We start from the raw sequence: 144179 nt of genomic DNA, 5'->3' as shown, positions 1-144179 counted from the left end.
CTGAATACTTTCGCATGGACTCCCGCAAACGGTCTAGAAACTCACTCGGGGATTCATCCTTTTTCTGTCCAACTTCGAATGCTTTCGCTAAATTCCGCTGTTTGGGCACACAGGTTTGGATCCCCCTGATTATAAGGCTTCTGAGATCTGTCATATTGGCCCGTCCCCCCGCGTCGTTATGATCCCACCGGGGGTCCTCTAAGGGGTACTTCTGCTCTCCATGCTGAGGGCCTCCTGATGCTCCCTATCCCAAATGGCCATTGTACTATTCTGGATCATAACAATTTCATCGTAATTAAATAGTATTCTCATCATGGCCTGCAGTTCAGCCCATGTGTATATACTGGGCCCCAGAAATTGGTCCAGTTGTATTCCCACACTGACGGGTCGTCCAGTAGACGGGGTAGTTTGTTATGGAGTTGCTGGATATCCCCAGAATTTAAAGGTTGTACTACGAACCCGGTCCGTTCGTTCCCAAACGGCACCTCTCGTAAGGGGTTCAGCTGTTCAATATTGTCACTCCTCCCAGCTCTCAATCCCTCTTCTCGACCTTTCCGCATCTCGAGTCGGACTGATTTCCTAGTGCCTGGGGTGGGTTCTGCGCCCCCTCCTGTGCCCCCCCCCCCCCCCAGCAGTCCCTTCCTCACTGATCGTAGCCTGCTGGGAATCGGATTTATCCGTCGCAGGAGCGAGGTCCGCGCTGGACGCCTGGTCGTGCGCCTGGTCGTGCGCGGGTGGTATATACGGGGGCGGGGCAGACGGTGGCAAACCGTCGGTGAGGATGTCCCAAGACTTCTGGGGCTTCCTCGGGTCTGTTTGGGGAATCAGAGGATAGAGACGCGTGGGACTCTCGCCGTCACCCGCCAACCAGGCGGCGGCGTATTTGCTCTCTTCTGGGTCAAACGGTTGTTTTCTGTTAACATATACATTTAGGATTTGACACACCCAGTCTTCATCAGACCCATACTCGGGCCAAACTACCGAGGGGGCGCGGATAGGTTCCTTGGTCCATATAAAACAACAATATTTTATCATGGTCTCTTTCTTTAAGTCCTTTGTTCTACTACTGTCCGTCCATAGACTTAACTTCCGACCTAATGGACTATCGGGGGGTATTTCTTTCCCATTTGCAGTCTTCCCTGACTTCTCCTTAGTAAATCTAGAAGTCTGATTTCCCATGGTCTATCTTCGGTCCTGGTCTTAAACGCCTAAAGCGTTTTCACAGATGACCGTCAAAACCACGCGGCCAACAAGGAAGAACAAAAAAAAATCTATTACCTTGATCCGTGCACGGAGTTGTCTGGCCTTTTGAAATGTGTGTACCCCCGTGTATAGTCACTAACCGGTCGTCCCAACACTCGTCCGTGTGTTCCTTTTCCAGGATTCAAAATTATTTTTAAATGAGCCGGGTCACATCCTCTCTTGGCTGACGGCCGACGGACCAAGCTGATCAGTGAGAAGTATAAATATATACTAGATGCGTCTTTGTTATGATCAGGCTTGATCCGTGAGCCGAAGAGCCGGCAATAATTATTTCATCCCGGACGAGCCCCCAATTGTGCGAGATAAGCGGCTGTCCGGCCCCATCTCCGACACTTTTATTTCCCTTCCCAGGAACAAAGACACGGAGGAGTCTGTCCAAAACTTTTCATTCAACTTTGCAAAGTCGGGTGCAAATGGTACATGCACATGAATAATAATCTCCACACATTATATACACGTAAATGTGGGCTGGGTCTCCTACTGCTGTCTTGACCAATGAGTGCTAGGGTTCCCCACTGTTTTCCTTATTTGGGTTCTGGTGCCTGCGATTATTTTGTTACTCACTTGGCCAATCAGTGTTCGAGCTCCCCGTTCTTTCCTTATATGGATGATGTTGTACAACTGTGGTTAAGGGCGGTTTCTCAGCTATCGAGGAAAGCTGTTACAATTGTTTCATTCATAAAAACATGGGGGAGGTCCGGCAACAGTTTCGAGTGTCTGCTTGTGTTTACTATAAGGCACTTGTGTTTACTATAAGGTAGAAAAGACTAAAATGCAGCTAACCGTTTAAACATTACACTACCCCCTACAGCCGTTACCAAACTCAATAGTTATTTTTCAATAGTAGAGTTTTTTTTCTTTGATGGATATTAAGAAGTAGCGAATTGACCATTCAAAACCATCCTCAGCTTTAGTGCAGCTCCAACTCCCACATCACCAGCATCAATTGTAAATTTGAAGGATTTTTAAAAAAGTTGTGTGGCTGGGAGAATACAGCAAGCCAGGCAGCATCAGGAAGTGCAGCAGTCAACGTTTCAGGTGTAACACTTCTTCATGACTGGGGGTAGTTGCAGATGATTTTGAGTGTGAGCAGCAGCGGAGGTAAGACGAACCCGGAAGACTGCAGCGAAGGTAAGGCAGTTTTTAAAAAATTACTTGCCGGTAGCGGACAGCATGTTTTCCCTTTCACAGAAGGAGCGGGAGCAGCGGGGGAAGTGACGAGGACCAGAGGGGCAGCCGGGAAGGAAAGCAGTGACCATATATATCAGCAAGTCGGGTATGGATGCTAGGGCAGTTGCCTGCTCCTCCTGCAGAATGTGGCAGGTGGGAGACATGGCACACGTCTCCGCTGGCTACATCTGTGGGAAGTGCACCCAACTCCAGCTCCTTGAAAACCGTGTTAGGGAATTGGAGCTGGAGCTGAATATATTACGGATCATTCGGGAGATTGAGGGGGTAATTGAGAGGAGTTACCGGGAGTTGGTCACTCCTAAGGCTCAGGACAAAGATAAATGTGTTACAGTTAGGGGACAGGGGACAGTCAGACAGTGCAGAGATCCCCTGTGGATATTCCCCTCAGCAATAAGTATACCATTTTGGATACTGCGCGGGGGGGATGACCTACCAGAGGAAAGCCATAGCAGTCAGTTCTCTGGCACTGAGCCTGACACTGTGGCAAAGAAGGGAAGGGGGCAGAATAGAAAAGTACTCGTGGTAGGTGACTCGATAGTTACGGGAATTGACAGGAGATTTTGTGGTCAGGATCGGGATTCCCGGAAGGTATGTTGCCTCCCTGGTGCCAGGGTCCGGGACGTCTCCGATCAGGTTCTAAAAGGGGAGGGCGAACAGCCAGTAATCTTGTTACATATTGGCAATAATGATATAGCCAGGAAAAGGATCGAAGATATAAAAAGTGATTTCAGGAAGCTGCAAAGCAGGACGATCAGAGTAGAGTTCTCTAGTTTACTATCGGTGCCACGCGATTGCGAGGCAAGGAACAGGGAGAGGGCGCAGCTTAACATGTGGCTGCGCAGCTGGTGTAGGAGGGAGGGCTTCAGATATGTAGATAATTGGGATGCCTTCTGGGGAAGGAGGGACCTGTACAAGAAGGATGGGTTGCATCTGAACTGGAAGGGGACCAATGTCCTGGGTGGAAGGTTTGCTCGAGTAGTTCGAGGGGGTTTAAACTAGTATGGCAGGGGGGTGGGAACCTGAGCTGTATACCGGAGGTGAGAGTTGATGCAGATGAGGCAATAGCAAGAGGTAGACCAGCTAGTGGGGAGGATTTTCCTGGGAAGGAACCAAGGTATCAGTTAAATTGTGTTTGCTTTAACGCAAGGAGTATCAGGAATAAAAGTGATGAACTTAGAGCATGGATCAGTACCTAGTGCTATGATGTTGTGTCCATAACAGAGACATGGGTTTCTCAGGGGCAGGAATGGTGGCTGGATGTTCCAGAGTTTAGAGCATTTAAAAAGAATAAGGAGGGGGGAAAAAGAGGAGGGGGTGTAGCACTGCTAATCAGAGAAGGTATCACAGCTACAGAAGTTACCATTGTCGAGGAGGGTCTGCCTACTGAGTCAGTATGGGTGGAAATTAGGAACAGCAAGGGAGCAGTCACCTCTTTAGGGGTTTACTACAGGCCCCCCAATAGCAGCAGGGAGATTGAAGAAAGCATAGGTCGGCAGATTTTGGAAAAGTGTGGACGTAGTAGGGTTGTTGTAATGGGTGACTTTAACTTTCTCAATATTGATTGGAACCTCCTTCAAGCAGACAATTTGAATGGAGCTGTTTTTGTAAGGTGTGTTCAGGAGGGTTTCCTAACTCAGTACGTTGACAGGCCGACGAGGGGAGAGGCCATTCTAGACTTAGTACTCGGAAATGAGCCAGGGCAGGTATCAGATCTTGTGGTGGGAGAGCATTTTGGTGATAGTGACCACAACTGCCTCACATTCTACATAGCTATGGAGAAGGAGAGGATTAGGCAAAATGGGAGGATATTTAATTGGGGAAGAGGAAACTATGATGCGATTAGACATGAGTTAGGAAGCATGGATTTGGAGCAATTGTTCCATAGTAAAGGCACTATAGACATATGGAGACTGTTTAAGGGACAGTCGTTGCAAGTCATGAATAAATATGTCCCTCTGAGACAGGCAAGAAGTGGTAAGATAAATGAACCTTGGATGACGAGAACGGTGGAACTTCTCGTCAAAAGGAAAAAGGTAGCTTATGTTAGGTGGAGGAGGCTAGGGTCAAGCTCAGCTCTACAGGATTACAGGCAGGCAAGGAAGGAGCTTAAAAATGGTCTGAGGAGAGCCAGGAGGGGACACGAGAAAGGCTTGGCAGAACGGATTAGGGAGAACACAAAGGCATTTTACACTTATGTGAGGAATAAGAGAATGATCAAAGAAAGAGTAGGGCCGATCAGGGATAGCATAGGGAATTTGGGTGTGGAGTCTGAGGAAGTAGGGGAAGCCCTAAATCAGTTTTTTTGCTTCTGTCTTTACGAAAGAAACGAACTTTGTCGTGAATGAAACCTTTGAAGAGCAGTCATGATTTGGAGGTGCCAGTGTTGGACTGGGGTGTACAAAGTTAAAAATCACACTACACCAGGTTATAGTCCAACAGGTTTAATTGGAAGCGCACTAGCTTTCGGAGCAACGCTCCTTCATCTGATGAAGGAGCGTGGCTCAGAAAGCTAGTGTGCTTCCAATTAAACCTGTTGGACTATAACCTGGTGTTGAGTGATTTTTAACTTTGAAGAGCAGGTGTGCATGCTGAAATGGATAGAGATAGAGGAAGCTGATGTGCTGAAAATTTTGTCAAACATTAAGATTGACAAGTCGCCAGGCCTGGACCAGATTTGTCCTCAGCTGCTTTGGGAAACGCGAAATGCAATTGATTCGTCACTTATGAAGATCTTTTCATCCTCGCTCTCCACTGGAGTCGTACCTGAGGACTGGAGAGAGGCAAATGTAATTCCTCTCTTCAAGAAAGGAAATAGGGAAATCCCTGGCAATTACAGACCAGTAAGTCTCACGTCTGTCGTCTGTAAGGTGTTAGAAAGGATTCTGAGGGATAGGATTTAAGACCATCTGGAAAAGCATGGCTTGATTAAATGCAGTCAACACGGCTTTGTGAGGGGCAGGTCATGCCTCACAAACCTTATCGAGTTCTTTGAGGATGTGACTAGAAAAGTTGATGAGGGTCGAGCTGTGGATGTGGTGTATATGGACTTCAGCAAGGCATTTGATAAGGTTCCCCATGGTAGGCTCATTCAGGAGGTCAGGAGGAATGGGATTCAGGGGAACATAGCTGTCTGGATACAGGATTGGCTGGCCAACAGAAGACAGCGAGTGGTAGAAGGAAAATATTGTCTGGAAGTCTGTGGTGAGTGGTGTTCCACAGGGCTCTGTCCTTGGGCCTCTATTGTTTGTAATTTTTATTAATGACTTGGATGAGGGGATTGAAGGATGGGACAGCAAGTTGCAGATGACACAAAGGTTGGAGGTGTGGTTGACAGTATAGAGGGCTGTTGTAGGCTGCAGCAGGACATTGACAGGATGCAGAGATGGGCTGAGAGGTGGCAGATGGAGTTCAACCTGGATAAATGCGAGGTGATGCATTTTGGAAGGTCGAATTTGAAAGCTAAGTACAGGATTAAGGATAGGATTCTTGGCAGTGTGGAGGAACAGAGGGATCTTGGGGTGCAGGTACATAGATCCCTTAAAATGGCCACTCAAGTGGACAGGGTTGTTATGAAAGCATATGGTGTTTTGGTTTTCATTAACAGGGGTATTGAGTTTAAGAGTCGTGAGATCCTGTTGCAGCTCTATAAAACTTTGGTTTGACCGCACTTGGAATACTGCGTGCAGTTCTGGTTGCCCTATTATAAGAAAGATGTGGATGCTTTGGAGAGGGTTCAGAGGAGGTTTACCAGGATGCTTCCTGGACTGGAGGGCTTATCTTATGAGGAGAGGTTGACTGACCTTGGACTTTTTTCATTGGAGAAAAGGAGGAGAAGAGGGGACCTAATTGAGGTATACAAGATAATGAGAGGCATAGATAGAGTCGATAGTCAGAGACTATTTCCCAGGGCAGAAATGACTAACACGAGGGGTCATAGTGTTAAGCTGGTTGGAGGAAAGTATAAAGGGGATGTCAGAGGCGGGTTCTTTACACAGAGTTGTGAGAACATGGAATGGATTGCCAGCAGCGTTTTATGGAGGCAGGGTCATTGGGGATATTTAAGAGACTGCTGGACATGCATATGTTCACAGAAATTTGAGGGTGCATACATGAGGATCAATGTTCTGCACAACATCGTGGGTTGAAGGGCCTGTACTGTGCTGTACTGTTCTATGTTCTATGTTCTATGAAGGAAGAGGCGGGGACAGGATAGTGAAGTGGGATAGGTGAAGACAGGTAGAGGGTACGACCTGGTTAGTTAATGAAAGGAACGAATCCGGTTGGTGGCAGGGAGCAGTGGAAAGGAAGGCGAGTGTCTGGGAAGTGATTCGGGGGATAAGGAGGAAGGCTATTTGAAATTGTAGAATTCAGTCTTGAGGCCTCTGGGCTGTAGGGTGCCCAGACAGAAGATAATTTGTTGTTCCTCCAGTAGGTGCTGTGGTTTGTTTTAGCAATGGAGGACTAATGGTGGTTAATATGATTTTTAAATTCTCAAACACCTCTGGCATTGTTCTGTCCACCATGTTCTTCTATAATAAATCTGTCAGTAGTGCCACTATGCTGTGAAGTTTGGTACAAACTTCTGGTAGAATTGGATCAGTCTCAAAAATTAAAGCACCTTTTTCTTCGAGGATGTTTGTGGAAATTCCTCGATGGCCTTTGTCTTCACATTCTTTTGGATCATTGTTCCATGATCGATGTTATGTCCCTTCGTGAGTTCTGTTCTCTTGAAATTTATTACCGGCTTTACTTCTTATAGTCGTTCAAAGTGACCTGCCAACTGTATCATGTGATCTTTGTATGACTAGCTGAAGATCACTACGCCATCCAGATAAACTGCACAGTTTGTTAATCAGGCCAAAACTCTGTTCATGAGTCTTTGGAACGTGGGTGTTGCGTTCTTTATTCCAAGAGACATCACTTTGAACTGACAGTCCATTTGGGATTCTAGACATATACTTGCCAATAACCATGCAGATGCAAGTGGCTTACCCATCTTTCTCTATCCAGTCCTACAAATTTGGTGTCAGCTAGGAGTATGATTTAGTTAGGACATTGACCATCTGATAGTCCACACAAAATTATTGAGTCCCAACAGGTTTGGGAACTAACACCTTTGGCGAACTCCAGTCACTCTGACTTGTTTTGATGATGTCTTCATTGACCATCGCATCTACTTCCTTCATATCCTATGTGACTTTGAGAGGATTAAGCCTACAGGGGTCTTGTTCTATCAGAACAGCATTCCCTATTTCCACCTCATGCGCAATAATATTAGCCTTCCCCATTCTATTCCTGCATATGTCCTTATACTGCTGCAACAAACCTTTCAACTCAGTTCTTTGCTCCTATGACAGATAGTTCATTGTCCTATCCCATCCCTCAAGGACTTCCTCGTTATTTAACGCATTTTGTGGCACATCAAAATCCACACAATCTGGATTTGATTCCTCACTCTTCGGGGCAGTAACTAACATTCTCCAGTTCCTTGTCTCTATAGTAAGGTTTCAACATATTCACATGACATTCCCGATACAAATTGTTTTCCATGTGGCATCTTTCCCAGACAGCTTACTTTACTCAACTCTTTCTCAATTTGATAAGAACCATTAAACCTGGCTTTGAAAGGATCTCCTGCCACTAGTAACAATACTGATACATCATTCCCACAGGAAAACATTGGAGTTTCAGAGTTTTTATCGCCACCTGCTTCATTCTATGCCGCGATCTCTTCAGCTTCTGTTTAGCTTGATCACATATTGTCAATTCACTTGCTACCCATAATACTTCCATCTGCATGCTACCAGCAATACCATATTCTATCCATTTCTCCGCTGCACAAACCTGCCGTGGCCTCTAGTTTCTTCTTCAGATTCTATCCTTAAGATAATAAGTTTCCGGAATACATTCTGAATCCTTTTCTGAGTATTCATCAATAGATATGTTTTTTATTGTTTTGTCTCTCGCTGCTGTAAGTCCGTTAGCCTTCTAAGACTAAACACCTCTGCCTGACTCTCTGCCTGTTCAAATTTGCCCTGTACCATTACATCAAACAGGGCATCAGCTCACTGAGCCACAACTCCTTCATCGTTCTTCTTAGTTTTTACCTCTTGCTGTAACTTCTGACAGTGGAATCTTCTAACTATACAGTCTGTAAAAAGTTGCAGGATATTTTTCGTTTAACTCCTCAGTTCCCACCATGCCTTTATTCAATGACTAGCACTGTGACTTTGTGGGACCGGCTTTATGGCAGTGAAGACACCTTTCCTCAGTGCCCTTCTTAAACACAGGCCCTGTAAAACTCCAAGTGCCCTCTCCATTACAGTGAAAACATCTGAGGCTTTACACCTACTTTCCACCCTCTTGGGTTTCTTTTTTCACCTGAGGTAAACTATTTATAGTGTGATCTACCCTTTGTTTTGTAATGTAGGCTCTCCCCTTCTCCCAATTTCTGGCCCTCACCGAAAGAAATTCCTGTCATAAGTTAAGTTTCACCTTATGCACCAATGCATATTCATCTGCCATCTTTGCAGCTCTTCTCACTTCTTGAACATTCTGTTCATCTAAATATGTTATTATCATCTCTGGAAGTGAGTTTTTAAACTCCTCCAGCAGAGTAATCTCTCTTACAGCTTCTTATGTCTTGTCTATTTTTAAGACCCACACCCATCTATTAAAATTGCGATGTTCAATTCTTCCAAATTCAATGTAAGTCAGTCCTGGTTGTGTCTTTGTGTTTCTGAATTGCTGTCTATACACTTCTGGTACCAATTCATAGGCACTCAAAATAGCCTGTTTGACATCTGCATAATCTCTTAACCCCTCATCGGACAGCGCTGCAAATACCTCACGAGCTCCGCCTACCCATTTAGTCTGAACTAACATTACCTACAAGTTTTCTGGCCAGTCCATCTGCCGAGCCAATTTTTCAAATGAAATAAAAATACTTCAACACCTTTCTCATCAAAATATGGCAATGTGTTAATGTATTTGCGCACATTCCTACCTTCTCCGTCCTGTTAACTTGAATTTCTTGACTAATTTTGACTTATGAAGTTCAAATTTTCTATTTTCCTTTCTTTTTGTTTAGCTAAAAATATTCTCGCCCTTTCTTTATCTTCTAACTCCCGTCGCCTCATTTGTAATTCTAACTCTGCTGCACTTGTCTGTTTCTCTGACACACCGAAGTGCTTGAACAACTCCAACCAGCTCTCGCTGGTTCAACCCAATTCTAACCTTTGTGCTATTTCTAAAAGCATATCCTTCCTCTGTCTTCCTTAAATTCTTGGCAAATTTGGGAAGCATCTTTAAACACCAGATCCTCTTTAGCAATATTAAATGCCATTTCCTTCACTACAAGTAACTGAAATTAAACTCATTTTCTCAACTAAGTTTTATTTAAAGATCTAGGATGCTAATTGGCAAGTGTTTAAATCTGCTGGGACCTTTCATACCCCAAATCTGTTCAAATCTGTCCAAATCCCAGAAGATGAGCTCCCAAACTGTTACGATGGGGAGATCAAACTCCTCTGTTAATTAAAACTGAACATCCAGAAAAGCCTTGTCTCATAATCTGTTCAAATGCGAGTGACAGAGAACTCGTATAGTATCATTGTCAGAGTATATCTTCTAATTTCTTTGAGAGAGATATTTTAAGTGGGCAGTCTGCTCTCTGGTTTGAAGGAAGTGGCTCGGCTGATTGATGGCAGTTGTTCTCCGACCAATTATCAAAATTTGGCAGAAGATTTGTAGCTCGGGTGCTCGTTGTTGTGGTTCTGTTCCCCGAGCTGGGAATTTGTGTTGCAGACGTTTTGTCCCCTGTCTAGGTGACATCCTCAGTGTTTGGGAGCCTCCTGTGAAGCGCTTCTGTGATGTTTCCTCCGGCATTTATAGTGGTTTGCCTCTGCCGCTTCCGGTTGTCAGTTCCAGCTGTCCGCTGCAGTGGCCGATATATTGGGTCCAGGTCAATGTGCTTATTGATTGAATCTGTGGATGAGTGCCATGCCTTTAGGAATTCCCTGGCTGTTCTCTGTTGGTTTGTCCTATAATAGTAGTGTTGTCCCATTGAACTCATGTTGCTTGTCATCTGCGTGTGTGGCTACTAAGGATAGCTGGTCATGTCATTTCGTGGCTAGTTGGTGTTCATGGATGCGGATCGTTAGCTGTCTTCCTGTTTGTCCTATGTAGTGTTTTGTTCAGTCCTTGCACGGGATTTTGTACACTACATTGGTTTTGCTCATGCTGGGTATCGGGTCCTTCGTCCTGGTGAGTTGTTGTCTGAGAGTGGCTGTTGGTTTGCGTGCTGTTATGAGTCCTAGTGGTCGCAGTAGTTGGCTGGCTGTCAGTTCAGAAATGTTTTTGATGTATGGTAGTGTGGCTAGTCCTTTGGGTTGTGGCATGTCCTCATTCCGTTGTCTTTCCCTTAGGCATCTGTTGATGAAATTGCGGGGGTATCCGTTTTTGGCGAATACAGTGTATAGGTGTTCCTCTTCCTCTTTTTGGTGTGCTGCAGTGTGTTGTGGCCCTTTTGAACAGTGTCTTGATGCAACTTCTTTTGTGTGTGTTGCGGTGGTTGCTTTCGTAGTTTACGACTTGGTCTGTGTATGTGGCTTTCCTGTATACCTTTGTGGTGAATGCTCCGTTAGGTGTTCTCTGTACCATCACGTCTAGGAATGGGAGTTGGTTGTGCTTTTCTTCCTCTCTAGTGAATCGGATTCCTGTGAGTGTGGAGTTGATGATCCGGTGTGTTTTCTCTATTTCCGTGTTTTTAATTATTACAAAGGTGTCATCTACATATCTGACCCGGAGTTTGGGTTGAACTTACGGTAAGACTGTTTGTTGTAACCTTTGCATTACTGCTTCTGCTATGAGTCCAGAGATGGGTGAGCCCATGGGTGTGCCGTTGATTTGTTCATATATTTGGTTGTTGAATGTGAAGTGTGTTGTGAGGCACAGGTTTGAGTATGCAGTCTTTGTTGATAGGTTCCCCGTCTTGTTGTCTGTTCCGTATGTCCAGCAGGTTGGCTATTGTTTCTCTGGCTAGGGTTTTGTCGATAGAGGTGAACAGTGCCGTTATATCGAATGAGACCATAGAAAACACAGAAATAGAGAACACACACCGGATCATCAACGCCACACTCACAGGAATCCGATTCACTATCTCTGTCACTATCCACCTCTCTCTGTTTTCCTGTCATTATCCCTCTCTCTATCTGTCACAGACCTCCCCCGTCACTATGTCTCTCTGAAACTGCAAACTCTCACTCTCGCAGTCTCTATTCCCTTCTCTCTCTCTGTCTCTCGCTCTCCATTCCCCTCACTGAATCTCTGTCTATCTGTCCTCTCTCTCTCTCACTCACTGTCCACTTTTGTCTCTATCTCTCAATGTCCCCCACTCCCTCTCACAGTTCTCCTCTCATTCCCAACCCACTTGCTCTTTCTCTCTCCCCCTCTCTCTTGCATTGCTCCCTCCCTCTCTTTCTCTGACTGTCTCACTTTCTTTCTGTCACAGGTCCTCTCTCACTCTCTGTCTCTCTGTCACACTCACTCTGGCACAGAAAACTCAGTCTTTCACTGTCTCTGTCCCTCCTTCTCTCTTTCCCTCACCCACTCAAAGTTTGTGCGAAGATTTGTAGCTCGGGTGCTCATTGCTGTGATGCTGTTCGCCGAGCTGGAAGTTTTTGTTGCAAACGTTTCGACCCCTGTCTAGGTGACATCCTCAGTGCTTGGGAGCCTCCTGTGAAGCGCTTCTGTGGTGTTTCCTCCGGCATTTATAGTGGCCTGTCCTTGCCGCTTCCGGTTGTCAGTTTCAGCTGTCCGCTGTAGTGGCCGGTATATTGGGTCCAGGTCGATGTGTTTGTTGATGGAGTTTGTACACTACCATTATAGGGCAAGCCAAACAGAGAACAGCCAGGGAATTCCTAGAAGCATGGCACTCATCCACAAACTCCATCAACAAACACATCGACCTGGACCCAATATACCGACCACTACAGCGGACAGCTGAAACTGACAACCGGAAGCGGCAGGGACAGGCCACTATAAATGCCGGAGGAAACACCACAGAAGTGCTTCACTGGAGGCTCCCAAGCACTGAGGATGTCACCTAGACAGGGGACGAAACGTTTGCAACAAAAACTTTCAGCTCGGCAAACAGAACCTCACTCACTCAATCTCTCTTTCCTTGGCTCTCTCTCACCGTCCCTGTCTCTGCAACACTCTCTGTCACTGTCTGTCTCTATTTCCTTCTCTCTCACTACTGACCTTGCTCACTGTCTCTCTCCGTCCCACAATATCACTCCCTTTCTCTCTCGTTCTCACTGTCACTCTCTAACACTCACTCTCTCACTCTGCCTCTTTGTCTCCCTCTTCCTGTTCCTATCTCTCATTCTTTCTCATTTTCTCAGTCCTTTTCTCTCTCTCTTTCACTGTCGCCACCCCCTCTCACTAACGCAGACTCTGTGACCCTCCTCTCATTTTCCCTTCATTTATCTCAATGTCTCTGTCTCTCTCTCTCTGTCCCTCTTTCTCAAGCACTGTCCCACACACCCTCTCAGTTCCCCACTCTCTCCCTCTCGCATTGCCACTGCCCTGTTTCTCTCTCTGACATTGTCCCCACCCCTCTTTTCCTCACCATCCTTCTCTCTCTGTTGCTATCTCTCTCTCTCCCCTTCAATGTCCATCTTTGTTTCTCACAGAGGTTTTCTCTGTCATACTCACTCTCTGTGACACTGCTAACTCTTACATTGTCTCTGTCACCTTCTTTCTCTCTCCCTCTCCCATTGTCCCTCACCCTCTCTCATACACTACCCCCTTTCTTCCATACTGCTATCCCTACCCTCTTTCTCTCTCACCATCCCACTGTCACTGTCACTGCCCCCTCCTCTTTCAGTCAGAGTCCCAGCCCTCTCTGTCACTCTCTCCCCCTCTCTCTCATGTCTTTGTTCCTCTCTCTCTCACACACTCTATCTCTCTCTATAAATCTCACTGTCCCACTTTTCTGTCTCTCCCAATCTTTATCTCACTCTCCCTCTTTCTCACTGTCACCATCTCTTTCCAACTGCCACTGCCCACTCTCTCTCCCTGTCACTCTCTATCTCTGTCTCACTCACTGTCTCTGTCCATCCTCTCTGTCTGTTACTATCCCTCTCTCTCTCTCTGTTCCACCCACCCCAACCATCTATCTTCTTCTCTCTCTGTCCCACTCTCTTTCCCTCTCTGTCTCTCTCACTGTCCCTTCGTCACTATGTCACGGTCGCTCTCTCCCTCTCTTAAGTCACTGTCTCTTTCTCTCTCTGCCTCAGGCACCTTGACACGCTCGCTATCTCTCTCACTTCCTGAACTTCTCCCCATTCTGCTCACTCCCACTGTCCCTCTCTTTGTCTCTCTCTAAATATTCCTCTCAATTTCTCCTTCCATCTCTCAATCAATATTTCTCTCCCCGTGTCCCCCACTGACATTCTCTCTCACTCTCTTTCTCGCTGTCAGTCTCTATTTCATTCCCTCTCATTATCAACCTTTCTCACTGACTCTCCCTCCCTCGATGTCCTTGTCCCTCTCTCTCACTCCCACTGAAACCCTCTCTTTCACTGTCGCTGTCTAACGCTCCCTTTCTTAATGTTCCCCTCTTTCTGTCTCACTGGCTTTTAATCACTGTGCCTCTCTCTCTTCCATTCTCAATGCCTCTCTCTCTCACTCTCTCCATCTCTCCCCCCTCTCTTATTGTCCTTCCTCCTCAGTCTATGGCACGGTCATTTTCACTGTCTCCTGGTCTTTAGACCTCTCTCTCACCCTCATTATTATTTCCCCTTTCTCTTGCCTGCCTCTCTCCCTCACTGTCACTTTCTCTCACTTTCACTTTCCCTCTCTTGACTCTTCCTCTCTCACTGTCTCTGTCCCTTCCTGTCACTAATACTGCCTCTGCTCCCCACTGTCCTCACTGTCTCTCTCCCTTCCTGTCACTAATACTGCCTCTGCTCCCCACTGTCCTCACTGTCTCTGTCCCTTCCTGTCACTAATACTGCCTCTGCTCCCCACTGTCCTCACTGTCTCTGCCCCTTCCTGTCACTAATACTGCCTCTGCTCCCCACTGTCCTCACTGTCTCTGCCCCTTCCTGTCACTGACACAGCCTCTGCTCCCCACCCTCCTCACTATCTCTGTCCCTTCTTATCATTGACACTGCCTCTGCTCCCTGCTATCTGCCTGTCACTGTCCCATGGTTTCATTGTCCTGCTATTTCTTTTTTTCCTCCGCTATTATTATTGTGTGATTTAGCTTGTTTGTACAACTTTGTCAATAAAGTCCTCCAGTCTTGCAATTGGGTAGGAATCCGATTTTGTTAGCGCGTTAACCTCCAGTAATCCACATAAAATTGTTGACTCCCATTCGGTTTGCAAACTAACATGAGTGGTGAACCCCACCCACTCTGACTTGGTTCGATGGTATCTTGATTAAGCATTGCATCCACTTCCTTCTGGACCTGTGTGGCTTTGGAAGTTTTAAGCCTGTAGGGGTGTTGTTTTATCAGAACATTTTTCCCTACTTCTACCTCATGCACAATAGCATTAGTCCTCCCCTCTTATGCCTACATACGTCCTCATATTGCTGCAACAAACCTTACAGCTGCATTCTTTTCTCCTGAGACAGATATTTTACTAACCTATCCCACTCCTCAATGACTTCCTCATTGTTTAACACATTTTGAGGCACATCAAGTCCACAACATCTGGATTGATTCCTCATTCTGCAGGGCAGTAACTGACACCTGTTTCTCCAGTTCCTTCTCTCTATTATAATAAGATTTCTACATATTCACATGACATACCTGATACAGTTTTTATCTATCCAGCATCTTTACCAGATAGTTTACCTGACTCACCATTCACTCAATTGCATAGGGACCACTAAACCTGGCTTTGAATGGATTTCCTATCACTGTTAGCAATACTAATACATCATCCCATGGGAAAATGTCAGAATTTCTGAGGCTGCTAATCTATCACATGACATATGCCTGTAAGCTCTCAGTGCAGAACAGTTTTCACTCTGTCTGAAAGGTACTGTACACACCTTCAACTTCATGACAAAAAATTGCACCAGAGATGGACAATATTTGACATTGAATAGATGTGAGAGTCAGCGTCGATTGAAATGACTGAATCTCGAGACTTCCATCCATACATTTGACATTGCCTTGTTTGTGGTCCCTGGGGCTCTTCATTGTGTAGTGTCTGGTTAACATCGTCTCTAGCTCCTGATTGTTCAAAACGGACAGAACTGATGGCTTTCCTCATTGTTCAAAATGTCTCCCACAGTAACTCCAGGTTACACAGACAACAGCAATCCACTAGGACACAGGACATTTGATGGGTATCTCTTTCCTCTGCATGTGTTACACACCGATTCACATTGGCCCCAAGTATACTTTGTTAAGTACTGTTACAACATGGTGGTGAACCCTTCTGCTAATTAAACCAAACAGACAGGAAAGCACACCTTGTCTGATAATCTGTTAAAGTATGAGTGGCAGAGAACTAGCCAAATTCCAGTATTTAAAGAAAAATATCAATTTTATTCTTTAACTCTAAAAGTGTGCATTAAACAACAACTATTTACAAATCCATGCCTCCTTTATCTACCTCCCAGTCTATAGCAATATACTGAACCAATATATCAACCATATTAAAATTATAACAACTTAATTTTCAAAACTGACAGCGGCTGTGTCTCCAATGTCGGTCTTCCTCTGGCTGGAGATCCACCCTGGGTCATTTTTAGTGTTCGGCTGCAAAGATATTTCATATGAGAAAGGTACCTTTGACAGAGAGTGTGGTGAATAGCAGTCTTTCGATGACAGTTAGTGTATTTTCTCTGGCTGACTGTCCAAAATGCCTGCTTTCTTACACTCCAAGCATCAGATTGTCTCATTGGTTCAATGTTGTCAATAATGTGAAATTGAAGTTTGATTGGGTTTTAGCATCTTGGAGCAGATTTTAAAATGATTCGTTAGATTTGAATTGCTGTGAAAGCAACTGAGGTAGCTAGGTTACAGCCAAATGTTACATAAGTCAATTTTCCAGAACACTCCGACTGCTAGTCAGTCACATGACAGGTGCTTGCAAGCTTTCAGCTTTCACTCTCTCTGAAAGTTACAGTACACACCTTCAACTTCATAACACCTCCTCCCTTAAGAAAAAGAATGAACCGGTATAATGAAAAGATCAGTTCATTTTATTTTCTATTTCTTAACCCCATTACCATGAAATACATGGGGCATCAATGTAATTTTATACTACCTTTTGCACACACAAGCACATGCATTCTACCTCATCTAAACTTTATCCTTGAAATCCGCAATAACGCATCTGCCATCACTTTCTTACAACTCATAACATGTTTAATTTCTAAATTTAAAGACTATAACATAGGACTCCAAAAAAAAGCCTCATATAGTATTTAAATTGTTCAAAGAATATAAGAGGATTGTGATCTGCGTACACAACCATCTCTGACACATTGTTCGTGACAAACATTAAATTACTGTAAGGCCAGGACCAAACTCAATAACTCGTCTTCAATGGTAGACTATTTTTTCTGATGAATGTTGAGTTTCTTTGAAAAGTCAACAACTGGCAGTTCAATTCCATCAACATCGTCCTATAGCAGCTCCGACTCCTATGTCACTAGCATTGATGGCAACTTTGAAGGGATGCAAAACGTTTGGTGTAGCTAAAACTGATTTGGTGGTTAATACTGCTTTTAAATTATCAAATGCATCCTGGCATTGTTCTGTCCACCGACATGTTGTGTTCTTCAGCAAATCTGTGTACGGTGCCACTACACTGCTGAAGTTTGGAACAAACTTCCGGTAGAATCTGTTTAGCCCCAAAAATCGAAGCATCTCTTTCTTTGAGGTTGGTCATAGAAATTCCTCGGTGGCCTTCATCTTTGCATTCCTTGTGGTCTCTCTTCCATGACCGATATTATGTCCTAAGAACATCACCTGCTTTTGCAAGTTCTGTGTTCTTTAAGTTTATTTCCTGATTTGTTTCTCTTAATCGCTCAAAGAGCTCTGCCAACTCTACCATGAGATCTTTCCATAACACACTAAAGATCACTATATCAGCCAAATAGACTGCACAGTTTGTTAACCCAGCCATAACTTTCTTTATGAGTCTTTGGAATGTGTTGGGTGCATTCTTCATTCCAAAGGGCATCACTTCGAATTGATATAACCCATTTGGTGTCACAAACATAGAAACTTTTTTTGCTTTGTCTGACAAAGGTACCTACCAATGACCACACTGTAAACCCAACTTTGTCATGTAACTGGCTTGTCCAACTTGCTCTATACAATCCTCCAATCTTGGTATTGGGTATGAGTCAGATATTATTAGGACGTTAACCTTCTGATAGTCCACACAAAATGGTTGAGTCCCATTAGGTTTGCAAACTAATACGTTCAGCAAACCCCACTCGCTCTGACTCAGTTCAATGATATCGTCATTGAACGTCACGTCCACTTCCTTCTGAACCTGTGTGGCTTTGAAAGGATTAAGTCTGAATGGGGTGTTGTTTTATCAGAACAACATTCACCACTTCATCCTCATGCACAATAACATTTCCCTCCTCATGTTATTCCTGCATATGTCCTCATATTGCTGCAATAAACCTTTCAGCTGCATTCTTTCTTCTGAAGACCGTTAGGTTACTTACCTATCCCACTCCCTAAGGACTACCTCATTGTTTAACGTATTTTGAAACACATCAGTTTCCATAACAACTGGATTTCATTCCTCACTCTGTGGGGCAGTAACGAACTCCTGTTTCTCCAGTTCCTTCTCTCTATTATAAGATTTCAATATATTCACATGACATCCTGATACAGTTTTTATCTATCCAGCATCTTTACCAGAAAGTTTACCTAACTCAACTTTTTCAATTTGATACGGACCACTAAACTTGGCTTTGAAGGATCTCCTACTACTGGTAACAATACTAATAGGTCATCTCTGCAGGAAAACATTTGAATTTCAGTTTTTATGAGCCACCTGCTTCATTCTATGCTGTTTAGCTAATCACCTAACCAAGTTAATGTCTCCCTCACCTCTCATGCATAATCCAAGTGACAGATCTCCAACTTCAGACATGTCAAGTTCCTTTTAATTAATTTCAAAGATCCTCTCCTTTCAGGTCGAAATTTTAACTCAAAGGGACTAAGCTGAGGAGATTCATTTGGGGCATCTTTAAAGGCAAACAATATGAATGGGATACCTTTATCCCAATCATTTGGGTAATCCTGATAATGAACTCTTAACATGATCTTCAAGGTCTGATGGCACCTTTCTAAAGCTCCCTAGAATTCAAGATGATACATACTTAATTTAAAGAATTGTATGTGTAAGCTACCCATGACTTCCTTAAACCGCCGAGCAGTGAAATTTGACTGTTGATCTGACTGAATCTCTCTGGGTAGCAAATATGCGTGAAGAAAGCTACTAACTCCTCTACCACCCTTTTTACCTGAATACTCCATAATGGAATTGCCTCCAGAAATCTGGTAGACACATCCATTGTGATGAGCAAGTACTGGTTCCCATTTTTAATTCTCAGCAGGAGACCTACACAATCAATTATAACCCACAAGAAAGGATTTTTGAATGCAGGAATTGGCAACAAAGATGCTGGTTTATTTACTGCCTGTGGTTTACCTCCCATTTGGCATGTCTGACACGTACGGCAAAAGTTGATCACATCCTTGCGCATTCCAGGCCAATAGAAATGCTTTTGTATCTTAGCCTGAGTCTTTCGTACATCTAGGTGATCTCTTACTGGTTGTGCGTGTTCTACCCCTAACAATTCCTCCCTATATGCTACTGGCAAAACAATCTGGTGCGCTTTGGCCCAATTCTTCTCTGCGCTAACCTGCCCGTGGTCTCCATTTTCATTTCAGGATTCCATCTTTAAGATAATAACCCTGAGGAATATTCTCTGCCTGCTTTTGTGAGGATGCAACAACATATATATATATAATTTATTGTCTTGTCTTTCTGTTGGAAGTCCAGGAGCCTTTCAGGACTAAACCTTTCTCTGACCCTTTGCCTGGTCAGGTTGTTCCTGCACTATTATGTCAAACAGGGTGTCTGCTGAATGAACCTCAATCCCTTCATCTTTCACTTTAGTTTTTGCTTCGTGTTGTGACTTATGATAGTGGGATCTCATTTCTACACAGTTTGGGACTATTTCAGGGTATTTTTCTTTTAACTCCTCAATTTCGTGGTCTTCCTTTGGCTTCTCCACCACAAGGGGTGCCTCTCCCACCTTGGATCCTGCTGAATTGTTCCCAAGAACAAACTGTATTCCTGGAACTGACACTCTGTCGCTCACTCTCACTGTTACCCGAGTACTGTTACTTGGGTTGGCACGTAGGGGAATGCTGAATTTTTGTTCACCGATCCACAGATTACCACTTTCTATCAAAATGACTATGTTTAATTCTTTCGAAGTCTGCATAAGACTGACATGTTTCCTGTTTTCTGTTTGTGAATTATCGTCTGTACACTTCTGGTACCAATTCATTAGCACTCTTAATAGCCTCTTAAACTTCTTTATGCTCTCTTGACCCTTCATCTGACAGCAGTGCAAATATCTTATTAGCTCTGCCTACCAGTTTAGTCTGAACTAACATTACCCACAAGTCCTCTGACCACTCCATCTGCTTAGCCAATTTTTCAGATGAAATAAAGAGGGCTTCAACATCTTTCACATCTAAATGTGGCAGTGTTTTAACATTTGTATATATAACTACCTTCTCTCTTCACCTCCATCCTGTTAACTTGACTTTCCTGGCCACGTCACAGCATTTGTAGTTCAAATTCTCCACTTCTTTCTCTCTCTCTCTTTCTTCTCACTCTCTTTCCCTTTCTCTCTCCCCTTCTTTTTCCTCTCCGTCTCTCTTTTTTTTTTGTCCTTCTCTCCCCCCTTGTTTATTTTCTAACTCCATTGTTTTCATTTGCAATTTAGTTTTTTCTAATTCTACTGCACTTGTCTGTTTCTCTGGCACATATTAGTTTTTGAGTTACCCCCTTACAATTTCAGCTTTACTTATATTCTCGGGTAATCTGAATTCTAACCTCTTTGCTAATGCTAAAAGTATGGTCTTTCTTTCTCTTTCTAAACTTTCATGGCAAATTTGGGAACCATATTCAAACACTAGAACTTCTTTAGCAATTTTAAGAGCCATCTCACTTTTAGTCCAACCAACCACAAGTAACCGAGATTAAACAAATTGTCTCAACTACGTTTTATTTAAAGATCTAGGACACCAGTTGGCAAGTTTTTAAATCTGTGGGGATCTTTTATACCCCAAATCTGTACAATACTTTCCAAATTTCAGACTGCATCTGTCCAAATCTGCTTTTCTAACACTGCTGGGTGGGTGGGGGTGGGGGTGGTGGGGAGGGGGATTTAACTTAATGTGTCAGGTGGATGGGAACCAAATGAAGAGGTTAGTGGACAGTCAGGAGGTCGTAACTAAAACCTGGAAAGAATGAGATAATGAAGTCAGCGTGACTAAGGGGAAGAATAGGCAGATAGCAGATAATGACTGCAAAGGGACTGCAAAATGAGGTGCATTTGTTTTAATGCAAGCAGTGTAGTAGGTAAGGCAGATGAATTTAGGGCTTGGATTAGTACCTGGGAGTATGATGTTATTGCTATTACTAAGACTTGGTTGAGGGAAGGGCATGATTGGCAATTAAGTATCCCAGGATATATATGCTTCAAGCGGGATGGTGAGGGGGTAAAAGGGGAAGGGGAGTTGTATTACTGGTCGGAAAGAATATCACAGCTGTGCTGAAGGAGGCTACTATGGAGGACTCAAGCAGAGAGGCAGTACGGGCCGAGCTCAGAAATAGAAATGGTGTGGTCGCAATGTTGGGGCTGTACTACAGCCACCCAACGGACTAGCATGAGATACAGGTACAAATATGTAAACAGGTTATGGAAAGATATTGGAGCAACAGGTTGGTAGCGACAGTAGATTTTAATTTTTCCAACATTGACTGTTATTCACTTAGTGTTAAAGGTTTAAATGGAGCAGAATTTGTAAGGTGCATCCAGGAGGGTTTTCTAGAGCGGTATGTAAATAGTCCAACTCAGGAAGGGGCCATATTTCCCAGGATATATATATATGCTTCAACCTGGTGTTGGGAAATAAGCCCAGCCAGGTGGTTGAGGTTTCAGTAGTGGATAACTTTGGGAATAGTGATCACAATTCAGTAAATTTTAGAATATTCATGGACAAAGACAAGAGTAGTCCTAAAGACAGTGTGTTAAATTGGGGGAAGGCCAACTATAGCAAAATTCGGCAGGACCTGGGGAATATGGATTGAGAGCGGCTATTTGAGGGTAAATCCACATTCGATATGTGGGAGGTTTTTAAAGAGTGATTGATTGGAGTGCAGGAGAGACATGTTCCTGTCAAAATGAGTGATAGAAATGGGAAATTAGGGAAAGATGGATGACAGGTGAAATTATGAGACAAGCCATGAGGAAAAAGGAAACATGCATAAGGTCTAGGTGACTGAAGACAGGCGAAGCTTTGGAAGAATATCAGGAAAGTATGACAAATCTGAAAGCAGGAATTAAGAGGGCTTAAAGGGATCATGAGATATCTTTAGCAAACAGAGTTGGGGAAAATCCCAAAGCCTTTATTCATATATAAGGAGCAAGAGTGTAAGTAGAGAAAGGAGGAAAGTTATGTGTGGAGTCAGAGAAAATGGATGAGACTCATAATGAGTACTTTGCATCGGTATTCACTGAGGAGAAACATGACGGATATTGAGGTTAGGATTGGATGTTTGATTGCTTTAGGTCAGCTCAGCATAATGAGGAGGAGGTTTTGGGCATTCTAAAAGGCGCTAACGTGGACAACCCCTGAGGTCCGGATGGGATCTGTTCGAGGTTACTGAGGGAAGCGAGAGAGGAAATTTCTGGAGCCTTAACAGATATCTTTGCAGCATCCTTGAACATGGGTGAGATCCCAGAGGACTGGAGAATTGCTAAAGTTGTCCACTTGTTTAAGAAGGGTAGCAGGGATCATACAGGTAATTATAGACTAGTGAGCCTGACGTCAAATGTAAGGAAGTTGCTGGAGAAAATACTGAGGGATTAGATCTATTCCTAAGAGGAAGAAAATGATCTTGTCAGTGATTGAGAAGAATTCTTTGACGAAATGACAAAGTTGATTGATGAGGGAAGGGCTGTAGCTGTTATATACATGGACTTAAATAAGGCGTTTGATGAGGATCCCCATTTTGGCTGATGGAGAAGGTCAAGTCCAGAGTGAGGTCTAGGGTTTACTCGCTCGATGGATAAAGAATTGACTGGTCAACAGGAGACAGAGTGTAGTAATGGAAGGGAGTTTCTCAAAATGGAGATCTCTGAGCAGTTGTGATCCACAGGGATCCCACTTGGGATCACTACTGTTTGCAATATGCGTATATGATTCGGAGGAAGGTTGCTTAGCAAGTTTCCAGATGACACTAAGATTGGTGGAGTAGCAGATAGTGAAGGGGACTGTCAGAGAGTGCAGCAGAATGTAGCTGGAATGGAGAGTTTGGCAGAGAAATGGCAGATGGAATTCAATCCAGGCAAATGCGAGGTGATGCACTTTGGAAGATCCAATTCAAGAGTAAACTTCACAGTAAATGGAAAAGCCCTGGGGAAAATTAATGTACAGAAAGATATGAGTGTTCAGGTCCATTGAAGTTGGCAGCGCTGGTCAATAGAGAGAGCAAGAGGACATACAGTATGTTTTCCATCATCGAACGGGGTATTGAGTACAAGAGTTGGCAAATCATGTTACAGTTGTGTCAGACTTTGGGTCGGCCATATTTGGAATACTGCATACAGTTCTGGTCGCCACATTACCAAAACGATGCGGATGCTTTGGAGAGTATGCAGAGGAGGTTCAGCAGGATGTTGCCTGGTATTGAGGGTGCGAGCTATGAGGAGACATTGAGCAGATTAGGATTATTTTCATTAGAAAGACGCAGGTTAAGGAGAGACCTGATTGAGGTCTATAAAATCATGAGAGGTATAGACAGGGTGGACAGCAAGAAGCTTTTTCCCAGAGTGGGGAACTCAATTACTAGGGGTCACAAGTTCACAGTGAGAGGGCGGAATGTTCAAGGGAGAAACACGTAGAAAGTTCTTTCTGCAGAGGGTGGTGGGCGTCTGGAATGCATTACCAGTGGAGGTGGTGGAGGCGGGCACTACAGCATCATATAAGATAGATCTGGACAGATACTTGAATGGGCAGGGAACAGAGGGGTACAGATCCTTAGAAAATAGATGACAGGTTTAAATCGAGGATCTGGATTGGCGCACTTTGGAGGGCTAAATTTTCTTTCTTTTTTTTATTCTTTAAACCTGTCCAAATCCCAGACCGGATCCCCCAAACTGTTGTGACATGGCAGTATCCCTTTTGTTAATTAAACCAAACACACAGAAAAAGTCACCTTGCCTCGAAATCTGTTACAGCATCAGTGACAGAGAACTACCCAATTTAAAGCAAACATATCAATTTTATTCTTTAACTCAAAAAGTGAACATTAAGCAACAACTATTTACAATTCTAAGCCTCTTTTCTCTTAAGGATTTGTTATCTTTGTAACAATATACTGTTCCAATAACGACTGTATTACAATTACAGCAACTTAATTTTCAAAGGCAGATGGGGCAGTGGTTTCCGGTGTCCTCCTTCCTCTGGTTATGTATCTCCCTGGGTCATCTTCGGTCTTCTGCTGCAAAGATGTCTCATATGAAAAAGGTATCTTTGACAGAGAGTCTGGTGAATAGCTATCTTTCAATGGAAGTTGGCTAACTGTCCAAAATGCCTGCTTTTTATACCCCAATTGTTTCATTGTCTGAAGTTGTCAAAACAGAAAAATTTAAATTCAATTGTGTTTTAGTATTTTTGGGCATACTTTAAACTGATTTGTTAGCTTTGAATTGGTATGAAAGCAAGTGAGGTAGCTAGGCTATAACCAAACGTTACATTAAATAATTTTCCAGTACACTCTGTGACTGCCAGTTAGTCACATGACAGATGCTTGCAAGCTTTCAGCTTTCACTCTCTCATAAAAGTACAGTGCACACCTTCAACTTCATTACAGTACAGCTTGGCTTTGTTTGCTCTTTTATGTATCTCTGGCATAGCCAGAATTTATTGCCCATCTGTCTTCAGGCATGTATTTGTGAATTACACTTGGCTTGCTGCTGTCAGTCTGTCGCACTGCAATGCTGTTCAGAAGGTTGTGCTAGGGTTTTGATCCAGTGACAATAAAGGAACAGCAATATGGTTCCAAGTAAGGTGTGTAGTTTGGAGGGAACTTGCAGATTGTTCTGACTTCATGTGTTTGCTGTCTCTGTTCTTCTCGAAATGTTGACGTCCCAAGTGGAAGACATGTTCATGAGTTACAGCAGTGCATCTTCTGTACAGTACACACAGCTAGCACAGTATATTGGTGATGGAGTAAATGGATTCCGTTAGTCCCCGAATGAGGGCAAGCTGTTGGAACAGCACTGGTCCAGTCAAATGAACAGCATTCCATCATCCTTCTGTCTTAAGCACTGTAAATGATGGGCATGCTTTGGACTACTAGTTCGGTGACATATCATCTCCTGTCATCCAGTACTACACCTTGATGTAACCTTGAGGCAACCTGAAAAATTCACGCACCAAGTTTTGCCACAATGTGTAGGTATATGCGTGCTTGAACGGTCAGGAAAAATTTGTTTGTGGCAGTCACAAATCAGCTTTACTTTGAAAGTAAAATTCCTTCCAGCTGATGAAGGCTGCTCTCTGCTCTGAGGAGGCTTTGTCAGATCGATACATGCAGGCAGTCAATGACACACAGCAAAGGTTACCAGCCATGACAACATGCCAACAACAGTACTGATAAATGTGCTCCAGAACTTGCCACAGCCTCGCCAAGCTCTTCCAGTGCAGCTGCAACATTGGCATCTACCCACAATTACTGTTGAAGGACGTATGCCTGAAACGTGTCTCTCCTTCTCCTTGGATGCTACCTGACCTGCTATGTTTTGACTTTATGTGGAAAACTGCCCAGATATGTCCTGTTTGTTAAAAGCAGGACAAGTCCAACACAGTGTATTATCAACCCATTTATGTTCAGCAGTATAGTGATGGAAGGTGTCATCAATAATGATAGCGATATTGGAGACCTCACTAGTACAAGCAACTGCTCAGCAATATCCTGCTCAGTAATGCCTAATTTCAGTTCTGCCAGAGCCATTCAGCTCCTCATCTCACTTCAATCTTGGTTCAAGCATGAATAAAAGATCTGAATACTAGAGGAGAGGCCAAAATGACAGCTCTCACCATCAAAACCATATTTAACTGAGTGATTGTGTTGCCTGAACAAAACTGGGATCAATGGAAATGTCTGTTGGTTGGAGTCATATGAAGATGGTTGCGGTTGTTGGAGGTCAGTTATCTCAGTTCCAGGGCATCTCTGCAGGAGTTCCTCAGGACACTGTCCTTCACGCAACCATCTTCAGCTGCTTCATCAATGACTTCTCGCTGAGATAAGATCAGAAGTGAGGACATTCACCGATGACATTGGCCTGAGTTATTGGAGAGGTTGAACAAACTTGGACTTTTTTCTTTAGAGCATGGGATCCTGAGGGGGAATCTTACAGAAGTGCATAACATTATGAGCAGCATCAATAGGAGTCTTTTTCCCAAGGTTGGGAAATCGAGGATGAAAGGGCATCAGTTTGAGATTACAGGGAAAAGAATAAAAGGGAAACTGAAGGGCAAACACTTTTACACAGAGGATGGGATGCATATGGAATGAGCTGCCAGTGGAAATGGTTGAGGCAGGCATATTAACAACATTTAAAAGGCATTCAGATAAATACATGGATAGGAAAGATTTAGAAGGATATGGGCCAAGTGCAGGGAAATGGGACTAGCACTGATGGACAATTTGGTCGGCATGGACCAGTTTGGTCAAAGGGCCTGGCTCTGTGCTGTAGGACTCTGTGACTTTATCACTGCATAGTGTCCAGCACCATTTACAACTCCTCATATACTGAAGAAATATATGTCCAAATGCAGAATAGAGCAGAATAATATCCAGGATTGAGCTAACAAGTGGCAAGTAGCATTCACAGCAGACAAATGCCAAACAAAATCCATCCCCAATAAAAGGCTAAATAACCACTGCTCTTTGACTTTCGATGGTGTCATCCTTAATCAACAACCTGGGGACTGTCATTGACCAGAAATTCGAGAGGGTTCAACGTACCAATACAATGGTTACAACAATAGGACACAGGCTAGATTTTACTACCATTGACAACTCACCTCCTGACTTGCAAAGCCTTTCCATCATCTACAAGGAACAAGTCAAGAATGTTCTGGCATACTCCCCAGCTGCCTGGATGGGTACAGATCCAACCACACAAGAAACTCAACACCATCTAGGACAAAGCAATCTGCTTGAATGGAACAAACATGCACTCCCTCCCCCACTAAAGCATCATTGCAGCAGTAGGTACTATTGACAGGATACGCTGCAGAAATTTGTTAAAGATACTGAGACTGCACCTTCCAAATCCATGACCGCTTCCACCTAGAAGGACAAGGGCAGCAGATACTTGGGAATGTCACCACCTGCAAATTCCCCTCCAAGCCACTCACCATCCTGACTTGGAAATATATCACCGTTTCTGCAGTGACACTGAGTCTTGGAATTTGGAATCCTGGAACTTCCTCCCTCAAGGCATTGTGGATCTACCTACGGCACATAGACTCCATGGTTCAAGGCAGAAGGTCACCACCACCTTCTAAGTCAACAAAGGACGGACAATAAACTGTGGACATAAAAAAAGGACTTTGAATAAATTGAAATGTTGGGGTACAGATTATTTCAATCAATGTGCTACTACAGTCAACAGACTAACAGACAGTAGGTATACATCTGTGTAGTTGCATGACTATTCGTTAGCATGGAGTTGAGGGAAGGGGCGCACATAACTTTGAGAGAGACAGATCTACGGTGACACAATGGCACAATGATTAGCACTGCTACCTCACACTACCAGAAATCTGGGTTCAATTCTCGCCTCAGGCAACTGTCTGTGTGGAGTTTGTACAATCTCACCGTGTCGACATGGGTTTGCTCTGGTTTCCTCCCACAGTCCAAAGATGTGCAGGTGAGGTGAATTGGCCGTGCTAAATTGCTAGGTGCATTAGTTAGGGGGAATGGGTCTGGGTGGGTTGCTCTTCGGAGGGTCAGTGTGGGCTTGTTGGGCTGAAGGGCCTGTTTCCATACTGTAAGAAATCTAATCTAAAAAAACAAATCTCAGAAGGTATTATTTATCAAAAGGTATGTTTTCCTGTAAAAGTAGTAAAAGGCAGGAAGACAGCCCAAGGAAAAGGCCGTCAAATTGGAAGACTGCAAGGAAGACAGCATAAGAGGCTGTATGGACTTTGAGAAATTACTTTAATGTAATGTTTAATAATTGTGTTATTGGAATGGCATATTAACAGATTTGTGTTCAGCTAAGGAGTAGTGATTAGTTAGGGGAAAGTGTGCTTGGTTTGTTAATAGTTTTGGTTAATGTTCCCTATGAGGGTTAAATGAATCAATCGTTACTTTTTATTTATGCAATGGAAATCAGGTTTCTTCTTTGATTCACACATTTCTAACAGATTAGGAGGCGAGGGGAGCATTTCTGGGTGTTTGGTTTTAATTAGCAAAGGGGTCCATCCTCCATGTGATAACAGTTTGAGGATTCATTGTCTGGGGTTTGGATAGGATTAGAAAGGTTTAGATCAGAAGTAGATCTGGGCGGATTTGGACAGATTTGGGGTACAAAAGGTTCCAGCAGCTATAAACACTCCTGCTGATTAGTATCCAAGATCTTTAAATAAAATTTAGGTGACAAAAATCTGTTTATATTCAGTTACTTGTAGCTGGTTAGATTAAATGTCAGAGAAATAGCACTTTCAGTTACTAAATGTTTTCTGGGGGTGGAAAAAGTGACTGTGAGTTTTATAAAAGGTGAGTAAGGAAAAGCCCCTGCAATTGGCAGACAAGCCAGAGCTGGAGTTACCTTCACCCTTAAGAAAAGGAGGGACAATTACACAAATAGCTCAGCATTTAAATTTGCTGGAAACACCATCAGAATCTTTGGAGGTGGCCAAAATTCAATTGAGAATGAAGCAGCTTGAGTCAGATGCAAAAGAAAAAGCGAGAAACAAATGAAACAGTTTGGATTATGGTTAAAAGCAGAGGAATTACACAAAGGAAGAAAGAGAAGAGAAAGAGAAGAAAGGAAGAAAGAGGAGGAGTTTGAGCTTCATAAATTGGCACTTAGGCCGGAATTTCAGTTCAAAAGGCTGGAGATGAAGGCTGAAGGTAAGCTTACCGAGGAAGAGTGTGAGGATGAACAAACCCATGACAGCCAAAGGCCTGGTGGGAATCTGTTTTAATGCATTCAAGTATTTCTGAAATTTGATGAGAAAGATGCAGAAGGCTTTTTCATCTCCTTTGAGAAGGTGGTGAAACAAATCAACTGACCAGTGATCATGTGGGTTTTGTTGATCCAAATAAAGCATAGGTAGAGCTAGTGAGCTATGAGCATCACTTTCAAAGGATGTGTCTGGAGTGTATGAGGAGGTGAAGAAAACCATCTTAAGTGCATAACAGCTTGTGCCAGACGCCTACTGACAGCGCTTCAGGAATCTCAGCTGGGACTTTGGTCCACCCACATGGAGTTTGAAAGGATCAAGCAAAGTAACTTGAATAGGTGGCTAAGGGCATTAAAATAGAGCAAACCTATGATGCTTTTAGAGAGACAATTATTTTGGAGGAGTTCAAAAATTCACTTCCTGAGCTAATGAGAACTCGTGTGGAAGAGCAGGGAGTTAAAATGGCAAGATTAGCAGCTGAAATGGCTGATGATTGAGTTGGATCATCAATGAAAGATTGGCTTCCAATATCAATTTTAATCCATGAGGGATAGAAATTGTTGTAACGGAAAGATAGACAGTGTTTTTTGAGAAGATTTGTAGCTCAGGTTGATGATAAGCTAGCTCGCTGAGCTTGTAGGTTTGTTTTCAGATGTTTCATCATAATACTAGGTAACATCATCGGTGAGAGTCTCTGGTGAAACGCTGGTGTATGTCCTGCCTTTCTATTTATAGGTCTGAGTTTCTTAAGGTGGATGACATAATGTCCTTTTTTTTCAAGGGAAGGTAGATAGGATCTAAATTGATGTGTTTATTGATGGAGTTCTGGTTAGAATGTCACGCCTCTAAGAATTCTCATGCGTGTCTATGTTTCCCCTGTCCTTAGATGTGTGTGCTGTCCCCTACCCAAAACAAAATGTGGGAATCAGTATTTGTTAACAATAATGAATGTGTCCCCTAGATATTTTATGTAATATCACAAGTAAAAGGATTGAGGAAATGTTACTCAACATTTTCTCTAGATATGGGCTACCGACAGAGATGCAATCAGATCAAGAGTAAAAGTTCACATCAAAATTATTCAAGGAAGTTATGGACAGCTTAGCAATAAAACAATTCAAATCTAGTGCATACCATCCAGAATCACCGAAAAGGTGGCATCAGATATTAAAGACTATGTGGAGGGCTTATAGTCAAGACTATCCAGATGATTGGGATAAAGGAAACCCGCTTGTGCTTTTTGCGATCAGAGATGCACCAAACATATCAAACAAGTTCAGGCCATTTGAATTGTATCTTTTTCAGCATCAAGTGGGCGGCACGGTGGCACAGTGGTTAGCACTGCTGCCTCACAGCGCCAGAGACCCGGGTTCAATTCCCGACTCAGGCGACTGACTGTGTGGAGTTTGCACGTTCTCCCGTGTCTGCGTGGGTTTCCTCCGGGTGCTCCGGTTTCCTCCCACAATCCAAAAATGTGCGGGTCAGGTGAATTGGCCATGCTAAATTGCCCGTAGTGTTAGGTTAAAGGGGTAAATGTAGGGGTATGGGTGGGTTGCGCTTCGGCGGGTCGGTGTGGACTTGTTGGGCCGAAGGGCCTGTTTCCACACTGTAAGTAATCTAATCTAATCTAATCTAAACTCTATCCACTGACTATTGAAATTAATTGAGGAGAAATTGATAAGTCAACTTTCAGGGAACACATATTTGAACTAAGTGTCAAATTTTATGGAATGATTAAGTAGAGTGGGGGAGCTGGCTCGAGAACTTTTAAACGTATCACAGCAGACAATGAAGCAGGAGTAGACAAGAAATCAAAAATTCGCAATTATGCTACAGCAGATAAGGTGTTAGTGTTACTTCCAGGATAGATAAAGGTTTAAAAGCAAGGTTTAATGCACCTGATCAAGCAAAAAGGACATTCAGTGAGATGAATTGTTTGATAAGGACTCCAGACAGAAAGAAATCTCACAGTAGAACATAGAACATAGAACATAGAACAATACAGCACAGAACAGGCCCTTAGGCCCACGATATTGTGCCGAACATTTGTCCTAGCTTAAGCACCCATCCATGTACCTATCCAATTGCCGCTTAAAGGTCACCAAAGATTCTGACTCTGCCACTCCCACAGGCAGCGCATTCCATGCCCCCACCACTCTCTGGGTAAAGAACCCACCTCTGACATCTCCCCTATACCTTCACCCTTCACCTTAAATTTATGTCCCCTTGTAACACTCTGTTGTACCCAGGGAAAAAGTTTCTGACTGTCTACTCTATCTATTCCTCTGATCATCTTATAAACCTCTATCAAGTCACCCCTCATCCTTCGCCATTCCAACGAGAAAAGGCCTAGCACTCTCAACATATCCTCGTACAACCTATTCTCCATTCCAGGCAACATCCTGGTAAATCTTCTCTGCACCCTCTCCAAAGCTTCCACATCTTTCCTAAAGTGAGGCGACCAGAACTGCACACAGTACTCCAAATGCGGCCTAACCAAAGTCCTGTACAGTTGCAACATCACTTCACGACTCTTGAATTCAATCCCTCTGCTAATGAACGCTAATACACCATAGGCCTTCTTACAAGCTCTATCCACCTGAGTGGCAACTTTCAAAGATCTATGAACATAGACCCCAAGATCCCTCTGTTCCTTCACCTCACTAAGAACCCTACTGTTAACCCTGTATTCCGCATTCTTATTTGTCTTTCCAAAATGGACAACCTCACACTTGGCAGGGTTGAACTCCAACTTCGACCGGTTAGCCAGTTTTCTATCCAATTGGCCAAATTTCCCACTATCCCATGCCTCCTGACTTTCCGCATAAGCCTACCATGGGGAACCTTATCAAATGCCTTACTAAAATCCATGTATACTACATCCACTGCTCTACCCTCATCCACATGCTTGGTCACCTCTTCAAAGAATTCAATAAGACTTGTAAGGCAAGACCTACCCTTCACAAATCCGTGCTGGCTGTCCCTAATCAAGCAGTGTCTTTCCAGATACTCATAAATCCTATCCCTCAGTACCCTTTCCATTACTTTGCCTACCACCGAAGTAAGACTAACTGGCCTGTAATTCCCGGGATTATCCCAATTCCCTTTTTTGAACAGAGATACAACATTCGCCACTCTCCAGTCCCCTGGTACCATCCCCGTTGTCAGTGAAGACAAAAAGATCATTGCCAATGATACTGCAATTTCCTCTCTTGCTTCCCATATAATCCTAGGATATATCCCGTCAGGCCCGGCGGACTTGTCTATCCTCAAGTTGTTCAAAATATCCAACACATCTTCCTTCCTAACAAGTATCTCCTCTAGCTTACCAGTCCGTTTCACACTCTCCTCTTCAACAGTGTCGTGTGAAGATGCTTAAAATGTATTTTGACAGAAAATGAAAGCCAAAGGAGGCAGTATTTTTATTGGTTACAACACTGAGGGAAGAACCACGTTCAGAGGACACTCTGAAGTGGGCATTCCTCAAATTCAATTGGGCAATGAAGAAGTTGTCAAAAATTGGGCTAAAATATTGACTTACCTTCTAGACAGAAATCAAAATGACCTAAAAGAGTTATTACTAGCACACAGGGAGAAATGTGGAAATAAGTTGTTTCAATGGAAGGAATGTCAGGAATAAGAGTGATGAACTCAGAACATGGATCAGTACTTGGAATACAATGTTGTGGCCATAACGGAGACATGGATTTCACAGGGGCAGGAGTAGTTGCTGGGTGTTCCAGGGTTTAGATCATTTAAAAAGAACAGGGAGGGGGTAAAAGATGAAGGGGAATAGCATTGTTAATGAGAGAGTGCATCACAGCTGCAGAAATGGAGGTTTTTGAGGAGGGTTTGTCTCCTGAGTCAGTAACAGGAAAGAAGGAGTCACTTTACTGGGTGTTTTTTATAGACCCCGAAATAGCAGCAGAGAGATGGAAGAACAGATTGGACAGCAGATCTTGGAAAGGTGCAGAGGTAGCAGAGTTGTTGTTATGGGTGACTTCAAGTTTTCCAACATTGATTGGAACCCCTTTAGTGCAGAGGGTCTGGATGGAGCTGGTTTTGTCAGGTGTGTCCGACTAGGGGAGGCCATATTGGATTTGGTGTCAGACCACATGTCAGATCTCTTAGTGGAAGAGCATTTTGGTGACAGTGACCACAACTGCCTCACCTTTACCATAGCCATGGAGAGGGATAAGAACAGACAGTATGGGAGGATATTTAATTGGGGGAAGGGAATTCATTAGACAGGGGCTGTGGAGTATAAATTTGATACAATTGTTCTAAGGGAAATGCACAACAGAAATGTGGAGGCTGTTTAAGGAGCAGACTGTTGCGAGTATTGGATGACTTTGGCCCACTGAGACAAGCAAGGAATGGGAAGGTGAAGGAGCCTTGGATGACAAGAGAAGAGGAGCTTCTCAGCAAGAGGAAGAAGAAAGCTTCCTTAAGGTTGAGGAAGAAAGTATCTGGCACAGCTTTAGAAAGTAGCTCGGAAAGAACTCAAAAATGGACTGAGGAGAGCTGGGGGCGGAGGGGCATGGAAAAGTCTTGGCGGGAAGGATTAGGGAAAACCAAAAGAGAAAGATCAGAGAGAGAGTAGGGCCGATCGGGGATAGTGAAGGGAACTTGCACTTGGAGTCTGAAGAGATAGGGAAGGCCTTAAATGGATTTTATTTGCTTCAGTATTCATGAGAGAGAGGGATCTTGTTGATTGCGAGAACACCATTGACCAGGTTAATAGGCTGAGATTTACCAGGATATTGCCTGAATTAGAGGGGCTTTCTTGTGAAGCGAGGTTGAGGGAGCGAGTGCTTTTCACACTGGAGAGAAGAAGCAAGAGAGGTGACTTGATAGAGATTACAAGGTAATGAGATGCATAGGAGAAAGTGAGGGCTGCAGATGCTGGAGATCAGAGCTGTATAATGTGTTGCTGGAAGAGCGCAGCAGGTCAGGCAGCATCCAAGGAACAGGAGAATCGACGTTTCGGGCATAAGCCGTTCTTCAGGAAGGGCATAGACCGAGTAGATAGCCAGAGACATTTTCCCCAGGGCAGAAATGGCTGTGACAAAGGAGCATAATTTTGAGGTGATTGGAGGAAGGTATACTGAAGATGTCAGAGGTAAAGTTCTTTATGCTAAGAGTGGTGGGTTCGTGGAATGCACTGCCTGTGGTGGTAGTAGAGTCAGAGACATTAGGGACATTTAAGTGTCTGCTGGACAAGCACAGGGACAGCAGTAAATTGAGAGGTGTGTGGGTTAGGTTGATCTTTGATTAAGGTAAATGCTCAGCACAACATTGTGGACCAAAGGGGCTGTTCTGTGCTGTACTGTTCTATATTCTATGTTCCAGAAGCTGGGAAGTGCCAACCTAATTACGCATGGTGTCGATACAGGAGATGTGGTTCTGCTTAAGCAACATCCTTACAGGCATAAACCTAGAAGCTGGCACAGATTCAAAAGGAGATTGAGCGCATGCTCCAAGACAACATAATCGAAGTGCTTGAAAGTGAGTGGAGCTCACCCATAGTAATGGTGTCAAAACTAGATGGTACTCAATGGTTATTTGTGTGCAATCGCAAAGCCAATGCAGTTATAATGACTGATACATATCCGATTCTGTGTTTAGATAACTGTGTTGAGAAGGTGGGACAAGCAATTTATGTTTCTTAGTTGGACTTGCTCAGAGGCAACTGGCAGATACTTATTGTCAGAAAGAGTAAAGGGAAATTTCAGAATTCATAACGCCAAATGGACTGTGCCAGTTTAAAATCATGCCATTTCGCATGAAAAATGCATGAATTGAGAGGAACGCTAAAATTGATTCAGGAGAAATTGATAAGTCAGAATTCAGAGACCACACATTTGTACTATGTGCCAGCCACTTTTCAGAGACTAACCAATAAGGTCATTGCTGGATTACCCCACTGTGTCATACAGATAGATGACATGCTGATTTTTAGTCATATATGGAAGGAACATTTATCAAACTCATTCGATCAACTTTGGAAAGCAGGCTTGGTGCAAAACCTGGCTAAAGGTGAATTTGCCAAAGACCAAATCACCTTCCTGGACCATGTTATTGGACATGGACAAATGGTCCGCGGAATGCAAAAACAAAGGTAATTGGGAAGTATTCCGTACTATCGACAAAAAGAGCAGTACTAGGGTCCCTGGAATTGAGTGGATTTTATTGAAAATTTATAGCAAATTTTAGCAGTATGGCTGCTGCAGTCACTGAATTGCTAAAGAAAGGCAAGGCATTTCAGTGGACAGGGAACTGTCAGAAGGCATTTGACAGCCTGAAAACTGTGTTAACCACTGTCCCAGTATTAGCCACAACCAATTATGCAAAACCATTCAAGGTGGCTATTGATGCGAGTGATGTGGGTGTCAGTGCAGGACTCTGACAGGAAGACAGCGAGAAGATAGAAAGACCAATCTGATATTTCTCCAGAAAATTTAACATTCAGCAGCAGAAATGTTCGTAGTTGAGAAGGAAACTTTGAGCTTGGTGTTGCCGTCACAACATTTCAATGTTTACGTTACAAGTAACATATCGAAGACAATCATATAGATTGATCATAACCCATTGGAGTTTGTAGTGAGATTTAAGGACAAAACTGCCAGACTGTTTAGATGGAGCTAGTTGATATAGCCATTCAATTTGAAAATTGTGCAGAATGAGGAACCACGAATGGCCACACATTGTGGAGACTTGAAAGAGAAACTGAAGTGCTCGGTGGCAGGAGTAAGTCAGACTGAAACAGAATGTAGTTGCGCATGTTTGTAAGTTTACAGTCAGTGTAATGTATGTGTGTATTATAGGGTAGTAACAACTTGAAATTAAGGGATTTTAAAATCTTCGGATATTGATGGTCATTTTTTTAAGAAGGGAGGTGTGATGATGCTGCTGCTCTTTTAACAAGATTATGGTGTCCTTGGCTTTTTTTTCAGTGAGGTCGCAAAAGACACAGTCTCCAAAAAGTCTAAGTTGAAGGGTTTCAGGGCCAATTTGATTATATCTAACAGATACTGCCTCGGACAAAAGGTTTTCAAGTTTAAAAATAACTTGAACAATGTAAGGCGGGTGGCCAGTTCTCCTAGCTCAGCTCGACACTGGTTTGGTTTGGTCTGCATATTCACTGAAGGCAGTAAGGCAGTTGTGAAACTGTTGAACCCGAGAGAAGCAGGTCCCTTTGTCTCTCTCTGAATTCTATCCTGGATGGACCTGTGTTTGATTTTAAGCATAATTAAGTTGTATAATGTGTTGGGTTTTTGGATTGATTAAGTTAATCTACATTCTGTTATCTTTTGCCTGCGTTTCATTGTAATAAATTATGTTATGTTTAAAGCTAAGTGGTTTGACCAGCTGCATCCCTCCTGGAATATCTGTGTTAAACCTGCTTGAAACAACCAGCAAAGTTAGGGTCTGGGTGACTTTTTTCAAATGTTTTGAGGGGGTCTGGTCTGGTTTCCAGATTTCAAAGAAATCCATTTTAAATTCAATGGGTTCTTAGTTTTTAAGTGCTTTTAAAATTAATTGACTGCATTTAAACTGTTGTCTGGGTAAAATGTTGCTTCTGTCAGCTTACTGTAAAAACCTTCGATACACTGTTTCATTTCAAGAACTTGCAGCGACAGAGGCATTCATTTCAACTCCTTTAGCACCAAAATGAATACTATTTCTTAAATAGATGACAGTACCATCCCCTCATTTTACAATTTTACAACTTTTACACACCAACTAAATGACAGTGGTATAACATTTGTGGGTGGCACGGTACACAGTGGTTAACACTGCTGCCTCACAGCGCCAGAGACCCAGGTTCAATTCCCGACTCAGGCGACTGACTGTGTGGAGTTTGCACATTTTTCCCGTGTCTGCGTGAGTTTCCTCCGGGTGCTCCGGTTTCCACCCACAGTCCAAAGATGTGCGGGTCAGGTGAATTGGCCATGCTAAATTGCCCGTAGTGTTAGGTTAAAGGGATAAGTGTAGAGTTATGGGTGGGTTGCGCTTCAGCGGGTCGGTGTGGACTTGTTGGGCCGAAGGGCCTGTTTCCACACTGTAAGTAATCTAATCTAAAAAAAAAACATACGACAGCTCTGAACGAGTTCTACAACATAAGGTATTGAATGACTGAATATCATCAGCAAAATGAAGGACAACACTGAAAACAATATCAAAAGGTATTTATATATTGATGGGACTGGTAGTGATGAAATAATGAAGCGTTGTTGTTTGAAACCAAATTACAATTAACATTTGAGACCTCATAGGATCAGATTAATCCAGCCTTTAGGGTATATAAACACAGTCTTAAATCTCAATGATATCACATAATTAAAATAAACCTGATGTTGCTGTGTGTTTATTACAAATGAGAAAAAAAAAGAAAATGTCATCACAGTTTCCCAGTAGAGATGCCTCACAATATAAAAACAGTCACTGGAACTGTGTCAGTTCCAATTCCGAGAGAATTCTACAATTCTGACAGATTGTCAGCCGCAGGAAGAGAGAGGTTGTTTGACAGAAATAGAAAATGTATCTTGCAATGGAAATCGTCAAAAAAGTATACTACACCATCCTTGCCATTATTAGTATTCCTGGTAAGTATTGTAACAAGTTATGTTGCACAAATTTCTGCATTTAATCGTACTTACTTCCAGTCTATGACTGATAATTATTTCATTTCCATTTCACAAGGCAGTTGCTGGATATAGTTTTAGACCTATTCAATCTGAGTTCATAGTGTTACACCATGGACTGCAGTACTCTGTCAACTTTGTGAAATCTCTGTTATTGTACCTGGTCCAGGGGGCACAGAAGGGTGAAGATTGGGTGGTACAACTGGACTTTTTGCTGATGGAAGACAAGTTAGTTTGCAAGGTCTGAATTGTGATTTCGGATATTTGATTTTGCTGTGCCGTTCCGAAGCTCAAATAAGGATGAACAATATCCAGCCATAGGCAGTGAAAGTTAGCCCTGCTGTTGAGATTTCAATTTAACTTGATGTTTAGCATTGTAGGATTTGGTGAGTTGGAAACTGTGTCAGGGTCAGCAGACAATTCATAGTCCAACAGCAGAGAACAGCTAAATGAATATGAATCATCTGTTGACGCAGATTTACATGATATTCTTTGCCTCATGGTGTGGGACATCATTGCCCTGATTGTTACACGGAATATCTGTCCAAACAGTGATTGTGATTTACAGCACAGAGACAGATTTATCTAGATTTATAAATTCCAGCAGTTATAATGTGACTTGCTGTCGTTACCCATCAATGCAGTTCAAGATCTCACTGGCCAATTTGAGCCAATCTGCCTCTTAGGAATGTTGCCACATCCTCCTTGCACTTTGGGTGATTGGAAAGCAGAGGTGAGTGGGAATGATTGCTCACCAGTGTTCACTTTGTGGGAAGTTGTGTACAACTAGGCTGGTTGAGGATGGCCATTTAGGGAACTGACACCACACACGGCAGTTAGTATGTTCAGCTCCATCTGCTTAGATGGAATCTTTCACGTTGTTCGGATCATTGTATCAAGGTGAGGTGGTTTATTGGAGGTCACATTTAAGTGCTGAGTAACCTCAGAAAGATTTGTGGCTACTGAGGGCTGGAAGGTATGTTGATGGTGGCAGTGAGGTAGTATTGAAGGGACTTGTTGTTGCCAGCGAACACTTGGAAGTTTATAAATATTTGCAGTCACAATAACACCGAGCTGAACATTCCCACAGTACATTGTAAATATCAGGGTTGCAGCATCAACACTGCTGGCTGGGACATAGTGTGTTTTACACTCAGTGTGTTTTACATCACGGGAGTAACACAGTGGATCACATTCTCTGATGCAATAACGACCTATCTCTTCAATTCCAAAATAGTGCCCCTGAAGGAAAATGTGATTGTTGGAGTATTGGATGAGATATTAAACAAATTGAATTTGGTATCTGATAAGATTCTGTAAGATTCAGAAAACATACGTAACTGATGTAATGCCAGAAGTTAGTACAATACCGAAGACTGAGTTTTCTGAGGCACTAATATTCTGTAATGGGCTTTCTTGCAGTATTTTATTCTCCCCTTGATATTCAATCTTTACTTCCCCAGAGGATCCCATTCTCTGATATCAGGTGCTGTCTGAATGCTGATTCATTGCAGTGCATGATAGATGCAGTGAACCCTTGATATACTGGACAATGGACTGGGGCAGTACGAGTTCCTAACTAACTCTGTAATTCCGTTACTCAGAAAAAAAAACTTTTGACTGTAGCTCACAGGCACTCTGCATTATCCAGAGATTGGCTGGAATTTTGGGTACTGTTGATCCAGATCTACAGGAATCACTCTGAGCGATGGTATTACTGATCATGGAATTGTACTGAATGGGGATCATGAACCTCAGGCTGCTGTGGCCTCATGTTGGTGGGAGGATGTGTCATTGTAGAATGTGAGCAACTGCTCGAATAGAAACTCCTGACTCAGTATTCTTGCTTTTCTGTGTAAACACAGCATTGTAATAAGTGTGGAGCACAAACAGGAAACCACCTGTGACTCCAATCACAGGCTTTACGGGGAATATCTTTCCCTATTGAACTGTATTGCATGTCGGTCAATAGCCAGAAGGGATCACTCAATTCTAATAGCAATGGGATTCAGTGGGCCTCTTTCAATTTTACCAGGGAGTGGGTTCCTAGCCAAAGGGGAATAACTAACACAGCGTCCAAGTGTTACTGGGAGCATCTCTCAAAGTAAAAGTACACTGAGTGTGGTTATTAATTAGAGGGTAACAACTTATCCCAGTGGTCTTGTGTGAGTAGGAGGATCTCTAATGAAAGGCTTTAACTGTTTGTGGGGAACTAAATAAAATGGAATATTTTACCAAAGTGGGAACGAGAACCATAACAATGTTAAGCTTAATTTATACTACATTCTTCATTTCTGTTCTGCCCACTGTTGGAGCTGTCAGTATAGTTTGTAAATGTACAAAGGATTGCAGCTGGTTCTATATGTTTGATGCTATGTTTACAAAGTGAAATGTGCCCCGGAAATAATAAAAAAAAGTGATTTCATAAAATGAAATGACAGAGCAACAATATGAATTCAATAAAATGCCCAATGGACATGATATGTTGTATCAAATAATTGAGGCTGATTAACCTTCCAGCTATGTTAGGGCAAGCTGTGGGACATGGCTAATTTATTATCTGTGCATTAATAAGGATGAATATAGAGCTGGAAATGTTGATATGATTTCACATCTGTATCTGATCATATTTAGATTGACAGTTTTTGAATCTATAATTGATCATCTTTCCACAGTTTATTCTCCAGCGATTGCTGCTCTTCACTTAGTGATGTCCGTCCTCCTTGGGAGGAAGAGGTTTTGATAAGAACTGTCCACCAGTCAGTTTTGAGGCAATATATAAAAGTAAAAATACTAATAGGAATTAAAATATTTCATTCAACAAATAAAGAAACTTAACACCTGCAAGATGATGATTGTGTTTAATAACTGAGTTTGATAGCATTAAGGAGAATTGACAGTCCAGAATTCAGAGCATTTAACATGGTGCTTTACTATACCATAAATTACCAAGTGTTCTAATCCTGAATGAATATTCCATATTCACGAACTCCAGTTGCTCCAGTTTCTCATTATTTATACTCTATATAGAGTCATAGAGATGTCATGGAAACAGACCTTTCGGGCCAACCCATCCATGCTGACCAGATATCCCAACCCAATCTAGTCCCACCTGCCAGCATCCGGCCCATATCCCTCCAACTGCCTTTTAAATGTTGCAATTGTACCAGGCTCCACCACTTCCTCTGACAGCTCATCCCATACATGTACCACCCTCTGCGTGAAAACTTTGCCCCTTAGGTCTCTTTTATATCTTTCCCCTCTCACCCTAAACCTATGCCCTCTAGTTCTGGACTCCCTGACCCCGGGGAAAAGGCTTTGCCTATTTACCCTATCCATGCCCGTCACACTTTTATAAACCTCTATAAGGTCACCCCTCAGCCTCCGATACTCAAGAGAAAACAGCCCCAGCCTGTCCAGCCTCTACTGATAGCTCAAATCCTCCAACCCTTTACAAGAGTTACATCCTTGTAAATCTTTTCTGAACCCTTTCAAGTTTCAAAACATCTTTCCGATAGGAAGGAGACCAGAATTGCACACAATATTCAAACACTGGCCTAACCAATGTCCTGTACAGCCGCAACATGACCTCCCAACTCCTGTACTCAATACTCTGACCAATAAAAGAAAGCACACCAAACGCCTTCTTCACGATCCTAGCTACCTGCGACTCCACTTTCAAGGTTTTGTGAACCTGCACTCCAAGGTCTCTTTGTTCAGCAACACTCCCCAGGACCTTACCACTAAGTGTATATGTCCTGCTAATATTTGCTTTCCCAAAATGCAGCACCTCGCATTTATCTAAATTAAACTCCAACTGCCACTTCTCTGCCCATTGGCCCATCTAATCAAGATCACGTTATACTCTGAGGTAACCTTCATTGCTGTCCACTACACCTCCAATTTTGGTGTCATCTGCAAACTTACTAACTGTACCTCTTATGCTCGCATCCAAATCATTTACGTAAATGGCAAAAAGTAAAGGACCCAGCATCAATCCTTGTGGCACTCCATTGGCCACAGGCCTCCAGTCTGAAAAACATCCCTCCACCAGCGGGAGTGTAGCTCAGGGGTGGGATGGAAAGCTCTCCACATATCTGGCTGAAAGCAGCTCAAGTGCAACACTGAGTGCAACACTCATAAAGCTCCACATTGTGCAGTACAAACAGTCAAGTGATTAGTGTGCCAATCACCACATTCAGTGTCTTCACTAACAACATTTACACCCAGCAATGAATCCCACTACTACATGTAAAACAGTTATAATCCAACAGCACTTTGCAAATCCATGACCTCCAGCACCTGGAAGAACAAGGACAACAGGTGCATAGAAATCCCTTCTCATGCAAGTTCCCTTTTAAGGCAGATTTCATTTTGATTTGGAAATATAGTGTCGTTCCATCACTGTTGCTGGGGAAAAATTCTGCAAATCTCCCCCAGATTCCTGTGGGTTTTTCTGCACCCCAGGAAATACAGATGTTCACAAAGATTGATATCCAACACTATCACAAAGCCGATTAGAGTTGGCTGAGGCACGACAGCTCACATTCTAGACTGAGATTAGATTAGATTAGATTGGATTACTTACAGTGTGGAAACAGGCCCTTCAGCCCAACAAGTCCACACTGACCCGCCGAAGCGCAACCCACCCATACCCCTACCCCTACCCCTACTTTACCCCTTTAACCTAACACTATGGGCAATTTAGCGTGGCCAATTCACCTGACCCTGCACATCTTTGGACTGTGGGAGGAAACCGGAGCACCCGGAGGAAACCCACGCAGACACGGGGAGAACGTGCAAACTCCACACAGTCAGTCGCCTGAGTCGGGAATTGAACCCGGGTCTCTGGCGCTGTGAGGCAGCAGTGCTAACCACTGTGCTACCGTGCCGCCCATAAGCACTTTTAAAAACAATCACTTTTCTCAAACCTGCGATATAATATCTCTGAACACGAAGGGTGGTTAGTGTCCAAGGGAAGTCCCGTGTGGCAGAGAGCTCGAAAAATGTCCAAATGGAAAGGATGGATGGTTGGTGCTGAGATTCTGCTGAATTCAGGGCATCACAAATCCCAGCGGATAATCCGTGACATAGCATACTTTGCCAGGTCCAGCGAGTTTCCCAACTCTTGAGCGTCTCAAAGGCAGGAGGCAGATCCTTTTGCCGTGGCTGTCTGTGCTGGGTACTGGTTTATGTGTTGGTTTCCCTACTCCAGGAAATTACACTCACCTAAGTAGAGGATTCTTTATCCTCGAAAGTGGATCAACTTTAGGAGTTTCATAGTTGAGACAATGGATTCAATACGGGATATTTAAATACCAGGGTGTAGTCTAAAAAGGGAGCAACTATCTGTAGCAGTGAAAGGGGAGCTCCATTTTCTTTTATTCATTGAGATGATGTGGGTGTCTCTGGCTTGGCCTTCCCTAACTGTCCAGAGGACAGGTAAGAATCAATCAAGTTGTTGTAGATCTGGAGTCACATCTAGGTCGGATGAGGTAAGGATAACACATTACTCTCCCTACAGGGTATTAGTGAGTGAGATTGTTTCTTTTTCCAACAACTGACATCTGTTCATTGTCAAAATCAGAACTCTAGATTTTTATTGAATTGAAATTCATGATCTGCCATGGCAGACATCGAATCTACAGAACATTACCTTGATCTCTGAATTAATAATCAAGTGATAAGACCTTTAGACCTTCATCTCGCCTAATCTCTATAATTGGCCTGAATCCAGAGAGTAATCTCGGATGCCTAGCAATAGTACACTGCTTGTATCTCTGAGAACAAGTTGTGGTACAATTGTGGTGATGTTTATGGAGCGTGCTGATTGAATGATGAGGATTCCTAGCCCCAGTGTGTTTTCCAAATCTGGGAGAGGGATTTTTGTTCTCACAGAGAGGAGTTTGGTGCGTGAGCCTAGACCTCAGGCAGGAAGCTTTGCTTAATCCCAGATGGTGATTTCTGAACTGCAAAGTTGCAATGACCAATACTGCATGGATTCAGGTTTTATTTGGGTGGGGGCTGTGGTATACAGTGTTGGACAGGTGGGAGCAGTCCATGCTAAATATTGTAGTTCATCTGATTATAATGGGTATCCAATCTGGAACTTGGTGTTTGGATTTATAGCTGAATATCTTCAGAGTTCATATTGCCAGGTTGTTCAGAGGAAGGGACTAAATACCTTATGATTTGTTCACACATATATTGTGGAGGGCATCCATTCTTAGACACTGTGGAGTGATTCAGTGCAGTGATACACTGCAAATCATATCATATCATATGGATGCACAATTCTGGATACAATTTCAACTGTGGAAGTTCTAAAGTGAATACAGGAATTTTGAATCCCTGTCTGCATTAAGTGACTCCCTTTCTTTATTTTCCTAATCCAGGGATGTCTTTGTGTGGATATTGTGGTATTATTGGAAACTCCAGCCAAACAGAGTAACCTATAAAGCAGAAGTAATCAACCACTGTCAACCCCAATAAAACATTGAGTAGCTGACAGTGTTTCTGGGATTAACCTGCTATTATGTTCTTCCCTATGTATTTTAAAAGTGAAAATGATTCATTTCAAGAGTTTAGATTATTTAAATGTCATATGACATGGAACAACAACTACCTTTGTGCTAAAATATATCACTTACAGCGTGGACTCAGGCACAGAAATGTTTGATCAGTAACTTCAAGTCTCTTTTTCCTTTTCTCTCCTTCTTGCAGTTAGTCTAGTGATGATTGTACTTCTGGCTCGGGGCAAGTGTGGTCTTTCCACATGCAGCACTCGTTATCTGGTGGCCATGACAGTGTCTGATCTACTGTTCATTGTTTTTGATATTGTACTTCGTAAATTTCGATATTACTATTATCCACTATGTTTCCTGGACATCACTCCTGTGTGTTCTGTTCTCTATGTCCTGAGCTGCTTGACCATTGATTGTTCTGTCTGGTTCACCGTTGCTTTCTCTTTTGATCGATTTGTTGCCATTTGTTTTCATCAGATGAAAACAAAGTATTGCACAGAGAAAACTGCAACGAGGCTTCTAGCAACTATCTGTATTTTCTTTTCTTTAAAGAATATTCCCAACTACTTTCGATATAAACCTCGAAAGATCATCAACAATATTCCATGGTTCTGTTATATCAGCAATCATTATTATAATGACCGTCGATGGGCAAGTTTTCAATATTTTGAACAATTCCTAACACCAATGCTCCCATTCACTTTCATTCTCTTTCTCAACGTTCTGACTGTCAGACACATCTCGGAGACCATTAAGGTGCGTAAGGGGCTGAAGTGTCAGAGAAAAATAAAGGATGATCCAGAGATTCAGAGCAGAAGGAAATCTGTGATTTTACTCTTTGCCATATCTGCCAGTTTCATGCTTCTTTGGTTGCTGTATATTTTATATTTCTTTCATGTAGCTCATTCCTTAGATTCTGCTGCTTTTAAACTCTTTGTACAAGTCACATATATGTTGCGGAACCTAAGTTGCTGCACAAATGCGCTTATCTATGTGGTGACACAGAACAGTTTCAGAGACCAGTTAAAGTATGCAGTGAAATATCCAGTTCTGAAAATAATTCAGTTGATGAACAAATCCAAGTAACTGAGAGTCAACATTGGATGCAGCAGATAATGAAACGAAAGGAGAAGGAGGAGTAGCAACATGATAATACTCCTTTTCTAATGGGCAAGGAATGGCTCCATCTGAGAAGTGAAATGAGAGAGACTGGAGGAGCAAAATGATGTGTCAAGTGCTGTTAGCAATGAGGAACAATCAGCAGAAATCTAAACAAAAAAATTCATAACCGAAACAAGAATCAGACATGCACTAAAAAAGATATTCCAAGCAATCAGTCCTCAGCGAGTGAACTGTCAGAAAGTATCATCATTCACTGTAAGCCAGATGGGGAAATGTAATGTCAGGCTCCTCTCCATTCTTCCTCACTGAATTTGCTGATCAACGCATCTGGACAGAAGTTAAAAAATGAGAGGTTTCCTCACATAAAGAGCAATATACTGCAAAAAAGTCTCTTAATTGCAAATGTGTATTCAGCAAAACTTTGTCTTTTTTCATTCAGCTCCCCTTGGCCTGAGACTGATATCATTGATTTGTTTCTTTCCATGAATCAGCTGCTGTGTTGCTGGAGAATCCAAGGCCCAATCAGAGGACTCAGTGACAGGCACGATCTGAAGCTCAGGAATAGGGTCAAATGCAACAGATGAGCCAACATCCTCAGTGCTTCCCTGAAAAGGTTTTTTGGCTCCACACTGACTCCACCAAGCTCAATGGGAACTGACTCTGGATGAACGCTGTTTGCTTGTAGTTTCATACTGGAGTCTTAGATCAATTCCAAAAGATATCCACATCGTCACCAAGACTTAATGTTTCCACCTGCAAAACAGCTCCTAAACCCATCTCTGCCTCCGCTCAAAATTGGTGAAACAGACATTCATTTGTGGGAGGATTCAAAAACAAAGCCAGAAAATGAACTTAGGTCACCGAAACTATGTGAAAATGAGATCAGTAAATGTGCAGCTGAATACATAGACAAAATAGAGTTCATCAGACCTGATTCCACCAAAGCAAAGAAACATGTAGCCAAGCACATAGGCAAGTTAAGCTAGCTCACCGTAACTTGTCCCAACCGCAACTTGTCCCAGTTGAGCGAGTCAGGAGGAAGCAATCTGTGTTGCAGGAGTTTAAAATACCTGATCTCATGCTAAGTGCCATGTATCCAACACAGATTATGATTGGTCTATTGTGTTGCCACAGGGTAGGGTCAGTGGTCGTCCTTGCCTGGAGAGTCAGCCTTTTGGCCGTTACAGTCATATTTTTACACACAAATCCACGTCATATTCTGGTTTATCCTTATTGAACAATTGCAGACTCATTTTCAAGCCTTGGCAATAAAATAGACCAATCACAATCCGCTTCAGATACACAGCACTTAGCATGTACTTTAATCACCTCCAACACAGAATGAATGTGGTTTACAGCTTCTTCATGTCTCGCTGAATTGGGGCAAGTTGTGGCAGAGACAAGTTGCAGTAAGCTAGCTTAGCTTGTCTATGTGCTTGGCTACATGTTTCTTTGCTGAGGTGGAACCAGGTCTGTTTAACCCTACCTTGTCTATGTGTTTACTGTCCCCGCTCTCGAATAGCTTACGTGACCTCCTGTTACCTTGCTTTGTATGGGAAAACAATTCATGTTATTCTTCTATAGTTCCTTCAAACTGCTCATTGAGCAAATACACTAACACATCTTGTTCAGAATTAAACTGAATGGTTTCACAATTATTCACAGTGAATTCACGTCATTGTGGTTGACAGCCCCAACTTTGTGTATTTGTATTCCCATTTTTAAGGATCGAATAGAGACCAATTTAACAATACACTCAATGATAAATAACATAAAGTTAAACCTTTATTTTGAAATTAGAGCGAAATAATCAAGCTGGGTTCTAAATCAGCCAGGAAGCAAGCCATCAAATCAGCTCATTTTCAGACATTTCAGAACTGTTATCACGGAACTGGGACAAATCCTATCATGACAGATGCCAGAATTTCAATTTAATAAATATATGGAATGATAAATGTAATGCTGACCATGAAACCATTGTCAATTGGTGTAAAAACCCATCTGGTTCACTAATGCCCTTTAGGGAAAGAAGATGGCTATCCTGACCCGGTCTGGCCTTCATGTGACTCCAGACCGACATAAATTGCTGCGGTTCTTAGAGGTCAGCCACCTGAGCTCCAGAACTTCACTGCAGGACTTCCTCAAGATCTTTAGTGGCTGTAAAACTGACTTTCCCTGAATCATTATGTCATCAGTCAGAGTCAGTTAACACCGTCTGTTGAATGGCTGATGTGAGACGTCGAGAGGCGAGGTGATCCTTTGGTCAAACCCACCACCGGTTGTCTCCCTCTCGCTCTATGAGACAACAGTTCTCTGAATCTGGGGCAATTCCTTCGGTGTCCCTCTGTCAAAATCCTGAAAATGTTCACCAGAGCATATTTCAATTAAGGTTTGATGATGAATGAGTTTCCAGAACAATACAAGCAATAAAAAATAATAGTAGCACAGGAAATGGGAGCAGTGTTGATCATTTGCTCCAAATCATTCCAAGTTCAACATCGAGATAGGAAAAAAGTGTTTGAGCTAAACAGGGACAAGAAAGCAGCACTTCTGCTGCTTCTGGAGAAGGTATTCCTGGATATTATATAAGACAGACTCAGCCTCTTCATTTCAGACTTTCTCTTCCTTGAAAAGGTCTTTGGTTTTCCATAACTTATTCTTGTGATTTATTACACTATAATGTTGAATTTAGTGGCATTGGCATCACAGGATCGATCCTTTGAAAATACCAAACAGAAAATTACAATCAGTATAGACACAATGTCCCAATGTGTGCTTCTGGCAGCTGAGACTCACTGATGGCAACTCATATTCAGAATGTTACTGGACTTGGTAAAATAACTCCACCCAGACTGGTATCCCATTACCAAGTCACCTTTTATTTACATGGGGAAAGTTCTTGACACTACTTCAATTCCCTCAGAGCCAACTGTCAGGATGTCTGCTCCTCCTTTTCTTTAACCTGTCAGCTAGATTAACAGTCCAAAACAGGGATTTCATATTCTATGAGGTCCACCTGGCTGACCTTACAACAATCATGACATTTGGGTTATCAGGACAAAACGCCCGATTTTCAGATACCACACAAATTGACAATGCAAGTGAACAGGGAAGAGAATATTAACAGTTTTTTGGAGGATACAGACAGAAGCAGTTTCCAGTCAGCCTGGGTGTGAACTTGCTCCACAGTTTTCCAGGTGTTTGCCCAGTCATAGCAGGACTTCTGAGAGACAAAGAGAGCATGTGAGAGATATACACACACACAAAAACTCCTATGCATAGTCTTTGTTGTTTCTCTCTCAGTGTTCCCTCTAAGTGGTTCTGAACATGGAAAATAGATGTTCCATAATGCCACCATGCTGTTCCAGGAGAGCTACAACACTGGTATTAATCTGATAGGGTGGAAAATTTCCCAAGTATCACTAGCAGCAAAATCAGACTTGTGGAGGTGATGGCCGAGCGGTATCATTACCTGGACTTTTAACCCAGAGACATAGGTCATGTTCTGGGCACCAGGGTTCCATTCCTGCCACAACAGAGGGACACGCACACACACAGCGGGGGAGGGACATGCTCACACACAGCGAGGGAGGGACATGCTCACACACAGCGAGGGAGGGACACGCTCACACACAGTGAGGGAGGGACACGCTCACACACAGCGAGGGAGGGACATGCTCACACACAGCGAGGGAGGGACATGCTCACACACAGCGAGGGAGGGACATGCTCACACACAGCGAGGGAGGGACATGCTCACACACACAGCGAGGGAGGGACACGCTCACACACAGCGAGGGAGGGACACACACACACACACAGCGAGGGAGGGACATGCTCACACACAGCGAGGGAGGGACACACACACACAGCGAGGGAGGGACATGCTCACACACAGCGAGGAACGGACACACACACACACAGCGAGGGAGGGACATGCTCACACACAGCGAGGGAGGGACACGCACACACACAGCGAGGGAGGGACACACACACACACAGCGAGGGAGGGACACACACACACACAGCGAGGGAGGGACACACACACACACAGCGAGGGAGGGACACGCACACACAGCGAGGGAGGGACGTGCTCACACACAGCGAGGGAGGGACACACACACACACAGCGAGGGAGGGACACACACACACACAGCGAGGGAGGGACACACACACACACACAGTGAGGGAGGGACACACACACACACAGCGAGGGAGGGACACACACACACACACAGCGAGGGAGGGACACACACACACACAGCGAGGGAGGGACACACACACACACACAGCGAGGGAGGGACACGCTCACACACAGTGAGGGAGGGACACACACACACACAGCGAGGGAGGGACACACACACACACACAGCGAGGGAGGGACACACACACACACAGCGAGGGAGGGACACACACACACACACAGTGAGGGAGGGACACACACACACACAGCGAGGGAGAGACACGCTCACACACAGCGAGGGAGGGACACGCACACACACAGCGAGGGAGGGACACACACACACACAGCGAGGGAGGGACACGCACACACACAGCGAGGGAGGGACACACACACACACAGCGAGGGAGGGACACGCACACACACAGCGAGGGAGGGACACGCACACACACAGCGAGGGAGGGACACACACACACACAGCGAGGGAGGGACACGCACACACACAGCGAGGGAGGGACACGCACACACACAGCGAGGGAGGGACACACACACACACACAGAGAGAGGGAGGGACACACACACACACAGCGAGGGAGGGACACACACACACACAGCGAGGGAGGGACACACACACACACAGCGAGGGAGGGACACGCACACAGCGAGGGAGGGACACACACACACAGCGAGGGAGGGACACACACACACACAGCGAGGGAGGGACACACACACACACAGCGAGGGAGGGACACACACACACGCAGCGAGGGAGGGACACGCACACACAGCGAGGGAGGGACACGCACACACACAGCGAGGGAGGGACACGCACACACAGCGAGGGAGGGACACACACACACACAGCGAGGGAGGGACACGCACACACAGCGAGGGAGGGACACACACACACACAGCGAGGGAGGGACACGCACACACAGCGAGGGAGGGACACACACACACACACAGCGAGGGAGGGACACACACACACACAGCGAGGGAGGGACACGCACACACACAGCGAGGGAGGGACATGCTCACACACAGCGAGGGAGGGACATGCTCACACACAGCGAGGGAGGGACACGCACACACACAGCGAGGGAGGGACATGCTCACACACAGCGAGGGAGGGACACACACACACACAGCGAGGGAGGGACACACACACACACAGCGAGGGAGGGACACACACACACACAGCGAGGGAGGGACACACACACACACAGCGAGGGAGGGACACGCACACACAGCGAGGGAGGGACGTGCTCACACACAGCGAGTGAGGGACACACACACACACAGCGAGGGAGGGACACACACACACACAGCGAGGGAGGGACACGCACACACAGCGAGGGAGGGACGTGCTCACACACAGCGAGTGAGGGACACACACACACACAGCGAGGGAGGGACACACACACACACAGCGAGGGAGGGACACGCACACACAGCGAGGGAGGGACGTGCTCACACACAGCGAGTGAGGGACACACACACACACAGCGAGGGAGGGACACACACACACACAGCGAGGGAGGGACACGCACACACAGCGAGGGAGGGACGTGCTCACACACAGCGAGTGAGGGACACACACACACACAGCGAGGGAGGGACACACACACACACAGCGAGGGAGGGACACACACACACACACAGCGAGGGAGGGACACACACACACACAGCGAGGGAGGGACACACACACACACACAGCGAGGGAGGGACACGCTCACACACAGTGAGGGAGGGACACACACACACACAGCGAGGGAGGGACACACACACACACAGCGAGGGAGGGACACACACACACACACAGCGAGGGAGGGACACACACACACACAGCGAGGGAGGGACACACACACACACAGCGAGGGAGGGACACACACACACACAGCGAGGGAGGGACACACACACACACACAGCGAGGGAGGGACACACACACACACACAGTGAGGGAGGGACACACATACACACAGCGAGGGAGGGACACACACACACACAGCGAGGGAGGGACACGCTCACACACAGCGAGGGAGAGACACGCTCACACACAGCGAGGGAGGGACACGCACACACACAGCGAGGGAGAGACACGCTCACACACAGCGAGGGAGGGACACGCACACACACAGCGAGGGAGGGACACACACACACACAGCGAGGGAGGGACACGCACACACACAGCGAGGGAGACACACACACACACACAGCGAGGGAGGGACACGCACACACACAGCGAGGGAGGGACACGCACACACACAGCGAGGGAGGGACACACACACACACAGCGAGGGAGGGACACGCACACACACAGCGAGGGAGGGACACGCACACACACAGCGAGGGAGGGACACACACACACACACACACAGAGAGGGAGGGACACACACACACACAGCGAGGGAGGGACACACACACACACAGCGAGGGAGGGACACGCACACAGCGAGGGAGGGACACACACACACACAGCGAGGGAGGGACACACACACACACAGCGAGGGAGGGACACACACACACGCAGCGAGGGAGGGACACGCACACACAGCGAGGGAGGGACACGCACACACACAGCGAGGGAGGGACACGCACACACAGCGAGGGAGGGACACACACACACACAGCGAGGGAGGGACACGCACACACAGCGAGGGAGGGACACACACACACACAGCGAGGGAGGGACACGCACACACAGCGAGGGAGGGACACACACACACACAGCGAGGGAGGGACACACACACACACAGCGAGGGAGGGACACGCACACACACAGCGAGGGAGGGACATGCTCACACACAGCGAGGGGGACACACACACACACACAGCGAGGGAGGGACATGCTCACACACAGCGAGGGAGGGACACGCACACACACAGCGAGGGAGGGACATGCTCACACACAGCGAGGGGGGGACACGCACACACACAGCGAGGGAGGGACATGCTCACACACAGCGAGGGGGGGACACGCACACACACAGTGAGGGAGGGACACACACACACACAGCGAGGGAGGGACACACACACACACACAGCGAGGGAGGGACACACACACACACAGCGAGGGAGGGACACGCTCACACACAGCGAGGGAGGCACACACACACACAGTGAGGGAGGGACACACACACACACACAGCGAGGGAGGGACACGCACACACACAGCGAGGGAGGGACACACACACACAGAGCGAGTGAGGGACACACACACACACAGCGAGGGAGGGACATGCTCACACACAGAGAGTGGGGGACACACACACACACAGGGAGAGAGGGACACGCTCACACACAGCGAGGGAGGGACAAGCTCACACACAGCGAGGGAGGGACACGCTCACACACAGCGAGGGAGGGACACGCTCACACACAGTGAGGGAGGGACACACACACACAGCGAGGGAGGGACACACACATACACAGCGAGAGCGGGACACGCTCACACACAGCGAGGGAGGGACACGCTCACACACAGCGAGGGAGGGACACACACACACACAGTGAGGGAGGGACACGCTCACACACAGCGAGGGAGGGACACGCTCACACACAGCGAGGGAGGGATACACACACACACAGTGAGGGAGGGACACGGACGCACGCAGCGAGGGACGGAGACGCACACACACAGCGAGGGAGACAAACGCTCACACACCGAGAGGTAGGGACACACACACAGCGAGTGGGGGACACGCACACACACAGCATTTGTCATTCAATACAAGGCATGTTTACAGCAGGTGCAGCTGTTCTTGATATTTCAAGGGAATTTCTCGGAGTCTACTCCAGGCATAAACTCAGTGGGAATGGACCGTTAAAAACCTCTGTTATTTATCATTGCAATTTTTTCAGAGACTGTACCCTACATGCAAGATCTTATCAATGTGTTGGACATTTAGTGATTTGGAGTCTTTAAAACAGCAGGTTACTTCTTTGACTGAACTGTGATCCACATAAATAATTAGACTTAAAAAAGTCATTTAAAGTAATTATCTCAATTTCAAATACGTCCCATCTCTTTTAAGGAACCAGAGTATTATTTCCGATGACACTTTCCACACCATTGATGTTTAAAATACTGAGAGGACCTATATTCTAGATTAGTGAATAAATACCACATTTTTCCTTTTCATCTCACTTCCATGGTCAGGTTCTACAAGAATCCACTAAGCAGACCAACAACTGGTCAGCAAAAGCATCATTCTTATTTTATACCTCAGCATTTCACACTAGTCTTATCTTCCAAAGTTTTTCTGACTCTGCCTCCTTCATTTGAGCTCAAAAAGGTGCTTTTTTTGGCAACATAGCAAGTGGTTTATCATCAATCAAAGTATTGAACAAGCCGGTACCTCAAGATGTGGCATTTGTGCAGAACGGATGCCAGCCGCTGGAGTCCTTCACAATGAATATAGCATTCACGTAGTCTGAGCTCTTTTATTGAATCACAGAACCCAATGACATGAGAGAGGACCACACAGTCAATAGGGGTCAGTTGCAATCCATCAAAGTTAAGTATTTTCACAGATCCCACTGTGGCCTGAGCCAGTGCTGTATTCTGAGATTCAAACAGACAGTGCATCATCATCAGGAGGCTTCTTTTCCCACTGTGATCCATTACACTTCCAGCCAGGTTGATAACGGTTTTCTTCACCCATTCAATAACTTGACAGGTTGTTTGATGAAGAAATGGACCGAGAAACTTCACCAGGGGCTGTGCGGCCTGTGGGGAAGAGAGACCAGCTACAAAACGGAGAAATATTTCAAATCTCCCATCCTCCTTACCATGGGCTTCACGAAGGAGGTTCTGGATGTTTTTGGGATGTGCGATCAGGAATTGTGCGAGTGCAGCTACAAACTCTTGGATGGTGAGATGTGGAAACGTGTAAAACACACTGTGGACAGAATCATCTCGCTCCAAAAGTTCCATCAGGAACCCAGACAGGAACTGGGAGGGTTGCAGATTGTACTGGATCAAATCTCCATTCCGAAACACAATTTTCTTCTCAGAGACTCCTGTGAAGGCCATCTCACCAAGCTTCAGCAACACATCATGGGGGTCTTCAATCTCTCGGCTATGGTTTTTCAGAATGTTGTAAATATAGTAGGAATAGAGTTGGGTGATGGTCTTGGGCACCTGCTGCTGTTTCATGTCTTTTTCTGTGAAAAAGGGACCCAGTGACAGACCGAGGATCCAGCAGTACGAAGGGTTGTAGCACATGGTGTAAAGGATCTCATTCTCCTCCACATATTTGAAAACAGCTGCTGCCACTTTCTGATCCTCAAAAAACCTGTTGAAATATTCCTTCCGGTCATCACCAACAAATCCCAGGATTTCAGCCCAGACACTGATCTCAGCCTTTTCCAATAAATGCAATGCAATGGGACGGCTGGTCACTAGCACTGAACATCCTGGGAGCAGCTTGTGCTGGATTAAACCATACACAACATCAGACACTTCACACCAGCAATCAGGATCCATACACATCAGCGGAGGCTCTGTATTTCTCCGACTGTCAGAAAAATCAATACTGTCCTTGAATTCATCCAAACCATCAAATATAAACAGCAAACCCTCTGGGTTCTTCCAGAGCTCTCCAAGAACATTCCCAAAGTAAGGATATAAATCTAGTATCAGACTCTTCACGTTTATTCTGCAGTTGATAGCATTCAAATCCCGGAATTTAAAACTGAAAACAAACTGAAATTCTGGGTATATTTTTCCAATGGCCCAATCATAAACAATCTTTTGTACCATTGTTGTTTTTCCAATTCCCGGGACTCCACTCACTGCTGCTGAACCCCCAGAGTTAAATTTTCTCTGAGAAAAGCTGCTATAGAACAATTGATCAGCTCTGATTTTTTCCAGTTCATGACGGAGATGCTTTTCTCTCCACTCTTCATGGTCTCGGCCTCTTGCCAGTAGCTCGTGTTCTACAAGTGTCCGATCTCGAACAGTAGAAATGACCGTTAGCTCAGCATATCGATCAATCAGCTGGAAAACCTTCACCTTCTCCTTTATTAGGATAGTGTTCACTCTCAATGTTTCAGTTTGTACCCGGAGAGTTTCCTTGTGTTTCTGCTGAACATCTTCAATTAAAATAGACAGAAAGTGGTTCTCACTGTTAGTTATATTAACATCGAAGAAAAATAAAAAGTCTCAATTTGTTTTAACTGGACAGTGAAATGTTGCATTTAGTGCACAGATTCAGTCTAGGATTGTATAGAAAGAAAACCGCAGTTCATGAAAACGTCACTTGGAAGTGAAGGATGGTTGAGAAAAAAATTCAAATTCTTTTAGTTTTGGTAAGAACTGAACGTGAAGATTTCGACAAAAGTGATCATTTCCCTCTAATGGTTAATATATTAGACTGAATAAGAATTACACATCACAGAAATGTTCTCGTTTCCATATAATAAATATGAAAGCAATATGGTTCAAAACATTCAAACAGGAGTGGAAGGTTATCCTGATCAAACAGGAGTGGAAGGTTATCCTGATCAAACAGGAGTGGAAGGTTATCCTGATCAAGAAAGGCTGAACAGATAAGGAATCTGCTCACTCCAAGGGAGTGAAGGGCAAGGTTCACATGTTAAAGGTATTTCTTATCATGAATATGGCTGATTGACAGAGTAGACGGATAGTGGAACATTATTTTTAGAACATTACAGTGCAGTACAGGCCATTGGGCCCTCGATGTTGCGCCGACCTGTCATACCAATCTGAAGCCCAGCTAACCTACACTATTCCACGTACGTCCATATGCTTGTCCAATGACGACTTAAATGTACTTAAAGTTGGCGAATCTACTACCGTTGCAGGCAAAGCATTCCATACCCTTACTACTGAGTAAAGAAACTACCTCTGACATCTGTCCTATATCTATAACCCCTCAATTTAAAGCTATGCCCCTTTGTGCTCGCCGTCATCATATTTGGAAAAAGGCTCTCCCTGTCTACTCTATCTAACCCTCTGATTATCTTATATGCCTCTATTAAGTCACCTCTCAACCTTCTTCTCTCCAACGAAAACAGCCTCAAGTCCCTCAGCCTTTCCTCGTAAGACCTTCCCTCCATACCAGGCAACATCCTAGTAAATCTCCTCTGCACCCTTTCCAAAGCTTCCACATCTTTCTTATAGTGCGGTGACCAGAACTGTACACAATACTCCAAGTGAGGCTGCACCAGAGTTTTGTACAGCTGTAGCATAGCCTCATGGTTCCGGAACTTGATCCCTCTATTAATAAAAGCTAAAACACCGTGTGCCTTCTTAACAACCCTGCCAACCTGGGTGGCAACTTTCAAGGATCTGTGTACCTGGACACCGAGATCTCTCTGCTCATCTACACTACCAAGAATCTTACCATTAGCGCAGTACTTTACATTCCGGTTACTCCAACCAAAGGGAATCACCTCACAGTTGTCAGCATTAAACTCCATTTGCCACCTCTCAGCCCAGCTCTGCAGCTTATCTATGCCTCTCTGTAACCTACAACAGCCTTCGTCACTACCCACAACTCCACCGACCTTAGTGTCGTCTGAAAATTTACTAACCCACCCTTCTGCACCCTCATCCAGGTCGTTTATAAAAATGACGAACAGCAGTGGACCCAACACCGACCCTTGCGGTACACCACTGGTAACTGGACTCCAGGATGAACATTTCTCATCGACCACCACCCTCTGTCTTCTTTCAGCAAGCCAATTACTGATCCAAACTGCTATATCTTTCACAATCCCATTCCTCTTCATTTTGTACAATAACCTACAGTGGAGACTCTTATCGAACGCCTTGCTGAAGTCCATATAGACCACATCAACCGGTTTACTTTCATCTACCTGTTTGGTCACCTTCTCAAAGAACTCAATAAGGTTTGTGAGGCATGACCTACCCTTCACAAAACCCTGCTGACTATCCTTAATCAAATTATTCTTTTCTAGATGATTATAAATCCTATCTCTTATAACCTTTTCCAACACTTTGCCAACAACTGAAGTAAGGCTCACTGGTCTATAATTCCCAGGGTTGTCTCTACTCCCCTTCTTGAACAGGGGAACCACATTTGTTATCCTCCAGTCTTCTGGCACTATTCCTGTAGACAATGACGATTTAAAGATCAATGCCAAAGGCTCGGCAATCTCCTCCCTGGCTTCCCAGAGGATCCTACGATAAATCCCATCCGGCCCCGGGGACTTATCTATTTTCACACTATGCAGGATTTCTAATATCTCTTCCTTGTGAACCTCAATCCCACCTAGTCTAGTAGCCTGTATCTCAGTATTCTCCTCGACAACATTGTCATTTTCTAGGGTGAATACTGTCGAAAAATGTTCATTTAGTGCTTCCCCTATCTCCTCTGACTCCACACACAACTTCCCACTACTATCCTTGATTGGCCCTAATCTTACTCATCATTCTTTTATTCCATAAATACCTATAGAAAGCCTTAGGGTTTACCCTGATCCTACCGGCAACAACTTCTCATGTCTTCTCCTGGCTCTTCTGAGCTCTCTCTTTAGGTCTTGCCTGGCTACCTTGTAATCCTCAAGCACCCTACCTGAGTCTTCACATCTCATCCTAACATAAGCCTTCTTCTTCCTCTTGACCACTTCCTTCGTAAACCACGGCTCCCGCGCTCTACAGCTTCCTCCCTGCCTGACAGGTACATACTTATCAAGGACACTCAGGAGCTTTTCCTTGAATAAGCTCCACATTTCTAATGTGCCCATCCCCTGCAGCTTCCTTCCCCATCCTATGCTTCCTAATTCTTGCCTAATCACATCATAATTGCCTTTCCCCCAGCTGTTACTCTTGCCCAGTGGTATACACCTATCACCAAAGTGCTCACCTACTTCCAAGTCTAACACCTGGCCGGGCTCATTACCCAGTACCAAATCTAATGTGGCTTCGCCCCTTGTTGGCCTGTCTACATACTGTGTCAGGAAGCCCTCCTACACACATTGGACAAAAACTGACCCATCTATAGTACTCGTACTATAGTGTTACCAGTCAATATTTGGAAAGGTGAAGTCCCCCATGACAACTACCCTGTCTCTCTCACTCCTATTGAGAATCATCTTTGCTATCCTTTCCTCTACATCTCTGGAACTATTCGGAGGCCTATAGAAAACTCCCAACAGGGTGATCTCTCCTTTTCTGTTTCTAACCTCAGCCCATACTACCTTAGTTGACAGGTCCCCAAACATCCTTTATGCAACTGTAATACTGTCCTTGACCAACATTGTCACACCTCCCCCTCTTTTGCCATCTTCTCTGTTTTTACTGAAACATCTAAATCCTGGAACTTGCAACAACCATTCCTGTCCCTGCTCTATCCATGTCTCTGAAAGTCCCAGGTACCAACCCATGCTGCAAGTTCACCCATCTTATTCCGGATGTTCCTGGCGTTGAAGTAGACACACTTCAGACCAACGTCTTGCTTGCCGGTGCCATCTTGCGTCCCTGAAACTTGATTTCGGACCTCCCTACTCTCAACCTTTTCGATACCCGAACTACAATTTTGGTTCCCATCCCCCTGCTGGATTAGTTTAAACCCACCCCAATAGCCTTAGCGAATTACCCCCCCGCCCCAGGATATTGGTATCCCTCTGGTTCAGATGAAGACCATCCTGCTTGTAGAGGTCCCACCTACCCCAGAAAGAACCCCAATTATCCAAGAATCCAAAACCCTCCCTCCTGCACCATCCCTGTAGTCACGTGTTCAACTCCTCTCTCTCCCTATTCCTCGCCTCATTAGCACGTGGCACGGGCAACAAACCAGAGACGACAACTCTGTTCGTCCTAGCTCTAAGCTTCCATCCTAGCTCCCTGAACTTCTGACTTAAATCCCCATCTCTCTTCCTACCTATGCCTTTGGTGCCTATGTGGACCACAACTTGGGGCTGCTCCCCCTCCCCCTTGAGGATCCCAAAAACACGATCAGAGACATCACGAACCCTGGCACCTGGGAGGCAGCACACTAACCATGAGTCTCTCTCGTCCCCACAGAACCTCCTATCTGTCCCCCTAACTATGGAGTCCCCAATGACTACTGCTCTGCTCCTCTTCCCCCTTCCTTCTGAACAGCAGGGACAGACTCTGTGCCAGAGCCCTGTGCCCCATTGCTTTCCCCTGGTAAGTCCCCACCCCCCCAACAGTATCCAAAACAGTATACTTATTGTTGAGGTGGATGGCCACAGGGGATCCCTGCACTGCCTGCCGGTTCCCTTTCTACCCCTCTGCCTTTTTCTTGTATCTGAGGAGTGACTACCTCCCTGTAACTCCTCTCAATAACCCCCTCTGCCTCCCGAATGATCCGAAGTTCATCCAGCTCCAGTTCCAGTTCTCTAACGCGGTTTGAGAAGCTGGAGTTGGGTGCACTTCCCACAGATGTAGTCAGTAGGGACACTAGTGGTGACCCTTACCTCCCACATTCTGCAGGAGGAACATTCAACTGCCCTAACCTCCATTTCCACTATTCTAAATTCCCAAAGAGACTGTTGAAAAATAAGGAATAAAAAATAAACTCGTTACCTTACCAATCTGGTGCACAGAATCTTTGTTTTTGGTTAGAGGATGATGGGTGGGAGACACTACCCGATTGGTGTTTCGGGTAACGCAACCACACAAATATATGACTTCCCAGAAATCCTTCGCTCCTCCCTGGCACCTCTCGGCAAATAGAGGCTCGACTCCCGAGTCAAGTCCCTTTTAATGCGGGAAAACTCACCCTTCCTGGCAGTCCCTGCTTCACCACTCCCTCTCTCCTCGCCACTCCGAACGGAGTGGAGACATTCATTTGAAACTGAAGGTGGTCACCAATCATCCCAGAAAGTGACACAGGTGAAAACAGCATTACCACAGATAGATTTAGAATGTGAACCTCACTACAAAAGGAACTAGTCAGATGAATAAGCAACCAGAAGATTTACGAACAATTCAGTTGAACTGCCAACTTGCATGGTATAGACGTAATGTCAATTCAGGGAGGCAATGACCTAGTGGTATTATTGCTAGACTTTTAAACGGAAAACTCAGCTAATGTTTTGAGGAGGTGGGTTCAAATCCCACCTAGGCAAATGGTGGAATTTGAATTCAATAAAGAACCTGAAATTAAGAGACTAATGACGACCATGAATCCATTGTTGATTGCAAAAAAAACCTCACTTGGGTCACTAATATCCTTAAGGGAAAGAAATCAGCCATCCTTACCTTATCTGGTCTGCATGTGACTGCAGACCAACAGCAATGTGGTTGACTCTTAACTACCCTCTGGGCAAACAGGGATGAGCAATAAATGGCCTGGCTACAGAGAGCTACATCGCATGAAGGAATAAAAACAAAGTGTTTCAATTCACTTATTTTCACTTCTCTGTCCCTCTATCGGAAAGGCATATCTAAATATGTCAAACTAAAAATGCTGTTATTTTCAAATGCCAAGTGCATAGGGATAGACGTTAAAGTATATTGGGATCCTGTCAGGTGTGTACAGGGTTGCACATGGTATTGGGATTCTCTGTCTAAAAGTCGTACACAACAGTTACCAGCAGTTTCATTTGATGAAATAATTCAATTCTCACACATCTACAGCATACAGGAGAAATGGGATCAATCCTAAGTTGAATCTATGTAAAACAGTTGATATTTGAAGGATGCTCCAATTACTTAGATTTGTGTTTCCCAGCTTCTGAATTTTAGATTATTAGACTATGAAACTCCATATAAATGGCTAAGATCAGACAATCTGTTTTTCAGAATTGAAAATAAATCGGTTTAAGATTTCCATGTTGTTAATTACCTTTCAGGTGACTGGGTATTTCAGACAAACTTCGGACATTATCCATATAACGAATTGGATCAGAACCTGTTCAGATTTAGATTTCATTAATTTAGATTAGTGTAATACTTCAGCAAAATATGAAATGCTCCAATCCGAAATTAAATAATGTGAGACTTTACTGTACCATGTTCCTCTATCGTTTTCAGTAATTTATCCAACTTTGGCAAACCATGGCGCATTTTTACAAAGGATTCCCACATCACCCTTTGGGCCTGAGAGCCTTTCTCCATCACCAGGTTTAGGAGAAGTTTGGAACTATCCGCTCGGTTTCTCTTCTTCGCGAGCTCAGTGATTTCCTGTAAAGAATAATCATTAATAGATTGAGCAATAAAGTGAAAGACAGATACTGTGAATGAGAAGGAAAGGATCTCCTCAGTAGTGGGATCCCTCTTATTCTGAGCCTGGAAAGCAGTCACTGCATCATATCCCAATCCCCCATGAATATGGATGAGTATATTGTAAACATCTTCTGGAAAGATGCAATCTGAAATAGGCTGTTGCACCACCAAGCATGATCTGTCCATCAACAGTACTACCTCAGAATAGTTTTTAGGACAGCAAGTAGTTACTGGTCAGGAGCGATTTACAGATCTATTCTGATCAGAAGCGAAACAGTGAAGAACTGAACTGGGCCATTCAGCCCCTTGAGCCTAACCTGTTCATCATTCAAAATTATGGTTCAGGTCAATAACCTTTTTTCTGGAAAACACTTCACTTGTTGGCCTCATATCTTGTGCAAAGGCACACAATTATTGTTCAGCTCCAGACATCACTAAGTTTCTCTGCGTTGTCTCCTAGGACCAACTGCTTTCAACTATGTACAGCAAGCCCTGAATGACAGCCAGGATTGATTTTAAAGTGGCAAGTAATGCTCATGGCAGGGAATTGTCAACTGATCACTTTCTGCAATTACCTACGACGTTAGCATTTTCATTCAATGGCATCACCATCTCCGATTTCTCATGGTATATGATTTTAAAATTGCTACGAAAATGTCTATCCGAATCTGGATACGCTTGTGCTCTGGTCTGTAGAGCTCAATGCCATTCTCCCATGTTATCTGACTCATGATGAAAGTGCAGGTTTTTTGCTGGTCCCATCTCGACATGTGAACATCATATTTCTTTAAATTCATTCACAGGATAAAGGAAGCACTGGCTGCGCCAGCAGTTATTGCCCATTTTTATTTTGCCCAGAGAGCAGCTAAGAGTCAACATTTAAAAATTAAACAAAAAAAGGTTGGTTTAAGCAGAAAAATTAGATATAAGCAAAGAATGGGGGAAGACCCGTCCTGATTTTTGCTGTAAAATGTTGAAGATTTTGTTAAAATTGAAAGTTAAACTTTTCCCGATGACACATATAACAGGCTTAGGAGACACAAGTGACTTATCTGTAGTTCTGAAACTCAGAACTGCAGGTGTTTTTCTTATTTCATGTCTGGGTTTGTTGTAGATGAACGGATGACTGGTGATCCGTTATTAAACTCCAATATTAATACAGCATGAGGCTGTGAGCATTTCCTTTTCTATTATTCTGTAACTGTTATGACTTAGATATTTGGAACCCATTCTGTGCTTCTCCCACTTACCGAATGTTCCTTTCCACTGAAAATCCTCTTATATGTTAACAATGAGCTGACACCATCTACCCCTTCTTCAATCGCCTGTTCAAGTCTGTCCTGGTAAAACTTTGTCAACCAGAATAAATGGTAAGTCTTACATTCTGTCAAGAACTCAATGATTGTGGAGTCTGGATCTGTGAGGACAAATTAATAAAACAAATTATTACCTTTCAAATCAGTTGGATATAATTCCTCTTATACTGAGTAATTAAATATATGTATGAACCACAATATCAAGCACAGTCTTCAAACCTGTACAATCTGCCTGTCCGGTGTTCTTCAAAATTGACCATCTCTGTCAAACATCCTACCTGTGACAGCCTCCTCTGATCACACTGTACATCATTAAGTTTCATTACTTTGACCTTGAAATATGAAATCCAGAGTTCCTTACAAAGTATAATCCTTGTCCAACTTAGTCACTCTTGAACAGCTTTCACAACCTATCAAGAAATGTATTGATCCTTATGTCTTGGCCACACAAATCTTTTTTTTTAAATCTCTACTTTCCATTCATTCAGAAGTTCTGACTTTACTTTTAAAATGTCTGCCACAGATCGCTAGATTTGCAACTTGGTCACAAGTCCCAACAACACCAACTCCATCAGCAAGGACAGCATCCTCACACCTGTGCTTCACAACCCACTTCACTTCAACAACAAGACCTACAAACAAACCACGGGACGCCTATGGGATCACCAATGTCAGGATTCTTAGCAGAAGCAGTTATGTAGAGATTAGAACGACCAGCCCTTCCCACGATCCAGCCCAAGCTTTGGGTCCGCTGTGTGGATGACACCTTTGTCATCATGAAACGGAAATAATTAGAAGAAACCCACAAAAACATAAACAACATCCTTACTGGTATAATGTTCACCAAAGAGTAAGACAACAACAACAGACTCCCCTTCCTAGACATTACAACAAAATGCAGAGCCAATGGAGAGCTACAGACCAGCGATTACAGGAAAGCCACACACACTGATCAGACACTGAACTACAGGAGCATCACCCCAACACCCAAAAAAAGGAGCTGCATCATTTCCGGGTACAACAGTGTTACCAGGGGACATAAATTTAAGGTGAAGAGTGGAAGGTATAGGAGGGATGTCAGGGGTAGGTTCTTTAACCAGAGAGTGGTGGGGGCATGGAATGCGCTGCCTGTGGGAACGGCAGAGTCAGAATCATTGGCGACCTTTAAGCGGCAATTGGATAGGTACATGGATGGGTGCTTAAGCTAGGACAAATGTTCGGCACAACATCGTGGGCCGAAGGGCCTGTTCTGTGCTGTATGTTCTATGACATTATTTAAATGAGCCACAACACACTGCAGCACCCAGGAACTAAGAGAAGTTGAGGAAAAACCCCTGTACAACGCATTCACAAACAACTGGTACCAATAACTGCAGTCTGCCGATTCCTACACAACAGGCCTAAACAAGAAGACACAACACGCCCTGAAACTCTAGCCACCCGGCCATACATTAAAGACGTCTCTGAGATGGCGACCAGACTATTCCGGCCATTAGCATCATGGTAGCCCACAAACCTACCACCACACAAACAGCTCCTGATAAATTTGAAGGACGCTGTACCAACAACCAGCAGAACAAACATCATCAACAAAATACTCTGCAAGGACTACAACAAACACTATATCAGACAGACGGGCAGAAACCCAGATACCAGGATACATCAGCAACTATCACTATATCCATGCACACAGATGAAAAGGGACACCAGTTCGACTGGGACAATCCTGGGACAGGTTAAACAAAGACACAAATGGGGATTCCTAGAGGCCTGCCATTCAAACCGGAACTCCATTAACAAACATATTGATTTGGACCTCATTTACCGCACCCTCAGAAAAAGAACCAGAAGTGATTATTACCCACCACAGCAGACCAACACAGATAAATAGCAAGCAGGACAGAACACCAGTGCTTCACTGGAGGCTCACTGATGATGTTGCCTAACATGGTGATGAAACATCTGAAAACAAGCCCACCAGCTCAGTGAGCAAACGTACAACCTAACTTGCACATTTTTGAACTGTGACGGGGAACTGACGCACCTGATGGAAACCCGTGCAGACAGGGAGAACATGCAAACTCTACACAGACAATCGCCCAAGGTTGGAATCGAACCCAGGTCCCTAGCACTGTGAGGCAACAGAGTTAACCATTGAGCCACCAGGCTTCCCTGACAGATTTAAACATATATTGTCCTTCCTGTCTCACAGGGTCAAAGTCCCTGTGAGACAGGGACTTTCCAAACAGTGTAATCTCCAATAGCTTTATGAACTGCCTAAGACCTGGATACTTCAGAAGCTCCATCACATCAGGTAACACTCGGCCCACTGATTCAAGGTCAGTGTTGGTAGTGGATGGTCCAGTTAATGGTGTGATTGGTAATGTCACTGGGCTGAAGCTAATATGCTGGGACACAGCAGCTGCTGGAAGTTAAGTTCAATTCATTAGTCAGAGCTGGAATTGAAACCTGGACCAGAAACAAACAAACACTGTTTTAAAAAAATTTATCTCATTCACAAATGTCCTTTACAAAAAGCCAAAACTTCCTTAACTGATCTGGCCTGGATATGACTCCACAGACAGTGGTGTGGTCAAATTGGAAATACTGACTGAACTCGCCAAGTCATTCAGTTCAAGGAAATTCGAGATGGGCAATAAATGCCAATGATGCCAACACTCCAATAAAGAATTTTAAAAATCACAGCCGTTCTTTCCCTTCTCTCTGAACTTACTTCAATTACCCAAGAACATGAACACTTCCCACCTACTTAAGACCTTAACCACACTTTGACCTGCCTCACATTCCTCTCCTCAAGCAGACACTGCAAAATAACCCCGAAATCATCAACCCCAAAGCCTTGTCTATTAAGTCTTATGCTTTACTTAAATATTCCTTCTATGAACACAATGTTTTTTCTCTTTAGGAAGGTGCCTTACCCTTCCTGATCTGGTCTACGAGTCCTTCTAATCTACTGACTATAGAATCTCCAACTATTACCTTTTTCCGATTCCTTAATCCACTTGCCTCTCATTGATGGCACACTCAGGGTGGCCACCTTGGTGTCTCACTGTTGTTCAGGAAGACTCTGCTCTGAATCACTACCTTTATCTCCCTTCCAGTCCCAATACCAGTTACAAACCGGACAGTTTCAGCACTCAGGAGCTCCCTTCATCTATGACTGTAACAGCTTTCAATATAGAGTCAGAGTCATACAGTGCAGAAAAGGTACTTGGGTCCATTGAGTCTACACTGACATAACTACCACTAAAAATGCATTAATTCTAATTTCTTGGACTGCCCCCATATCTTTGAATGTTATGATATTTCAAATGCTCATCCAAATATTTTTAAAGGTTGTAAGGTTTCTACTACATTCCAGATGCTCATAACACTCTCAGTGAAAAAGATTTTTCCCAAATTCCCTCTGAATCTTCTGCCTCTTATGCCCTCTTGTGATTAACCCCTCAACCAAGGGAAACAGCTGGTCTCTAATCACCCTGTCTATACCCCCTCAATCTTATCCCCCTCAAATCACGTCCCTGCCTCAGTCTTCTCTGCTTGAAAGAAAACAATCCAAACCGATCGAGTGTCTCCTTATATCTCAATTGCTCCAGTCCAGGCAATATCCTGGTGAACGTCCTCTGTACTCCCTCTAGTGCTAATACATCCTTCTTGCAGTGAGGTGACCGGAACTGCACACAGTGTTCCAGCTGTGGCCTAACTGATACCCTGTACGACCCCAACATTACCTCCTTGCTTTTATACTCTCAGCCACAACTGATGAAAGCAAGTGTCCCATCTGCCCTCTTAAATATCTTATTCACATGCTCTGTCGACTGAAGGAATCTGTGAATAATTACCCCAAGATAATCCTCTTAGACTCCCAGTGACCTGCCATTAAGTAATCCCTAATCTTGTTGTTTCTTCGAAAGTGCATCACCTCAGACTTATCAGGTTAAATGTCAACTGCCACTGCCCATCTGACAAACCCATCTATATCTTCTTGCAACCATCTTCTTTACTATTAATCATTCCTGAAGAAAGGCTTATGCCTGAAACGTCGATTCTCCTGCTCCTCGGATGCTGCCTGGCCTGCTGTGTTTTTCCAGCACCACATTTTTCAACTCTGGTCTCCAGCATCTGCCATCCTCACTTTCTCCTCCTTTACTATTAATCACTCTACCAACCTTTGTTGGCTGCAAACTTGCTTAACATCTTGCCCACATTTTCATCTAAATCATTTATGTATATAATAAACAATAAGGGTCCCAGTACTAATCCTTGATTAGGTACACCGCCAGACATTGGGCTCCAGTCACGCAAACAGCCTTCTCCTACTACCCTTTGTGTCCTACTATAAAGCCAGTTTTTGATCCATCTCACCAAGTTTCCCTCAATTCAATGTCCTTTAACCTTCTCAGTTTCCCATATGGGACCCAGCCAAATGCTTTGCTGAAATCTATATAAACTACATCACTTTATTGGTCAGAGTATTGAGTACAGGTGTTGGGAGGTCACGTTGCGGCTGTACAGTACATTGGTTGGAATATTGTGTGCAATTCTGGTCTCCTTCCTATTGGAAAGATGATGTGAAACTTGAAAGGGTTCAGAAAAGATGGAGGATCTGAGCTATAGGGAAAGGCTGAACAGGCTGGGGCTGTTTTCCCTGGATCATTGGAGGCTGATGGGTGACCTTAAATAGATTTACAAAATTATGAGGGGCATGGATAGGGTAAATAGGCAAAGTCTTTTCCCTGGGGTCAGGGAGTCCAGAACTAGAGGGCACAGGTTTAGGGCGAGAGGGGAAAGATATGAGAGAGACCTAAGGGGCAACTTTTTTACACAGAGAGTGGTACGTGTATGGAATGAGCTGCCAGAGGAAGTGGTGGAGGCTGGTACAATTGCAACACGTAAAAGGCATCTGGATGGGTATATGAATAGGAATGGTTTAGAGGGATATGGTGCTGGCAGGTGGGACAAGATTGGGTTGTGATATCTGATCGCCATGGACGGGTTGGTCCGAAGGGTCTGTACAGCTCTGATTCTATGACCTGAACTTTCTTCATCCACACACAGAGTTCCTGCAATTTCCTACTTTACCTTCCAGAGCTAACTGAGTTGCAATTCATCCAGGCCAGGGGATTTGTCCATTTTTAAGCCAGTTAGAGTTTCCATTAACTCCCTGGCTCTTATATCAAACTGTGCAAGTTTCTCATAGTCCCTTTTCCTGAAGTCCATATCTTTTCCAACGTGAAGAACAAAGGTGATTACTCACTTCCCTCTTTCGACACAGCCCATCTTATACCCTCTTCCAGTCCGAACTGCAGGTTGTTGCACGGGTTCAGGTGCCCAGTTCAAGAAAAAAAATGCGTCACAACTTGCCAACATACCTGCATCCATGCTAACACTTTGAGAAATGTGGGATGTTCTTCCCTGTTTAGTCCTTCAGCAATGCAGTGACAAGTATTCTCAGATTCTGTAATAGATCCATAACAATAGCTGAGATAAAGAATACTGCAGTGAGGATAACATGTTCTTGCTAAACAGATCAACCTTCCCTCCTTTCACCGATCATTGAAATTTATAAACTCTCCACATCAGATTTCTTTTTGTTATTCGTTCATGGGGTGGGAGTGAGGGTGAGGGGGGGCATAGTGATTAGCACTGGTGCCCAAAGCACCAGGGACCTGGGTTCAATTCAGCCTTGGGCCACCATCTGTGTATAATCTGCATGTTCTGCTCACGTCTGCGTGGATTTCCTCCCACAGTCCACGTGCAGATCAGGTGAATTGGCCAGACTAAATTTCCCATTGTGTTCAATCCATTAGTCAGGGGTAAATGCAAGACAATAGGGTAGGGGAATGGGTCTGGGAGGGTAACTCTTCAGAGGGTCAGTGGAGACTTGTTGGGCCAAATGGCGTGATTCCACACTGTAGGGAATTCTAATCTAAACATCACTAAATAAACCAGTATTCATTGCCCATCCCCAAGTACCCAGATAGCAGAGAAGGGTCAACAACCTTGCTGTGGGTTTGATATCTTGAGTAGACCAGACGAGAATAGCCGTTCTTTTGCTTATGCCTCCATCCTCCCCGGGGTCACACACTGTCTGACCTCCCTGGGACCTCCATCCTCCCCGGGGTCACACACTGTCTGACCTCACTGGGACCTCCATCCTCCCCAGGGTCACACACCGTCTGACCTCACTGGGACCTCCATCCTCCCTGGGTCACACACTGTCTGACCTCACTGGGACCTCCATCCTCCCGGGGTCACACACTGTCTGACCTCACTGGGACCTCCATCCTCCCGGGGTCACACACTGTCTGACCTCACTGGGACCTCCATCCTCCCGGGGTCACACACTGTCTGACCTCACTGGGACCTCCATCCTCCCGGGGTCACAAACTGTCTGACCTCACTGGGACCTCCTTACTCCCGGGGTCACACACTGTCTGACCTCTCTGGGGCCTCCATCCTCCCGGGGTACACACTGTCTGACCTCACTGGGACCTCCATCCTCCTCGGGGTCACACACTGTCTGACCTCACTGGGACCTCCATCCTCACCGGGGTCACACACCGTCTGACCTCACTGGGACCTCCATCCACCCCAGGGTCACACACTGTCTGACCTCACTGGGACCTCCATCCTCCCCGGGGTCACACACTGTCTGACCTCACTGGGACCTCCATCCTCCCGGGGTCACACACTGTCTGACCTCACTGGGACCTCCATCCTCCCGGGGTCACACACTGTCTGACCTCTCTGGGGCCTCCATCCTCCCGGGGTACACACTGTCTGACCTCACTGGGACCTCCATCCTCCCCGGGGTCACACACCGTCTGACCTCACTGGGACCTCCATCCTCCCCGGGGTCACACACTGTCTGACCTCACTGGGACCTCCATCCTCCCCGGGGTCACACACTGTCTGACCTCACTGGGACCTCCATCCTCCCCGGGGTCACACACTGTCTGACCTCACTGGGACCTCCTTACTCCCGGGGTCACACACTGTCTGACCTCTCTGGGACCTCCTTACTCCCAGGGTCACACACTGTCTGACCTCACTGGGACCTCCTTACTCCCGGGGTCACACACTGTCTGACCTCACTGGGACCTCCATCCTCTTTGGGGGGTCACAGACTGACCTCACTGGGACCTCCATCCTCCCGGGGTACACACTGTCTGACCTCACTGGGACCTCCTTACTCCCGGGGTCACACACTGTCTGACCTCACTGGGACCTCCATCCTCTTTGGGGGGTCACAGACTGACCTCACTGGGACCTCCATCCACCCCGGGGTCACACACTGTCTGACCGCTCTCGGACCTCCATCCTCATGGGTTGGGTCACACACTGTCTGCCCTCACTGGGACCTCCATCCTCCCTGGGTCACACACTGTCTGACCTCACTGGGACCTCCATCCTCCCGGGGTCACACACTGTCTGACCTCACTGGGACCTCCATCCTCCCGGGGTCACACACTGTCTGACCTCACTGGGACCTCCATCCTCCCGGGGTCACACACTGTCTGACCTCACTGGGACCTCCATCCTCCCAGGGTCACACACTGTCTGACCTCACTGGGACCTCCATCCTCCCCGGGGGGGTCACACACTGCCTGACTTCTCTGGGACCTCCATCCTCCCCGGGGTCACACACTGTCTGACCTCACTGGGACCTCCATCCTCCCGGGGTCACACACTGTCTGACCTCACTGGGACCTCCATCCTCCCCGGTGGGTCACACACTGCCTGACTTCTCTGGGACCTCCATCCTCCCTGGGGTCACACACCGTCTGACATCACTGGGACCTCCATCCTCCCGGGGTCACACACTGTCTGACCTCACTGGGACCTCCATCCTCCCCGGTGGGTCACACACTGCCTGACTTCTCTGGGACCTCCATCCTCCCTGGGGTCACACACCGTCTGACCTCACTGGGACCTCCATCCTCCCGGGGTCACACACTGTCTGACCTCACTGCGACCTCCATCCTCCCTGGGGGGTCACACACTGTCTGACTTCTCTGGGACCTCCATCCTCATCGGGGTCACACACCATCTGACCTCACTGGGACCTCCATCCTCCCGGGGTCACACACTGTCTGACCTCACTGGGACCTCCATCCTCCCCGGGGGGGTCACACAGTCTGACCTCACTGGGACCTCCATCCTCCCGGGGTCACACACTGTCTGACCTCACTGCGACCTCCATCCTCCCTGGGGGGTCACACACTGTCTGACTTCTCTGGGACCTCCATCCTCCCCGGGGTCACACACTGTCTGACCTCACTGGGACCTCCATCCTCCCGGGGTCACACACTGTCTGACCTCACTGGGACCTCCATTCTCCCCGGGGTCTCACACTGTCTGACCTCACTGGGACCTCCATCCTCCCGGGGTCACACACTGTCTGACCTCACTGGGACCTCCATCCTCCCCGGGGTCACACACTGTCTGACCTCACTGGGACCTCCATCCTCCCCGGGGTCACACACTGTCTGACCTCACTGGGACCTCCATCCTCCCGGGGGCACACACTGTCTGACCTCACTGGGACCTCCATCCTCCCCGGGGTCACACACTGTCTGACCTCACTGGGACCTCCATCCTCCCCGGGGTCACACACCGTCTGACCTCACTGGGACCTCCATCCTCCCCGGGGTCACACACCGTCTGACCTCTCTGGGACCTCCTTACTCCCGGGGTCACACACTGTCTGACCTCTCTGGGACCTCTATCCTCCTGGAGGGGGGGGGGTAGGGTCACACACCTTCTGACCTCACTGGGACCTCCTCACTGACTGACCGCACTGGGACTTCCATCCTCTCCGGGGTCACACACTGTCTGACCTCACTGGGACATCCATCCTCCCGGGGGGTCACACACTGTCTGACCTCTCTGGGACCTCCATCCTCTCCGGGGTCACACGCTGTCTGACTTCACTGGGACCTCCACCATCCCGGGGGGGGTCACACACTGCCTGACCTCTCTGGGACCTCCAGCCTCCTGAGGGGGGAACACACTGTCTGACCTCTCTGGGACCTCCATCCTCCCCAGGGTCACACACTGTCTGACCTCTCTGGGACCTCCATCCTCCCCAGGGTCACTGTGGGATATAGATAAATTAATGTTACTTCTGCAATTCTGCAATTATAATTGATTATATAAAAGTAAATGAACTCACACCAGTGTGTAATTGTTTTAGCCAAGAGCTGAGTCAACAAGAATGGAAACGATGTGGAGGAAATATATAATTGTTTTTGTATTAGCTAAAATTGTATGCCAGAATGAAATGGGACAGCAAAACAATGGTGGATATTAAGGGCGAATAGATAAGATGTTGTGGGGGGTGAAGTTAAGCTAGATACGCCTGTACAAACAGTAGGTATAAACATCTGTTTCCCACCTTTACAGAGACACAGGAACAAAGCCCAATTAAAAGGGTCATAGGGATCAGAACGGCCTCGGGAAAGGCACAGATGGAGGGGGGAGATAATGATGAAGAAAGAATATGCCTAACAATGACCTACAGCGGGATGAGGTCAAACGGCCTTGTGAGGCCAGAATAAGCATTTTGTCACAGACAAGGCCGGATAAGGCAAGAGATAAACAGGGGTAAGGGGGGCCAGTCTTAGGGAAGTGGAGGATGTAAACAGGGGAGGAGCAATGTAAAACAAAAGAAACCAAATTATATAAATATTGTGTATGAATTGAATTTGGGGTGTGTATGTCCTCTGCCTTATAGGCACTGGACATCACACCCTCTCGCAAGTGTAAAATAAAGGACACTGCTGATTCAGATTTTGTCTCGGACTGCAATTATTGAAGTGAGTGAGCTTTGTTTCTCACAATTGGGGGCTGTCCGGGATTTTCTTCCATCGCCGGGGGGAGTGGTTGGCCCTGGACTCTGGGAAGACGCGTCCCGTTCCCCATTGAGGAGCGGTCTCGTGTCCCGGTTTGGTCTGCTCCCTTGGCAACTGGTACGGATCCCACAAGAGAGACATCTGAATCAGACAGTGAGAGGAAGTCGATAGAAAAGGGGCCAGGCAACTCTGTGCACCGACCAAGGTAAGAAAATTGACTTTTAAGTATTGCCTTGGTGGCCGGGATTGAGTTTTAGTAGTTAATAAGGGACTAACGAAGGAACTCAATATGGATTGTGCCGTGGGTAAGGAAAAGCCTCCGGGAGAACAAAAGACGGACAAGGCAATGGAAATGGAGGCGGGGTCCCTTACAACATACCTCCAGAAAGTCCGTTGGGCAGGATGTTGTGGAATTGGCAAAATAATACTTGTACAAGGGAAAAAGATGATTAAATATTGTCGCTTTGTATGGACTAAGGAATCCATTCTTCGTCCCGCCGTCTTCTGGCCAAAGTACAGATCGGACGAAGACTGGGTTTGTAAATATCTGAATTTATATGTCAATGAGTGAGAGAGAGAAAGAGAATGAAAAAAGCTGTACAGCTGGTAGAAAGTTTAACCCTTTGTGATTTGGTTTGAGTGAACATTTGTTTGTTGGTGATTGAATGTTTGTGTTTTATTCCCTGGAGCTTGAGTTCCAGGACTGTTTTGAATCTGATTTTTATTATGGAAACTTAACATGATTTCTTTTAAGGTTAAGGATTCTATAGAGATTATGAAAAAAAGAATGATAACTCCTGTTCTTTTTACAGGTCATGACTGCCTTACTATCAGTTTCTAACTAATCTCTTTTATCTTTACATAAAAGCAATTTATGGAGGACAGTTGAAGTTTCAGTTCAACATTAGATTGTAGTAAAAACGAAACTCCTATAGTTAATATCTGTGACCTTGGATTCGGCCATTGTTCATGCATTAGAAGTTTTTTTTTTAAACTTGAATAGACAAATTCTTTTAAGGCAGCTCTGATTATTTCACGACCTATAGTATTGTAATTGAGCAATGATTGGTCAGGACTACTTAAGAAAACTAATTTTGGATTTAAATTAAGGGACTAAAACTGGGTGATTACAGTGGATTTCAAAATTAGGAACTGTATGCATTTTACATTTTAAATATTAAAAACTGAATAAATGAACATAAATATATAAATATATTTACAAGTTTGGAACAGGCTTTAAAGTTAGTCAAGCATGAATTGATGGGGAGCTAGAAATATTGCAATATTTCTTTAAAAAAGAAAAAGGGGAAGAACGTAATGACTTATCCCCTTCGGGAGGTACCAATAGGGGACAAAGAGATTGGGTTTGTGAGTGCCCCCCTCACCAGTGGGGAGATCAGAACATTTAAAAAGGAAATGAAGGTCCTGGTTGAGGATCCGGTAGGGTTGTCTGAACAAATTGATCAATTTTTGGGGCCCAGTCTGTATACATGGGCTGAGTTAATGTCTATTTTGAATATACTATTTGCTGGGCAGGAAAGGGGACTTATATGGGGAGCAGCCATTAAAATATGGGACAGGGAACACCAGATTGGAGATGGGGATGCTGAAAGGGAGAGACGAAGTTTCCCCTCAGAGATCCCCAGTGGGAAAACCAAAACCCGGTGCATAGAGAAGAAATGAGGGAATTGAAAGACCTGATTCTAAAAGGAATAAGAGAGGCAGTTCCGAAGTCGCAGTATCTGACTAAAGCCTTTGAAGTTAGACAGGAGAAAGATGAGACTCCCTCAGCTTTCTTGCAAAGATTAAGAGACTCAATGCGGAAATATTCTGGAATGAACCCTGAGGACCCAGTGGCACAGGGTCTTTTGAAAGTATATTTTGTGACAAAGGCATGGCCAGACATACAGAGAAAGATACAGAAGATAGAAGGGTGGGGCGAAAAACCATTAGATGAATTGTTAAGAGAGGCACAGAAAGTGTTTGTAAAGAGAGAGGATGAGAGACAAAAACAGAAGGCGAAAATGATGGTAGCTACAGTTGATGAGGTAGTTAAGAGGAGAATGGAACCAATATTGAGCAACCGGAGCGGCGGGAGGCAGCATGTAGGACAGAGAGGGAGAGGGAGAGGGAGAGGGAGAGGGAGAGGGAGAGGGAGAGGGAGAGGGAGAGGGAGAGGGAGAGCATTTGATAGAGGGTTCGAGCGACAGGGGCAGAGATGGAGGTCTCCACAGGCAGGATGTTATTATTGCGGAAAGATAGGGCATTTAAGCGGGAGTGTCCTGATCTACAAAGGGAAGAAAGGGCAATTCCGCTTATGAATTTTGATGAAGAATAGGGGTGTCAGGGGTTCCTGCCCTCGGGGGCCCACCAGGAACCCTTGATAAACTTGAAGGTGGGACCCTGTAGGGAAGAGGTAGTCTTCCTCGTAGATACGGGGGCAGCACAGTCATTGCTGAATTTTAAACCAAAGAAAGTAGAAATGTCGACACCGTCAATTACTATTTCGGGGGTAAAAGGGGAAGGATTTACTGTTCCAGTATTTGAACCTATGATGATAGAAGGTCCTAAGGATAGGATCACAGGGGAACTGCTGTATATCCCTGATATAGGAAGTAACTTACTAGGGAGAGACTTAATTATCCTCTTAGGACTGGAGATTGGAATTCAGGAAAAAGAATTAGTTGTACAAATGGCAATGTTGACAGAGGATAGAGAGAGAGAGATAGACCCTATTGTATGGGCTAGGGAAGGGAATCGTGGAGGACTACAGATCCCTCCCCTTGAAGTAAATTTAAAAAGGAAAGGAGATATTGTCAGTGAGCGACAATATCCCATTTCCATAGAAGGTAAACGCGGACTGCAGCCAGTAATTGAGGGACTGATTAGAGATGGACTGTTGGAGCCATGTATGTTTCCTTATAATACCCCAATTCTACCAGTATGGAAATCTGATGGAACTTATCGATTGGTGCAGGATTTGAGAACATTAAATCGAATAGTACAGATCAGGCACCCAGTGGTGCCAAACCCCTACACGTTATTAAGTAAGGTCCCTCATGACCACAGATGGTTTAGTGTGATAGATTTAAAGGATACCTTTTGGGCTTGTCCCTTGGCGGAGGAAAGATTTAGGACTATTCCCCTATGGGGAATTCGACTGGGACAACACTACTATCATAGGGCAAGCCAGACAGAGAACAGCCAGGGAATTCCTAGAGGCATGGCATTCATCCTCAAACTCCATCAACAAACACATCGACCTGGACCCAATATACCAACCACTACAGCGGACAGCTGAAACTGACAACCGGAAGCGGCAGGGACAGACCACTATAAACACCGGAGGAAACATCAAAGAAGCGCTTTTGCAGGAGGCTCCCAAGCACTGATGATGTTGCCTAGCCAGGGGACAAAACGTTTGCAACAAAAACTTCCAGCTCGGCGAACAGAACCACAACAACGAGCACCAGAGCTACAAATCTTCGCACAAACTTTGAACTATTCCCCTATGAAATCTTATTTGGATTACCTTATCTGGGAACGAATGGAGAATTGCCAATTCCCGAAACTAAAGATTTGTTCTTAAAGAAGTATATACTGGGCTTGTTCTCCTCTTTGTCTTTCCTCAGGAAACAGGGTTTATTGGCACAGACTCCACCCCTTGAATTCACCGTTCATCCCATCCAGCCAGGTGATTGGGTCTTAGTAAAATCATGGAGAGAGACTAAATTGCAGCCGGACTGGGAAGGGCCGTACCAGGCTCTTTTGACTATCGAAACGGCAATAAGGACGGCGGAAAAAGGCTGGACTCACTACACTTAGATCAAAGGGCCAGTGGGCCCTCCAGTTGAGGAAGAAGTCTGGACAGCTGAATCAACGCAAGACCCGCTGAAACTCAGACTAAAGAGACTTTGAGTAACTGATTGTACAATAGCGACGCGAGCACGGGATTATTTCTGTAAGATTGTATATTAAGTCTTTTTGTGCTTCAGCATGATGATTAGAATACTGGGAATGTTTAGAGTTATGATGCTAGCCCTCTTGGTATTGGGATATTGTCAAATATCATTTTCATATGTATTATTAACTGTTAATAATCCACAAGTAATAGACGCTGATGCATGCAGCTTAGTAAATTGTGGGGATGTAGATAATCAGAGACAGTACTGCCGCTCTGAGATACACCTTGAGTCCTATGGGGATGGCCTTGGGAATGGTACTTGGTATAATGGTCTCGTCACAGTACACCGGGCCCCCTTCCGACCAGCTCGCGATTGTCCCGATAAAAAGTGTAACCCAATATACCTAACGATAAAGAAAACCACATGGCACGAAGCAATTCTGGGAGGGGGGCACCTATGAGATACAATTAAATGAAACATTTGGGATAGAAATGAAAGCAAATGGGAAGGATTTCTTGGGCTGTTGTTTTTGAATTAGTTTAGGACAGGGAAAATGGGTAGAACTACTGGATAATGAGATACAACCTTTCACCCGTCCCACTGATCCTAAAGTAGTAAAAATTATAGAGGTAAAGGACTTGAAACAGACTATCGAAATAGAAACTGGGTACGGGGATGCAAATGCCTGGGTTGAATGGGTAAAGTATACTGTAAAAAGTCTGAACAAAAGCAATTGCTATGGATGTGCCTCCAGTAGGCCAGTGGCCCAGGTGGTTCCCTTTCCGCTCGGGTGGAAGCGAGACAGGAAGGGCATGAAATGTATGATAGCCCTGTATCAGGATGAGACTGCATGGAATGATAGGAATTGTACCTCCCTATCTCTGATGTTCCCTCCCTTGGAGAAGATAGATGCAAAAGTCCCCCCCACATTTTCTGCCGCAGTTGGACATCACACGTTGTGTGTGCATAGACAAGATACAAGTCGGTCGAGAGATTTGGGGGAGCTGAAATTATGGACAGAGATTAAGAATGTCACCAAAACGGAGAAAGGAGGGAACTACTCAGCACTAAAGGTTCCCCGAGTGGATCTGTGGTGGTACTGTGGAGGCAAAATACTGAGACCCTCCCTCCCTCCGGATTGGAGAGGGATATGTGCATTTGTACAATTGGCAATTCCATTTACCCTGGCATTTGAGAAGGAAAAGGTAGTAGGGAAAAAGGGAAGGGGTAAGAGATCACTGTTAGATACTTCTTTCGATGACAGGATTTATCTTGATTCGGTAGGAGTTCCTGGGGGGGGGTATCTGATGAATTCAAGGCTCGCAACCAGATTGCAGCAGGTTTTGAGTCAGCTCTCTTTTGGTGGGTAACAATTAATAAAAATGTAGATTGGATAACTTACATTTTCTATAATCAACAGCGATTTATAAATTATACAAGAGATGCGGTTAAAGGAATATCAGACCAGCTTGATGCGACAAGGAGGATGGCATGGGAGAACAGAATGGCCCTTGATATGATTTTAGCAGAAAAAGTGTGTGTGTGTGACGTTAGGAGGAAGCTGTTGTACCTTTATTCCTAATAACACTGCACCTGATGGTTCAATTACTCAGGCCTTAAGGGGATTGACTACCTTAGCAGAGGAACTGGCTGAGAATTCAGGAGTAGACACATCTCTCACGGGATGGCTTGAACCCTGGTTTGGAAAATGGAAGGGGGTGGTAGTTTCCATCCTTACTTCCCTGATAGTAGTAGTCGGGATATTGGTGGCCGTTGGCTGTTGTATCATACCCTGGGACCTCCATCCTCCTGGGGTGGGGTGGGGCGGGGCGGGGTGGGGCGGGGCGGGGCGGGGCGGAGGCGGGGGGGGGGGGGAGTCACACGCCGACTGACCTCACTGGGACCTCCTCTCAGGGGTACACACTGTCTGACCTCACTAGGACCTTCAACCTCCTGGGGGACAAACACACTGTCTGACCTCTCTGGGACCGCCATCCTCCCCGGGGTCATACACTGACCTCTCTGGGACCTCCATCCTCCCGGGGTCACACACGGTCTGACCTCTCTGGGACCTCCATCCTCCCGGGGTCACACACTGTCTGACCTCTCTGGGACCTCCATCCTCCCCGGGGTCATACACTGTCTGACCTCTCTGGGACCTCCATCCTCCCCGGGGTCACACACTGTCTGACCTCTCTGGGACCTCCATCCTCCCCGGGGTCATACACTGTCTGACCTCTCTGGGACCTCCATCCTCACGGGGTCTCACACTGTCTGACCTCTCTGGGACCTCCATCCTCCCCGGGGTCACACACTGTCTGACCTCTCTGGGACCTCCATCCTCCCGGTGGGACACACACAGTCTGACCTCTCTGGGACCTCCATCCTCCCGGTGGGACACACACTGTCTGACCTCTCTGGGACCTCCATCCTCCCCGGGGTCATACACTGTCTGACCTCTCTGGGAGCTCCATCCTCCTGGGGTCACACACTGTCTGACCTCACTGGGACCTCCATCCTCCCCAGGAGACACACACTGCCTGACCTCTCTGGGACCTCCATTCTTCCAGGGGGTCACACACTGTCTGACCTCTCTGGGACCTCCATCCTCCCCGGGGTCATACACTGTCTGACCTCTCTGGGACCTCCATCCTCCCCGGGGTCATACACTGTCTGACCTCTCTGGAACCTCCATCCTCCCTGGGGTCATACACTGTCTGACCTCTCTGGGAGCTCCATCCTCCTGGGGTCACACACTGTCTGACCTCTCTGGGACCTCCATCCTCCCAGTGGGACACACACTGTCTGACCTCTCTGGGACCTCCATTCTTCCAGGGGGTCACACACTGCCTGACCTCTCTGGGACCTCCATCCTCCCCGGGGTCACACACTGTCTGACCTCTCTGGGACCTCCATCCTCCCCGGGGTCATACACTGTCTGACCTCTCTGGGACCTCCATCCTCCCCGGGGTCACACACTGTCTGACCGCTCTCGGACCTCCACCCTCCCGGGGGGGTCACACACTGTCTGACCTCTCTGGGACCTCCACCCTCCCGGGGGGTCACACACTGTCTGACCTCTCTGGGACCTCCACCCTCCCGGGGGGTCACACACTTTCTGACCTCTCTGGGATTTCCATCCTCCTGGGAGGTCACACACTGTCTGACCTCACTGGGACCTCTGTCCTCCCCAGGAGACACACACTGCCTGACCTCTCTGGGACCTCCATCCTCCCGGTGGGACACACACTGTCTGACCTCACTGCGACCTCCATCCTCCTCAGGGTCACACACTGTCTGACCTTACTGGGACCTCCATCCTCCCCGGGGTCACACACTGTCTGACTTTACTGGGACCGCCATCCTCCCCAGGAGACACACACTGCCTGACCTCTCTGGGACCTCCATTCTCCCAGGGGGTCACACACTGTCTGACCTTACTGGGACCGCCATCCTCCCCAGGAGACACACACGGCCTGACCTCTCTGGGACCTCCATCCTCCCGGGGGGGTCATACACTGTCTGACCTTACTGGGACCTCCATCCTCCCGGTGGGACACACACTGTCTGACCTCTCTGGGAGCTCCATCCTCCTGGGGTCACACACTGTCTGACCTCATTGGGACCTCCATCCTCCCCAGGAGACACACACTGCCTGACCTCTCTGGGACCTCCATTCTTTCAGGGGGTCACACACTGTCTGACCTCTCTGGGACCTCCATCCTCCCCGGGGTCATACACTGTCTGACCTCTCTGGGACCTCCATCCTCCCCGGGGTCATACACTGTCTGACCTCTCTGGAACCTCCATCCTCCCCGGGGTCATACACTGTCTGACCTCTCTGGGAGCTCCATCCTCCTGAGGTCACACACTGTCTGACCTCTCTGGGACCTCCATCCTCCCCAGGGGGTCACACACTGTCTGACCTCTCTGGGACCTCCATCCTCTCCGGGGTCATACACTGTCTGACCTCACTGGGACCTCCATCCTCCCGGGGTCACACACTGTCTGACCTCACTGGGACCTCCATCCTCCTGGGGTCACACACTGTCTGACCTCTCTGGGACCTCCATCCTCCCGGGGTCACACACTGTCTGACCTCTCTGGGACCTCCATCCTCCCGGGGTCACACACTGTCTGACCTCTCTGGGACCTCCATCCTCCCGGGGTCACACACTGTCTGACCTCTCTGGGACCTCCATCCTCCAGGGGCGTCACACACTGTCTGACCTCACTGGGACCTCCATCCTCCCGGGGTCACACACTGTCTGACCTCTCTGGGACCTCCATCCTCCCGGGGTCACACACTGTCTGACCTCTCTGGGATCTCCATCCTCCCGGGGTCACACACTGTCTGACCTCACTGGGATCTCCATCCTCTCGGGGTCACACACTGTCTGACCTCACTGGGACCTCCATCCTCCCGGGGTCACACACTGTCTGACCTCTCTGGGATCTCCATCCTCCCGGGGTCACACACTGTCTGACCTCACTGGGACCTCCATCCTCCACGGGGTCACACACTGTCTGACCTCTCTGGGACCTCCATCCTCCCGGGGTCACACACTGTCTGACCTCACTGGGACCTCCATCCTCCCCGGGGTCACACACTGTCTGACCTCTCTGGGACCTCCATCCTCCCGGGGTCACACACTGTCTGACCTCTCTGGGACCTCCATCCTCCCGGGGTCACACACTGTCTGACCTCTCTGGGACCTCCATCCTCCCCGGGGTCACACACTGTCTGACCTCTCTGGGACCTCCATCCTCCCGGGGTCACACACTGTCTGACCTCTCTGGGACCTCCATCCTCCCGGGGTCACACACTGTCTGACCTCTCTGGGACCTCCATCCTCCCGGGGTCACACACTGTCTGACCTCACTGGGACCTCCATCCTCCCGGGGTGACACACTGTCTGACCTCACTGGGTCCTCCATCCTCCCGGGGTCACACACTGTCTGACCTCACTGGGACCTCCATCCTCCCGGGGTCACACACGGTCTGACCTCATTGGGACCTCCATTCTCCCGGGGTCACACACTGTCTGACCTCTCTGGGACCTCCATCCTCCCGGGGTCACACACTGTCTGACCTCACTGGGACCTCCATCCTCCCGGGGTCACACACTGTCTGACCTCACTGGGACCTCCATTCTCCCGGGGTCACACACTGTCTGACCTCTCTGGGACCTCCATCCTCCCGGGGTCACACACTGTCTGACCTCACTGGGACCTCCATCCTCCCGGGGTCACACACTGTCTGACCTCACTGGGACCTCCATCCTCCCGGGGTCACACACTGTCTGACCTCACTGGGACCTCCATCCTCCCGGGGTCACACACTGTCTGACCTCACTGGGACCTCCATCCTCCCCGGGGTCACACACTGTCTGACCTCACTGGGACCTCCATTCTCCCGGGGTCACACACTGTCTGACCTCACTGGGACCTCCATTCTCCCGGGGTCACACACTGTCTGACCTCACTGGGACCTCCATTCTCCCGGGGTCACACACTGTCTGACCTCTCTGGGACCTCCATTCTCTCGGGGTCACACACTGTCTGACCTCTCTGGGACCTCCATCCTCCCGGGGTCACACACTGTCTGACCTCACTGGGACCTCCATCCTCCCAGGGTCACACACTGTCTGACCTCACTGGGACCTCCTCCTCCCGGGGTCACACACTGTCTGACCTCACTGGGACCTCCATTCTCCCGGGGTCACACACTGTCTGACCTCTCTGGGACCTCCATTCTCTCGGGGTCACACACTGTCTGACCTCTCTGGGACCTCCATCCTCCTGAAAAGTGAAAGTTGGTACTTTTTCCTTCAAACCATTAGATTCCCGGACCAGTCTGTGTTTATAATAACACTACAGCGTGACCACATATCCTCACGGTAACCTTCCCAGAAACAACATTCATCTCATTTCTCACCGTCTGCACAAGACACAAGACACCCGGAAATCTCCCGCTGACTGTAGCAAACACCAGCTTCCGGGTCCGCGTGGGCGTGGGCGGGGCTTCAGTCACCCGCTTTTCCGATTCGCCCACCAAGCTGCCACTCTACACTTTCAGTAGCCAATAGGAGGCCGAGGCGGCCCTTTGTCGTCACTGCGCGGGAGTTCTGAATGGTGATCTCTGAAAGGAGTGGGGTGGGCATTGGTATCAAATTGGAATGAGGGAGAGTGGGGCAGGTTAATGGAAATTCTGAAGCCGGGTCACTGATCTGCAACGTTTAGTCTGAGTTTCCCCCACAGATGCTGCCAGATCTGCTGACATTTTCCAGCAATTTCAGATTTTTCTTTTGATGTTCCAGCATCTACAGTTTTTTTTTGGAAGATTAGATTCCCAACAGCATGGAAACAGGCCCTTCAGCCCAACAAGTCCACACTGGCCCTCCAAAGAGTAACCCACCCAGACCCATTTCCCTCTGACTAATGCACCAAAGGCTATGGGTAATTTAGAAATGGCCAATTCACACGGTGGCACAGTGGTTAGCACTGCTGCCTCACACCGCCAGAGACCCGGGTTCCCGCCTCAGGCAACTGTCTGTGTGGAGTTTGCACGTTTGCCCCGTGTCTGCGTGGATTTCCTCTGGGTGCTCTGATTTCCTCCCACAGTCCAAAAATGTGCAGGTTAGGTGAATTGGCCATGCTAAATTGCCCGTAGTGTTAGGTGAAGGGGTAAATGTAGGGAATGGGTCTGGGTGGGTTGCTCTTCAGAGGGTCAGTGTGGACTTGTGGGGCCGAAGGGCCTGTTTCCACACTGTAAGTAATCTAATCTTTGGACTGTGGAAGGAAGCTGAAGCACCTGGAGGAAACCCACACAGACAGTTGCCAAGACTGGAATTGAACCTGGGTTCCTGGTGCTGTGACTCAGTAGTGCTAACCACTGAGCCATCGTGCCACATCATTCTTTGGTTCTTTTTGTTGAGGTTCAGTGGAGACCAGAGAATGAGGGAGCGAAGTAGAGAAAGAGAGAAGGAGACAGAGATTGGTTTTGAAATTGGAATGTGGGAGGTGGCCTCTTTGATATTTATTACAGCACAAATGCTACCTTCAACTCATCCCATCTTTGCCAGTCATCAAATATTCATCTACTTTTAATTCCATTTTCCAGGACTTGACCTTTAGCTTTCTATGCTGTGGTGCTACATTATCTTCCAAATGTTTCTTAAATGGTTGTCATGGTTCACACCTCTACCACCCTTTGAGGCAATGATTTCTGGATGCCCATCACTGTCTGGGTGAAAAACTTTTCTTTTAAATGTCCTGGCCCTTAATTTAAGTCTCTTCTCATTCCTCCAACCCCTCCAACCTCCAAGGAAAAGGTTTCCTCCTATCAACCCTCATGAATTTGTTGGCCACAATCCAGATCTCTCACTGCCTTCTTTGCTCTGAGGAAAACAATCCCAGCCTATTTAGTCTCTCTTCAAAACTGAATGTGGAGGAGCCAGAGTTGGACTTGTGTGGACAATGTTAAAAGAGGTTCTGGGATGGACAAAGTTAAAAGAAGTTCTAGGATTTACATATTAATGAAGCAAAACCTGCAACCCACTCTAAAGATGAAAGAGTTAACAAACCAGGTTTGTTCAATGTATCATTTCAGTTGCATGACACTAATCTTTCGCTATAAATTCTGTGTCCTGTGATCTTATACTCCACAACTACCCAATGAAGGGCTCCAAAGCTAGTGCTTCCAAATAAACCTGTTGGACTATAACCTGGTGTTGTGTGATTTTTAACTTCAAAACTGAAACAACTCCAGCTCAGACAACATCCTAGTGAAGCCCCTTTGTACTGTCTCTCATACAATCACATCCTTTCTATTGTGTCACAACCAGTACTGCACACAGTACTCCAGCTGTGGACTAACCATTGTCTTATGCAGTTCCCTAATCTCCTTGCTCTTGTATAAGCCTAGCCTGATAAAGCTAAATATCCCATATAGCTTCTTAATCACCTTATTTACCTACTTTGCTGCCTTCAAGGATCTATAGACATGCACACCAACATACTTCTGCACTTCCTGAAGTATTACCATTCATTGTGCACTCCCTTCCCTTGTTTGTCCTCACAAAATGCAGGCCCCCGCATGTTTCAGGATGAAATTCAATTGCAACTGCTCTGTAGTCGAAGGCTTTTGTTCCCATATTTACTATACTAATTTTCATATAGCCTACAAAGTTATTATTCAAACCTACATTTGTATTGAAATCATTACTGTATGCAAAAAACAGCAAGGAATTGGGGTTGTGCAAACAACTGGATTTAGAGGAACACTGACATCTTGGAACACACAAAAAACTGAAATCTTTGGAGAAACTCTGCAAGTCTGGCAGCATCTGTAGAGGGATCAGAGAGTTAACATTTCTAGTCCAGTGTAACTGGACGTTTAAGACAAGGATCTTTTCAACACAGGAATCAGCCTAGTGATTCTTCTCTGAACTGTATCCAGTGCAAGTATTATGCAAAATTAAGGATTGGAGTCCAGAGCAAATTTTGTTAAAGATTGTTTCGTCAATCACCAATACAGCCGGTATCGAACTCCACTGGGAATGGGTGACGTTCAATTGTACTTTTATTTTGATTGGTTCAGATTTGGATGTTGGTAAGCAATTGAACTGTTCCAACCCAATTGAAGGTGGACTTTCCGGGTGTGCACTGCCCTGGATACCAGCCTATGAGTTGTCTTATTCAATTCAGGCTGAATGGGACTCTTTTGCTGTCTCCAGTCAGCATACAGGCAGCAACTACAATGGTCTGCCAACCCATATCCTCGAAATGTTTACAATCATTTGGTTTGGTGTTGTTTTGGAGATTTGCAGAGGCTGATCCAGGGTCTGTCTATTCAGGATATGTCCTGAGTTCTCTCAGATATGCTCTGATATTGTCTTCATTCAAGTGGTTGAAGAGTATTGTGCTGGAAAAGCACACCTGGTCAGGCAGCATCCGAGGAGCAGGAGAAATGTGGATGTAAGTTCTTCAGCAGGAATGGCTTCATCCCTAATTCTCCTGCTCTCCGGATGCTGCCTGACCTGCTGTGCTTTTCCAACACCACACTCTTTGACTCTGATCTCCAGCATCTGCATTCACCTTCTTCATTCAAGTAATGTTTCCCTAGGCTCAGTTGGCCTGGGATGGTGTCCACTTCCATCGGAATAGCCTCTAACTCTAAGCTCAACTTGTCACATTTTCCAATGACAAAGCCAGATATATATATATATATATATATATACACACACGACAGTGGCAGTCAATGGCAGTTACTTGCAGTACCTGTTTGAAGTCCATTTGGGCTTCAGCTAGTAGATGCTTTTGCATGATTACATCATTAATCCCAGAAACCAAACAAACAGTCTCTCAATTTTTCACATGCCACTGCCAGTCATTTTAACCTCGTCAAAAATCCCAATATGTATTCCCCTGGTTTCAAATTGTCGAGTAAAACTGACAACATGTCAAAATGAAAGGAGTTTGGGATCATAATATTTCTTAACTAAATCCATCAACTCTTGAAAGGTTTTAGTATGTGGTGCCTCGTGGAAAGTCAGGATTCTAATAAATGAAAATGCTGTGGATCCACAAGCTGTCAGGAGAATTAGCCAATGCTTTTTATCTGCTCCAATGTCATTGGCTTGAAAAAAAAATCATTTCCACATACTGGGCCCAGGCTTTAAAGGCAATATTGAATGAGTCAAGCTTCCCAAATAGTGGCATGATGCCAAAAATGCTTACCTCAACTCAAAGACAACTGTTGTGAGTGAATGTCTTCAGGAGTGTATTTTTCTCTCAATGCTACCGAAATACTTCCACTAATACCAGTATCCTATCGCCAAGTCACCTTCTATTTAGCCATAGAAAATCATTGCCATCGATCCAGCTTCATCAGCGCCAGCTCCAAGAGGGGGCAGAACCTCTGACACTCCTATTTGTTTTCTTTTCCTTTCCCACACTCCCACTGCCCCCAAATGGGACTGAGCAGAAGTTGCCTATATTTTCCTCAAAAGGTCCATGGCTGTGTGTACATATATAGTGATACAGTAAAAAGACATCACTGTCTGAAGACTTTATTCTGCCTTTTCTATCAACAGGAGAAATATCCATGTGGTCAGTTAAACTTGAACAAGCCTGATAAATTGCTTGTGTCAACAAGTGAAGGAGAAGGAGTAGGGAGAGAAGGGTGGGATTAAATCAAAACGGAGTTGGTGGGAAAATGAAGCCCTTTATCCCTAAAGGCATTGCGAGCATTGGTGGACACGGCATCCTCCCTCTCCAAGGGCTTGAGTGTAACTGTAGAACAGGGACAGGCAGTGCGCAGGGATGACTCCTCTATGGCCTACTGCCTGGACCTGTTAATAACTAGCCTGACCAGTCCCAGGAGCAGGCCCACAAGAAACTCCTTTGAACTGCCACACCACTCCTCATTGGATGCCCAAAGATCAGATTGTGAGGCTGAAATGCAACTAAAAACATAACAAAAGCATTTTCAAGTAATTAGAAACAGAATGCAAACATCCACAACCAATATACACTTGGTCCATGGACTCCATAGTGCCTCAAAATAAGCAGTTGGGCTGGGAGTCTGTGAACTACCATAATCTGTGCATATGAGGAACTGTGGTGTGCAACACCCTCCACCTCAGATCCCCCAGGGAAAGAGGGATGACTCTGACTGGGAATTCCCACTGCCCAGTGGTAAACAGGAACACCAAGGTGTACCCAGGTGGTGTTTGAAAGAGTAGAGCTGAATGATGTGCAGCAGCAGTCTTTACAGAGCTTGCCATTTTGCCTCCCTGAAAGACATACAACACATATGGCTGAGGCAGCTCAGGCTGTAGGACACAGGCTCCCGAGAGGATTACCGCATTCTGGTAGCTATGTGAATTTCTGTCCAAACAATGGTACACATAGAGGGGATCCCACTGCACACATGAGCATCCTCCAACTGGAGCATGATGTGTTGGAGGTGATTTCCTCGAATTCCAGGAGCAGCAATTTCTGTTTTATATGCTGTTGCATTGTTTTGGAACTTTGAAAAAAAAGTCAAAACAACAGCAGTTTTAAAAGGGAGAAGAGCAGACAAAAGGAAGCACATGGTGAGGTCAGTGCAGGAGAGAGAGGGAGAAAGAAACTGACACCACAGTGTACCTGCACAGTTACTACCTTTGCTGTTTGAATTCATGTATCACTGGACATCGGTGTATGCCTGGGAAAATAAACAGCAAAATTCACAACTGATCTTGGAGGAACTGTTTGGGTGAAGTCACAGCACAGAAACAGATAAGTTAATCATTTTAAGTGTGTCTCACAGAAAGTCTGCTGTAGTGAGTAGAGCGGGTTCGTTCTTGATAATGTTTTTTGAGATATGTCTCTTAGAGTCATAGAGTCATAGAGGTGTACAGCATGGAAACAGACCCTTCGGTCCAACCCGTCCATGCCGACCAGATATCCCAATCCAATCTAGTCCCACCTGCCAGCACCCGGCCCATATTCCTCCAAACCCTTCCTATTCATATACCCATTCAAATGCCTCTTAAATGTTGCAATTGTACCAGCCTCCACCACTTCCTCTGGCAGCTCATTCCATACATGTACCACCCTCTGCATGAAAAAGTTGCTTTAGGTCTCTTTTATATCTTTCCCCTCTCACCCTAAACCTATGCCCTCTAGTTCTGGACTCCCTCACCCCAGGGAAAAGACTTTGTCTATTTATCCTATCCATGCCCCTCATAATTTTGTAAACCTCTATAAGGTCACCCCCTCAGCCTCCGACGCTCCAGGGAAAACAGACCCAGCCTGTTCAACCTCTCCCTATATTTGCCCTTTAATAAGGGCAGTAAGGACAAGCCAGAGAACTATAGACCAGTGAGCCTGATGTCAGTGGTGGGCAAGTTGTTGGAGGGAATCCTGAGGAACAGGATGTACATGTATTTGGAAAGGCAAGGACTGATTAGGGATAGCCAACATGGCTTTGTGCGTGGGAAATCATGCCTCACAAACTTGATTGAGTTTTTTGAAGAAGTAACAAAGAGGATTGATGAGGGCAGAGCGGGTGATGTGATCTAAATGGACTTCACTAAGGCGTTTGACAAGATTCCCCATGGGAGACTGGTGAGCAAGGTTAGATCTCACGGAATACAGGGAGAACTAGCCATTTGGATACAGAACTGGCTCAAAGGTAGAAGACAGAGGGTGGTGGTGGTGGAGGGTTGTGTTTCAGACTGGAGGCCTGTGACCAGTGGAGTGCCACAGGATCAGTGCTGGGTCCTCTATTTTTTATCATTTATATAAACGATTTGGATGCGAGCATAAGAGGTATAGTTAGTAAGTTTGTAGATGACATCAGAATTGGAGATGTAGTGGACAGCGAAGAAGGTTACCTCAGATTACAATGGGATCTTGACCAGATGGGCTAATGGGCTGAGAAGTGGCAGATGGAGTTTAATTCAGATAAATGCGAGGTGCTGCATTTTGGGAAAGCAAATCTTAGCAGGACTTATATACTTAATGGTAAGGTCCTAGCGAGTGTTGCTGAACAAAGAGTCCTTGGAGTGCAGGTTCATAGCTCCTTGAAAGTGGAGTCACAGATAGATAGGATAGTGAAGAAGGCGTTTGGTATACTTTCTGTTTTTGGTCAGAGTATTGAGTACAGGAGTTGGGAGGTCATGTTGCGGCTGTACAGGAAGTTGGTTAGACCACTGTTGGAATATTGCATGTGATTCTGGTCTTCTTCCTATCAGAAAGATGTTGTGAAACTTGAAAGATATCAGAAGAGATTGACAAGGATGTTGCCAGGGTTGGAGGATTTGAGCTAGAGGGAGAGGCTGAACAGGGCTGTTTTCCCTAGAGTGTCGGAGGCTGAGGGGTGACCTCATAGAGGTTTACAAAACAATGAGGGGCATGGATAGGATAAATAGACAAAGTCTTTTCCCTGGGGTCAGTGAGTCCAGAACTAGAGGGCATAGGTTTAGGGTGAGAGGGGAAAGATATAAAAGAGACCTAACGGGCAACTTTTTCGCACAGAGTATATGTGTATGGAATGAGCTGCCAGAGAAAGTGGGGAAGGCTGGCACAATTGTAACATTTAAAAGGCATTTGGATGGGTGTATGAATAGGAAGGGTTTGGAGGGATATGGGCCGGGTGCTGGCCGGTGGGATAAGATTGGGTTGGGATATCTGGTCAGCATGGATGGGTTGGACCGAAGGGTCTACTTCCATGCTGTACATCTCTATGACTCTATGTCTTTTCCGAACATTGCCATTTTTAAGTGTCAAATGGCAGTGGCCATGAGTTGGAAGTCCTGTGTGCCAATTACTGCAGCAACATCCAGACCAGGTCTCTGCTACCCAGCACATCCCCAACTCTAGTCTCTCCCATGCCCATGGCCCTCCAGACACTTGATGGTGAAGATGCTGCTTCTTGGGCAATGGATCTCTGATGATAACCACTACTTAGGAAGACCCGGAGTGAGACGTATATGTTCCAAACATTGAGGGGCATGGTTAAGTCCTGGTAAAAGACAGGCAGCATGCTGAGGGAGAGCTGAAACCCTCAGGGCCAATAAACAGGAGCTGCTGTAATTGAGGTCACGCACCTGACAGAAAAAATATGTCACTAGGGCTCACCATCTAAGAGGAGGCTCAATCTAAAGGTATTGCTGCAGAGTTTGAAGTTTGAAAGTTACCATCTGGGAATGAAGGGACACCAGCGACTGTTTACACAGCAACTCAGTCCAGGTTCAGAGAGCAGTTAGGCGAAAGTGAGGACTGCAGATGCTGGAGATCATAGTCGAGAGTATGGTGCTGCAAAAGCACAGCAGGTCAGGCAGCATCCGAGGAGCAGGAGAAGCGAATGTTTTTCACAAAAGCCCTTCAGCCAGAGTGAGGCTGGGAGCCTAGGGGCTGAAGAGATAAGTGGGAGAGGGGTGGGGCTAGGGGGAAGTTAGCTGAGAGTGTGATAGGTAAACAAAGGTGGGGGTAATGGTGATCGGTCAGAGGGGAGGGTGGAGCAGATAGGTGGGAAGAGGGTGGTGCTGAGTTGGAGGGTTGGAACTGGGTTAAGATGAGGGGAGGGGAAATGAGGAAACTGGTGAAATCCACATTGCTGCCATGGGGTTGGAGAGTCCTGAGGTGGAAGATGAGGCGTTCCTCCTCATTTACTGTATGCGTTGCTCTCGATGTGGTCTCCTCTTCATTGAGGAGACAGGATGCCTACTCACAAAGCACGTCAGAGATCAGCTCCAGAATACTCCATAAACCAACCCCACCACCACTACAACTCCCCTGCCCACTCTGCCAAGGACATGCAGGTCCTGGGCCTCCTCCATTGCCACTCCCTAACCACCTGATGCCTGGAGGAAGAACACCTTATGTTCTACCTCAGAATCCTCCAACCCCATGGCACCAATGTGGATTTCACCAGTTTCCTCATTTCCCCTCCCCCCACCTTAACCCAGTTCCAACATTCCAACTCAGCACCGCCCTCATGACCTGTCCTACCTGTCCATCTTCCTTCCCACCTATCTGCTCCACCCTCCTCTCCGATCTATCACCATTACCCCACCTTCGTCTACCTATCACACTCTCAGCTACCTTCCCCCCAGCTCCACCCCTCTCCTATTTATCTCTCCACCCACTAGGCTCCCAACCTCATTCCTGATGAAGGGCTTTTGCCTGAACCGTTGATTCTCCTGCTCCTTCAGACATCCTGAAAAGTGACCCAAATCAACAGCAATTAGGGCTGGGCGATAATTGTGGCTGAGCTCAAGGTGCCAACAACTCAGGAACCACATTATTTTAATAACATGCATCAGATCAGGCAAGGAGCTGCTACCATGAGCTTCTCAACATGTGAATACAGTGCCATATACCAGTTTCAATCAGCAGTAACTTTAAGCTGAGAAATACACAGCCCCATCCCAGCAGTTTCAGCAGAGTGAGTGCTGCCTTGGTATAGATTACGATTTGTGGGAGGCAATGTTGGACTGGGGTGGACAAAGTTAAAAATCACACAACACCAAAGAACAAAGAAAATTGCAGCATAGATACAGGCCCTTCGGCCCTCCAAGCCTGTGCCGATCCAGATCCTCCATCTAAATCTGTCACCTATTTTCTAAGGATCTGTATCCCTCGGCTCCCTGCCCATTCATGTATCAGTCCAGATACATCTTAAATGATGTTATCGTGCCCGCCTCTACCACCTCCACTGGCAACACATGCCAGGCATCCACCACCCCCTCCATAAAGAACTTTCCATGCATATCTCCCTTAAACATTTCCCCTCTCACCTTGAATTCGTTACCCCTAATAATTGAGTTCTCCACTCTGGGAAAAAAAGCTTCTTGCTATCCACCCTGTCTATGTCTCTCATGATTTTGTATACCTCAGTCAGATCCCCCCTCAACCTCTGTCTTTCTAATGAAAATAATCCTAATCTACTAAATATCTTTTCATAGCTTGCGTCCTCCATACCAGGCACCATCCTTGTGAACAACCTTTGCACCATCTCCAAAGCATCCACATCGTTTTGGTAACGTGGTGACCAGAACTACTGTACGCAGTATTCCAAATGTGGCCAAACCAAAGTCTTATACAATTATAACATGACCTGCCAACTCTTGTACTCAATACCCCATCTGATGAAAGAAAGCATGCCATATGCCTCTTGACCATTCTATTGACATTGCCGGTGCACACTTGTGAAATGAAACCTTATTCCTAACCTCACTGCTCTTGACTTCCTGGACACTGGAATGACAATTTAGGTTCCCATCCCCAGGCTGAATTAGTTTAAACATTTCCGAAAGGCATTTGCAGGTATCCCCCCCAGGATATTGGTAGCCCTCTGGTCCAGGTGTAGACCATCCTGTTTGTAGAGGTCCCACCTACACCAGAAAGAGTCCTAATTATCCAAGTATCCGAAACCCTCCCTCCTTCACCATCTGTGTAGCCACGTGTTCAACTCTTCTCTCTCCCTATTCTTCACCTTGCTAGCACGTGGCATGGGAGACAAACCAGAGATATCAATTATATTTGTTCAAGCTCTAAGCTTCCACCATAGCTCCCTGAATTTCTGCCTTAAATCCCCATCCCTTTTCCTACCTATATCATTAGTGCCTATGTAGACCACGACTTGGGGCTACTCCCTCAACCCCTCAGGATTCCCAAAAACGTGATCCGAGACATCAAAAACCCTGGGAGGCACCACACCAACGGTGAGTATCTATCGTTCTCACAGAACCTCCTATCTGTCCCTCTAACTATGGAGTCCCCAGTGACTAATGCTTTGCTCCTCTCCCCCTTTTCCTTCTGAGTAACAGGGACAGACTCCATGCTACAGACCTGTACCCCATGCCTTACCCGTGGCAATTTGTCCCCCCCAACAGTATTCAAAATGCTATACTTGTTATTGAGGGGAACAGCCACAGGGAATGCCTGCACTGCCTGCTAGTTCCCTTTCCGTCCGCTGACTGTAACCCATCGGCCTATTTCTTTTACCTGATGTGTAACTACCTCCCTGTAACTCCTCTCCACCTCCTGAATGATCCGAAGTTCATTCACCTCAGCTCTAGTTCCCTAACGTGGTTTTTGTGGAGCTGGAGTTGGGTGCACTTCCCACAGAGAAAGTCAACGGGGACACTCATGGTGACCCTCACCTCCCACATTCCGCAGGGGGACCATACAACTGTCCTAACCACCATTCCCACTATTTTGAATTCCCAAAGAGACTATTGAAAAATAAGGAATAAAAATAATACTAGTTACCTTACCAATCCAACGCATGGAGCTTTTTTTTTGGTTAGAGGATGAGGATGGGTGGGAGACACTACTTAAGTAGTGTTTCGGGTAACGCACCGAACAAATACATTACTTCACTTACTCAGCTCCTGCTCAGCATGTGCTCTGCCTCGTCACAAGTTTTTAAGGAGGCGATGTTCCTTCCCAGCAGCCCTCTGGTCATTGCTCCCGCTCCTCCTGCTGCAAAACAAAATGGGGCAGCTAAACAAAAATGCAGCTTTCTCTGGTCCTGCTCCCAATTTTAGATTCAACCAGTTAGTTTATACTGAGTTAGAAACCGGAATCACATTAATGGTCTCAGTGAGTTTATTTATTACACGATACAATGGGGAGTGACTTTCAGTTTGAAAGCGAATTGAGGGGCTTGGGGTAATTTATATATAAAGTAACAGGTTACAGGCTGGAATCTAATCAAGGTGGTCTACATACAGAATAACTGATACCCGGGATTGAGTTACAGACTGGAATCTAATCGAGGATTTTGGGGTGGTTTCCATACAGAATAACGGAACCTGACCCAGGTGTGTGAATATCCTATGTTAGTCTGACATCCAGGAATTGTTTAATGGAGCTTGCTTTGCATTCCAAGGACTCAAATATCGCCATTTCATCTGTCTCCCATCAAAATTCACAGGACAGTGACTAGAGGCTATACGAAGAGAAATACTGTTTCTGTAATACCTTCTGTACACAGAACACTCCTGGGTTTGATACAGCAAAAATCTATCTCCACTCCATCCTCATCAAACACTCCCAAGACAGGGACAGCATGTGTTAGGTAGAGAATAACATCCCACCTCTACCTTGTTCCCATCAAACATTCCTTGGCCACGGGTTTGAAATGCAATCTCCACACTATCCGATAACAGTAGGTCAGTCACTGAATTTTGTTTAATCATTTAGGGAGCTAGTCAGTTTCATGAGGTCTCTCCCCCCTCTCTCTCTCTCTGTCTCTCTCACTCATCGACACGCACACGCCCAGACACACACACACACACACATATTGTCGCTATCCTTCCATTTGTGTCTCCTTAATTCTCCCATTCTCTTTTCCTCTCACTTCTCTACATCCCTCCCTGAACTTTCTCTTGTTGTTTTCAGAGAGTACATGACACCATTACAATGTTAAGTCAGACTGTGCCATGTGGGTAATGGTGTTTGCTGTGCCATGGAGGGTAGAGGACTGGCCAGTGGTCAGTTAACAGTGTCATTTCCAGCTTGGTGAGCTAGTACCAAGTGAAGCTGCCAGAAGGGTCACTGCTAAAACCACCTGCAAATATAATCAATATCAATGATTAGCCAAAGGGAACAAATGTAATGTCTCCAGGTTCACTGACAAGTCCAATGCTGAGTGGGAGAGAAAGTTGTGGGGATGATCAAAGAGGGCTGTAAACAGATATGGACAGCTTCACTGAGTGGGCATGGAATTGGCAGATGGAATATAATGTCGACAAATGGCCGTTGCAGCAGCCAAGTCCACCCTTTGAGACTGCCATTGGGGATTTGTCTCTGAGGGAGGGCAGTGTAGATCAAACAGAGGGATATGAAGATGGGAACTGTGCACAGTGTGTTGTCTAACTGAGGGATATGGAGATGAGAGGTGTGCACAGTGCTCCCAATGTGGGTCGAACTGAGGGATATAGAGATGGGAACTGTGCACAGTGCTGAAATCCATGTACATCCTATCCGCTTTCTGCAAAGACCATTCCCTCCATGACTACCTGGTCAAGAACATGCCCCCTAACAACCCACCCTCCCCTCCGTGCACCTTCCCCTGCCACTGCAGGAATTGCAAAACCTGCGCCCACACCTCCCTCCTCACCTCCATTCAAGGTCCCAAAGGAGCCTTCCACATCCATCAAACTTTCACCAGCACTTCTACACATGCCTTTTATTATATCCGTTGCTCCTGACGCGGTCTCTTCTACATTAGGAAGACTGGACGCTTTCTCACAGAGTACTTCAGGGAACATCTCTTGGACACCCGCACCAATCAACCCCACTGCTCTGTGGCCGAACATTTCGACTCCCCCTCCCACTTTACCAAGGACGTGCAGATACTGGGCCTTCTCCACTGCTACTACCATACCACCTAACGCCTGGAGGAAAAACGCCTCATCTTCCACCTTGGGACCCTTCAATCACATGGCATCAATGTGGACTTCACCAGTTTCCTCATTTCCCCTCCCCCTACCTTACCCCAGTTCCAACCTTCCAGCTCAGCACCATCTTCATGACCTGTCACATCTGTCCACCTTCCTTCCCACCTATTAGCTCCGCCCTCCTCTCAGATCTATCACCTTTACCCCCACCTCCATTTACCTATTGCACTCTCAGCTACCTTCCCCCCAGCCCCACACCCTTCCTATTTATCTCTCCATCCCTGAGGCTCCCAGACTCATTTGTGATGAAGGGCTTTTGCCTAAAACATCAATTTTCCTGCTCCTCGGATGCTGCCTGGCCTGCTATGCTTTTCCAGCATCACACTGTACACAGTTCCCTACTCCATATTCCTCAGTTAAACCCAGACTGGCAGCACTGTGCATTGTTACCATTACCATAACCCTTGCCTCAAGCTGTTTTGAACACAATTGGAAAGTCACAAGTCCTTTACATTGCCAATAATGAGCACATTCTCTTTCCGTTATCCAGCTGAAAGTAAAACTTGCGAGGATATTAGAGGTGCCTGCACATAGTACACCTGCCTGAACACAGAACCGGTGAGCTCTGAAATCTGCCCCCATTTGGAGAAATACTGCATCAAATATCCTTATCCAAAAGATAACGTGTCCCTCTCCAGGACATGACCCTGATCCTGCTACACCTTCCCTGTGGTATCCCAGTCCCCACCCGCTGTCCGTTTGCTGACATTCCCGGTTCCTGCACTTCTGACCCACTGCTTCCCGAATGCTCCGAATAAAATTCACTGCATTGATCATCGCCTCTTGTCTTCTCTCAACTCCCACTGATGTGTGTGTGTGTCTGTGTGTGTGAAAGAGAGAGAATGCGTGTATGAGGGAATCAGCTCAGCTCAGTTGGTGGTATTGTTGGTTTACAGAGTAGTGTGATGCCAACAGTGTAGGTTCAATTCTTCTCACTGGTTTGAGGTTACCATGAAGAATTCACTTTCTCAATTTCTTCTCTTGCTTGATGTCTGTTGGCTCTCAGTTTAAATTAGCACCTTAATTCTGAAAGTTTGTAATTTCACACCGAATGTCCATAACCAACTATGTGCAAGTCAACTGAAATGAGGCTTTGTTGTTCCAGTTCATGTCAGAAAATGTGTCACAGTTCTGAAAGAAAAGAAAATTGAAATTGTTGGAGAGAAACCCAACAAGTCTGGCCGCATCTGAACAGAGAGAGACAGAAATATTTTTTTGTCTCCAATATAATTTTTTTCAGGTCAGGATCATATCAGACTCGATTTGTTTGCTGTGTTTGTCTGCTCAGATGCTGCCTCATCTGCATTTCTCCACCATTTTCTGTTTATGTTTCACATTTCCATTACTCTGAACATTTTGCTTTTCTTGCTCGGTCTATATGTTGAACTTGGTTAGATTTGGAGAATATTGTTTGTTCCTGTTCCCAACACCCAGTTGTTGTACCAGTGACACGAGTAAAGACATTTTAGAGGCAGTTGCACTTCATGAAACAAAAGGAATAGATTATTGATGATTGCACACTCTGTGTCTTCCACTCAACAAGATTGTCTCCCCAGGCTCTGAAAGCTTTTCATCGATAGCACAGAATAATTGCAGAAAAGATGGTGATCACCCAGCCTATCATCTCTGCACCAGCTTAGAATGAGTTACATATCTGTTGTTATTGTCATGTAGTCTCCCTTTTCCCCTACACATTTTGTTATCTGCGCCTACTTTTTTGAATGACCAGTGCAGATACGAACAATCTTACCGATCTGCATACCCAATATTAAATAGTGGACATATAACATGTTCATCCCTCTATTGAATGTTATCCTTTTCTGTTCACATTGTTGTTCAGCATTCCATCTCCCAAATATAGTCTGTTTCCTTGCTATACATTATATTTAAATCCGTTTGTCAGAAACAGTGATGTTAAAATACTGGTGACTGGGGAATATGATTGTACTCCCCTCCAATCTCCACAGCCACTCTCCCCATTTCTTTCTGTTTCCCAATCAATATCAAATTCATTCTGTCTCTGCCTCATTAATTCATAGGTTTTCACAAATACGTTCATTGTACATGTTAAACTTGGCTTTGGACTGAAGTCCAAATATTACTGCTTTAAAGAAAATAAATTGCAAAGAGAAGTTTGTCAATTTTTAAAACAATAAGTAACTAAAGCACATTGTGCCTTGAAGTTACAAAGTTGCCTTACTAAAGCAGTTAAAGGAATGTCCAGACATATCCAAACTTCTTCTGTACGGTCAGGGCAAATATGCCCAATGGCATTCTTTTGGTTGGTGGTTGTTCCAGTGGAGGAAAAATAAACACAATAACAACCTTATGACTGTGTTCTTTTCTTTGTGTGGAGGGGGCATGTGCAAAAAGAAAATATCCATCATTCTCCCTCAAAACAACTTTGTCCATCATTTGCCAATGGAATGTAAGACTGATAGCCAGCAAAGTCAAAAGAATAAAGAGAGCAAATAAAATAACAGCATGGAACAGTACATTCGGCTCTCCAAACCTGCGCTGATCCATCATCTACCTAAACCTGTCACGTATATTCTAAGGGTGTCTATCCCTCTGCTCACTGTCCAATCATGTGTCTGTCTAGGTACATCTTAGATGATGCTTTCATGCCCGCCTCCACTATCTCCAATAGTAACGCATTCCAGGCATCCACCACCCTCTGCGTAAAGACCATTACACGCATATCTCCCTTAAACATTTCCCCTCTCATGTTGAACTCATGACCCCTATAATTGAATCCCCCACTCTGGTAAAACGCTTCTTGTTATCCACCCTATCTATACCTCATGATTTTGTGGACCTCAATCAGGTATGCCCTCAACCTCTGTCTTTCTAATGAAAATAATCCTAATCTAATCAACCTGTCTTTATAGCTAGCACCCTCCATACCAGGCAACATCCTCTGCACCCTCCCCAAAGCATCCACGTCCTTTTGGTAATGTGGCGACCAGAACAGTGTGCAATATTCAAATGTGGCCAAACCAAAGTCCTATACAACTGTAACATGACCTGGCAATTCTTGTATTTAATACCCCATCCGATGATGGAAAGCATGCCGTATGCCTTCTTTATCACTCTATCGACCTGCATTGCCAACTTCAGTGTACAATGGACCTGAACACCCAGATCTCTCTGTGCATCAATTTTCCCCACGGCTCTCCATTTACCATACATTTCGCTATTGAATTAGATCTTCCAAAATGCATCACCTCACATTTGCCCAGATTGAACTCCATCTGCTATTTTTTTGCCCAACTCTCCAATCTATCTATATTCCGCTGCATTCTCTGACAGTTCCCTTCATGATCAGCTGCTCCACCAATATTAGTGTCAGATGACTTGCTAATCAGATCACCTATACCTTCGTCTCGATCATTTATGTACATCACAAACAACAGTGGTCCCAACACGGATCCCTGTGGAATACCACTGGTCACAGTTCTCCATTTTGAGAAACTCCCTTCCACTACTACGCTCTATCTCTTGTTGCCCAGCCAATTCTCTATTCATTTAGTTTGTACACCCTGGACCCCATGCGACTTCACTTTCTCCCTCAGCCTACCATGGAAAACATAAACAAATGCCTTACTAAAGTCAATGCATTTGACATCTACAGCTCTGCCCATATCAATCATTTTTGTTGCTTACAGTCATAGCCATTACAGACATAGAGACATACAGCATGGAAGTAGACCTTTTGGTCCAACTTATCCATATTCCTGAAAGAATGCTATTAATTTGGTAAGTCTTGACCTTCCCTGCACAAACTTTGTTGCCAATCACTGATAAGCCCATTTTCTTCCAAATGGGAATAGATCCAACCCTCAGTATCTTCTCCAGCAGCTTCTCTACCACTGATATCAGGCTCACTGGTCTATAATTACCTGGATTATCCCGGCGACCCTTCTTATTCTGGATTAGTGGTGCTGGAAAAGCACAGCAGTTTAGGCAGCATCTGAGGAGCAGTAAAATCAACGTTTTGGGCAAAAGCCCTTCATCAGGAAAGGGGACAACATTAGCAATTCTCTAATCCTCAGGGACCTTACTCATGTTAATGATGCTGCAAAGTTATCTGTTTAGGCCCCACCTATTTCCTTTCTTGCTTCTCTCACAACCTGAGATAGATCTCACCTGGACCTGAGGACTTTTCCACCTTAATGCCTTTTCAAATACCCAAAACTTCCTCCTTCCTTATGCCAACTTGACCGAGAGCAATCGAACATCTATCCCTAACCTCAACAGCCATCATGTTGGACAGCAAAGAGGGTTACCTCAGATTATAACAGGATCTTGATCAGATGGGCCAATGGGCTGAGAAGTGCAGATGGAGTTTAATTTAGATAAATGCGAGGTGCTGCATTTTGGGAAAGCAAATCTAAGCAAGACTTATGCACTTAATGAGAAGGTCCAAGGGAGTGTTGCTGAACAAAGAGACCTTGGAGTGCAGGTTCATAGCTCCTTGAAAGTGGAGTCACACGTAGATAGGATAGTGAAGAAGGCGTTTGGTAGGCTTTCTTTTATTGGTCAGAGTATTGAGTACAGGAGTTGGGAGGTCATGTTGCAGCTGTACAGGATGTTGGTTAGGCAACTGTTAGAATATTGTGTGCAATTCTGGTATCCTTCCTATTGGAAAGATGTTGTGAAACTTGAAAGGGTTCAGAAAAGGTTTACAAGGATGTTGCTAGGGTTGGAGGATTTGAGCTGTAGGGAGAGGGTGAACAGGCTGGGGCTGTTTTCCCTGGAGCGTCAGAGGCTGAGGGGTGACCTTATAGAGGTTTATAAAATTATGAGGGGCATGGAGAGGGTAAATAAACAAAGTCTGTTCCCTGGGGTTGGGGAGTCCAGAACTAGAAGGCATAGGTTTAGGATGAGAGGGGAAAGATTATAAAAGAGACCTAAGGGGCAACGTGTTCAAGCAGAGGGTGGTACGGTTATGGAATGAGCTGTCAGAGGAAGTGGTGGAGGCTGGTACAGTTGCAACACTTAAGAGGCATTTGAATGGGTGTATGAATAAGAAGAGTTTTGAGGGATATGGGCCGAGTGTTGGCAGGTGGGACTAGATTGGGTTGGGATATCTGGTCGGCATGGACGGGTTGGACCGAAGGGTCTGTTTCCATGCTGTACACCTCTATGGCTCTATAACTCTATGTCTCTCTCCTCAGTGAATACTGATGCAGGGTATTCATGAAAAATCTCACCCATTTCCTCTGACTCCATGCCTAACTTTACTCCTTTGTCCTTGAGTAGGCCAACCCCTTCTCTAGTTACTCTCTTTCACCTTATATATGAATAAAAGGCTCTGGGATTTTGTTTATCCCTGTTTGCTAAAGATATTTCATGACCCATGTTAGCCCTCTGAATTGCTTGTTTCAGATTTGTTGTCCTTTCCTGTTATTCTTTGAAAGCTTCGTCTGTTCTTAGTCACCTAGACTTTATGTATGCTTCCTTTTTCCTCTTAGCTAGTTTTACAATTTCATCTGTCATTTATGGTTCCCTAATCTTGCCATTTCTATCCTTCATTTTCACAGAGACATGCTTGCCTGCACTCTAATGAACTTCTATTTAAAAGCCTCACACATATCAAGTGTAGATTTCCCTTCAACAGCAGCTCCCAATCCAAATTCCCCACTTCCTGCCGAATTTTGCTATAGTTGGCTTTCCCCCAATTTATCACTTTTTCTTTAGGACCACTCTTGTTTTTGTCCATGAATATTCTCAAACTTACAGAATTGTGATCACTATTTCCAAAGTAATCCCCACCTGAAACCCCAACCACCTGGCTGGGCTCATTCCCCAATTCCAGGTTCAGTATGGCCCCTTCCCAAGTTGGACGATTTACATACTGCTCTATAAAACCGTCCTGGATGCTGTGAACAAATTCTACTCTCTTGAGACCTCTAACACTGGGTGAATCCCAGCCAATGTTGAGAAAGTTAAAATCTCACATCACCACAATCCTGTTGCTACATCTTTCATAATATGTGCAAATACTTGTGCCTCTGTCTCATGCTCGCTGTTGGAAGGCCTGTAGTACAGCCTCAACATTGTTACGGCACACTTCCTATCTCTGAGCTCTGTCCGTATTGCCTCACTGCTCGAGTCCTCCATAGTGCCCTCCCAACACAGCTGTGATGTCTTCTCTGATCAGTAATGCAACTCCTCCACCACTTTTACCTCCCTCTCTATCCCACCTAAAGCATTGTTATCCTGGGATATTTAGTTGCCAATCATACCCTTCCCTCAATCAGGTCTCAGTAAAAGCAGGAACATCATACTCCCAGGTACTAATCCAAACCCTAAGTTCATCTGCCTTACCTACTACACTTCTCGGATTAAAACAAACGTACCCCAGACCACCAGTCCCCTTGTGTTCATCATCTGCTCCCTGCCTACAACTCCCCTTACTCACAATGACTTCATGATCTAGTTCCTTACAGTCTTTAGTTACTACCTCTTACTGTCCACTAACCTCCTCATTTGGTTCCCACCCCCTTTACACATTAGCTATATCAACATCCAAACCAGTCCAGTTATCATTGTGAACTGAAAGTGCTGTTCTGAAAGGGGTTTACTGGAACTGTTTGTTCAGTGACCGTGATTGATGTCAGTCTCCATTGATTCTAATTATGTCACTGAAGGCTTTCCCTTTCCTTTTACTAAGGGGTTTCTCTCAATGTAGCATCGGATGCATCATCTCTAACACTAAGAGGAATCAGCAGCTGCAGAGACAGGGAGAAGAGAGATCAGAATCTGAGAACAATAGACTGGAATGTTCCAACAATGGATCAGAATCTGAGAACAATGGATTGGAATGTTACAACAATTGACAGGAGATTATCCGCTGGCCTTGTCTATCTTACCTTTCCGTGGGCATCATTAACAATGCGGATACAAGCTGTACTTATGATTATTCAGGCGGGTTACTATCCCATCCTTTCTCTGTCCATTTACAATTTGGAGGTGTCGGTGATGGACTGGGGTGGACAAAGTTAAAAATCAGTCAGCAACATGTTATTGTCTAACAGGATTATTTGAAAGTGCTAGCGTTTGGAGGGCTGCCCCTTCATCAGGTGGCACAAACACTCGATGAAGGAGCAGTGCTTCAAAAACTTGTGCTTCCAAATAAACCAGTTGCACTATAACCAGATGCTGTGTGATTTTTAACTCTGTCCATTTATTAATTCCATAAACTATGGTGAACATCTTTGCTATTTCCGTTATTAATATTTGGCAAAGATGACAACTATTATCTTCAGCTTCAATGAAATGTCCATTTGTTATTCATGAATTTCCGGTCCCTACTTCACAAAAGCTGAGAACAAGACTGTTCACAATATCGAATGTCTTTTTTGCCCTGAGTTGATTTATTAGATTAGATTCCCTACAGTGTCGAAACAGGCCCTTCAGCCCAACCAGTCCACCAACCCTCCAAAGAGTATCCCACCCAGACCCATTTCCCTCTGACTAATGCTCCCAACACTATGGGCAATTTAGCATGGCCAATTCACCTGACCTACACATCTTTGGACTTTATGTCTTTGTATTCTCTCCATTATCAAACCTGTCCACTACGATTCTCCATCTCTGCTGCTGCTGAATAAATCATTGTCTACACTTTGATAAAATTTAGGTTTTCCAGTTCCAGTTCTCTTCTGGTCACTTTCCCAATTATAAATATTTCAATCACAAACTTTTTCTTGTCTCTCAATTGACTTCACGATAGGGACACTGTGTCCAAGTAGTGTTGTCACTGGACAGATAATTCAGAGACACAGGTGATGACATGAAACATGCTGTTTCGAATTCTATGAGGAGAAAGTGAGGTCTGCAGATGCTGGAGATCAGAGCTGAAAATGTGTTGCTGGAAAAGCGCAGCAGGTCAGGCAGCATCCAGGGAACAGGAGAATCGACATTTCGGGCATTCCTGAAGAAGGGCTTATGCCCGAAACGTCGATTCTCCTGTTCCATGGATGCTGCCTGACCTGCTGCGCTTTTCCAGCAACACATTTTCAGCTCTGTTTCGAATTCTACCAGAGTTGATGGCAAAACCTATATTCAACTGATCACAATTAGAATAAAAATTGAATTTCACTGCTAACAACCATAAAATCAGCAGCATTTTGTTTAAAATTTGTTTCACTGATGTCCTTTGGCAAGGAAATCTGACATTACTGCCTGGTCTGGATTCAGTGTGACCTGAGACCTACAAAAATACAGTTTGCTCTGTACTGCCTTGTGGAATGGTCTCACAGTCAAGGGCAATTAGTGATGGTCGACAAATGCTCCCCTTGTCAGTGATGCCGATGTCCCATCAAATAACAAAATTAAGGTTAAATCAAACAAAGGAAGGTGCTGCAGATCTAAAGTGAAACGAAACACCAAGTGCTGGGGAAACTGAGGAGATTTGGAAGCCTCTGCCGAGAGAAAAACAGAATTAGCATTTTTCAGTCCACTGACCGTATATCAGAACTGAAAGCAGCTGGGAAATAATGTGATTTATGCGGGTGACATTGATGTTTGTTTTAAAGGAGAGAAGGAATGAGTTGAATAGGTGGAGAAAGAGAGAGATAGAAAAAAGAAGGAGCAAACAAAGAGTTTGTTGATGGAAAAGAAATAAAATGTGGTTTTATTTTTCGCCTTTTTTTCTATATTCTTGAATATCATTCCCATGTTGTAATATATCCAAATTCCTGTTTAAAGTGAGTTCTGTCTTCTCTGTATCTCTTCCCTGAGTGAGGTAATTGTCTTTTATTCATTAATGGGGTGTGGGAGTTGCTGACTCTTTAGTTGCCCTTGAAAGGTTGGTGAGCTGCCTTCTAGAACCACTGCAGTCCACGAACTGTAAATTGCCGCTGCACAGGTCTGTTTGGTTCATTTCTTTCAGGATTTGCAGTGATTGATATAGATGTGAAGCTGACTTAGCCATTTCAAAGGGCAATTGAGAGTCAATAATATTTCTGTGAGTCTGGAGTCACAGGTAGGCCAGACCAGATAAATATGACAGATTTCCTTTCCTGAAAGATATCAGTCAACCAAATAGTTTCCCTGAGAATCAACAATAGCTTCATAGTTTCATTAGAATCTTCATTCCAGAAATTTTATTGAATTCAAATTCCACAACCTGCAATAGTGACATTCAAATTCGGGTCTGGTTGATTACCTGGGTTCCTCGGTAAATAGCCTAGATATAATACTCCTAGATCATCATCTCTCTAGCATCACCGATCATCTCCAACAACAGTAATGGTGTTGCTGTTCTCTAAACAAAAAATTGTGTAGTTGCATTTCAACTACTTCTGTGGAAAGCAGACATTTCAGGTTACTGGGACTGGGTAGAGATGTAATGGCTTATCAACCAGGAAAAGAAACGGAGAATTAGATTACTTACAGTGTAGAAACAGGTCCTTCGGCCCAACGAGTCCACACCGACCTTCCGAAGAGCAGCCCACCCAGACCCATTCCCCTACATTTACCCCTTCACCTAACACTACGGGCAATTTAACATGACCAATTCACCTAACCTGCACATCTTTGGACTGTGGGAGGAAACCAGAGCAACCGAAGGAAACCACGCAGACACGGGGAGAATGTGCAAACTCCACACATACAGTTGCCTGAGGCAGGAATTGAACCCGGGTCTCTAGCGTTGTGAGGCAGCAGTGCTAATCAATGTGCCACCGTGCTGCCCACAACCACTGTGCCACCTTGCGGCCACAACCACTGTGCCATCGTGCCACTGAGAGAAAGCATTTTCAATACTGAGTGGGTACGTCATGCATACAGAAATTTGTCTTGCTTCTGTCACTGGAAAATCAGTGGAAGTTCTGTGGAAGGTTTATGTTGTCAGCTGCTGCATTCATTCGAGGAGACTTGAGGGTCTGGTGACCCTACTCTGGATGACTATCCTGGTGTATGAACTAGTTGAGCTCCTAGAACAAAACTAAGAACAAAGAAAACTACAGCACAGGAACAAGCCCTCCAAGTCTGTGCTGATCCAGATCCTCCAGCTAAACCTGTCACCTATTTTCTCAGTGTCTGTATCCCGTTGCTCCCTGCCCATTCATGTATCAGTCCAGATACATGACACTTAAATGACACTCGTGCCTGTCTCTACCACCTCCACTGATAACGCGTTCCAGGCACCCACCGTCCTCTGCATAAAGAACATTCCATGCATAACTCTCCTAAACTTTTCCCCTCTGACTTTGAACTCGTGACGTCTTGTAATTGAGTCCCCCACTCTAGGAAAAAGCTTCTTGCTGTCCACCTTGTCTGTGCCTCTCATGATTTTGTAGACCTCAATCAGGTCCCCCCGAACCTTAGGCTTTTTAATGAAAATAATACTTATCTACTCAACATCTCTCCATAGCTAGCACCCTCCATACCAGGCAACATCTTGGTGAACCTCCTCTACATCCACTCCAAAGCAGCCATATCCTTTTGGTAATGCGATGAACAGAACTGTATGCGTATTCCAAATGTGGCCGAATCAAAATCTTATACAACTGTAATATGACCTGCCAACTCTTGTACTCAATATCCAGTCCGATGAAGGAAAACATGCCGTACGCCTTCTTGACCACTCTGTTGACTTGTGTTGCCACCTTCAGGGAACAATGAACCTGAAAACCCAGATCTCTCCGTATGCCAATTTTCCCTGGGACTTTTCCATTTACTGCATAGTTTGCACTTGAATTGGATCTTCCAAAATGCATCACCTCACTTTTTTCCAGATTGAAGTCCATCTGCCATTTCTCCATCCAACTCTCCAATCTATCTATATTTTGCTGTATTCTCTGACAGTCTCCTTCACTATCTGCTCCTCCACTAACCTTTGTGTCATCTGCAGACCAAATATATATATTCCTCCAGATCATTTATGAATATCACAAATAATGGTGGTCCCAGCATGTATCCCTGTGGAACACCACTGGGCACAGTTCTCCATTTTGAGAAACTCCCTTCCACTTCTCTCTGTCTCCTGTCAGTTTGTTGTCCATCTTGCATGGGGCACACCGTTGACCCCTTCACTTTTTTCATCAGCCTACCATGGGGAACCTTATCAAATTCCTTACTGAAGTCCACGTATAAAACTTCTACAACCCTTCTTTCATCAATCAACTTTGTCACTTCCTCCAAGAATTCTATTAAGTTGGTAAAACATGACCTTCCTTGTACAAAACTATATTGCCTATCACTGATAAGCCAATTTTCTTCCAAATGGGAATAGATCCAATCCCTCAGTATCTTCTCCAGCAGCTTCCCTACCTCTGATGTCAGGCTCATTTGTCTATAATTACCTGGATTATCCCTGGTAACCTCCTGAAACAAGTGAACAACATTAGCAATTTTCCAGTCCTCAGGGACCTCACCCTTGTACAAGGTTGCTGCAAAGATATCTGTTAAGGCACCAGCTATTTCCTCTCTTGCTTCTCTCAGTAACCTGGGAGAAATTCCATCCGAACCTGGGGTCTTGTCCATCTTAATGCCTTTTAGAATACCCAATACTTCATTCCTCCTTTTGCCGACTTAACCGAGAGCAATCCAACATCTATACCAAAACTCAGCATCCATCACATCTCTCTCCTCGGTAAATACCAATGTGAAGTACTCATTAAGAATCTCACCCATTTTCTCTGACTCCATACCTAGCTTTCCTCCTTGAATGGGCCAACCATTTCTCTAGTTACTTCCTTGGTCCTTATGTATGAATAAAAGGCTTTGAAATTTTCCTTAACTCTGTTTGCTAAACATATCTCATGACCCCTTTTCGCCCTCTTAATTCCTCATTTCACATTGGTCTTACATTCCCAAATTCTTCAAAAGCTTCATCTGATTTCAGTCACCTCGACTAAATGTATGCTTCCTTTTTCCTTTTAGCTATTGTCACAATTTCACCTATCATCTATGATTCCCTCGTCTTGCCATTTTAAACCCTCATTTTCACAGGAACATTTCTCTCCTGCACTCTAATCAACCGCTCTTTCATAGCTTCCCGCATATCAATTGTGGATTTGCCCTCAAACATCTGCTCCCAATATACATTCGCCAGCTTCTGCTGAATTTTGATTTATTTGCCCTTCTCCCAACTTTGCACTCTTCCTTTAGGACCACTCTTATCTTTGTCCATGGAGTATTCTCAAAATTACAGAATTGTGATCACTACTCCCAAAGTTATCACCAACTGAAGCCTCAATCACCTGGCTCATTCCCCAAAACCAGGTTCAGTATGGCCCTTGCCCGAGGTGGAGTATTTACATACACCTCTATAAAACGCTCCTGGATGCTCCTAACAAATTCTGCTCCATCTAAACCTCTAACACTAAGTGAATTGCAGTCAATGTTGGGAAAATTAAAATCTCACATCACCACCTCCCTGTTTCTCCTACATCTTTCCATAACTGTTAGCATCTTTTTACGTCTATCTTATGCTCGCTGTTGGGAGGCATGTAGTACAGCCCCAATATTGTTACTGCACCCTTCCTATCTCTGAGCTCTGCCCATATTGCCTCACTGCTCGAGTCATCCACAGTCCCCTCCTTCAGCATAGCTGTGATATCCTCTCTGACCAGTAATGCAACTCCTCCACTCCTTTTACCTCCCTCTCCATCCCACCTGAAGCATTGGTATCCTTGAGTATTTAGTTGCCAATCATGCCCTTCCCTCAACCAAGTCTCAGTAATAGCAGGAACATCATACTCCCAGGTACTAATCCAAACCCTAAGTTCATCTGCTTTACCTACTACACGGCTTGTATAAAAACAAATGACCTCAGATCACCAGTCCCTTTGCGATCATTATCTGCTCCCTGCGTACTGTTCTCGTTAGTCACGCTGACTTCATTATCTAGTTCCTTACAGTCTTTAGTCACTACCTCCTTACTGTCCACTAACCTCCTCATTTAGTTTCCATCCCCCACCACATTAGTCTAAACCCTCCCCAACAGCGTTAGCAAATGCACCCCGAGGACATTGGTTGCAGTCCTATCCAGGTGTAGACTATCCAGTTTGTAATAGTCCCACCTCCCCCAGAACAGGTCCCAATGTCCCAAAAATTTGAACCCCTCCCTCCTGCTCCATCTCTAAAGCCGCCCATTCATCCTGCCGATTCTATCATTTCTACTCTGACTAGCGCGTGGTGAGATTACTACCTCTGAGGTCCTACTTTTTAACTTGGCTCCTAACTCCCTAAACTCTGCTTGTGGGACGTCATCCCATTTGTTTCCAATATCACTGGCGCCTATAAACTCTGGTGTAAACCCCTAAATGCATCATGACAGCTGGCTGTTCACCCTCCCCTTCAGAACTTTCTTAGACATCCCTGACCCATGCACCTGGGAGGCAACATACCATTCAGGAGTCTCAGTTTTGACCACAGAACCACCTATCTACTCCCTTACAATTGAATACCCTATGAATATAACCCTTCCAGTCTTGTTCCTGCCCTTCTGTACGTCAGAGCCAGCCATGGTGTCATGAACCTGGCTACTGCCGCCTTCCCCTGGTGACCCATCTCCCCTAACAGTATCCAAAATGGTATACCTGAATTGGAAGGAAATGACCGCAGGGCACTGCCTTCCTGCTCTTTCTCTGCCTTTTGGTCACCCATTCCCTCTCTGCCTCAGCAATCAATCCTAATCTGCATTGTGACCAATTCACTAAATGTGCTATCCACGACCCCATCAGCATCGCGGTTGCTCCAAAGTGAGTCCATCTGCAACTACAGAGCCATCATACGATCTAACAAGAGCTGCAGCTGGACACACATCTTGCATATGAAGGTGTCTGGGACATCAGCCGCATCCCTGAACTCCCACATTGAGCAAGAAGAGCATAACATAGATCTGAGATCTCCTGCCATCTTAGCTTAGATAAATGAAAAAGGAAAGAAAAAGTTTTTACAAATCACAAAACTAAAAAAAAGAAAAACCCAATCAAATCAGTCCCTTCATCCAAATTATGAAAAGAGATTATAAATCGTTGATGACATTACACTGATCCCTGAAGCACTTTACAAAATTGCAGCTTTTCAATGTGAAAATAACCACTGATCCCTGCGTTTTGTTTCCTGTTAGTTAACAAGGGGTCACTGAACAAGGAGCTGGTCACAGAGTAGTGTCACCTCCTTCAACACGACCTGCAGCTTCACACCGGGAGGAGGGCCGTGCTGCCAGTGACTGTTAGGGTCATTGTTTCATTGAGCTTCTCTGTTCCAGAACTTTACAGATTGGAGCGGGTGACATATTGATTCGGTCCCAGTACGTCAACATCAATGTCATCATTCGGTGATGGTGACATATGGTAAATGAGGTTAATGCAATGTTTTCTCCCTCAGCAGGGAGATGCCGGTTGTATCCTCGTTTTCCCAGTCTTGCAGGATCCCTGATGGGGTATATGACTCTGCGGGGTCCCCATGCGGAGAGGTAGAGGAATTGAAGGAACTCTCACTCCATTAATGTTGGATTGTGACCACGTTGGTGAATACCCATTATCCTGGCAACAGTCACAGCCTCTTCATTCAGAAGCAGTCAGCCATTCCCATCATCTTCAGGTCTCCACGTAAAAAGGAAGGATGGCCTCTCGGATAAAGGCCAGTCCCTTGATACATCATTCAATATATCCTCCCCTTCACCACTCACTACCACTAAACAACCACATGAAAATATCCCGTGTGCACTGTCAGCAATGGAGCTACTGGAACCGTCAGGGAGATGGAACAATGCTTCCGATGTCTGAGTGGGTCGGAGTGAATTCTCCAGTACACACTTTACCACTGAGTCATCCTTCAATACACACTGTACCACTAAGTCCTGTTAATGTCTCTCCATTTATGTAAAATACTACCTTACATTCTTCCAGAAAAGTACGATGGCAGCTTATATAACACATTATATTCCACCTGCCAAACTATTATCCAATGACTTTACCTGTATATACCCATTTGCCGACTCTTCACCTTCTCTTGATAATTTAACTTCCTGCTTATCTTACAGTCATCGCCAAACTTAGTTACAATATATTTGGTCCACTCCTCCTAATCAAGGATGTAGATTATCAATAGTTGAGAACCCAGATCTGGTTACTGTGGGACTGCTTTGGTTACATTCTGTCAAACTCATCAAGACTGATTTATCTCGAATGCATCCTTCCTGTTTGATAACCAGCCTGCCCCCATTCCACTGTAATGCATTTGAAGGACCGAATAAGAACAAGGAGCATAGGTCAGCAATTCAGCCCCATGTCCCTGCTCTGCCATTCAGTATAATCATGACTGATGTCCTTTCGGTCACATTTTCACTTTCCTAACATCACTCCATAACACTCCACTTACTAAATGTTCCCTGCATTCAATGTATACTGGGTTAATGAATTACAGTGATTCATTACAAAGATTCACAACACTTTGAAAAAACTAAGTACTCCTCACCCCTGTTTCATATTTGCTCCACGTTTTCCAAAAACTATGATCTCTTGTTCTACATAGGTCCACAGGAGCTAATATCCACTCCACATCTCCAGTGACAATCGCCTTTAGCATCTTACATACTTCAATGAGATCTCCTTTCATTCTTTTAAACTCTCAAGAATAAAAGGTTGAACTACCAAATCTCTCACCATAAGACCTAGTCGTCATCCCTGGAATCAATCCAGTGAACCTCTTCTGATCTGCCTCCACTGCAAAAACATCCCCCATCTCATCAGGCCATCCAAACTATACTCTAGTTGTGGGCTCACTGATGACTTGCATAGTTGCAGTAACATTTCCATGTGTCTATAATCTATCCTTCGAGAAATAAATGCTGAAATTGCACTTCTCATTACCTGCTGTACCTGCAAGTGAGTTTTCTGTGATGTGTACGAGGAAACCCAGGTCCCTCTGTTCCTAAGCACGCTGACATTTCTCTCCGTTTAGATAAGGAATTGTCTGTCTAGTTCTCTGACCAAAATGAATAACCTCATACTTATCCACATTAAATTTCATCTGCCAAATCTTGTTCCATTTGCCTAACCTGTTGGTAAATTTCAACCTACTTTTCCAACTAATTCAGTGTTATGTGAAAGTTTGAATCGAATATTTTCTATCCCCTTATCCAAGTAATAAGGCAGATTGCAAATAGTTTAGGGTTGGGAACTGAAATCTATCGTGCCCCAAAAGTTGTCAACCAGAAAATGACCCATCCATTCCCTGACAGAATACCCTGACCTTTACTATAGTCATGGGGAGGGATAGGAGCACACTGTATGGGCAAGTATTTAATTGGGGGAAGGGAAATTGCAATGCTATTAGGCAGAAATTGTGGAGCATAAATTGGGAACAGATATTCTCAGGGAAATTACCAACAGCAACGTGGAGGTTGTTAAGAGAGCACTTGCTGCGGGAGCTGGACAGGTTTGTCCCACTGAGGCAAGGAAAGGATGGTAGAGTGAAGGAACCTTGGGTGACAAGGGATGTCAAACATCTAGTCAAGAGGAAGAAGGAAGCTTAGTTAAGGTTGAGGAAGCAAGGATCAGACAGGGCTCTGGAGGATTACAAGGTAGCTGGGAAGGAACTGAAGAATGGACTTAGAGCTACAAGGGGTCATGAAAAAGCCTGGGCGAGACGGATGAAGGAAAATCCGAAGGCATTCTACACTTAGGTGAGGAACAAGAAGATGGCCAGAGTGAAGGGAGGGCCAATTAGGGATAGTAGAGGGAACTCGTGTCAGGAGTTGCAGGAGGTAGGAGAATTATGAATACTTTGCTTCAGTATTCACTACTGAGAGAGACCTGTTCGTTTGTGAGGACAATGTGAGACAGGCTGATATGCTCAAACAGTTTGATGTTAAGAGGGAGGTTGTGCTTGAACTTTCGAAACGCATGAGGATAGGTAAGTCGCCAGGGTCAGCTGGCATATGCCCAAAGTTAATACAGGAAGCGAGGAAAGAGATTGCTGCACCTTTGTGTCCGCGTTGTCCACTGGGGTAGTACCAGATGGGTAGAGGATGGCACATGCTCAAAGTAGGGAATATGGACAACCATGGGATTTACAGACCAGTTGGTCTTAAATCTTTGCTGGGCAAATTATTGGAGACGATTCTGAGAGACAGGGATTCATGATTATTTGGAAAAGTATAGTTTGATTAGTGATAGTCAATATGGCTTTGTGAGGGGCAGGTCATGCCTTACAAGCCTTATTGAATTATTTGAGGACGTGACAAAATGCATTGATGAAGGTAGAAAATTGGATATAGTTTATATGGATTTTATCAAGGCATTTGAAAAGGCTTATCCAGAAAGTCAGGGGCATGGGATACAGGGAAATTTGGCAGCCTGGATACCAAAGTGGCTGGCCCATAGAAGACAAAGGGTGGTGATAGATGGAAAGTATTCAGCCTGGAGCTGGTGACCAATGGTGTTCCACAGTAATCTATTCTGGGACCTCTGCTCTTTGTGATTTTTATTAATGATGTGGATGAGGAATTGGAAGGGTGGGTTAGTAAGTTTGTTGATGACATGAAGGTTGGTGTAGTTGTGGATAGTGTGGAGGACTGTTGTGAGTTGCAACGGGCCATTGACAAGTGCAGAACTGGACTGAGAATTGGCATTTGGAGTTCAACCTGGAAAAGTGTGAAATGATTCATTTTGGAAGATCAAATGTGAATGCAGATTGATAGGGTTAAAGGCAGGAATCTTGGCAGTGTGAGGAACAGAGGGATCTTGGGGTCCACGTCCATAAATCCCTCAAAATTGTCACCCAAATTGATATCATTGTCAAGAAGGCATATGGTGTGTTGGATTTATTAGCAGGGGGATTGGGTTTAAAAGCTGCAAGGTTATGCTGCAGCTCTGTAAAGCCCTGGTTTGACCACACTTGGAATATTGTGTTCAGATCTGGTTGCCTCATTATAGGAAGGATAGAACATAGAACATAGAACATAGAAGAATACAGCGCAGTACAGGCCCTTCGGCCCTCGACGTTGCGCCGATCCAAGCCCACCTAACCTACACTAGCCCACTATCCTCCATATGCCTATCCAATGCCCGCTTAAATGCCCATAATGAGGGAGAGTCCACCACTGCTACTGGCAGGGCATTCCATGAACTCACGACTCGCTGAGTAAAGAAGCGAGATGTGGAAGTTTTAGAGAGCATGGGAGGAGATTTATCCATCACAAAACAATGCTGACTCTGATGGATATGGTTTGACTTTGCAAATCTCCTGTCATTAATTACTTGATAATTGATTTCAATATCTTGTGTTAAATCCTAATATTTTGCACACAGATCTTTTATTCTCTATTGAAGATTAAGTTCTTCCCTTTCTATGACCATCACATTCCCTTTCAATCCCTTTGTTAAACAGCTCAAGGTTTTAAAGGTCTGCTCTGATTGCTGTGGCTGAGGCAGGAGTGGCTGAATGGACTCATTCCCTTCTTGGCTTGCAAACTCGATCGGTTGAATGACCTCCTGGTGTTCCTACTTGGTAGTCTTGGTGGCCTGAATGTCTTTTTCTTATTCCTGAATAAGAGGTGCAAGGTCTGCCTGTCCTCCTGTTGATGTGTATGAGGCTTGAGGGCTTATTGGAATTTTTCAATTGCTGTGTGACAGTTTGAAAGGCTGAAGTGTCCCCTCATATTTCTCCATAACAGGCTTGTGAATGGTCTCCTGCATCCTTGGATTGGGATTGAGGGACTGGATAGTCTTCTGCTCCTCCCATACAGCAGACATGTGGCTGAATGAACTCCTTCTTTCCTGTCAAAAAATCTCAAGTTGTTATGTGCCCTTGTCCAATTACTATGCGATAGTGTCAATGAATTGAATGGCCCCCTCTTATTCCAGGATGCCATTCTCCAGTCACATTGGCCTTGTCCATTTCCTGTGTCACAGGACAAGGGTCAAGACGAGGCTGGATAGAATGATGCTGTTGTGGTGTAACAGGATATTGGTACTGCATGGCTGACTCTGGGCCCAGTGTTATAGGCTCGAGGGGCTGATTGGCCTCCTCCTGTATCTGTACATCATGCTCCTGGGCCCGAACGGCCGAAATTCCCACAGAGCTCTAGGGTACACCTGATCAGGTCCTGGAGATTTATCCACCTTCATGCAATTTAAGATATCCACCACCTCCTCCTCTGGGATATGGACATTTTTCAAGATGTCACCATCTATTGCCCGGAATTCTATATCTTCCATGTCCTTCTCCACGGTAAACACTGATGCAAAATACTCGTTTAGTAAATCCCCATCTCCTGCGGTTCCACACATCGGCTGCCTTGCTGATCTTTGAGGGGGTTTGTTCTCTCCCTAGTTGACCATTTGTCCTTACTGTATTTATGAAATCCCTTTAGATTCTCCTTAACTCTATTTGCCAAAGCTATCTCAAGTCTCCTATTAGTCCTCTTGATTTCCCTCTTAAGAATGATCTGACTGCCCTTATACTCTTCTAAGGATTCACCCCATCGCTGCTGTTGTACCTGGCATATATTTCCTTTTCTTTTGACAAAACCTCAATTTGTCTGGTCATCCAGCATTCCCTACGTCTACCAGACTTGCCTTTCACCCCACCAGGAACATACTTCCCATTTTCCAGCCATCCCCTCACCTGCAAACATCAGCTCCCTCCAATCAATGTTGGAAAGTTCTTGCCTATTACCATCAAAATTGGCCTTCCTCCAAGTCATGCAAGCCGTGAAAGGCAATTTGGCTTCAATGAATTGAAAAGTACATGGCAAAGATTTAATGGAAGACGTTTAATGTCTGTTATTTATAGTAACACTGTAAGGTGTACAAATACATTTATGATTTGAAGATGCCGGTGTTGGACTGGCAAAGTTAAAAATCGCACAACATCAGGGTTATAGTCCAACAGGTTCAATTGGAAGCACTAGCTTTTGGAGCGCTGCTCCTTCATCTCGTGGTCGTGGAGTATAAGATTGTAAGACACAGAATTTATAGCAAAAGTTTGTAGTGTGATGTAACTTAAATTAAATATTGAAAAAGACCTTCATTATGTCTCTCATCTATTAGAATGACCACATTGGTTTCAGTTTTTTCGCATGTAAATCACAAAACCTTTTTTTAAAAGTTACATTCTCAAGTGAACTTTAGCAATTGGTGGATGGCAGCCCAGATAATGAATTGAAGATGTGAGTTCCCCTGTGTGATACTGTCTATGCCATAATGTTTAGACTGATTCTAATCTAAAAAAATGAATTTACAGAATCTTTTATGGATTCATGCAGATTTTGAGGGTTGTAAAATGTAACTCTGCAATCACAAATTCACCCCACAAACTTATATGTGCATGCCTGCGTGTGTGTGTATGCGCGGTGTTGTGAGTGTCTGTGACGGCGTGGGTGCATGTGTGTAGGTGTGAGTATAAATGGGCATAGGTCTATGAGAGGTTGCATGGGTGTGCGTGCGTGTGTGTGTGTAGGTGTCTGTGTGTGTGTAGGAGTGTGTGTCTAGCACTGTGTGTGGGTAGGACTGTGTGCGTGTGTGTGTGTTTGTGTGTAGCACTGTGTGTCCCACTCACACATCACCGCTGTACTCACTCACGTAGACTGTCCCGTTCACCCATCACCCCTGTTCTCACTCACCTACACTGTCCCCTTCACCCATCACCCCTTTAGTCACTCATGTAGACTGTCCCGTTCACCCATCACCCCTGTTCTCACTCACCCTACACTGTCCCCTTCACCCATCACTCATGCACTTTTTTAGATTAGATTAGATTAGATTACTTTACCGTGTGGAAACAGGCCCTTCGGCCCAACAAGTCCACACCGTCCCGCCGAAGCGTAACCCACCCATACCCCTACATTTACCCCTTACCTAACACTATGGGCAATTTAGCATGGCCAATTCACCTGACCTGCACATCTTTGGACTGTGGGAGGAAACCAGAGCACCCGGAGGAAACCCACGCAGACACGGGGAGAACGTGCAAACTCCACACAGTCAGTCGCCTGAGGGGGGAATTGAACCCGGGTCTCTGGCGCTGCGAGGCAGCAGTGCTAACCACTGTGCCACCGTGCCGCCCACTTGCTGAGCTTCACTGTCCCCTTCACCCATCACCCCTGCACTCACTGGCCTACACTGTTCCATTCACCCATCATCACTGTACTCACTGACCTGCACTGCCCCGCTCACCCATCACCCCCTGTATTCACTGACTTACACTGTCCCGTTATCCCACATCCTTGTACTCAGTGACCCGACACTGTCCCGTTCGCCCATCACCCCTTTACTCACTGACCTACACTGTCCCATGTGACCATCACCTCTGTACTCACTGACCTACACTGTCTCATTCACTCGAACCTCTATATTCGCTGCCCTACACTATCCCAATCACCCATCACCCCTATACCCACTGACCGGTACTGTGCCCTTCACAATTCACCAGTGTACTCACTAACCTACATTGGCCTGTTCATCCATCACTCCTGTACTCACTAATCTACACTGTCCCGTTCACCCATCACCCCTGTACTCACTAATCTACATTGTCCCGTTCACCCATCACCCCTGTACTCACTGACCTACACTGTCCCGTTCACCCATCACCCCTGTACTCACTGACCTACTCTGTCCCGTTCACCCATCACCCCTGTACTCACTGATCTACACTGTCCCATTCACCCATCACCCCTGTACTCACTGACCTACACTGTCCCGTTCACCCATCACCCCTGTACTCACTGACCTACACTGTCCCGTTCACCCATCACCCCTGTACTCACTGACCTACACTGTCCCGTTCACCCATCACCCCTGTACTCACTGACCTACACTGTCCCGTTCACCCATCACCCTTGTACTCACTGACCTACATTGTCCCGTTCACCCATCACCCCTGTACTCACTGACCTACATTGTCCCATTCACCCATCACCCCTGTACTCACTGAGTTGCACTGACCCGTTCACCCATCACCTGTTTACTCACTGACCTACATTGTCCCGTTCACCCATCACCCCTGTACTCACTGACCTACATTGTCCCGTTCACCCATCACCCCTGTACTCACTGAATTGCACCCATCGCCCCTGTACTCACTGACCTACATTGTCCCATTCACCCATCACCTCTGTACTCACTGACCTACACTGTCTCATTCACTCGAACCTCTATATTCGCTGCCCTACACTATCCCAATCACCCATCACCCCTATACCCACTGACCGGTACTGTGCCCTTCACAATTCACCAGTGTACTCACTAACCTACATTGGCCTGTTCATCCATCACTCCTGTACTCACTAATCTACACTGTCCCGTTCACCCATCACCCCTGTACTCACTAATCTACATTGTCCCGTTCACCCATCACCCCTGTACTCACTGACCTACACTGTCCCGTTCACCCATCACCCCTGTACTCACTGACCTACACTGTCCCGTTCACCCATCACCCCTGTACTCTCTGACCTACTCTGTCCCGTTCACCCATCACCCCTGTACTCACTGATCTACACTGTCCCATTCACCCATCACCCCTGTACTCACTGACCTACACTGTCCCGTTCACCCATCACCCCTGTACTCACTGATCTACACTGTCCCATTCACCCATCACCCCTGTACTCACTGACCTACACTGTCCCGTTCACCCATCACCCCTGTACTCACTGACCTACACTGTCCCGTTCACCCATCACCCCTGTACTCACTGACCTACACTGTCCCGTTCACCCATCACCCCTGTACTCACTGACCTACACTGTCTCGTTCACCCATCACCCTTGTACTCACTGACCTACATTGTCCCGTTCACCCATCACCCCTGTACTCACTGACCTACATTGTCCCATTCACCCATCACCCCTGTACTCACTGAGTTGCACTGACCCGTTCACCCATCACCTGTTTACTCACTGACCTACATTGTCCCGTTCACCCATCACCCCTGTACTCACTGACCTACATTGTCCCGTTCACCCATCACCCCTGTACTCACTGAATTGCACCCATCGCCCCTGTACTCACTGACCTACATTGTCCCATTCACCCATCACCCTGTACTCACTGAGTTACACTGTCCCATTCACCCATCGCCCCTGGACTCACTGACCTACATTGTCCTGTTCACCCATCACCCCTGTACTCACTGAGTTACACTGTCCCATTCATCCATTACTCATTACTCATTACTGGTCCTCCTGGGAGCAGATGCGGCGGAGACGAAGGAATTAGGAGAATGGGATGGCGTTTTTACAGGGGGCAGGATGGGAGGAGGTGTAGTCCAGGTAGCTGTGGGAGTCGGTAGGTTTGTAGTAGATTCCAGGTAGCTGTGGGAGTCGGTTGGTTTGGAGGACCAGTTCAAAATACGTACAACACAGATGGCCTCCTTCTTCAAGGACCGCAATTTCCCCCCCGACGTGGTCGACGGTGCCCTCCACCGCATCTCCTCCACTTCCCGCTCCTCCGCCCTTGAGCCCCGCCCCTCCAACCGCCACCTGGACAGAACCCCACTGGTCCTCACCTACCACCCCACCAATCTCCATGTACAGCGCATCATCCGCCGTCACTTCCGCCACCTCCAAACAGACCCCAGCACCAAGGATATATTTCCCTCCCCTCCCCTATCAGCTTTCCGTAGAGACCACTCCCTCCGCGACTCCCTTGTCAGATCCACACCCCCCACCGACCCAACCTCCACTCCCGGCACCTTCCCTTGCAACCGCAGGAGGTGCAACACTTGCGCCCACACCTCCCCCCTCACTTCTCTCCAAGGCCCCAAAGGAAACTTCCATATCCGCCACAGATTCACCTGCACCTCCACCCACATCATCTACTGCATCCACTGCAGCCGGTGTGGCCTCCTCTATATTGGGGAGACAGGCCGCCTACTTGCGGAGCGATTCAGAGAGCACCTCTGGGCCACCCGGACGAACCAACCCAACCAACCTGTAGCACAGCATTTCAACTCCCCCTCCCACTCCACCGAGGATATGCAGGTCATTGGACTCATCCACCGCCAAACCACAACAACCCGACGGTCGGAGGAGGAGCGTCTTATCTTCCGACTGGGAACCCTCCAACCGCAGGGGATGAACTTGGACTTCACCAGTTTCTTCATCCCCCCTCCCCCCACCTTGTCTCAGCCGGATCCCTCCAGCCCGGCACCGCCTTCCTGACCTGCAGTCTTCTTCTTGACCTCTCCGCCTCCATCCTACTCCGACCTATCACCCTCACCTTGACCTCTTTCCACCTATCACATTTCCAACGCCCCTCCTCCAAGTCCCTCCTCCCTACCTTTTATCTTCTCCTGCTGAACACTCTCTGCTCATTCCTGAAGAAGGGCCTGTGCCCGAAACGTCGAATCTCCTGTTCCCTGGATGCTGCCTGACCTGCTGTGCTGTTCCAGCAATAAAGTTTCAGCTTTGATCTCCAGCATCTGCAGACCTCACTTTCTCCTCAACACTATCTCATTCACCCATCAACCCTGTGTATTCAGAGACCTTCACCGTCCCTTTCACCTATCACCCATGTTTTCACCGTCCTACACTGTACCATTCCACATTCACCCCTGTACTCACTGACCTGCACTGTCCCATTCACCCATCACCCTATACTCAATGAGTTACACTGTCCCATTCACCCTTCGCCCCTGCACTCACTGCGCTACACTGTCGCCTTCCCCCTGACCCCTGCATTTGCTGACCTACACTGTCTCATTGACCCATCACCCATAAACCTCCTGACCTTCATTGTCCCCTCCACCCATCACCCCATCACTCACTGATCTACACTGTCCCATTCATGCATCATCACTGTACTCACTGACCTACACTGTCCCATTTTCCCACACCTCTGTACTCACTGACCCTACACTGTCCCATTCAGCCATCACCTCGGTACTCATTGATCTACACTGTCCTATTCACCCACACCTCTGTACTCACTGACCTACTCTGTCCGGTTCACCCATCAGTCCTGTTCTCACTAACCCACACTGTGCCGTTCACCCATCACTCCTGTACTCACTCATCTACACTGTCCTCTTCACCTATCACCCCTAAACCTCCTGACCTACACTGTCCCATTCAACCATCATCACTGTACTCACTGACCTGCACTGGCCCGCTTTACCATCACCCCCTGTACTCACTGACCTGCACTGCCCCGCTCAACCATCACCCCTGTACTCACTGACCCTACACTGTCCCATTCACCCATCACCCTCTCTACTCACTGACCCTACACTATCCCGTTCACCCATCACCCCTGTACTCACTGACTAGTACTGTATCCTCCAGAATTCACCCCTGTACTCACTGACCTGCACTGCCTCGCTCAACCATCCCCCTTGTACTCACTGACTTACACTGTCCTGTTTTCCCATCACCCCTGTATTCACTGACCTACACTGTCCCATTTTCCCACATCCCTGTAACTCACTGACCCTACACTGTCCCGTTCACCCATCACCCATGTATTCACTGACCTACACTATCCCATTCACCCAAACCCCTGTACTCACTGATCTACACTGTCCCATTCACCCATCACCCCTGTACTCACTGACCTACACTACCCCATTCACCCATCACCCCTGTACTCACTGACCTACACTATCCCATTTACCCAAACCCCTGTACTCACTGACCTACACTATCCCATTCACCCACACCTCTGTAATCACTGACCTACACTTTCTCATTCACCCATCACCCCTGCACTCACCGCGTTGCACTCTCCCGTTCACCCATCACCCCTGAACTCACTGACCTACACTGTCCATTCACCCATCACCCCAGTTCTCACTGACTTGCACCGTCCCATTTACCCATCACCCCAGTTCTCACTGACTTACACCGTCCCATTTACCCATTACCCATGCACTCACTGTGCTACACTGTCCCCTTCACATATCACCCCTGTACGCGCTAATCTACACCATTCCATTCACCCATTACACTGAACTCACTGATCTGAACTACCCCGCTCAACCAACATCACCTGTACTCACTGACCTGCACTGTCCCATTTTCCCACAGCCCTGTACTCACTGATCCTATACTGTCCCCGTCACCCATCACCCCTGTCCTCATTGTCCTACACTGTCCCATTCCCCATTCACCCCTGTACTCACTGGCTTGCATTGTCCCATTCCCCATTCACCCCTGTACTCACTGACCTACACTGTCCATTCACCCATCACCCCTGTACTCACTGACCTACACTGTCCATTCACCCATCACCCCTGTACTCACTGACCTACACTGTCCATTCACCCATCACCCCTGTACTCACTGACCTACACTGTCCATTCACCCATCACCCCAGTTCTCACTGACTTGCACCGTCCCATTTACCCATCACCCCAGTTCTCACTGACTTACACCGTCCCATTTACCCATTACCCATGCACTCACTGTGCTACACTGTCCCCTTCACATATCACCCCTGTAAGCGCTAACCTACACTATTCCATTCAACTATTACACTGAACTCACTGACCTGAACTACCCCGCTCAACCAACATCCCCTGTACTCACTGACCTGCACTGTCCCATTTTCCCACAGCCCTGTACTCACTGACTCTACACTGTCCCCGTCACACATCACCCCTGTACTCACTAACCGACACTGTCCCCTTTACCCACCACCCCTGTATTCAGTGACCTACACTGGTCCCCTTCACCCATCACCCCTGTATTCAGTGACCTACAATGCCCCAATAACACGTCACCCGTAGACACTCACATAAACTGTCCCGTTCACCCATCACCCCTCTACTCCCTCGTATTGTCCCGTTCACCCATCACCCCTTTACTCCCTCACATCGATTGTCCCGTTCACCCATCACCCCTTTACTCCCTCACATTGTCCCGTTCACCCATCTCCCCTTTAATCACTCAGATCGATTATCCCCTTCACCCATCACCCATGTACTCACTGGCCTACACTGTCCCCTTCACCCATCATCCCATGGGGATGTGGGGCGGCATGGTGGCTCAGTGGTTGGCACTGCTGCCTCACAGCACCAGGATCCCAGGTTCGATTCCAGCTCGGGCAGCTGTCGGTGTGGAGTTGTCACATTCTCCCAGTGTCTGCGTAGGTTTCCTCCGGGTGCTTTGGTTTCCTCCCACAGTCCAAAGATGTGCAGGTCAGGTAAAATGGCCATGTTAAATTGCCCATAGTGTTAGATACATTAGTCAGAGGGAAATGGGTCTGAGTGTGGAAACAGGCCGAAGGGCCTGTTTCCACATTGTAGGGAATCTAATCTAATCATCATCCCTGTTCTCGCTAACCTACACTGATCCATTCAGCCATCACCCCTATACGCATTGACCTATACTGTCCTGTCCATGCATAACCCATGTATTCATTAATGTACACTGTTGTGGTTCTGTTCGCTGAGCTGGGAATTTGTGTTGCAGACGTTTCCTCCCCTGCCTAGGTGACATCCTCAGTGCTTGGGAGCCTCCTGTGAAGCGCTTCTGTGATCTTTCCTCCGGCATTTATAATGGTTTGTCTCTGCTGTTTCCAGTTGTCAGTTCCAGCTGTCCGTTGCAGTGGTCGGTATATTGGTTCCAGGTCAATGGGCTTATTGATTGAATCTGTGAATGAGTGCCATGCCTCTAGGAATTCCCTGGCTGTTCTCTGTTTGACTTGTCCTCTAATAGTAGTGGTGTCCCAGCCGAACTCATGTTGCTTGTCAGTCACAAGCTTGTTGCTTGTCACAAATTCCCAGCTCGGCAAACAGAACCACAACAACGAGCACCCGAGCTACAAATCTTCTCACAAACTTTGATTAACGTACACTGTCCCATTCACGCATCACCCTTGTACTCATTAACCTACACTCTCGGCACGGTGGCACTGTGGTTAGCACTGCTGCCTCACAGCGCCAGAGACCCGGGTTCAATTCCCGACTCAGACGACTGACTGTGTGGAGTTTGCACATTCTCCCCGTGTCTGCGTGGGTTTCCTCCGGGTGCTCCGGTTTCCTCCCACAGTCCAAAGATGTGCAGGGTCAGGTGAATTGGCCATGCTAAGTTGCCTGCAGTGTTAGGTAAGGGGTAGATGTAGGGATATGGGTGGGTTACGCTTCGGTGGGGCAGTGTGGACTTGTTGGGTCGAAGGGCCTGTTTCCACACTGTAAGTAATCTAATCTAATCTAATCTCTCCCAATCACTCATCACACCGTACTCACTGACCTACACTGTCCCGTTCACCTAGTACCCCCAAACTCACTAACCTACACTGTATCCTTCACACATCACCCCTGTACTCACTGACCGACACAATGTCACTCACGCATCAACCCTGTATTCAGAGACCTACAATGTCCCCTTCACCCATCACCCCTGTATTCATGGACCTACAGTGTCCCATTCACTCATCACCCCCATACTCACTAACCTACACTCTCGCCTTCACCCTGTACTGACTGATCTGCACTGTTCCACTTACCAATCATCCCTCTACTCACTGACTAATTCTGGGCCCTTCACCACTCACCCCTGTACTCACTGACCTATACTGACTTGTTCAACCATCATCCCTGTAATCACTGACCGACAGCATCCCATTCACCCATCACCCCTGTACTCACTGACCTGCACTGTCCCGTTCACCCATCACCCCTGTACTCACTGACCTGCACTGTCCCGTTCACCCATCACCCCTGTACTCACTGACCTGCACTGTCCCGTTCACCCATCTCCCCTGTACTCACTGACCTGCACTGTCCCGTTCACCCATCGCCCCTGTACTCACTGATCTGCACTGTCCCGTTCACCCATCACCCCTGTACTCACTGACCTGCACTGTCCCGTTCACCCATCGCCCCTACACTCACTGACCTACACTGTCCCCTTCACACATCACCCTTTAATCACTGACCAACACTATTCCAGTCACACATCAACCCTGTATTAAGAGACTTACACTTCCCCTTCACCCAACACCTCTGCACCCACTGACCTACACTGTACCCTTCACCTATCACCCCAGTCCTCACTGACATACACTGTTCTGGTCAAAATTACCCTGTACACTCTGACCTACGCTATCCCCTTCTCCCAACATGCCTATGAACACTGACCTACACTGTCCACTTCACTTATCACCACTGTCCTCACTGACCCACACTGTCCCATTCACCCATCACCTCTATACGTACTGATCTATACAGTCCCCTTCTCCCACATCCCTGTGCTCACTGACCTACACTGCCCCATTTGCCAATCAGCCGTGACTCACGACCTGCACCTGCTTCTGCTGCATTAACATGTCCATTTTAACTTTCTCCGTCCTGTTGCCCCCTCAATGCCGTTTCTCTTTGAATTAGTCTCATTTTCATCCCGTGCATTCCCTATATGCCTTTGATTTCTTCCCCCTTCAAGTCGGGTCCTTTTCTGTGTTTATAATGAGTGTGTTTCCCTCTGGGTTTCTCCCTGACCATGACTTTTGGTTCTATAGACGCAGTTGTGCCAATGTTGTAAATTTCAGATACTGCCCCGTGTGCCCTGTGTGGTGCCCCACGAAGGAGTGTCCTTTGACTTAAGCTTTTCCAGCAGCTTTGACTGACACATTTGAAACTTGGTCTGTGTTTGTCCGTAGAACATCTGTGTTAAATGCTGTAAGCAGAGCAGGTGTTGAGGAAACCCATGGAAGCATTGTTTGGAAACCGGTGTCTAATCAGCTGCTCAGGAGCTTTGAATGATTTGTTGATTGACACAGGATGTGAAAATAAACTAAAGGGAAGACAGTGTCCGAACGATGACATACATTTAAGCCCAACTTCACGACGCTTAGAAAACATTTCTTCTGCTCAAAATGAAGGACTCGAGAACAAGATGACCCACCTCTCGTTAACGAAGGCTGTCAATAACAGGATCAAATCAAAAACAAAGACTTTTTAAAGCAATAAAAATTGAAGTTTAGAATTGTTCATTTTAGGAACCAGCAGCGGTTGGCTGAAAAGCCTTACATGATGAAGAAAATTGGTTATGAATGTACATTGGCAAGCAATTTCAAAAAAAATTGCAAAAGATTCTCTGTGTGCATAAAGAGAGATAGAGAGGAACTCAAGTATATGTGGGACTGGGGACTTGAAAATGAGAAGCGGAAAATTACAGTTAGTTATTTGACTTTGATTCAGTTAATTATTTAATTTGGATTTTATATATATATATTCTAAACGCATATAAGCAAGGTCTGATTGGAGAAGAAAACTTGTAAACGTCTCTTTCTTTACAAGGGACTGCGTTTTGAACAAAGTACTGGATCTGAAGACACGATAGATCACTGGGACTTTACGACTTTGACCCATGGGTTTTAAGAGAAATTGCTGCAGAGACACTGGACGCCTTGGTTTAAACATTCTTGAGCTCACTGGATTCAAGAAGGATTCCAGACAATTGGAAAACTGATGAAGTGACTCCTCTGTTCAAGGATGGATGGGCACAGGAAGGAACATGCAGGCCAGTTAATTCGATAGCCAGTGCTGGGAAATTGCTTGAGTCCATTAATAAGAAAGAAATAGCATAATAAATCCTGAACATTATCAAGCAGATTCAATCCCGTGCTGTGAAAACAAAATCAAGTTTGACAGATTTGCTTGGTTTTCTGAGGATCAGAGAAGTGGAGCTGATGAAGAGGAACCAGTGGATGTTGTGTTCAGTATTTGGATTTCCATGAGATATTGGATAAAATATGAAATACAGCAAACAGTGATTGCTCAAAAGGGGAGATATCAGTTAAGACAGTAATATATGAGGAATGGATTTATAATTGACTAACAAATAGACAATAGAGTTGGGATTAATGGCTATTTTTTCAGGTTGGAAAGACGTGACTCAGTGGAGTATCAACATAATATGTCCTAGATCCTCAATTATTTACGGTTCATTTGTGGGCGGCATGGTGGCACAGTGGTTAGCACTGCTGCCTCACAGCGCCTGAGACCCGGGTTCAATTCCCACCTCAGGCGACTGACTGTGTGGAGTTTGCACGTTCTCCCCGTGTCTGCGTGGGTTTCCTCTGGGTGCTCCGGTTTCCTCCCACAGTCCAAAGATGTGCAGGTCAGGTGAATTGGCCATGCTAAATTGCCCGTAGTGTTAGGTAAGGGGTAAATGTAGGGGCATGGGTGGGTTGCGCTTCGGCGGGTCGGTGTGGACTTGTTGGGCCGAAGGGCCTGTTTCCACGCTGTAATGTAATCTAATCTAATCATATGAATAACTTGCAAGGGGGAGGATGCAATGTATTCATATTAGCTAATGATGCAAAAAATTAGTGATAGTGTATGGTGTGATGAGATCATAAACAATCTCAAATGGAATAGAGATAGATTGCCTCACTCTATGCACACTTTGCTAATGGAGCTCAGTGTCAGAAAAAAAGTGTGGTCATTTGGCCAGAGGAATCAAAATTCCTGTTTGTTATTTAAATGAAGAGATACTCCAAAAACAGTGGAGCACAAAGGGACGTGGGTATTCTTGTGCATGAAACTGAAAACTTTAGCATACAGGTACAGCAAGCAATTAAGACAGCAAATGGAATGTTGGCCTTTATTTTGAGGGGGCTGGATTTTTTTTATTTACAAGAGAAGTCTTGTTATGATTAGATTCCCTACAGTGTGGAAACAGGCCCAAAAAGCCCACACTGACGCTTCAAAGAGTAACCCACCCAGACACATTTCCTCTGACTAATGCACTTAACACTATGGGCAATTTAGCATGGCCAACTCACCTAACCTGCAGGTCTTTGGACTGTGGGAGGAAACCCACGCAGACGTGGAGACAATGTACAAACTCCACACAGACAGTCACCTTAGGCTGGAATCGAACCTGGGACCCTGGTTCTGTGAGGTAGCAGTACTAACTACTGAGCCACCCTGCCACCCATAATTGGAACAAATCTTTTCACAAACTTTGAACTGTAACACTATTGGTGAAACTATACCCAGAATACTGTGTGCAATTTTGATCCCAAACTTAAGACAGGATGTACAGTTGGGAGAGGATATTGGAGACAGTTTAATAAAGATTCACAAGGCTGATTCCTGGGACAAACATTTCAGTTCTTGAAGACATCAAGACATAGAGACACATAGTGCACAAAGAGCCAGTCCATAAATGTTTGGCATAATAATGGTCTTCTTCAAAATCATGATTCAGAGAAGACTTGAACGGTAGATGTTGGGAAGTAGCTTCTACTCGTGTTTGCATCTCGAATTAGGGGACTCATTTTTCAGTTAGTGGTCCCTGACACTTTAAGATGCGAAGGTACTTCTTCTCTCAGACATTATTGAATGCCTGGAATTCTCTACCCAGAGAATCATGGAGGCTAGTTCACTGGAAGCATCTAAAGAGGAGATGGATAGCATTTTGAAATACCATGGAGTTGTTGACAATGATAACCTGTCACAAAAGAAACACTGAGGTCTGTGGTAGGTCCACCTTGATCATATTGAATGGTGTGAAAGGCTGAGGCGCTGAAAGGTCTCCTCCTGTTAACTGAAGGCCTCATTAGTCTTTAGCATGGGATTTTGTTTTCTGCCTATCTCCTCCCCGAGCTCAGTGTCAAGCTATGACTGAAGAGGCTATGTGAAGCATTTTGTGACATTTGCCTGTGTTGAAAGCATCATATAAATACTAGTTATGGTTTCTCGTGGTAAATCAATGAATTTATCATTCTAAGATATAGAGATTTACATTATTCTGGGTTCAGTTCCTGAGCCTTCGTCTATCCTGATCTTTGTAGTCACACTCTTTTTCAGTCCAGAACATGCAGACACACTGCCCATTAATATCCCTAATGTCGCAGTTTTTCTGATGAGAAGTGATTTGTGTTTGACTGCCAGACAGAAATGCTGCTGCTCTGTCCTATACCACTGCCAGTAATCACTCAGTTGGTTAACTTTGTATCTCACACATTACTTTGCAGGTTTCGTCAATGGAATGTACAACAGGGAAATGGGCAATTTTTCCTCTTGGTCTGTGCTGCTGTTTATGTACCACATGATCCTCCTCCCATCCACGACATTGAAAACTGTCAGCATTTCCTATACTTTTATCTTTCATGCACTTGTAGAGCTTCCCTATGAAATGTGTCGAAACATTACAACACAGAAGAAGGCTATTCAGCCCTTTGTCTCTTTGTTGGCGATATACCTGTGAAATTTCCCTCCCCTGCTCCATGCAGTAACAACCTCAACTTTCTGGTCAATATGAAAAGACATTTTTGTGACACCCTCATTGTTTTTATTTATCATTGCCATTCATTGGAACCCCTACTTGTCCACAATGGAAAACATCTTCTCTACAACTGCCTGGTCAATTCTCTCCATAATTTTAAAGTACATGTTCATTTGCTTCTCAGTTTTCTCTTTTCTGGAGCAATGTGCCTCAAACTGTCCAATCATTTGTGCAAAGTTAGAATCTCTCAGGTTTTAGTATCATTCTTAAAATCTTCTTTGGAATTCCAGTACTATCTTTCTTGCAATCCACAGACCAGACCGATGCGCAATGCTCCCAGTTTGGTCTGACCATTGGTAACATCACGGTGAATCTCCTCTGCACCCATTGCAGCATTATCACATTCTTTCTATAGCATGGTGGCCAGACCTGCACACACTACTCCAGCTCTGGCCTCACCAACAATCTGAACAGCTCAAAATAACCTCCCAATTCTGTTAATCGATGCCTTGAATAATAAAGCATCCTGTGTGTTCTTAATTATCTTTTTAAACTCTACTTTTGCTGTTGCCCCACCTCCATAACATTACCTGTCTCTCCATCTATCCTTGTGTCATCTGCAAGATTAGCAACAAAGTTTCTTCATCCAGATCGTCAATGTGCAACATGAACAGTTACGATTCCAACACTGTACTTTGTAATCCTGGAAGATATTGTTTCATTTCTCATCTCAGCATCCTCTATGCATGTCAATATCTTGCCCCGAACACCTTGTGGCATCTTATCAAAGGCCTTCTGGAACTCCAAATACATCACATCTGATGGCTTCCCTTTATCTAACTTGTTCGTTAACTCTTTGAAGAATTCTAACAGAATTATAAGGAATCACAGCTGTTTGATGAATTTATGCTGTCTGGGCCCTATTTTACCATCTACTTCCAAGTATTCTGCCATCCCGACCTTAATGATGGGTGTAAAATATAACCATTGACGGAGATCTGTCTAAACAGCCTCCCTCCTGCCTTTAACAGAGTGTTATATTAGACATTTCCCTATCTTCGCGCGCTCTCCCCCTTAGTATGTGTTTTATTCCTTGGAATGGATTTTTGTTGTGCTTCCTGAATTACTCCCAGAAACTCCAACCAGTGCTGCTCCACCACCTTTCCTGCTAGGCCACCCTTCCAAACAGCTCTGGCCAGCTCCTCACTCATGTCTTTGGAGCTACACTTAGTCAACTGTAAATTAGACCTGATTCTACTTTCTCACTCTCACACTGCAGGGTAACATGGATCATATTGTGGTCACTGCTTCGAGGTTGACCTTTATCTTCAGCTCTGTCATCAAGTCTGCTTCATTGCACATCACAAAATTCAGAATTACCTGTTTGCTAATGGGCTCTACCACAAGTCCTGAAGAAGGGCTCATGCCGAAATGTCGATTCTCCTGCTCCTTGGATGCTGCCTGACCTGCTGCGCTTTTCCAGCAACACATTTTCAGCTCTACCACAAGTCCATTTGCTGATGGGCTCTGATCCAAAATAGCTTCTTGTATACATTCCACAAATTCCTTTTCTTGGATCCTCAGCCTACCTGATTTTCCCAAACTACCTGCACATTGAAGTCCCTCAGGGTTATTGTAATATTGCCTTTCTTACATGGCTTCTATATTTTCCAATTTATTTTCTGCCTCACATCCCAACTACTGCTAGGAGTCCTGCACACACCTCCTACAGGGACATGATTTTTCCTTTACTGTTCCTCATCTCTGCCCAGACCAATTGTACACTTTCTGAACATATTCTTGCAATTGATTTAATTTCATCTCTTAATAACAAGATGTCCCTTCTTGCACTGCCTATCTGTCTGTCCTTTCAATGGAACATATATTCTCGGATATGTATTTGCCAGCCCTGATCCCCTTGTAGCTATGTTTCCGTAAAACTCACAACACTGTACCCAGCAATTTCAAATGAGCTACAAGCCGATTTACTTTGTTTTATGTACTGCATGCATTTTAAGTGCAACACTCAGTGTTGCGTTAACAGACCCCCTTCTGATACCTGCCCCTTATGTGCTGGGCCTGTAGTGGGATTACTGACCTGCTCCATACTCGCTCTCCTTTTACTTGTTCTGGAAACTTTAAAAACCTCTCCTGAGCCCTCCCCTATTTAACTAGCTTCTGGTCTTGTGACCACACAGTTGGACGTTACCGCTTGGATCCTGCTCGCTGAATGGTTCACGTGGACCCTATCCCAGTGGTGCAGTTCCTTCCTATCTTAATACTGCTGCCTGTGCCCCATGAAGCTGAACCTGTTTTTCCTGCCCTGCTCCTTCAGTTTATTTCTCCATATTGCCTACTTTCTACGTCAATTTGCACAAAGTTTGGGTAATAAGCCGGAGAGTATAGCACTTGAGGTCCTGCCCTTCAAGTTGGTTCCCACTTCCTGATATTCCCTGCACAAGACCACTTTTTATTTTATTTAATAATGAAACAAGGGTAGAGATGCTGACATTGAAATTGTTGTTCGATTCACTGATTCGCTTGATTTTTCTGCAAATGTTTCAACTCCCAACTGGATGACATCTTCAGTGCAATGTAGCTATTGGATGAAGCGCTGTTATTGTTGTTTATACGGCTCTGTCTGTCAGCAGATATAACCCCTGGGCAGATCATAACAACAGCACTTCATCCAGAGGCAACACAGCACTGAAGATGTCACCCAGTCGGGAGACGAAATGTTGGCAGGAAAATCAAGCAGCTCCGCGAACCGAGTAACACCTTCAACCACAACCCGAGCTACAAATATTCACAGAAACCTTAAATGGTTAAATACAATAGGATAAGTCAAATGAAATAACCATATCTCCTCATTGTTTTTGATTGCAATGTGTAAGATACTCTCAAAATAACATCAAAGTTTATATATGATGCAATATATTGTTTGGAGAGTCTGTCATTGTGGAAATGGTTTGATGAAAACTGGTGTTGACATAACGTCCAAGTGTTGTCCAGTCAATGACAGGAGCCCAAGGAATTGAATGACTGTAACATGGAGCTCAGGGCACAATCAGATCAGCCCCAATCTTATTGACTAGTGGGATAGATTTGAAGGGCTGAAAGATCTCATAATGGACATTAATCAGATGTGATTCGTACAAAATTCAAATATGCTTCTTCCTCTTGTGTGTTACATACTGGAGGACTGACATTTTCTTGGACCTGGTAAATTGTTTGGAACTTTATGTGAATTCTCCAAAAAATTTCAAAAGTGACACTCTCGGAGCATTCTACAATTGATATTATTTGTGAACAGCTTGACATCAGTTAGTTAAAATAAAAGACAAGATCCCAAGGGAAGAAATCCTGTTCAAAGGGGAAGGAAACACTTTTGAAATCCCCTCAGGCAGTTAAAGCGGTGAATACATTTTCCCTGCATTTACATTTCTTCAAAACAGAGGATCAACCATAATTTAGACTAAAAGACAGAAGTTTTCAACCTCCATTGCCTTCAGGGAATGGGGAGAGAATCCTTCAGAACAGCAACGTTTTCACCTTCTGTATTAGGAACTGTAAAGAAATGACCTGTGTCTGCTCTTGGGTGATCGAGTGTGTAGGAATGTTCTAGACACACATCCATAAGAGCAGACGGTGTCTCTGTGTTTGGGGAGGGAGTACTTCTTTTGTGTTACGTCACACTTTTGTCAAAAATTCAAAACTCATCATATCAATATTTCAGCACTAATTATTTAGTAAATCTCTGATTACGTGCCGTGGGCGGCACGGTGGCACAGTGGTTAGCACTGCTGCCTCACAGCGCCAGAGATCCGGGTTCAATTCCCGCCTCAGGCGACTGACTGTGTGGAGTTTGCACATTTTCCCCGTGTCTGCGTGGGTTTCCTCCGGGTGCTCCGGTTTCCTCCCACAGTCCAAAGATGTGTGGGTCAGGTGAATTGGCCATGCTAAATTGCCCGTAGTGTTAGGTTTAAGGGGTAAATGTAGGGGTATGGGTGGGTTGCGCTTCGGCGGGTCGGTGTGGACTTGTTGGGCCGAAGGGCCTGTTTCCACACTGTAAGTAATCTAATCTAATCAATGACTCATTTGAAAATCTCACTGTGTCATCAATATAACTGGTAACTTTGCCTCCAAGTTGATGTATAATGTGTTTGTTTTCCTTCCTCACAGTTAATGCAGTGACGATCTAAGTCCTGCTTTATAAAGATTGTGGATTATCTCCATGTGTCAGTCGTTACCTGGGGGCCATGGCAGTGGCGGATCTACTGGTCATTATCCTCGACCTGATATTGAGGCATATTCCCATTGTTTATCGGGAACAGTTTTATTTCCTGATGGACTCCGTCCCCGTGTGTAATATCCACGCCGTCCTGCTTTATGCAGCCACTGACTGCTCTGTCTGGTTCACTGTCACTTTCACCTTTGATCGGTTTGTGGCCATTTGTTGCCAGAAGCTGAAAAGTAAATATTGCAGTGAGAAAACGGCGGCTGTGGTTCTGGGAGCAGTGACTGTGCTGAGCTGTTTAAAGGACATTTCCTGGTATTTTATGCTCACGGCTCGGTATTGGCTGGTGAACATCCCCTGGTTTTGTTCTGTAACAAACAATGTTTATCACTCTCCAGTCTGGGTCACAATCGAGTTCCTCCACCATATTCTAAACCCAGCTCTCCCATTTTTCGTGATTCTGCTGCTCAATGTTCTCACCGTCAGACACATTTTAGTGACCAGCAGAGCCCGCAGGAGACTCCGCGCTCACACCAATGGGGACATTCAGTGTGATACCGAAATGAAGAGTCGCAAAAAGTCCATCATTTTACTATTTGTGATTTCAGCCAATTTCATCCTGTTATGTTCAACATTAATGGTCTATTCTCTATGGCACCGGATGAATTATTTTGGATATGGCTCTGCTTATCTACATCTCTTTATGCAGGAATTAGGCTTCATGCTGCAGCTCCTCAGTTGCTGCACAAACACTGCGATTTATGCCATTACCCAGACTAAGTACAGGCAGCAGCTAAAGACTGTGCTGAAATATCCCTTTAATCAAATTCACCAATCAATCAAATTCAGTCATTAATCAATCTATCCAGGGTTTGCTCACTTCAATTCCATTTTTGCAGCAATGAAGCAGTCTTTCATGAAAATAACAGTGAATGTTGTGCTGTCTTGTCTTAAACATATACAACAGGTTGCAAAGACATATTTCAACATTACTTTCAACTCAGAGGCGACTGAAAAAAAGTCACCATCCACTGTCTGCACCTGTAGTTTCAATTTTTAAAGAATAAAAATTTTCACTAAATAATGCCAAGCAGCAGAACAAAATTTTTTGCTGTTTGTCTTTGTGTTGAAGAAGTTGAGCTGGAGAAAGACAAACACAACCCTAAGTCCTGGTCCTCACAGACTAAACGGGGACCAATGCGAAAATCAGGAGTTGGGTTGAAGTCACTCTGCCCTTGCTTTTACCTCTGGTATCATCCACCCTAGGCTGGCCATGGCATAATTCAACTCTCTCCCCTGCTCAATCTTGCTCCCGATCTCTTCCGACTCTAACAATGTCCTCCTCAGCCTTGCATGCTCCTTTTTTCTCTGTCTCTTTTTCATGCCACTCTCTCCACCTTTCTCCTTTACTCAATTTCCCTCTTGCACACTCTCTACCTTTTCAATCTCCAACCTCTCCCAATTCCATTACACTTTCCATATCACCTGTTGCTAAGAGAACAGACTGAGGATGTGTTACAGTTCTCCTCACTGACACTTTCTTTTCCTCTCTTACAAACTGTCCCCCTCTCTCTCTCTTGATAATAATCCATATCACTCTTTCTGTTACACTGATCCTCTCTCTCTTCCTTGCTGTCTCATTGCCCCTCTCTCTCCGTCCCTCCATCACACAGTCTCTCCCTCTCTGATGTCTATCGCTCGGACAATCTCTCTGTCCCTTTCGTGCTCACACTGCCACTCACTCTCTTACCATCCGTCCCTCTCTTTCTGTCACTGACCCCCTCACTGTTCTCCTCTCACTCTCTCTCCCTCATTTTGTCCATCTTTTTCTCTGACTTTCTCTCTCTGATTCAATGTCATTCCCTCTCCCTGTTCTCCTCTCTCTCACTGTCCCATTCTCTTCCTGATAGAAAGTAAGGGTTACGGTGAGAGGGCGGGTAAGTGGAGCTGAGGCCACAAAAACAAAATCAGCCATGATCTTATTGAATCGTAGAGCAAGATTGAAGGCCAGTTGGCCTACTCCTGCACCTAATTATTATCTTATGTTCTCATTGTCTCACTGCTCCTCTCTAGGCAAAAGTGAGGACGGCAAATGCTGATAACCAGAGTCTAGATTAGAGTGGTACTGGAAAAGCTCAGCAGGTCAGGGAGCATCCGAGGAGCTTTTGCCCGAAACGTCGATTTTCCTGCTGCTCGATGCTGCCTGACCTGCTGTGCTTTTTCAGCACCACCCTAATCTATCCTCACTGCTCCTCTCTGTCTGTCTCCCCACTGTTACACTCTCTCTCTGTCTTACTGTGTCTCTCTCCCTCTCTCTCACATTGCCCTCCCTCCACCCCCGGCTGTCTGTCTCAATGTCTCTGTGTCTCTTTCCCTCACTGTCCCTTTCCCTCTCTCTCATACAGCCACTCCTTCTCTCTGTCTCTTTTCTCACATGGAGGTCAAACCACTCTGTTAGTTAAAGTTCACATCACTTCAGAATCTGTTAAAATGTGAGTGACAGAGAATTCCTAATTTCCACTATTTAAGGGAAAAATAACAATTTATTTTCAAACTCTAAGAGTGAACACTAAGAAAAACTATTCATAAATCCAAGCCCCCCACTTTTCCTAACTACTTAGTATCTGACACCAACTTTTTAAAAAAAAATTCCTATACTACAATTATTAAACATTACGTTAACTTAATCTCAAGACCAGGCAGCCTTTGTCTTTTTGATGAAGAGCTTATGCCCGAAACGTTGATTCCCATGCTCCTTGGATGCTGCCTGACCTGCTGTGCTTTTCCAGCACTACACTCTCCACTCTGATCTCCAGCATCTGAGGTCCTCACTTTCTCCTAGTCTTTGTCTTCAATCTTCCATCTACTGAACTCCCTGGCTCTTCTTCTTTCTTTTTACTGTGAGGATGTTTTACATGAAAAGGTATCTTTGATAGAAAGTGTGTTCTCATCTCTTTGAGCGCAAGATTTTAGATAGTCAGTTCGCTCTCTGGCTCTACGGCAGTTGCTCGGCTGATCGATGCCAGTTGGTCTCTGACCAATTCTCAAAATGCCTGCTTTTTTAATATTCCCAACATCATACCACCTCAATTAGCAATGTTGTCTACATTTCAAACTCAGTTAGGTTTTAGTATCCTGGCCATAATTTAAACTAATTGGTATAATTTGAATTGTTGCCAAAACAACAACCAAAACCCAGGTATCCATTTAACAGCCAATTGTTACATGTATCTATTTTGGAACAGCACATCTCCAAGCCTTTCCATTCAGGCAGCTGAGCATGCATTTTAAGTTTGTTTCAATATTCAGAAAACACTTTTTATTTAAAGTGAACATACAGGCTTTTGACTTTGTGACACCTCCCCCCTTAAGAAAAAAGTGAACCATCGTAATGAAGACATGGCTTCGTTTTTTCCTTTTAATTCTTAATACCATTACGATGAAATACATATGTCATTAATCTAAGTTATACATTTAATTTTACTTCTGCACACATATATAACATTGGAATCAATGCAGACAAATTTTGTCTACACCTTTTCTTTTAACTCCACAATAATGCATCTATCACATTTTTATGACCTGGAACATGTACAATTTGATAAATAAAAGTCTATACATAAGACTGCAATGAAATAGTCTTATATTTTTGGCTTAAAATCGCTCCGAAAGTGTGAGAGGGTTGTAGTCCGTGTACAAAACTGCCTCCAACACATAGTTCATCACATAAATATTAAAATACTGTAAGGCCGTTACCAAACTCAATAGTTCTTTTTCAATAGTAGAGTTTTTTTTCTCTGATGGATATTAAGAAGTAGCGAATTGACCATTCAAATCCATCCTCATCTTCCTGCTTTAGTGCAGCTCCAACTCCCACATCACCAGCATCAATTGGAAATTTGAAGGATTTTTAAAAAAATTGTGTGGCTGGGAGAATACAGCAAGCCAGGCAGCATCAGGAGGTGCTGCAGTCAACGTTTCAGGTGTAACACTTCTTCATGACTGGGGATAGTTGCAGATGATTTTGAGTGTGAGCAGCAGCGGAGGTAAGACGAACCCGGAAGACTTCAGCGAAGGTAAGGCAGTTTTTAAAAAATTACTTACCGGTAGCGGACAGCATGTTTTCCCTTTCACAGAAGGAGCGGGAGCAGCGGGGAAGTGACGAGGACCAGAGGGGCAGCCGGGAAGGAAAGCAGTGACCATATATATCAGCAAGTCGGGTATGGATGCTAGGGCAGTTGCTTGCTCCTCCTGCAGAATGTGGCAGGTGGGAGACATGGCACACATCTCCGCTGGCGGGAAATGCACCCAACTCCAGCTCCTTGAAAACCGTGTTAGGGAATTGGAGCTGGAGCTGAATATATTACGGATCATTCGGGAGCCTGAGGTGGTAATTGAGAGGAGTTACCGGGAGTTGGTCACTCCTAAGACTCAGGACAAAGATAAATGTGTTACAGTTAGGGGGAGGAAAGGGGACAGTCAGACAGTGCAGAGATCCCCTGTGGACATTCCCCTCAGCAATAAGTATACCGTTTTGGATACTGCTGGGTGGGATGATCTACCAGAGGAAAGCCATAGCAGTCAGTTCTCTGGCACTGAGCCTGACACTGTGGCAAAGAAGGGAAGGGGGCAGAATAGAAAAGTACTCGTGGTAGGGGACTCGATAGTTAGGGGAATCGACAGGAGATTTTGTGGTCAGGATTGGGATTCCCGGAAGGTATGTTGCCTCCCTGGTGCCAGGGTCCGGGACGTCTCCGATCGGGTTCTAAAAGGGGAGGGCGAACAGCCAGAAATCTTGTTACATATTGGCACTAATGTTATAGCCAGGAAAAGGATCGAAGATATAAAAAGTGATTTCAGGGAGTTAGGATGGAAGCTGCAGAGCAGGGCGAACAGAGTAGTGTTCTCGAGCTTACTACTGGTGCCACGAGATAGCGAGGCAAGGAACAGGGAGCGGGCGCAGCTTAACACGTGGTGCAGGAGGGAGGGCTTCAGATATATAGATAATTGGGATGCCTTCTGGGGGAGGTGGGACCTGTACAAGAAGGACGGGTTGAATCTGAACTGGAAGGGGACCAATGTCCTGGGTGGAAGATTTGCTCGAGTAGTTCGAGAGGGTTTAAACTAGTATGGCAGGGGGGTGGGAACCTGAGCTGTATACCGGAGATGAGATGGATGCAGATGAGGCAATAGCAAGAGGTAGCGCAGACAGTGGGAAGGATTTTCCTGGCAAGGAACCAAGGTATCAGTTAAAGTGTGTTTGCTTTAACTCAAGGAGTATCAGGAATAAAAGTGATGAACTTAGAGCATGGATCAGTACCTGGTGCTATGATGTTGTGGCCATAACAGAGACATGGGTTTCTCAGGGGCAGGAATGGTTGCTGGATGTTCCAGAGTTTAGAGCATTTAAAAAGAATAAGGAGGGGGGAAAAAGAGGAGGGGGTGTAGCACTACTAATCAGAGAGGGTATCACAGCTAGAGAAACTTCCATTGTCGAGGAAGATCTGCCTACTGAGTCATTATGGGTGGAAATTAGGAACAGCAAGGGAGCAGTCACCTCATTAGGGGTTTACTACAGGCCCCCCAATAGCAGCAGGGAGATGGAAGAAAGCATAGGTCGGCAGATTTTGGAAAAGTGTGGACGTAGTAGGGTTGTTGTAATGGGTGACTTTAACTTTCCCAATATTGATTGGAACCTCCTTCGAGCAGAAGATTTGAATGGAGCTGTTTTTGTAAGGTGTGTTCAGGAGGGTTTCCTAACTCAGTATGTTGACAGGCCAACGAGGGGGGAGGCCATTTTGGATTTGGTGCTCGGCAATGAGCCGGGGCAGGTATCAGATCTTGTGGTGGGAGAGCATTTTGGTGATAGTGACCACAACTGCCTCACATTCTACATAGCTATGGAGAAGGAGAGGATTAGGCAAAATGGGAGGACATTTAATTGGGGAAGAGGAAACTATGATGCGATTAGACATGAGTTAGGAAGCATGGATTGGGAGCAATTGTTCCATGGTAAAGGCACTATAGACATGTGGAGACTGTTTAAGGAACAGTTGTTGCAAGTGATGAATAAATATGTCCCTCTGAGACAGGCAAGAAGTGGCAAGATAAATGACGAGAACGGTGGAGCTTCTCATCAAAAGGAAAAAGGTAGCTTCCGTAAGGTGGAGGAAGCTAGGGTCAAGCTCAGCTCTACAGGATTACAGGCAGGCAAGGAAGGAGCTTAAAAATGGTCTGAGGAGAGCCAAGAGGGGGCATGAGAAAGGCTTGGCAGAATGGATTAGGGAGAACACAAAGGCATTTTACACTTATGTGAGGAATAAGAGAATGATCAAAGAAAGAGTAGGGATAGCATAGGGAATTTGGGTGTGGAGTCTGAGGAGGTAGGGGAAGCCCTAAATGAGTTTTTTTGCTTCTTTCTTTACGAAAGAAACGAACTTTGTCGTGAATGAAACCTTTGAAGAGCAGTCATGATTCGGAGGTGCCGGTGTTGGACTGGGGTGTACAAAGTTAAAAATCACACAACACCAGGTTGTAGTCCAACAGGTTTAATTGGAAGCACACTAGCTTTCTGAGCCACGCTCCTTCATCAGATGAAGGAGCGTGGCTCAGAAAGCTAGTGTGCTTCCAATTAAACCTGTTGGACTATAACCTGGTGTTGAGTGATTTTTAACTTTGAAGAGCAGGTGTGCATGCTGAAATGGATAGAGATAGAGGAAGCTGACGTGCTGAAAATTTTGACGAACATTAAGATTGACAAGTCGCCAGGCCGGGACCAGATTTGTCCTCAACTGCTTTGGGAAACGCGAAATGCAATTGATTCGCCACTTATGAAGATCTTTTCATCCTCACTCTCCACTGGAGTCGTACCTGAGGACTGGAGAGAGGCAAATGTAATTCCTCTCTTCAAGAAAGGAAATAGGGAAATCCCTGGCAATTACAGACCAGTAAGTCTCACGTCTGTCGTCTGTAAGGTGTTAGAAAGGATTCTGAGGGATAGGATTTATGACCATCTGGAAAAGCATGGCTTGATTAAATGCAGTCAACACGGCTTTGTGAGGGGCAGGTCATGCCTCACAAACCTTATCGAGTTCTTTGAGGATGTGACTAGAAAAATTGATGAGGGTCGAGCTGTGGATGTGGTGTATATGGACTTCAGCAAGGCATTTGATAAGGTTCCCCATGGTAGGCTCATTCAGAAAGTCAGGAGGAATGGGATTCAGGGGAATATAGCTGTCTGGATATAGATTGGCTGGCCAACAGAAGACAGCGAGTGGTAGTAGAAGGAAAATATTGTCTGGAAGTCTGTGGTGAGTGGTGTTCCACAGGGCTCTGTCCTTGGGCCTCTATTGTTTGTAATTTTTATTAATGACTTGGAAGAGGGGATTGAAGGATGGGACAGCAAGTTTGCAGATGACACAAAGGTTGGAGGTGTCGTTGACAGTATAGAGGGCTGTTGTAGGCTGCAGCGGGACATTGACAGGATGCAGAGATGGGCTGAGAGGTGGCAGATGGAGTTCAACCTGAATAAATGCGAGGTGATGCATTTTGGAAGGTCAAATTTGAAAGCTAAGTACAGGATTAAGGATAGGATTCTTGGCAGTGTGGAGGAACAGAGGGATCTTGGTGTGCAGGTACATAGATCCCTTAAAATGGCCACCCAAGTGGACAGGGTTGTTAAGAAAGCATATGGTGTTTTGGTTTTCATTAACAGGGGTATTGAGTTTAAGAGTCGTGAGATCCTGTTGCAGCTCTATAAAACTTTGGTTTGACCGCACTTGGAATACTGCGTCCAGTTCTGGTCGCCCTATTATAGGAAAGATGTGGATGCTTTGGAGAGGGTTCAGAGGAGGTTTACCAGGATGCTGCCTGGACTGGAGAGCTTATCTTATAAGGAGAGGTTGACTGAACTCGGACTTTTTTCATTGGAGAAAAGGAGGAGAAGAGGGGACCTAATTGAGGTATACAAGGTAATGAGAGGCATGGATAGAGTCGATAGTCAGAGACTATTTCCCAGGGCAGAAATGACTAACACGAGGGGTCATAGTATTAAGCTGGTTGGAGGAAAGAATAAAGGGGATGTCAGAGGCGGGTTCTTTACACAGAGTTGTGAGAACATGGAATGGATTGCCAGCAGCGTTTTATGGAGGCAGGGTCATTGGGGATATTTAAGAGACTGCTGGACATGCATATGTTCACAGAAATTTGAGGGTGCATACATGAGGATCAATGTTCGGCACAACATCGTGGGCTGAAGGGCCTGTACTGTGCTGTACTGTTCTATGTTCTATGTTCTATGAAGGAAGAGGCGGGGACAGGATGGTGAAATGGGATAGGTGAAGACAGGTAGAGGGTATGACCTGGTTAGTTAATGAAAGGAACGAATCCGGTTGGTGGCAGGGAGCAGTGGAAAGGAAGGCGAGTGTCTGGGAAGTGATTCGGGGGATAAGGAGGAAGGCTATTTGAAATTGTAGAATTCAGTCTTGAGGCCTCTGGGCTGTAGGGTGCCCAGACAGAAGATAATTTGTTGTTCCTCCAGTAGGTGCTGTGGTTTGTTTTAGCAATAGAGGACTAATGGTGGTTAATATGATTTTTAAATTCTCAAACACCTCTGGCATTGTTCTGTCCACCATGTTCTTCTATAATAAATCTGTCAGTAGTGCCACCATGCTGTGAAGTTCGGTACAAACTTCTGTTAGAATTGGATCAGTCTCAAAAATTAAAGCACCTTTTTCTTCGAGGATGTTTGTGGAAATTCCTCGATGGCCTTTGTCTTCACATTCTTTTGGATCATTGTTCCATGATCGATGTTATGTCCCTTCGTGAGTTCTGTTCTCTTGAAATTTATTACCGGCTTTACTTCTTATAGTCGTTCAAAGTGACCTGCCAACTGTATCATGTGATCTTTGTATGACTAGCTGAAGATCACTACGCCATCCAGATAAACTGCACAGTTTGTTAATCAGGCCAAAACTCTGTTCATGAGTCTTTGGAAGGTGGGTGTTGCGTTCTTTATTCCAAGAGACATCACTTTGAACTGACAGTCCATTTGGGATTCTAGACATGTACTTGCCAATAACCATGCAGATGCAAGTGGCTTACCCATCTTTCTCTATCCAGTCCTACAAATTTGGTGTCAGCTAGGAGTATGATTTAGTTAGGACATTGACCATCTGATAGTCCACACAAAATTATTGAGTCCCAACAGGTTTGGGAACTAACACCTTTGGCGAACTCCAGTCACTCTGACTTGTTTTGATGATGTCTTCATTGACCATCGCATCTACTTCCTTCATATCCTGTGTGACTTTGAGAGGATTAAGCCTACAGGGGTGTTGTTCTATCAGAACAGCATTCCCTATTTCCACCTCATGCACAATAATATTAGCCTTCCCCATTCTATTCCTGCATATGTCCTTATACTGCTGCAACAAACCTTTCAACTCAGTTCTTTGCTCCTATGACAGATAGTTCATTGTCCTATCCCATCCCTCAAGGACTTCCTCGTTATTTAACGCATTTTGTGGCACATCAAAATCCACACAATCTGGATTTGATTCCTCACTCTGCGGGGCAGTAACTAACATTCTCCAGTTCCTTGTCTCTATAGTAAGGTTTCAACATATTCACATGACATTCCCGATACAAATTGTTTTCCATGTGGCATCTTTCCCAGACAGCTTACTTTACTCAACTCTTTCTCAATTTGATAAGAACCATTAAACCTGGCTTTGAAAGGATCTCCTGCCACTAGTAACAATACTGATACATCATTCCCACAGGAAAACATTGGAGTTTCAGAGTTTTTATCGCCACCTGCTTCATTCTATGCCGCGATCTCTTCAGCTTCTGTTTAGCTTGATCACATATTGTCAATTCACTTACTACCCATAATACTTCCATCTGCATGCTACCAGCAATACCATATTCTATCCATTTCTCCGCTGCACAAACCTGCCGTGGCCTCTAGTTTCTTCTTCAGATTCTATCCTTAAGATAATAAGTTTCCGGAATACATTCTGAATCCTTTTCTGAGTATTCATCAATAGATATGTTTTTTATTGTCTTGTCTCTTGCTGCTGTAAGTCCGTTAGCCTTCTAAGACTAAACACCTCTGCCTGACTCTCTGCCTGTTCAAATTTGCCCTGTACCATTACATCAAACAGGGCATCAGCTCACTGAGCCACAACTCCTTCATCGTTCTTCTTAGTTTTTACCTCTTGCTGTAACTTCTGACAGTGGAATCTTCTAACTATACAGTCTGTAAAAAGTTGCAGGATATTTTTCGTTTAACTCCTCAGTTCCCACCATGCCTTTATTCAATGACTAGCACTGTGACTTTGTGGGACCGGCTTTATGGCAGTGAAGACACCTTTCCTCAGTGCCCTTCTTAAACACAGGCCCTGTAAAACTCCAAGTGCCCTCTCCATTACAGTGAAAACATCTGAGGCTTTACACCTACTTTCCACCCTCTTGGGTTTCTTTTTTCACCTGAGGTAAACTATTTATAGTGTGATCTACCCTTTGTTTTGTAATGTAGGCTCTCCCCTTCTCCCAATTTCTGGCCCTCACCGAAAGAAATTCCTGTCATAAGTTAAGTTTCACCTTATGCACCAATGCATATTCATCTGCCATCTTTGCAGCTCTTCTCACTTCTTGAACATTCTGTTCATCTAAATATGTTATTATCATCTCTGGAAGTGAGTTTTTAAACTCCTCCAGCAGAGTAATCTCTCTTACAGCTTCTTATGTCTTGTCTATTTTTAAGACCCACACCCATCTATTAAAATTGCGATGTTCAATTCTTCCAAATTCAATGTAAGTCAGTCCTGGTTGTGTCTTTGTGTTTCTGAATTGCTGTCTATACACTTCTGGTACCAATTCATAGGCACTCAAAATAGCCTGTTTGACATCTGCATAATCTCTTAACCCCTCATCGGACAGCGCTGCAAATACCTCACGAGCTCCGCCTACCCATTTAGTCTGAACTAACATTACCTACAAGTTTTCTGGCCAGTCCATCTGCCGAGCCAATTTTTTAAATGAAATAAAAATACTTCAACACCTTTCTCATCAAAATATGGCAATGTGTTAATGTATTT

The 144179-nt window shown here is 45.4% G+C and overlaps 1 protein-coding gene and 1 pseudogene across 1 annotated transcript; one reads left to right on the top strand and one right to left on the bottom strand.

Annotated features, from left to right (window-relative positions):
• Nucleotides 1-46771: 46771 nt before the first annotated feature.
• Nucleotides 46772-83053, bottom strand: LOC148141521 (NACHT, LRR and PYD domains-containing protein 3-like). Its single transcript, XM_087978417.1, has 7 exons — nucleotides 82660-83053; nucleotides 68332-68417; nucleotides 62873-63039; nucleotides 61409-61580; nucleotides 61243-61308; nucleotides 53797-55534; nucleotides 46772-47975 (listed from the first exon to the last, which is right to left on the bottom strand). Exons 2-7 carry the CDS (start codon nucleotides 68339-68341, stop codon nucleotides 47933-47935), a joined length of 2196 nt encoding a protein of 731 aa, XP_087834543.1. The 5' UTR covers nucleotides 68342-68417; nucleotides 82660-83053; the 3' UTR covers nucleotides 46772-47932.
• A 14994-nt stretch (nucleotides 83054-98047) lies between these two features.
• On the top strand, nucleotides 98048-135023 carry LOC148141520 (putative G protein-coupled receptor 139; annotated as a pseudogene).
• Nucleotides 135024-144179: the final 9156 nt, after the last annotated feature.

The sequence above is a fragment of the Chiloscyllium plagiosum genome, unplaced genomic scaffold (genome assembly GCF_037043375.1).
Source record: "Chiloscyllium plagiosum isolate Xiang-an unplaced genomic scaffold, Cpla_swu_hap1 HiC_scaffold_33, whole genome shotgun sequence".
NCBI classification, from domain to species: domain Eukaryota; kingdom Metazoa; phylum Chordata; class Chondrichthyes; order Orectolobiformes; family Hemiscylliidae; genus Chiloscyllium; species Chiloscyllium plagiosum.
The sequence above is the reverse complement of the archived record's forward strand: the minus strand, read 5'-3'. Positions and strand labels throughout refer to the sequence as shown.

Excerpts from the sequence above, each read along its gene's own strand:
- LOC148141521 (XM_087978417.1), bottom strand. Across the intron at positions 55,535-61,242 it reads AATACCCAGTCACCTGAAAG|ATGTTCAGCAGAAACACAAG; the intron begins GTAATTAACAAC and ends TTTTAATTGAAG. Across the intron at positions 47,976-53,796 it reads CACAAATGCCACATCTTGAG|GATCGATCCTGTGATGCCAA; the intron begins GTACCGGCTTGT and ends GTATTTTCAAAG.